Source organism: Salmo salar, chromosome 21 (genome assembly GCF_965601325.2).
Source record: "Salmo salar chromosome 21, fSalSal1, whole genome shotgun sequence".
Taxonomy (NCBI): Eukaryota; Metazoa; Chordata; class Actinopteri; order Salmoniformes; family Salmonidae; genus Salmo; species Salmo salar.
In genome coordinates, this window is record NC_138311.1 from 15823529 (window position 1) to 15967707 (window position 144179).

Sequence of the window (144179 nt, forward strand, 5' to 3'; positions counted from 1 at the left end):
ACGCACCACTGTGGAGCTCCAGTGTTGAGGATCAGCGTGGCAGATGTGTTGCTACCTACCCTCACCACCTGGGGGCGGCCCGTCAGGAAGTCCAGGATCCAGTTGCAGAGGGAGGTGTTTAGTCCCAGGATCCTTAGCTTAGTGATGAGCTTTGAGGGTACTATGGTGTTGAACGTTGAGCTGTAGTCAATGAATAGCATTCTCACATAAGTGTTCCTTTTGTCCAGGTGAGAAAGGGCAGTGTGGAGTGCAATAGAGATTGCATCATCTGTGGATCTGTTTGGGCGGTATGCAAATTTGAGTGGGTCTAGGTTTCTGGGATAATCGTGTTGATGTGAGCCATTACTAACCTTTCAAAGCACTTCATGGCTACGGACGTGAGTGCTACGGGTCTGTAGTCATTTAGGCAGGTTGCCTTTGTGTTCTTGGGCACAGGGACTATGGTGGTCTACTTGAAACATGTTGGTATTACAGACTCAATCAGGGACATGTTGAAAATGTCAGTGAAGACACCTGCCAGTTGGTCAGCACATGCCCGGAGCACACGTCCTGGTAATCCGTCTGGCCCCGCAGCCTTGTGTATGTTGACCTGTTTAAAGGTCTTACACACGTCGGCTATGGAGAGCGTGATCCCACAGTCGTCCGGAACAGCTGATGCTCTCATGCATGCCTCAGTGTTGCTTGCCTTGAAGCTAGCATAGAAGTGATTTAGCTCGTCTGGTAGGCTCGTGTCACTGGGCAGCTCGCAGCTGTGCTTCCCTTTGTAGTCTGTAATGGTTTGCAAGCCCTGCCACATAAGATGAGCGTCGGAGCCGGTGTAGTATGATTCAATCTTAGCCCTGTATTGACACTTTGCCTGTTTGATGGTTCGTTGCAGGGCATAGCAGGATTTCTTGTAAGCTTCCGGGTTAGAGTCCCGCACCTTGAAAGCGGCAGCTCTACCCTTTAGCTCAGTGCGAATGTTGCCTGTAATCCATGGCTTCTGGTTGGGGTATGTACGTACACTCACTGTGGGGACGACGTCCTCGATTCACTTATTGATAAAGCCAGTGACTGATGTTGTGTACTCCTCAATGCCATCGGAAGAATCCTAGAACATGTTCCAGTCTGTGATAGCAAAACAGTCCTGTAGTTTAGCATCTGCTTCATCTGACCACTTTTTTATAGACCGAGTCACTGGTGCTTCCTGCTTTAATTTTTTCTTGTAAGCAGGAATCAGGAGGATAGAGTTGTGGTTGGATTTACCAAATGGAGGGCGAGGGAGAGCTTTGTACACGTCTCTGTGTGTGGAGTACAGGTGATCTAGAATTGTTTGCCCTCTGGTTGCACATTTAACATGTTGATAGAAATTTGGTAGAACTGATTTAAGTTTCCCTGCATCTCCGGCCACTAGGAGCGCCGCCTCTGGGTGAGTGGTTTCCTGTTTGCTTATTTCCTTATACAGCTGACTGAATGCGGTCTTAGTGCCAGCATCTGTCTGTGGTGGTAAATAAACAGCCACGAAAAGTATAGCTGAAAACTCTCTAGGCAAGTAGTGTGGCCTGCAATTTATGACAATATACTCTACTTCAGGCGAGCAAAATCTAGAGACTTCCTTAGATTTTGTGCACCAGCTGTTGTTTTCAAATATACACAGACCACCCCCCCCCCTCGTCTTACCGGAGTGTGCTGTTCTATCTTGCCGGTGCAGAGTATATCCCGCGAGCTGAATATCCATGTCGTCATTCAGCCACGATTCCGTGAAACATAGGATATTACAATTTGATGTCCCGTTGTTAGGATATTCGTGATCGTACATCGTCTAATTTATTGTCCAACGATTGCACGTTGGCGAGTAGTATTGACGGTAACGGCAGCTTTCCCAGTCGCCTTCGCTGGGTCCTGACCAGGCATCCGGCTCTTTGTCCTCTGTACCTGTGTCGCTTCCTCTTACAAATAACGGGGATGTCGGTCCTGTGGGGTGTTTGGAGAATGTCTTGTGCGTCGTCTTTGTTGTGTAAAAAATCTTTGTCTAATCCGAGGTGAGTGATCGCTGTCCTGATATCCAGAAGCTCTTTTTTTGCCGTAAAATACGGTTGCAGAAACATTATGTACAAAATAAGTTACAAATAACGCATGTCATTTGCTGCCGTAATGGACCACATACATAAATTTCCCCTCTGTCTCAAGAGGACTTGTGTCACGTCTTCATAGTATGCGACAGCGGTGTCAATCTCAACTCTGTGTGAGGTAAGGTCAGTGTGTTGAGGCAAATGACTGGAATTCTCATGTACTATGAGGAAATTGGTACTGTAGGAATAATCTCACTTCCGGGCCTTGGTGAGCCAGTCTCTGGTAAGGAGATAGGCCTTTACAGGCCATGCTGTGCTGTCGCTCCAATCATTCCTGAAAGCTTTTGTTTTTGTGAGGAAGATCCATAAGAAAATCACTGCAAAGGCTATGTCAACGGTAACTGCTGAAATTGTTTTCATTCAGCACCTTATCTGTGGAAACAGAGGTTACCGGTATCATTTACGTACAAAAGGAGACTCAAAGAAAGGTTAAAATATAATACACTTTCAAAGATAGGCTGAATTTCTGATATGCTTCCAATTTTTCTGTTCTTGACACATTTCACAGTATGGAAATATAAAATAATAAGCTACTAATATATTTTTTAATCTTCAAAGTAATTTGTCTTCCACTTGTTACTTCTGATTGTTACTGAACATTTTTACTCAGAAATGTATGTTTATGTAGAGCAGGAGCAGCTGCCATTGGTAAAATTAAGTACAACCAATACAGACAGTGGATTGATGGGGTAATGATCAGCAATAAGGAGGGAGGAGGCAAAGACTGTGAAACAAAACTTTATAGCTAAAGACAATGAGGGGATTTGATTAATGCCCCGGGCGAACCGGATTAGTGTTGATTGCAATCGTTTTAAAACCGGGCTGCCTTCCGGGGGTGAGCCAGGTGCCCTGGTCAAATTCGACGGCAAAGACGGCTGAAAACAAAAGTGATGTATGTCAAGCACGTGGAGTAATGAGTTAGGATTCAGTGTTTCCACATGCAAATTTGTTTACTCTTTATAGAAAACTCATATTGCTTTACCTGCATTCCCAAGGAAAACTACTATATATTTTATAGAAAATACATGTTTTATGTTTCTGAATGATTCATCATGCTGTTTTGTGGACATTATGGCCAGGGCATGCTCGACTTGAGGTGGGCACTCCTCCTTCATCACTTTTTCCCTGTGACCTAACGGGCCGTAGCCCGGTTTACCCAGATTCAGTCTAATCAAACTCCCCCATTGGCCGTGTTTGAGATCATCAAAGCCGGTTTGTATTGTGGGTAAATTATGACTGGCTGACCTACAAATCATATTGAGTAGTTATTTATGATGCAAGGTGATTTGTAGATCAGTCAGTCTCAACTCGCCTTTCAAGTCGGCTGCAATGTCAAACGCGCCCATTTACTTTGGGGGATTCGGCCTGTATAGTTTTAGACATAGAGATCCTATAACTTAGATAATGCTAACTTGTAACTACGATTCTTTTTTGTTATGTTGCTAGGATGGAAATGAACAAGCTCTTCATATGCAACTGGCTCAGCTCTAAGGGTATGTTTACAGCCAGATATCAATATAATGAGATCTCTTCCCTCCCACACCAACAGAACACAGAACAAGTCCAATTTAAGTTTTTATTTTTAAAAAAATCAAAGAAATTAATAGAAATAAAGCTTAAGTAACAATCTACTGAAAATATTTTTGGCTTTAACAAACACTATAAAACAAAAACACAGAGGATGGTTTCCTTAAACTGGACATATGTTACCACTGGGAAATGTGTGGCACATGTAAAACTAAATAAAAAATTAACTCTCATATAGATATCTCTATGAAAATCTTTTATTTCTTCAAACGATCTGTACAAAACTTCTTTCTTCATAAATTATTACTTTTCAATATAACTTAATGACTTTTTAACATGATGGTTGATTAAATGAGCATTTTTCTTTCTTTATGAACCTTTCCAAACCCTCGACCCAGACGCAGTATGGCACTTGGTTCAGACATTACTAGCAGCATAACCCTCACAAGCACTCGACAGTATTAGTTATCACTCTCAGGCATTACACAGAAATCTCAAGTATAGTCACAATGGCTCTTTACTTTGGTAACTCAACTCAAGCTGACTGCAGAGGAAATGCTGCTGCAAGTCTGTCTGGACTGACAAAGGGACTGACAAAGCAACAATGATGTTCTCAGGAGATGTCACAGATCCAGGAAATACCACTTTCAGCTTTAGCTTTTGTTTGTCTTCAACCACTTTTATTAGCCTCTGGTATGTCTTGTGATGAAAGCAGCAGTTCTACTTTTGAAACTATGAAACTTACTGTCTGAACACAACTAAAATACGCTCAACGCACAATTGTCCTCAAAATGATTAGAATAATATATCATCATTATTTATTTTTTTTGTGAAGAAAATCAAAAAGTATTAAAAACAACCTGAAAGAAAACAAGTGTATATGGCCAGCTCCTGAGCATGGCATTTGGTCTGGAAGGGCAGGCTGGACCTGCTAACCCGGCCCAATACAGAGGAGAAACGAAACTCTGAGGTAGATAACTGGTCAGTCTGTCCGACCATCAGGCCAGAACACGGGCTTCTGGAAGACAACTCAATCATAAAGCCTGTTCAAATCTACTATGATAAAAAATAATCAAACTTTTAGCAATATCATTATCTGTTGCACAATGTCAAAACAGATTATTATAAGATTTTTTTTGTTGTTGTAATTTCATAGTTTCAAACTGCCTTCTTTGTATTTCTAACACTGCATTTTCCATTTTTCTGTAGTGATGAAATCAGCGTGTGGCATTTGTTGGATCCAAATCGTCCTTTAAGCTTGTTTGTGTCCATACTTTCATAAAACGTATGAAAACTGAAAGTAAATGTACAAAAAAAGGCACATTTTCCAAACTGCAATCTAGTCTGGCAAAAAGTCAATTAAATCCTTGTGAGAGGGAAATGACACTTTCCTCAATTTACTAGCTCAGTTCTTTGGTGAAGTAAACTATAATTGGAAGTGCTGAGCTTGTTTGTTTCCTATCAAAGAGCTAGGTGCAATAAAATCGACATATCAATCTCAATTTTTTTCCCCAACTCAAACTCCATGTTGTACGTGAAGGCTTTGATCGTTTCTTTGCACAATAATATATCCACGTTTGCCTGTTTGCATTTCAACTGAAAGTGAAAAAGAAACACCCTGCCAAGCTGACAGAGAACGACAACATCTCTCAAAAAAGACACAACCACGCCCTCCCTTATTCCATCCCCACCCTAAGAAGTTCATTTTAGGCTAATCTACAACACCAAGTAATTGAAAGGCAAGATTGAAAATGTGATCATTCAGCAGGATATCTACCACATTCAACAACCAAAGACCTTTAAGGCCCTCAGATAATACAAACATGACATCCTATTCAAAATCATCATCAGATTCAGAGGGTCGTTTCACTCTAAACATTTTTTTTCAAATACTTCTACGTTAGATTCATTTTTAGAGGGGAAAAGCAAAACACATACGGATGTAGGATCTTTATTTGAGCCAGTTTGCTACAGCAGGAAAATAATCCAGCAGTAACAGGAAATGTGAATTATTATGTGGATTATAATGAATGGACATTTTTGTAGTGGTTAATATAATTTTCGTAAGGGAAATTACAAAATGGAAATTACACACTTCAGAAGCCTTTTGAAACCTCAAATACACCACAAGTTTAAAATGTCCTGCATTGCAGGAAAGTTCTCTGGCAACAGGGTGATCAAATTAAGATCCTACATCTCTAAACACAGCAGATTTTATAAGCTATAGTCAAAGGAAAAGCCCTATTTAGCTGATTTACAAGGCAATAGCTCTTAACATTTCTTGCTCATTTCTAGCCTCGGAGGTTGCCTATACAGCTACTGTACGGAAATCTTTAAGGCAAATTGTATGAGACAGAAAGATCAATCTAGACCACTAAGATAAATCACTTTACAAGAAAAAACATTGAACACTTCACCATAGCAACACTCACACAGCAAGCACAAAACATCATTTTCAAGATGTCTGGCTAATAAATCTTCAGAAAAATCAATTTCAGTACAAAACAAGAGAAAACAAAATTTAAATCATAAACAATATTAACAAAAGACATCTTTACTATCATGCACCTTAAACAACAAGTCACATGATCCGCTATAGGTTCTTGCATCCATGTGACAATCCTTGGTAAAAAATAAACATTCTTTCTTTATTAAAATACAACAATTTTTTTTATTCTTTTTTTGAGAATTATAGTATCCTTTGATGAAATTAATCACTTATTTGCACCTCATGGAACTTATAACAAAACAGTCTCACTTGTTTTTCTTATCACAAACAAAAGGAAATCATTGCGGAACCTGTGCAAAATTGGGATAAATCCTTAACGCACAATCCATCATCAGAGGAAGCCATGATTGTTTCAGCTGTCATACAACTCTTTCTTCTGGGCTCCTACCACACCTGAGAGGACACAACCAAGACAATCAGATGAGTTAAACTCCGGTACTAAGTGTCTTTCTATCATATGAAACATCTACCCACAACCATACAGGCTGGGGGTATTGGCTCCTTCCATGGTTCTGTCCCAAATGGAACCATATACATGGGTCATTCTATAGAAGTGGTGCAAATTGGGGTTTGGAAGAAAAAAAAATCACGTTTGTATCCTATTTTTCCCAAACTTTCAGCACAGATGTCTTACAACATATGCCAGGTAGACATATATACTACTCACACAATGAAATAATAATATATAATATTTTACCTGAATTCCTTACCACCCCACTACATTTGTCACTACCGAACCATAGTGAAAAAGTTGCAATAAAGGGAAAACCATGCACAGCGGTGATCATTTTGATTAACCTTCAATTACAGATACATTTTAGAGACTGAACTTGCATACAAAATTAACAAAATAGTAAAAACCCAATTTTTTTACCTGATTTTCTAAACCTTTAGATTGAATTTAGAGAAAAAGAATCTAAATTATTCTCTGTAAAATGTTCAATGTTGATTGTATGAATCTGAAACTTACTTTATTACTTGTATATCTAATCAATGATATTGTTAGATGTTTAAATGATCACTTTACCTATCTTTATTTTGGCAAGATGACAGGCATTTCAGTGTCAAGTGTCAATCATAAAGATAAATGGAAGACTCGTTTTAGTATAGACATTGCCATTGACTGTTTCCACCATTTAAAAGTAGTCAACTGGGTGGGGATTCCTATGTGTTGGAAGCGATCAACCAATGATCAGAGAGCATTGTCTTCTTCAAATTGGGTTGCCTATGGTTTGTAAACCAAAGACTAAGGTAATATCCAGGAGCCACGACCAAGATCTATAACAGGACATTGGTCCCAAGGTCCAGACCCAGACCTAGTGAGTTGAGTCCATGACAAGTTAAAGACCGAATTTATGTGGTCTCAAGACCACTAGATCTGAGAGTCCATGGGCCCTTTCTTCAATTGTAAGAAACTCAAGTAGAGTAAACTCGAGTACAGTACGGTACAGTAGAGTAGGGTACAGTACAGTAGAGTAGGGTACAGTACGGTACAGTAGAGTAGGGTACAGTACGGTACAGTAGAGTAGGGTACAGTACGGTACAGTAGAGTAGGGTACAGTACGGTACAGTAGAAAAGGGGACAGTACGGTACAGTAAGGTACAGCACGGTACAGTAGAGTAGGGTACAGTACAGTAGGGTACAGTACGGTACAGTAGAGTAGGGTACAGTACGGTACAGTAGAGTAGGGTACAGTACGGTACAGTAGAGTAGGGTACAGTACGGTACAGTAGAGTAGGGTACGGTACGGTACAGTAGGGTACGGTACAGTAGAGTAGGGTACGGTACGGTACAGTAGGGTACGGTACAGTACAGTAGAGTAGGGTACGGTACAGTACAGTAGAGTAGGGTACAGTACGGTACAGTAGAGTAGGGTACAGTACGGTACAGTAGAGTAGGGTACAGTACGGTACAGTAGAGTAGGGTACGGTACAGTAGAGTAGGGTACGGTACAGTAGAGTAGGGTACAGTACGGTACAGTAGAGTAGGGTACAGTACGGTACAGTAGAGTAGGGTACAGTACGGTACAGTAGAGTAGGGTACAGTACGGTACAGTAGAGTAGGGTACAGTACGGTACAGTAGCGTAGGGTACAGTACGGTACAGTAGCGTAGGGTACGGTACAGTAGAGTAGGGTACAGTACGGTACAGTAGAGTAGAGTACAGTACAGTAGAGTAGAGTAGGGTACAGTACGGTACAGTACGGTACAGTAGAGTAGGGTACAGTACGGTACAGTAGAGTAGGGTACAGTACGGTACAGTAGAGTAGGGTACAGTACGGTACAGTAGAGTAGGGTACGGTAGAGTAGGGTACAGTATAGTAGAGTAGTGACGTGCGGTCAGGGTTGGGAGGGTAGACAGTGCCTACCCTGTGAAACGAATTAAAAAACAACTGTCATGAAAAATGAATACATATAAATGTTATCAATAATAATTTTGTCCTCTTCATGTTTTTTCTTCACGATAAAATGGATTTCTGAACTAGTACTTCCCAAATTTGCGGTGATCTACTACAAAAGATGGCCAGAGGAAAGGCAGCCTTGCCTTGTGCCTTTCTCCCGCCCTTCAAACTCCAAACTCAATGCAAGGCATTGACATGACTTGTGCATGCGTGTTTCTACCTTATACTCCCAGCTAATGGACACCGAAAAGCAGGCACAGCACTTCGCTGCCTTCCATGTGTCAATATCTCCCATTCATTTTCATTGCACTCAAATAATAAATGCGCATGCGTACTGGAGTGAAAAATGTAATGGGATAGGCTGGAGGATAGGCAGGAGGACAGGAAGAGCTCGCTCCTGCCTATGGACGTCACATGTCATCTGCCGCCTTTTGACGGTTACGTTCGTTTTACTGCTAGCTAAAGTAAGCTGATCAGGATGGCTAACATATAGCATCTGAAACAGTTTTCTAGCAAAACAGGGTGTGATAAGGGAGGGAAGAACAACACCTGGGTTTAGGGGCCTACATCAAAGGAAGGGACAGAAACTAACACAATTATTTCAATCTGAGTGGTATCAACGCCCGGAAAGACTGGCTCTGTGGCTGCGCTGCTAGCAGTGGACTCCGCTTCCCCCGCTTGCTGTGTCCCACCAGTGTGGACAAGAGCCGGATACTGCGACTAGAACAACTTGTCTACAGCACTCAACAAGCACAAGAAATCTGTGTCATATCCAAAGCCAGATAGCTTTTAAGACATTTGGCAGCTCACAGATAGATCTGGCAATAAACAACAGAGATTGAACATCAGCATGCACAATGCAAAGCTAAAGGAGAACTCTGAGATTTTGAAAGATCTAGCTAATTAATGCGACATGCTGCCGAGTTGGCATTTTGTGGTAATGATGAGAATGCCAGCTCATCAACCAGGACCAGGGGCAACTATGTGGAAATATTACATGCCTTAACCCTTTGCAGAAAAAAATGAACAGTTAGCAACCCATTTTTTTATTTAACTAGGCAAGCCAGTTAAGAATAAATGTGTATTTACAATGACGGCCTACTACGGCCAAATTCTAAACCGGACAACGCTGGGCCAATTGTGCGCCGCCCTATGGGACTCCCAATCACGGTCGGTTGTGATACAGCCTGGAATCAAACCAAGGTCTGTAGTGACGCCTCTAGCACTGAGATGCAGTGCCTTAGACCGCTGCACCACTCAGGAGCCACAGTTTTTCTTTTTGCTCATGGCCTATGATGGAATTTTCAATGAAACTGACGCGCTTTTCTATGTTCTGCAGAACACAGTGATGGATATGTATTTCTGCCGTACCCTCAGCAACACACTGGAACGCCAGCGACAAGACTTTGATCGTTTCTATGAGCGATTCAAACAGAAATGCAATGAACTGGGCCCGGCAAAAAGCGAAACTCATAGTAAACAGCCATTCAGAGGAGAGAGGGGGCGAATCTACTACAACATACTGGACAATATCAATGTTCAGATGTGAGCCAGGTTTGACCACTTTGGTGAACTTAATTTTGTTCGATTTAAGGCTGATTTTGTTGGATTGTACAGTTCACAAAAGGTATTATGAGACAAATCACCTGGACAGCTCCTCAGATTTTTGTTCCAGCATGACCTGACACAGACTGAGGCGACAAATTTACTGCAGCTGGTCCTCACTATACCAGCCACAAAAGTCATTTTCTGCGCAGAAGCAAATAAAGACATACAGTGGAAACCAGACCGATCCAAGACGACTCTCAACCCTTGCCATCATCTCCATTTAGATTTTTAAAACCGATGGCCAACAGGGACGAGTGTTACAGCTCAGTCACTGATGTCTTTACCCGGAAGGATAGACGGAATGACTTTGTTTACAAAAAAATGTAAGTGCACGTGTTTATTTACAGTAACACCCTCTAATTTTTTACTATTATGTCTATTGTGCCAGTAAAGTGCATTCATAAAGTATTCACACCCCTTGACTTTTTCCACATTTTGTTGTGTTACAGCCTGAATTTAAAATGGATTCAATTGAGATGTTGTGTCACTGGCCTACACACAATACCCCATGATGTCAAATTAAAATTATTTTTTTAGAAATTGTTACAAATTAATTAAGAATGAAAAGCTGAAATGTCTTGAGTCAATAATTATTCAACCCATTTGTTATGGCAAGCCTAAATAAGTTCAGGAGTAAACATGTAATTGCTTAACAAGTCACATAATAAGTTGCATGGACTCTGTTTGCAATAATAGTGTTTAACATGCTTTTTGAATGACTACCTCGTCTCTGTACCCCACACAGTGAATTTGAAACACAAATTCAACCACGAAGACCAGGGAGGTTTTCCAATGCCTCACAAAGAAGGGCACCTATTGGTAAATGGGTACAAATAAAAAAGCAGACACTGAATATCCCTTTGAGCATGGAGAAGTTATTAATTCAACTTTGGACGGTGTAACAATACCCCCAGTCACTACAAAGATACAGGCGTACTTCCAACTCAGTTGCCGCAGTAGAAGGAAACCGCTCAGGGATTTCACCATGAGGCCAATGGTGACTTTAAAACAGTTAGAGAGTTTAATGGCTGTGACAGGAGAAAACTGAGGATGCATCAACAACATTTTAGTTACTCCACAATACTAACCTAGATGACGGAGTGAATAGAAGGAAGCCTGTACAGAAAAAAAATATTCCAAAACATGCATCCTGTTTGCAATAAGGCAATAAAGTAAAACTACAAAAAATGTGTCAAAGCAATTGACATTGTGTCCTAAATACAAAGCGTAATGTTTGGGGCAAATCCAACACAACATATCACTGAGTACCACTCTTCATATTTTCAAGCATGGTGGTTGCATCATGTTATTGGTATGCTTGTCAACGGCAACGACTAGGGATTTTTTTAGGATAAAAGGAAACGGAATAGAGCTAAGCACAGGCAAAATTGTAGAGGAAAACCTGGTTTAGTCTACTTTCCACCAGACACTGGGAGACAAATTCACCTTTCAGCAGGACAAGAACCTAAAATACAAGGGCAAATATACACTGGATTTACTTACCAAGACGACATTGAATGTTCCCAAGTGGACTACAGTAGTTACGGTTTACTTAAATCTGCTTGAAAATCTATGGCAAGACTTGAAAATGGCTGTCTGGCAAAGATCAACAACCAACTTGACACAGCTTAAATAATTATAAAAATAATAATGTGCAAATATTGTACAATCCAGGTGTGCAAAGTTCTTAGAGACTTACCCAGAAAGACTCACAGCTGTAATCACTGCCAAAGGTGATTCTAACATGTATTGACTCAGAGGTGTGAATTCTTATGTACAGTTGAAGTCAAAAGTATACATACACTTAGGTCGGAGTCATTATAACTCGTTTTTCAACCACTCCACAAATTTCTTGTTAACAAACTACAGCTTTGGCAAGTCTGTTAGGACATCTACTTTGTGCATGACACAAGTCATTTTTCCAACAATTGTTTACAGACAGATTATTTCACTTATAATTCACTGTATCACAATTCCAGTGGGTCAGAACTTTACATACACTAAGTTGACTGTGCCTTTAAACAGCTTGGAAAATTCCAGAAAATGATGTCATGGCTTTAGAAGCATCTGATTGACATAATTTGAGTCAATTGGAGGTGTACCTGTAGATGTATTTCAAGGCCTACCTTCAAACCCAGTGCCTCTTTGCTTGACATCATGGGAAAATCCAAACAAATTAGCCAAGACCTCAGAAAAATAATTGTGGTTCATCCTTGGGAGCAATTTCCAAAGCCTGAAAGTACCACATTCACCTGTACAAACAATAGTATGCAAGTATAAACACCATGGGACCACGCAGCCGTCATACCGCTCAGGAAGGAGATGTGTTCTGTCTCCTAGAGATGGACATACTTTGGTGGGAAAATTACAAATCAATCCCAAAACAACAGCAAAGGACCTTGTGAAGATGCTGGAAGAAACAGGTACAAAAGTATCTATATCCACAGTAAAACAAGTCCTATATCGACATAACCTGAAAGGCCGCTCAGCAAGGAAGAAGCCACTGCTCCAAAACCGCCATAAAAAAGCCAGACTACGGTTTGCAACTGCACATGGAGGCAAAGATTGTACTTTTGGAGTAATGTCATGGTCTGATGAAACAAAAATAGAACTGTTTGGCCATAATGACCATCGTTATGTTTGGAGGAAAAAGGGGGAGGCTTGCAAGCCGAAGAACACCATCCCAACCGTGAAGCACGGGGGTGGCAGCATCATGTTGTGGGGGTGCTTTGCTGCAGGAGGGACTGGTGCACTTCACAAAATAGATGGCATCATGACAAAGGAAAATAATGTGGATATATTGAAGCAACATCTCAAGACATGACCGAGGAAGTTAAAGCTTGGTCGCAAATGGGTCTTCCAAATGGACAATGACCCCAAGCATACTTCCAAAGTTGTGGCAAAATGGCTTAAGGACAACAAAGTCAAGGTATTGGAGTGGCCATCACAAAGCCCTGACCTCAATCCCATTGAAAATTTGTGGGCAGAACTGAAAAAGTGTGTGCGAGCAAGGAGGCCTACAAACCTGACTCAGTTACACCAGCTCTGTCAGGAGGAATGGAACAAAATTCACCCAACTTATTGTGGGAAGCTTGTGGAAGGCTACCCGAAACATTTGACCAAAGTTAAACAATTTAAAGGCAATGCTACCAAATACTAATTGAGTGTATGTAAACTTCTGACCCACTGAGAATGTGATGAAAGAAATAAAAGCTGAAATAAATAATTCTCTCTACTATTATTCTGACATTTCATATTCTTAAAATAAAGTGGTGATCCTAACTGACCTAAGAAAGGGAACTTTAACTAGCATTAAATGTCAGGAATTGTGAAAAACTGAGTTTAAATGTATTTGGCTAAGGTGTATATAAACTTCTGACTTCAACTGTAAATGATATATTTCTGTATTTAATTTTCAATAAATTTGCAAAAAATGTCTAAAAACACGCTTTCACTTTGTCATTATGGGGCGGCAGCGTAGACTAGTGGTTAGAGTGTTGTGTGTAGATGGGTGAGAGAAAAAAATATATTTAATTCCATTAATGTCATGGCATGGGGCCCACACTAATTTTGTTCTAATGTTTGATAGCATAAGAACACGACATAAGCCATGGCAAAATGTGTAGAATTGCAGGAAATGCGCTTTAAAACTGCAAATTACAATGTTTTATTAGCACCCTGCACTTTCACTTTTTGTATTGTTTTGAGCATGGATTAAATTAATTGTACTATTTTTGCATCTTGTCCTCCTTGGGTTATTCCTTTTCATGGTTTTGAGTATGAGTACTTTAACTCTATAAATGTGTAAAATTGCAGGAAATTAGCTTTAATGTGAAAATCTCACTTTTAAACGTTTATATTGTGTTAACTCATACCCAAACAATGTTGTTGACTTGTCCTATACTTGTATTTGAGGCCAAAGCATAAATTGTAGAAAGAAAAAACACTTCAAAAACCGCACCTCAAACTTAAAAAAGTGCTTGCTATTTCCTCATAGAGTATGATGTGATACTCCTCAGAAGGATGAGCTGGCCAATCAGCGGTCTGGAGGAGGATGAGCTGGCCAATCAGCAATGTATTTGCGTTAATATTTTTAATGACTGGTATATGTGGCTAGCTAGTTAACGGTGCACGCTAATAGCGTTTCAATCGGTGATATCACTCGCTCTGAGACCTTGAAGTAGTTGTTCCCCTTGCTCTGCAAGGGCCGCGGCTTTTGTGGAGCAACGGGTAACGATGCTTCGAGGGTGACTGTTGTCGATGAGTGCAGAGGGACAGAAGCAATTCTGTTACCAAGTCTGATCCCGTATCCTATGCCTCTCCCGGGGAAACGGTTAGAGGCCTCAGGAATACTTATGTCTCCTTAATGCTCATCGTCTATGCAACATGAGACAGCGGATGGATTATAATAATTTACAATGTATGACATATCCTTCACATTTAGAGGTGCTATCACACTGGCCAGCTAATTCAACTATTTGGGTGATGAACGGGTTGAGTAATGTAGGGCTAGGGTTTAAATTTTTTACGTTGGTCATACTATGGTTACGCATATGGTTAACATGTTATGGTTACCATACTATAATTTCTGCAGCCTTGAAAGGCAGGCATCAACATGGCAGAACTAAAGGCTGCCAGCGATTTATAGAAATCGCTTTCTATGGGTACAAACCTTTTTCCAATGAATATAAATCGCTTTCTACGAGTGAGAAATTTCTTTCTAGCGTGAGAACTTTTTTTTATACACGTCATAACTTTTTTCTACGACTACTAATCGGTTTCTACGTGTGATAACCTTTTTTTCTCCTATGCGTGCTAACTTTTTTTCAACACATGAGAACTTTTTGTCTTTTTCTTGTAAAAACCCTGCCAAAAATCAGTTTGCCTAAGCGCTTCCAAATATAGAGTTGCAGGTTTTCCATATCTGTCATGTTTGTTCATATCTCTCCTATGCGCAAATCTTTATGGCAGTCATTTTACTTAAAGCCCTTAGAGATTATCTGCAGTTATAAAACAATTCTAATGCAATATATCGATTTACAAATACAAATCAAAAGGTGTTTGTTTGTGGATAGTGAATTGCATTTCTGGATAGCGATTTACATTTGTGTAAAGTGATTTACATTTGTTGATTGGTGATTTACATTTGTAAATACATTTGGCATGATAGTGATCCCATATATATGCCAACACCACTCTGTTGTTGGGGTATGCCTATTAGTGTTGCATGGTATACCGAAACAATTTTCAATACTAGAACATGAAAAACGGCCCGTTACTAGAATTGTTGTTACGTGCGGTACTTCTGTCAGTGTCTCACGGATCAAGTCTATCTATCAGCGCAGCCGATGTTCCCCTTATACCGCACCTTGCCTGGTCCACTTACAGCGCAGTCCACATAACACGTTGGAGGCGATGAAACAACGGAGCTCCATTTATTTTCAATGGAGGGGAGTGAAGCGGGCGGGGGATCGTTGGGCGTGGGCTCTCCAGGCTAACTTTCATTGCTAGCTTACAGCTGAAGCTAACATCAATTCACTACCCTGGTACTTTGTTTGTGATAATATGCAAAACATAAGGCAAAATATGTTGATTTTAAAGCTGATTGCCACCAAAACTTTATTAATTCACTTCATCAGTCTCTCTCTCACGTCTCTCCCAAAAATGATCTATTGCCTCATCGAACCGACGGACCTCCAGTCCTCTAGTCCTCTTGCCTTGTGTATGATGTCATTAGTGGTTAAAGAGACAGTGCACACTTTCATAAAATAAATAATAATAATAATACAAAAAACGACTACTTCTATGCCAATGTTGTTGATCAGTACAATACAATAAATCCCACATGGAAGGGAAACAGATTGTTTTTCATCTGTAGCCCCATGCAAACAGGCTCAATAACTCAACGCATGCACACACTCCTATTGAATAAGCATTCATCTGTATTGTGAACAGGCCTAAGCTCCATCTTGATTTACCCAGTTTATCAATAGAGATTTACCATTCAAATAAATTATTACTATTATGTAGTTAGATGGGTAAAAAACAAATTCAATTTGACTGTATGATTGTATAATTGATTCATTAATACATACATGGATGTCTCTGAAAAATGTTGATGTAAGAAATTCCAAATGTCATGACGTTGAACTCAAAAGATGTATTGTATTGTGATGGTATCGAGTATCGTGATACTGAACCTGGTATCGGTATCAAAGTCAAAATTCTGGTATCGTGACAACACTAGGCTTTTTAACAAACGTAATTACACTTTTCTGTAAGGAAAACTATTTATAGGTCGTATTTGATAGAAATCTGGAAACACTGGGTAGTTACTTTAAAACTCCTATATGAGGGTCCCCCCTATCCCTACGCTAACTTTGCCACCGCTACTGAAAAAAATCCTAGGGGAACACTGTACAGTACAGTATAGCAAATTAGAGAAGTCTATGTCTTGGCCAAATAGATGTCAATGTTTGGGCTCTTGGAGAGTTGGAGCCCCCTGCTGACTATGCCTCTCAACACTCTATACTTTTTCCTGAAGTGTGCACTTGTCCACTACCCACATTGGAGTCCTCAGCTCAGTTGGTAGAGCATGGCACATGCAACTATACATGGATATAACCTCAATGGCGCTGCCTGTGCTGTCACATAAATGGCACAGATACAAAGATGAGACCTCTATATATATCTCTATAGTGTCAACTGTTTCGGTTGTGACCATTTTGGTTTGGCTGATTTTGGACTTTAAAGAATCCCCATAGCCAGCCATATGTTAGCCATCTTTCATTTGGACAGATGTACATCCCAGCAAACCAAATCCACACTTGATATATTAGATATGCGGTACTGACACTTAAAAATACATGCAGAGTTACCAACTTGCTCACACATTTTCTCCATAATCTTTGCAGACAGACTACTCATCATGTGGCCATGATGTGCAATCCTATCACTTGTTGATATTTGTAGGGCTGTGGCTTAAGGCACATTCATTCCACAGTATTGGAATGCGTGTGTTTTGGTAGTGGCATTAAAAGGTGGGACATATATGTTTAAAAATAAACGAAATGACAGATTAGATCGGCATCTTTCAATGTAACAATAGAACAACTCAATATGTTCTATTAAAATATTAGTGTGAAAAAATATAAGAAAATCATAAATTGCTTTATAGTCAGGGTTTGGGACAGCCACCTCTTAATATAATAGTGGTATAAACAATGACTTTGTACTACATTCATTTAACAAATATGTTTGTTATTGCCTTGGATTGAATTAGAACATATCATGATGTAAATAAATGTCCTAAGTTTGAAGACTTAACTGTTTTTTTAAAATTATATTTTTGGGGTGGAACTGCAATTTGCACCACTTCTATAGAATTCTGACCAGAGGACTATGTGCACTAGGGCACTATATATAGCGAATAAGGTGCCATTTGAATCGCACCCCATTCACAATATAAGACACTGACTGTACCTCCGTGTTACTTGGTTTGTTGGTAGGTGTAAGGAGAATGATCACCGGATGACTCCATCTGTTGTTGCTGACTGTTGTCCTGGAAGGAAAATGAAGACTGGATAAAGCTCAGCAGCAGTTTATCATCTAGAAATACATCAATAGTTATCCATGTGAATGACCTCTCTAACCTAGTGTCTATAAACACCCAAGTAGTACGTAGAGCTAAAATCATATAGCTATAATCTTATACCTCGGGTACTTTATGAATAGTAAGTTAATCACAAACCTCCACTGGAACATTTGCCGTCTGCATGTGTGCATACTGGGGAATATAGGCTCCTTGCATAGAGTTTGCAGCCATATACTGCACAAAGAAGGACAGAACTGTGTAAGTATAAATCCATCTAAAATTCTACTTCAAGACGACAAACAATACAGATCCCCATATCAAATGTACTTCTGGGGCCGTATCTATCAAGTGTCTGAGAATAGGAGCACTGGTCTAGGATCAGGTCCATGTATTCTTATTCCTGATCTATTAGTCCAAACTGATCCTAAATCAGCACTCCTACTCTGAGATACATACGGTGTGGCCCTTGCTCTAATTATGTAATACATGAACCCAGTGTTAACCTATTTGACCCCTTGACCATTCCCCTCTTACCGTTCCTGTGCTGCCCATGGAGAGGTGACTCATCTGCTGAGTGAGAGGGCTCATCATGGATGTAGGCTGTAGTGACATTGTATGGTCCATAGAGGGCGATATCACCGCTCCCTGGGACGGAGAGTGTGAGGATGAGAGCAGAGGGTAGCAGAGGCATACAGACATCCATAGATCCTATATTTATTTCTACTTATAACAAGTAAATGCAATACAAACCCACGGTTACTACCCAAAATATCTAAATGACAGAAACAGGAGTAAGAGAAAGGGGAAGAGAGAAAGAAGGACAGACTGACTTTGCCCTAAATGGCACCCCATTTCCTATGTAGTGCACTACTTTTGACGAGAGCCTGAAGGGAACCTGGTCAAAAGTAGTACACTATAAAGGGAATAGGGTGCCATTTGGGATACATCTGCCCTGTTCAGTCTCTTGGCACTAGTCAGGGCAGACAGGTGGAGGCTGGAGAGGGTTGCAATAATACCTAGATGAAATCCTTTTCCTTCATGAATCATTTATCATTCCACCAGGGCTTGCCCTGTGTCGGGTTTCAGACCAAGAGGGAGCTCAACTGAGCTCAGTGTGTCGGACTTCATATCCTGTATCCACATTACAAGGTAGCTGGCCACACTGGCTTTAGAAGTCACTGGATGCATCTGAAATTTCACCCTACTATTCCATGTACAGTGGACTACATTTGACCAGGGCCCATACTCCTCTGGTCAAAAGTAGGGCACTTTATAAGGAATTGGGTGCCAACTGGAACACAGACACTGACAATCCTGGCTGATTAACACTGAAAAGGCTAGAGGCACATGGGGAGGAGTATTTGTAAAAACATCCATTGGGAACTGCTATTTCCTTGTAAAAATGAGAAATACTTTATTACAGAGCAATACTTACTCAGCTCCCAACCATCTGTTAGGAAATACAAATGGAATCAGTCATCAAACACAAGATGTTTGAAGTGTTTCCAACTTGTCGTGTGGTGAGCAACACCAAGGGAGCCAGGCATCCTGGTGCTAGTATTTTTGTCAACACCGTAGTGCCAGTAAATCCCAGAGAGCCCAGTCACACACTGTACTGTATGTGTGGCATCATCACCCTCCATGTCCCTTTCCACATCCCTGTTTCTCCTCTTTTTCGAAACAACACAAAGCAAAGGGAACAGCTGATTTATGCATCTGACCAGAGGTAAGAAAGAACAGAAGAGATAAGATGGAAAGGAAAAAAGGAGAGGAGAAACATGACATTCCAAAGTGAGGGAGGAAAGAAAAGGACAGGAGATGACGTGAGAAAGAGGCAGTAGAGTAAAGGATGGTGAGAGAAAGGTAGTATATTTGGTCTTACTGGGTGCTGCATGATGTAGGGCTGGTGAGTAACCCAGGAGGGATTCTGTACCTGGAACATCACACATACACTCTGTAAATATACTAGCACAGGGCAGGCACTGGGGAGGAGCTATTTCAGGAGCTCACACGCCTCTGTGTTTGGCTCAGCACTACATGACTGCAAATGGCACCCTATTCCCTATGTGGCGCACTAAGTTTGACTAGAGCCCCGGTGAAAAATAGTGCACTATATAGAGCACAGGGTGCCATTTGGGACGTAGTACCTCTATACTAGGCAGTGTCAGAGAAAGGCCCGGGAAAATTGTCTAAAGACCCCAGCCACCCAAGCCATAGACCTTTCTCTCTGCTACTGCACGGCAAGCAGTGCCGGAGCGCCAAGTCTGGGACCAAAAGGCTCCTGAACAGCTTCTACCCCCAAGCCATAAGACTGCTGAACAGTTAATCAAATGGCTACCCGGACTATTTGCACTGACTCTCTTGCACTGGCTTTATATACACACACACACACACACACACACACACACACACACACACACACACACACACACACACACACACACACACACACACACACACACACACACACACACACACACACACACACACACACACACACACACACAAAAACATAGCTCTGAGAAAGGCCATAGTGACCTCTCACATCCTGAACCACAATCCTCCAAGGAGAACACTCCAATATAAGTGTCATAAAAGGTTCATAAATACCTGGTCAGTTACAGAAAATGGGTATTATGGGTGTAGATAATAGTAACGCTATTCAAAGTCATGCAAACCCATCTATCCATTGAAATTGAATGAGGTAGATGCCAACCTGGTACGTGGAGAGAGGTGAGATATATGGAGACATGGACGTTTGAGCGATCATCCTGTTTCCGATGCTGTACGGCGACACATAAAATCTGTAGAAGGAAATTCAACTGTTTATAAAGTCCTACAAGATAATAGGAACACTATGGATTTGTTGCAGTGGCTCCTCTTACCCATTTTGCATAGCAGCTGTGGTGGGGTCGTATGTGAGGGTCATTCCAGCCTGGGGACATACAAAATAACAGGAGCTAAAATGAGACGAGCTAACCTAATGAGAATAAACCATACCCTGAGGCAACCTACACACACAAACACATCTCCCCTTGACACCTGTGGACTAACTACAACGTATTTACACTTCATAAATCTGTCCGTTTTTTGGTATAAGATTTAACCTTGACGCATGTTCATTAAAACTGGAGCCAGAATGCCCGCGATAGATGTGCTCCTCCACGTACAGTAATCACACTCCATCCAAAATGCACGCTGAAACGAAAGGGCAGCAGCACTCACCAGTCTAGCGTCGCCGTCTCTAGCCCACGCGCGGCTGTTTTGCACAAATTTATTCTGGCTTTGCCTCTTTTTCTGCCCGCCGTCAGCAAACTTGCACAGCAAGGGCTCCGGTGGCGCTGGAGAGCGAGTGAGAAAGAGAGAGAGAGAAAGGGAACAAAGGGAGAGATAGAGAGGGGGGCTTCACAAACGCTACCATAGTTTGCACGGTGCTGTCTGCATTGCTTACTGTACTGTCAATCAGGCGGCCAGCTCTTGCTGAGCTTGGGAGTGGGCTTTAAGACGCCCGGCTGGGAAACACAGACATCACATTTGGCAGCTGTGGCCCTGTAATCCCTGTCCTCTCCTAAAGGCAGCAGGGCCAGAGGACACTATTTGAGTCAAATAATCCAATTAAATAGCTTAGAGTGGGAAAGAAGGCAGGCAGCTCTCTGGCCACACAAGGCAGCTCTGCACTCTGCCTCTTAGTGCTGGGTCTATGGGGGCCTTATAATGTTGGGTCTATGGGGCCATCGCCACACACATACCCAGTATTATCAGTTGCTTGACCCCTCGCTGCCTGACCACTCAATGTATTGGTTCTCATCCCAATGAACCAACAGGCAATCCATCATTTACTGTAATTTGAAGCTATTTAATAAAAGTGCTAACCCTTGAGAGCAGTGCTGCTGCTCAAAGAGCGAAAATAACTGATTTGTAGAAATCGGTCTCTTACCAGGAACTCCAGGTGGTGTCTTAATAAACTTCCCGTTGAAGTGAGAGATAACCGCATCACATTTATCCGTCGACTCCATCCTGAAATATGCAGGTTAAATGAAGTTAAATCAATTCCATGATATATACTGCAGAATCACACGGTGGCATCCTAGAGTGCTTTATGTTTAAGAGTGAATACAAATGCAGCCTTTCCATAAAATGTAGTTTATTTTAAAGATCAATATAGTGGACTTTTATCTGGGTTGGCAGGTCTTAGAGTACACTTGAGGTTCATATATATTCATATATTTGATATAGTAAAGGGACTTGACAACACACCCTCTCATAGACAGACATGTCTATGGTTCATAAATAGTGTTGCTAATTTGTGAATCAAACCCTTTTTAGATTGGTCTAGTGTCCTGTTATGCGAGCTTGAAAGGAGGCGGCCCCCATTAACACTATAATTACGCCCTTCTCAACAGAATGCATGCTCTCTCCCTTTGTTCCCTTTCTCTCGCGTTCTCTCTCTCTCTCTCCCTCTCTCGCGCGCCACCGGACCCCTAGGATCAACAGCTAACCGCACTGTGTTCACTCAACCTCTCTTGTGAAAAACTGAATTAAAATAAGTGGAAATACAATAAACACTTTTATTGCAAACGAATGGGCTGTCGCTATAATCAACCTAATGGGCACACACTGGTTGAATCAACGTGTCTCCACGTCACTTCAATGGAATTACATCCAACCAACGTAGAATATAAATTGAATTGACGTCTATGCCCAGTGGGAAGCCATGTATTGTTGGGAATTTTTGATTATGTGATATAAACGTTAAGCCTGATCTCAGATCTGTTTGTGCACTTGTAAACTCCATTGCTGGCCTTGCGAATACATTTGCATAACAAGGAGTGACAAGGAGTTGGCATAATAGCACAAACTCACACTATCAATTTCTGTCATGTGGATAAAAAAAGTAATTCGGGAATGTTGGGGTTGTGACTCCTGTTCATTCTACAACTACGGTACGTGGTCATTTAGAATAGAATACGTTCATTCTACAACTACGGTACGTGGTCATTTAGAATAGAATACGTTCATTCTACAACTACAGTACGTGGTCATTTAGAATAGAATACGTTCATTCTACAACTACAGTACGTGGTCATTTAGAATAGAATACGTTCATTCTACAACTACAGTACGTGGTCATTTAGAATAGAATACGTTCATTCTACAACTACGGTACGTGGTCATTTAGAATAGAATACGTTCATTCTACAACTACAGTACGTGGTCATTTAGAATAGAATACGTTCATTCTACAACTACGGTACGTGGTCATTTAGAATAGAATACGTTCATTCTACAACTACAGTACGTGGTCATTTAGAATAGAATACGTTCATTCTACAACTACAGTACGTGGTCATTTAGAATAGAATACGTTCATTCTACAACTACGGTACGTGGTCATTTAGAATAGAATACGTTCATTCTACAACTACAGTACGTGGTCATTTAGAATAGAATACGTTCATTCTACAACTACAGTACGTGGTCATTTAGAATAGAATACGTTCATTCTACAACTACAGTACGTGGTCATTTAGAATAGAATACGTTCATTCTACAACTACAGTACGTGGTCATTTAGAATAGAATACGTTCATTCTACAACTACAGTACGTGGTCATTTAGAATAGAATACGTTCATTCTACAACTACAGTACGTGGTCATTTAGAATAGAATACGTTCATTCTACAACTACGGTACGTGGTCATTTAGAATAGAATACGTTCATTCTACAACTACAGTACGTGGTCATTTAGAATAGAATACGTTCATTCTACAACTACAGTACGTGGTCATTTAGAATAGAATACGTTCATTCTACAACTACAGTACGTGGTCATTTAGAATAGAATACGTTCATTCTACAACTACAGTACGTGGTCATTTAGAATAGAATACGTTCATTCTACAACTACAGTACGTGGTCATTTAGAATAGAATACGTTCATTCTACAACTACGGTACGTGGTCATTTAGAATAGAATACGTTCATTCTACAACTACAGTACGTGGTCATTTAGAATAGAATACGTTCATTCTACAACTACGGTACGTGGTCATTTAGAATAGAATACGTTCATTCTACAACTACAGTACGTGGTCATTTAGAATAGAATACGTTCATTCTACAACTACAGTACGTGGTCATTTAGAATAGAATACGTTCATTCTACAACTACGGTACGTGGTCATTTAGAATAGAATACGTTCATTCTACAACTACAGTACGTGGTCATTTAGAATAGAATACGTTCATTCTACAACTACAGTACGTGGTCATTTAGAATAGAATACGTTCATTTTTGAGCACAGTATGCCAGAGGCTGACCTCGCAAAGCCCACTCCTCTACTGGCTCCATTGGAGTCCCTCAGTATCCGGGTAGAGATGACCTGGCCAAACGGTTTCAGCATGTTTTCCAGCTCCTGCTCGTCCATTGACAGCGGCAGGTTGGAGATATACAGGTTGGTGGGATCTTGTTCTTGTTGCTGCGCGGTGATATAAAGACAGGAAACATTAAAGGTGTTAATGACATGACACACCTGGAAAAACACCAACATCTCAAACATTCCAACTCAATCTCTTTATTGACATTCATTTCAGTTTCAGGCACGGCAGGTATGAGGGAGGATTTGGATTCTGTTTCAACGTAGTTTATCCAGAGATCACCAGAACTGCTTACACAGTCATATCCCATGAATAATTCCTTCTCCCTGTCCGAGTCCCAAATTGCACCCTATTGCTTTTAGTGCACTACTTTTGACCAGGGCCCATAGGGCTCAAAAAGTAGTGCACTGTAGAGGAAATGGGCAGCTGCTTTTAGCAACGCTGGTTTATTTACACTAGCCTTGCACGCAATTGTGGGAAGCCAGAAGTTATTATTAATATTATTCATAAACAGACGTTCCATTTCTCTCTGCTTACCTCAATCCTGTACGTGTGCCATACTGTATGTGCACAAACAAGGAATAACTTGTGGGTGACTTATTTTTGACATGGTAAGCAGAGAGGAAGTGGGTCTACAACAGACCCACGTTTGGAAAGTCTGTTTAATAATACTTTCCTTTAGAGCAGTGGTCACCAACCTTTTCTGAGTCAAGATCACTTTCTGAGTCAAAATGCATGCCGAGATCTACCGCTCTGATTTTTTATTAACGTGACTTAAAAAATGTAAGCCTATGCAACATTAACCAATTAAAAACAGTTCTGTAGCAATGAGGTTTGTGCAGTAATTTATAGGCCCAATACAGTATCACTGCATATTGGCTATGCTTGAATTGCCCTGCCAATGTTGATGTTCTCAGACCATTTTGAAATTATATTTAAAAAAATGTGGTATATAATCACACTGGTAATTGATCTTTTGTTGTATTACTTGTGAGGCATAGCTGACTGAGCATAGTAATTAGATGTATTTTACTGGAATGATGGCCTGCATCTGATGGTCAGTCTGAGGGGAGGGAGGAAACAGCGGCGAGGCTGTCTCTCATCCGACTCACCGTCCCTCCGCTCTCCCTCCCTCCGCTGAGAAACGGGGACACAGTCTTCCAGGTGATGGCGAAACTCAAGTCGAACAGCATTATCTTTGCATCATGCACCAATTCATGTTGTTACTCCTATGACCAGAGAAAGTAAAATATTCCTCAATATTAAAAAAGACACAAGCCGCTAATAATAACAAAGCAAGCTTATGGGAACACTTTGCTGTACTTATGAATTGCAGCTGCAGTGCCGGTTGTAGTGTGAGTGGAAGTAGGGAGAAGGCGCATTTTATGGCTTATAAAAATGTTGAACAAAGTTTGGGCAGTGCTGAATAACAATTTAAACGTGCGCTTACTCATAAAAACAGCAGCTCTTTTCTGTATTAGTTGTCTCTCTGTAGTCGTGGTTTTACAAGTTTGGAAGTCTTACAGCATCAACTTTGTTGTGCGTTCAAGGTTTCTTTTTACAGTCTATGGCTCGAGGAAACTGTGCAGACACGGTGATCTGAGCTATCTGATTGGCCAGCGGCAGGCCTTATAGTTGCACACGATTTGCTCTCTTGGCCTTCGTTGTAGGTGGAGTTCTACCGTCAGACATATGAAATGGTTCCAAATGGGCTCACTTTTGCCTTCCCCGCGCTATGGCTGCTGAATCAAGTGCACATACCTCCAACAGCGCGAAAAGGCTTTATCGTTCTTTACAGAAATGTTTGGTGTTCGATGAGGAATGTCTTGGAGATTGCATTGGTGACCACTCCTTTAGATACTTTGTCTTAAATTCCCCCCGTTTTAAGGACCAGCAGTCCAGCCCACCGGCACAGTAAGTTGAAATTGAATTTGATTTAACTTCTGGCTTCCCGTGGACTGTTCCGTTTTTTTTTTTGCAACGCAATTGCGAGCAACACTAGTGTAAATACACCAGCGTCGCTAAAAGAAGCTAGGGAATAGGGTGCCATTTTGAATACACATTCTGAGATCCATCTGACTACCGTGATTGGGTTAACCCTGGCCATGATGTCTCTCTCCCGCTTTGCCGTCTTTGTCTGCCTGTGTTTTTAGCTAATAAAGGGTCACCATGAATAGTGATGAGTAGTGATTTGCATGCAGCCCAGGGCTGGTTGAGACCCACATTAGCTGATTTCTTCCTGTATTTCAATAGCATCAGCAGAAACATAAGACACAGTTACGGGTCCCCGGGGAGCAGCCGCTCACCATTAATATTCATCAGTGTCCTGCTGTATTCAGAGCTAGCCTAACACTAAAGTAATACGCTGACAGAAAAAACAACATCCAACTATTAGGAACAATGAATTGGCCCCACACAGAAAAGAACAGCAGAGCATAGCCACACCCAGAACATGTGTTGAATCAGAGGGGTTGGTGAGGAGGTAAGGGTGAGATCGATGGCTAGGCGAAGGGAGGAGTGTGTTTCAGGACTCAGCAGCACCAGGGCTCAGAGTGTGTGTGTGTGTGTGTGTGTGTGTGTGTGTGTGTGTGTGTGTGTGTGGGTGCTGCTGTAATAACTCTAAAGAGCTCTCTGGAATGGAAAGAGGGGTCAGCAACACTCCTCCCTGTTCACCACACAAACACACCTTTGTTTTACTATCCTTGTGGGGACCCCAAAAAATGTCCCATTCAAAATCCTAATTTCCCTTAACCTAACCTTAAACCCAAAACTCTAACCCTAATCCTAAAACTAAACCTAACCTGAAACATTTTACATTTTAGTCATTTAGCAGACGCTCTTATCCAGAGCGACTTACAGTAGTGAATGCATACATTTCATAGATTTCATACATTTTTTCCATAACCCCTAAGCCTAAAAAAAAACGTTTTCCTTGTGGGGACCCGGCGTAATGTCCCCACTTGTCCGAATTTTCCTTGTTTTGCTATCCTTGTGAGGACTTCTGGTCCCCACAAGGATAATCAAAACCAAACAACACACACACACACACACACACACACACACACACGCACACACGCACACACACACTAATTATATTCAAGCGCCAAAAGACTGCCTTATCTAAAGGGTAATGGTGAAGCGTTCATCCAGTTAAATGGGCTTTAGAGATGTAATATCGAATAGGCCACATAGATCCACTCAGATAGCAGGCTGCCTACATTATGTGTTAAAACATGGGAAGTAGGGAATAGTCAACACACAACCTGTATTCCACAGGGAATTTGACTAGTAATATAGTCAATGGATCAAAGGAAGGGGTTGAGTGTCGGATAATTTCCACATGGTTTACCCGTGATGAGTCATCCCGAATAGGAGTTCTCTTAGTATAAGCCCCGGCTAACTACTAATTCCGTCATCATCTGAGAGAAATTAGAGAGAAGAAAGCCTTCCTGTGCGTGTGGAGCGGCTCTTAAAACGCAGGGACCAAAATTTGGCAGCGAGATAAGACATCTGTTTGTGCAGCAGTGAATGGGGTCAACAGCAAAACAGTCAGTCATTAGAAGTCATGTGACCGAGGCGTGCTCACCGAGGGCCAGTGGCGGGCTGATGGGAGGGGATGGGGGTGGGGTAGAGGGGAGTGTTTGCTTGTCTAGCCTGAGAGGGAGTCCCTCCAAATGGTGTGCTTAGGGCACAGGGTTATTACTATGGTCATCTGTTTATGTCCAAAATAAGTAGTGAAGTAGAGCTTCCTCATCCGTCAACACTAGAGGATGTTTACTAGTCAATCCAAAACAAGTTTATGCACACATTATTAAGGATGTTATTTGTATCATCCAATGCTATTGATATATGATATACTCTTCTGCAACATGTTAGTATGTCAAATCAAATTGTATTAGTCACATGCGCCGAATACAACAGGTGTAGACCTTACAGTGAAATGCTTACTTATGAGCCCTTAACCAACAATGCAGTTTAAAAAAAAGTATGGATAAGAAATAAAAGTAACAAGTAAATCAAGAGCAGCAGTAAAAGAACAATAGCGAGACTATATACAGGGGTGTACCGGTATAGAGTCAATGTGCGGGGGCACTGGTTAGTTGAGGTAATATGTACATGTAGGTAGAGTTATTAAAGGGACTATGCATAGATGATAACAACAGAGAGTAGCAGCGGTGTAAAAGAGGGGGGGGGGGCAGTGATGCAACCAGTCAGGATGCTCTCGATGGTGCAGCTGTAGAACCTTTGAGGATCTGAGGACCCATGTCAAATCTTTTCAGTCTCCTGAGGGGGAATAGGTTTAGTTATGCCCTTTGTTTACAATTGTCTTGGTGTGCTTGGACTATGTTAGCTTGTTGGTGATGTAGACAAGTAACTTGAAGCTCTCAACCTGCTCCACTGTAGGCCCCGTAGATGAGAATGGGGGCGTGCTTGGTCCTCTTTTTCCTGTAGTCCACAATCATCTCCTTTGTCTTGATCACGTTGAGGGAGTGGTTGTTGTCCTGGCACCACACGGCCAGGTCTCTGACCTCCCTATAGGCTGTCTCGTCATTGTCAGTGATCAGGCCCACCACTGTTGTGTCATCGGCAAACTTAATGATGGTGTTGGAGTCGTGCCTGACCGTGCAGTCATGAGTGAACAGGGAGTACAGGAGGGGACTGAGCACACACCCCTGAGGGGCCCCTGTGTTGAGGATCAGCGTGGGGGATGTGTTGTTACCTACCCTTACCACCTGGGGGTGGCCCATCAGGAAGTCCAGGATCCAGTTGCAGAGGGAGGTGTTTAGTCCCAGTGTCCTTAGTTTATTGATGATCTTTGAGGGCACTATGGTGTTGAACGCTGAGCTGTAGTCAATTAATAGCATTCTCACATAGCTGTTCCTTTTGTCCAGGTGGGAAAGGGCAGTGTGGAGTGCAATAGAGATTGCATCATCTGTAGATCTGTTGGGGCGGTATGCAAATGGAGTGGTTTCTGGGATAATGGTGTTGATGTGAGCCATGACCAGCCTTTCAAAGCACTTCATGGCTACAGACGTGAGTGCTACGGGTCGGTAGTCATTTAGGCAGGTTACCTTAATGTTCTTGGGCACAGGCACTATGGTGGTCTGCTTAAAACAGGTTGGTATTACAAACTCAGACAGGGAGAGGTTGAAAATGTCAGTGAAGACACCTGTTTAAAGGTCTTATTCGCATCGGCTGCGGAGAGCGTGATCACAGTCTTCCGGAACAGCTGGTGCTCTCATGCATGTTTCAGTGTTATTTTCCTCGAAGCAAGCATAGAATTAGTTTAGCTCATCTGGTAGGCTTGTGTCACTGGGCAGCTCTCGGCTGTGCTTCCCTTTGTAGTCTGCAATGGTTTGCAAGCCCTGCCACATCCGACGAGTGTCAGAGCCGGTGTAGTACGATTCGATCTTAGTCCTGTATTGACACTTTGCCTGTTTGATGGTTCGTCAGAGGGCATAGCGGATTTCTTATAAGCTTCCGGGTTAGAGTCCCGCTCTTTGAAAGCAGCAGCTATAGCCTTTAGCTCAGTGCGGATGTTGCCTGTAATCCATGGCTTCTGGTTGGGGTATGTACGTAAGGTCACTGTGGAGATGACGTCATCGATGCACTTATTGATGAAGCCAATGACTGATGTGGTGTACTCCTCAATGCCATCGGAGGAATCCCGGAACATATTCTAGTCTGTGCTAGCAAAACAGTCCTGTAGATTAGCATCTGCGTCATCTGACCACTTTTTTATTGATCTAGTCACTGGTGCTTCCTGCTTTAATTTTAGCTTGTAAGCAGGAATCAGGTGGATAGAATTATGGTCAGATTTGCCAAATGGAGGGCGAGGGAGGCTTTGTATGCGTCTCTGTGTGTGGAGTAAAGGTGGTCCAGAGTTTTTTTTCCCTCTGATTGCACATTTTAACATACTGATAGAAATTTGGTAATAATGGATTTAAGTTTCCCTGCATTAAAGTCCCCGGCTACTATGAGCGCCACCTCTGGGTGTGCGTTTTCTTGTTTGCTTATGGCGGAAAACAGCTCATTCAATGCTGGTGGAATGTAAACAGCTACGAAAAATACAGACGAAAACTCTCTAGGTAGATAATTGGTCTACAGCTGATCATGAAATACTCTACCTCAGGCGAGCAATAGCTCGAGACTTCCTCAGATATCGTGCAACAGCTGTTATTTACAAAAATAGATAGTCCGTCGCCCCTTGTCTTACCAGACGCCGCTGTCCTATCCTGCCGGTACGGCCTATAACCAGCCAGCTGTATGTTGATAGTGTCGTCGTTCAGCCACGACTCCGTGAAGCATAAGATATTACCGTTTTGAATGTCCCGTTGGTAGTTTAATCTCCCGCGTAGGTCATCTATTTTATTCTCCAAAGATTGCACGTTTGCTAGCAGAATGGAAGGAAGTGGGGATTTATTTGATCGCCTATGAATTCTCAGAAGGCAGCCTGCCCTCTGGCCCCTTTTCCTCCAACTTCCTCTTCATGTAAATCACAGGGATCTGGGCCTGTTCCCGAGAAAGCAGCATATCGTTCGCCTCGTCAGACTCGTTAAAGGAAAAAAAGGATACTGCCAGTCCGTGGTGAGTAATCACAGTCCTGATGTCCAGAAGTTATTTTCGGTCATAAGAGACGGCAATGGCAACATTATGTACAAAATAAGTAAAAAAATAAGTTATAAACAACACAAATAAACAGACAAAAAAACACAATCGGTTGGGGGCACGTAAAACGTCTGCTTTCTTCCCCGACGCCATGTGATAATATAAGTATGCATGCATCTACGAAAAGGAACCAACCTAACCGTGATTCATCCATGGGAATACCATTAGGAGAACATTTTCAACAGGAAACCCTTATGCTGACTTTCCACCCACCTGCCTTTGAAATAATAATCAGTGAATGCCTTTTGAATGGTGCCCAGGCAGAGAAAAAAAACACTTTCAGGAAAAAGGACGTTTGCTTGGAGTGTCCATTAAGCCCAAGCAAGTCCTTGTAATAATGAGAAAACATAAACTGAAAAGGCTGACTTTTTAATGGCCTTTACCTTGAACAATGCCTATATTAAACTTAGGCATGCCCTACAAAACAGCTTTATTTTAATTAAAAGTTAAACAGGTGCACGGAGGGATGTCAAGAAGCTGCAGAGATTCACGGGGGAATATAATTTCTAGGATTCTTGTTCAGACTTTTCAGGCCTGATTTCCACAAATTTAACTGGCTGAGTTGCCATGACAACCTCCAATTATTTACTTCCCTTTCTTCTGTCCAAGAATGTAAACTACATTGTTCAAAGTTATTACAGGGCCTGCTACCCCTTTGAAGACCAACAATGTGAAATCTCTGCCCAATTGACTCCCACCAGAAACTGGCCTCAAAACTGTGGCAGCCTTACTGAGCTCAGTCGACCTGACGCATAAGACTTTCAAAGGACATTCTATAACAGGGCAAACTAGCTACACGTACCCTGATCATAGCCCTTTCATTACAGGCAGTCTAGTTAGCCAGGCCTTTTTAAAGTGACACAAACTGGTGTGACTTCAGGGAGTACTGCTGCACCAAGCTCGATCGGTTACACACAAGATGCAAGGCTCATGACTCATGCTTCTCAAACTAAGATCTATCTCACCACCTTGTCTTATTCATAGTGTCAGGTTACTTTTACCCTTTTTTCCTTCCAAATTTCCACAGCAATACTTCCAGAAGCTTGAAAGAGAAACTAATGGCTCATTTAATGTATACACTTTACTTCTTCACACTATAAACTGGAAAATATGTTTATGCAAGCACATGATTTTCCAGTAATTACGGAAAAGTCTGTGAGACATGAATATTCGGCACTGTGTCAAAAAGCAGCCCAGCCTTCACCTGTCTTGCCTAAAGCCAAGGCGATCAAACTTGTCTCAGTGCCAGGCTGTACTTGAACCTATTTAAGACTTTCTAAACCTGGAACCCCGTTGATTTACATTTACATCTATCATCTTTGGATGTAGAGAGAGGACACGGGAAAGTATATTTCCCAACAATTAGTGCCTTGGTTGGTTGTGCCTGAAAGTCCGATTGGCCGGAGCTGGCTTTGGAAAGGCTAGCGTAAATAAGCCCTTTGAGCAGACGAGATGAGCCTCCTTTAGATAATACACACTGGCTGCGTCTCAAATGGCACCCTATTCCCTATGTTGTGCACTACACTAAATAGGGAATAGGAATCCATTTTGGGACGCAGCCACTGACTGCCCTATGAGCCTCCTTTAGAAAGGAGACACTGAGCCCTCTCTGCTCCTGCTGAAGCTTAGACACACGTCCCCAGAGAGGATTCCTTCTTCAGCACGTCACCCTGTTGTCATCGCAGCGTATCATCAGCCTGTCCTCTCCACCTCACAGTCGGCGCCACTCACTCCTGGAGCCCCTCCAAAGCGGGTGAGCACTCAGCTGACAGGATGACATTAGGCACACACACACACACACATTACATGACCAAAAGTATGTGGACACCTGCTCGTCAAACATCTCATTCCAAAATCATGGGCATTAATATGGAGTTTTTTATGCACTACATGCTACAGCACTCAACAGTCCCGTTCTGTGAGCTTTTATGGCCTATCACTTAGCGGCTGAGCCATTGTTGCTTCTAGACGTTTCCATTTCACAATAACAGCACTTACAGTTGACTGGGGCAGCTGTAGCAGGGCAGAAATTTGACGAACTGACTTGTTGGAAAGGTCGCATCCTATGACGGTGCCACGTTGAATGTCACTGAGCAGTAAGGCAATTCTACTGCCAATGTTTGTCTATGGAGGTTGCATGGCGGTGTGCTTGATGTTTACCCCCTTGACAGCAACGGTGTGGAATTGTCAGTAGAGCTCCGAGACAGAACTGTGTCGAGGCACAGATCTGGGGAAGGGTATCAAAACATTTCTGCAGCATTGAAGGTCCCCAAGAATACAGTGGCCTCCATCATTCTTAAATGGAAGAAGTTTGGAACCACCAAGACTCCCCATCCAACCTGACAGAGCTTGAGAGGATCTGCAGAGAAGAATGGGAGAAACTCCCCAAATACAGGTGTGCCAAGCTTGTAGCGTCATGCCCAAGAAGACTCAAGGTTGTAATCGCCACCAAAGGTGCTTCAACAAAGTACTGAGTAAATGGTCTGAATACTTATGTAAATGTCATATTTCTGTAGTTTTTTTTGTGTGTGCAGAAATATATAACAACAGTTTTTGCTTCATCATTATAGGGTATTGTGTGTAGATTGATGAGAAAAAAATGACATGTAATTCATTTTAGAATAAGGTTGTAACAAAACAAAATGTGTAAAAGGTGAAGGGGTCTGAATACTTTTTGAGTACACTGTATGCAAGTACACACGAACGTAAGAGCGCATGCACAAACAAACAAACACACGCACTTGCACACACACACACACATACTGCCTATGGGCTAATGTTACTGCACAGTGACCACAGAGTCACGGGGGGGGGGGGCTGCAAACCAACTCGAGAGGTACACATGCACCCCTGGCATGGAGATTCCTATCCCTCTACGTAATGCTGGGTGGGTCAGGTTGTTGCTGCCTATAAATGGACTACCTAACTCCATTGAAGGCTGTGTATTGTCAGGTGTTTGTGTGTGAGAATACAAATAGACTGGAAGCATACCCTCACCTTAGCCATCTGGGCTTGGACCCCACTGGTCTTCAGGGCAGTGACGGCTTTCTGAGCTGCAGCAGGGCTGTCAAAGTCCACAAAGCCGTAACCTGAGGGATAAAACACCACACCAGTCAAGACACTTCCTACTGTATGTATTACACAGTCTACCTGGAAAGACCACCATGCACAACTATCCTGATTCATCATTTAGCTATATCATAGGTATTCTGTTGTTAACACCGTTAAAAACGTGCTCCGGTACTTTGTCGACTAAGTAAGTATTTATTAAACCTCTTTGGGCTGGATGTATCTATGTATAGTTCATACATGCATAATCTATGAGCAGAATTACTGTCTTACCTCAATTAGCCACGAAATCCCTAGTTTGAAAGTGACCGTTTTCTGGAAGCTATGTGAACCATTTAGAGTACTGCAAGCTTGACCACGTGGGTCAGCCCCCTAGCAATTCGAGTTCTAGCCAGTGAGGTTCAGGCCCTTGCCATTTGAGTGACAGCTAGCAAGAGGCCTGCTCAGCGTTATCCAATGAGGTTGCAGGGCGGGCCCAACAACTCACTGGACGCAGCAGAAAGAGAGCGAGCAATGACGTGGTGTACATATCTGCACATACGTGACTTACTACGACATTTTTGGGGACCACTTTTGGTTTGTGAGCCCTACTTTCAGAACTACTGGCTAAAAAGTATACAAAAGTACCAGAGAATAATCCCTAAAGTAGCACTCCAGTCTCCTTTTCACACCATTTAACACCTGATTTACTTAACAAAAGGAACATCTCAATAGGTGGTCCAGGTAAGTCATGACATGGCACATGTATGGGGTTGGCCTTTCCTCTTCTGTTTTCTACTGCTCCTCTATTGTTCCTCAAGCAAGGGGGAGGCCGATGACATCACAGATTCCCATAAGAACTCCTACTCCTTGAAGTTTGCAGTCGTGAAAAAATAAAATAAATGTTTTGCTCAGAAGTAAAAATATAAAAAACTTTAGTGTGTGTACTTTACTGTATTTATATTTGGGATATCGCTTTTCAACAGTAAAAGTTCTGAAATCGCTGGAGGAAGTCTAACAGTATAACAATAACAGGCATACAAATGTGTATCCGTGGTGAAATCTTGACTTAGTCTGCCTCCCAAATGGCACCCTATTCCCTACATAGTGCACTACTTTGTAACAGAGCACGATGGGAATATAGGGAATAGGGTGCCATTTGGGAGGGAGACTAAATCTCACGTCTAACTTGACATCTACAGCAGTAAGTGGCAGGCTGTGTTTGACACCCACCACAGTGAGGCCAGGCCAGAGGCCACCATGTTCTGTGGTGTGGTTGACCCCCACCTACTGTATTTGTGGCCCATAACGGTGGTCAGTCAGTGACTGGTGGTGAGACAGTGTAGTAGGCCGGGGTGGAGCAGAGCACAGTGCTCAGGCTGCAGATTGCAATGATGACGCCCAGGGCTCAGGTCAGCTCATTGTCCCCTGGGGCTGCATGCAGGCCAGGCCAGTCTAGAGTCAGACCTGCAGCCCAGTTCCTCTCTACTCTGTGTTGCTATATTTAACCATCAAACAACCTCACTGCTGCTCACTGTGGAATCTAATTACAGATTCTAGTTTGATCTTCGTGATAAACAGCCCAAAGTATATAATGAATCCGAACATTCAGATATTTGTTTTTATTAAGGACATTCAGATAAATGGCAAATGTTCATTTTCCTTTCAAGTTGGGATTTTGGGAGTTTTTTTTAAGTATCTTCAAGCAAGCTGCGAGTTAAAGTCAAAATTGGAATGCAAGATGACAGGATGTTTCTTAGTCTCCACCTGTGATTAGTTAGCGTATCGTAATCCCCAGCAGGACAGTGACCAAGCTCTTTTCTTCTCAGCCCATCTGTGGTGCGTGCTGGCTGGGCTGGCTGGGCTGGGCTGGCTGGGCTGGGCTGCGTGTCAGCGTGCTCCTCAGTAGTCAGGACAGGGTGTTGGGCCAAGGGCTGCAGCCGGAGCCAAGACTTTGCGTCACGCTCCAGAGGGAGGGGCACGAGCTGTCACTTGGTGTGGGGATCCGCTGCTAGCGCAACGCATGGTAACAGACAGACCATCAGTAAAGGGCCAGGACTAAAATAACACAAAGTGGTGGCAGCCTTTTGCCTGTCTGCCTGCCAGCCTGTCTGTTTCCTGACTAGCCCGGCCCCTATGAGCCACATAGCTGTTGAATGACTGAATGACTTCAACAAGGCCGGGCCAGTGCACTGTGACAGTACTGGGCTGCCAAACCCACTGCACGAGTCAAGGGGGCCTTAAGCAAGGCTCTACATCCATTCCTTAGCATGGCCATTGTCTTTAATATAATAGCATTAGGAGGATTATGGTAAAAGTCCTCTGTGTCATCATATCACAGACTGGAAGCTCCAAAGCCTTTGCACCGCTATCCTGGATTACAATGAGTCATTGTGATACACACATCCAGCATCCTCTCAATGATGCATGTGATGAGTTTTTATTGCTTTAAGCCTGACGGTTGTTATATGAGCATGACTTCTTGATTTGTGTGCATATTTTTGTGGGGGGGGGGGGGGGGGGGTGTCTAGATCTTTTTACGGAATGTCTCCACTACGTCACGACTTGCTGAAGCCATACACACCTTTACATTTGTTTGTCGTCTTATCCAGGATGGCCTTTGTTGACACAATTTTGCCATACCTACGAGAGGAAGAGAAAGAGCGCTATTGTTAGTTGTGCTACGTTACGTACCAGACAGACAGCCTCTCCTAAAAAAAAAAAAAAAAAAACACACAAAGAGTGAGGCCTGGCTTGCACAAGAATTTATGACATCACCAAAAAAGCACGAGAAACAGGACGTCGTTTCCATGTGGATTTAGGAATCTCAGCGGCGCAAGAGCAAAGGTTGGCTCGATTTTTTTCCTACCCTACAGCAATATTAAGCAGGATTAACTATCCTCTATACAAAAGGATTTAAAACAAGTGAAAATGACTGAGAAGCTTCTTCAGTAAAACATACAAAACATCTAAAAACATTGTGTGTAAGTCTTAAGTGAAAAACGTGTATAAAATGTGCATAACACACTGTGGATTTATGACTTCTTGACAACGTAGGGACGGAGCGGACCGAGTGGCATTCCACAGCTACATCCTGTGCTTTAACAGTTATTTGGTGCACTGTGTTACTGCTGCCGCTGCCAGCTCTGACAAATGAACTTTGCGGTGACCCCTAAACCCCGGCTTCACTGCATTTCTTTTCAGCTCTAAGCTAGTGCACTCTATTCAGAATGAATAGAAAATCAATGCAAAGAACACAACAATTACATATGACGACTTTCTCTCTGTACAATGATGAATGCAACATATAAGAACACACAGACGTCAGGCCGTAGTAGTAAATTAACCTCCCTGGTAGTAATCAGCGCGGCAGACAAATGATTGATGAGGGGATTGGCTCTCTCGATGGAGGAGGAAGTGTGAGCTTTGACCTGAGCTGGGAGGTGGGCAGGTGGTGGTTTTCTGAAAATGAGTCCTCCACCTCGACCCCAAGACGTAGATAGAACAGATTATGACAGATCTGGTTGTGTGGCATGGTTTTTATGTTTGCCACAAAGGGAAAGGTCACCTATAGCAGTGTTTTCCACAAGTACATAGAGTAGCCAGCCAAATAGAAAAGGTAGGCAGCCAGGTGTCCCCTGCTGAGAAATTAGCTCTATTTTGGTGGCCTCTGGTACATTCTAATGCCTTTATTCCATATGAAATACACAGCGAAATGATTTAATACTTGTTGTGGTATTGTGTAGCGAGACATGACTTTACTATTTCAATTACTGAAAATGTATTAATTAAATGTATTGTCGGTTGTTTTGGATATTGTCTAGGTCTAAGCCTACTGCATATGCTCAGGACTATAAAATAACATTCAACTTTTTAACATTTAACCTGTCTTTTCTTGAGATTACTTAAAGTTTTACTGCAATATACAGTACCAGTCAAAAGTTTGGTCACACCTACTCATTCAAGGGTTTTTCTTTATTTTTTACTATTTTCTACATTGTAGAATAATAGTGGACACATCAAAACTATGAAATAACACATATGGAATCAGGTAGTAACCAAAAAAGTGTTAGACAACAAAAAATACAAGTGTGTACTGTACGACAACGTGATAGACCGTTTTATCAACATGAAAGAGAGGAGGATGGCATTGGCATTTCTCTACAAGAAGGGTGAATCAACATGTTTTTCTACTTGCCCACACACACACACACACACACACACACACACACACACACACACACACACACACACACACACACAGAAATCAGAAACATGGACAGCCAAATCATATTTAGTTTACGTTGATTGGACTAAATTGTTTTTGGTATCTTTTAGTTGTCACTGTATTAGACTAAGCATAGGTAATTAGATGCTGTTCAAATGTTAAAGTTAAAATGGTGCTGGAATAGTGGAGGCAGCTCCTGTGTTCTTTGCAACTTGCGGTAACTCTCTGTGGTTCTAAATCAATCGTTGTTCAGTGGTCCGAAAATGTCGGAAACATTAACTTGCTTGACCACGCTGTAGGTCATGTAACTGTCTGTTACATGCAATATGCTTTGTGGACTTCACCAGACAGATGTAGCTCTCCGGTTTTGTGATGAAACAAACGTGTGGTGGAATTTATTCTGCCACCGTCTTCTTATTGTCTTGGCCTTAGGCCTATATATCCCGGTCACAAGGCATATGAACAAATATAGAGCAAACAAGACAATTATCACAACACATAGGCTGTAATGCAGCTTTTTTTCTGGCTTCCACGGTGATTTTACCAAGGCACCTCAACTGCAAGGTGCCGAAAGCGTTCCACAGGGATGCTGGCCCTGTTGACACCAATGGCTCCCACAGTTGTATCAAATTGGCTGGATGTCCTGTGGGTGGTGGACCATTCTTGATACACACAGGAAACTGTTGAGCGTGAAAAGTGAAAAACCCAGCAGCGTTGCAGTTCCTGACACACGCAAACCAGTGCGCATGGCACCTACTACCATTCCCTGTTCAAAGGCACATAAATCTTTTGTCTTGCCCATTTACCCTCTGAATGGCACACATACACAATCCATGTGTCAATTGTCTCAAGGCTTAAAAATATTTATTTAACCTGTCTCCTCCCCTTCATCTACACTGATTGAAGTGGATTTAGCCTTCCCTGTGGCTCAGTTGGTAGAGCATGGTGTTTGCAACGCCAGGGTTGTGGGTTCGATTCCCACGGGGGGCCAGCACAGAAAAAAAAAATGTATGAAATGTATGAAATTGTATGAAATGTATGCATTCACTACTGTAAGTCGCTCTGGATAAGAGCGTCTGCTAAATGACTAAAATGTAAATGTAAAAATTTAACAAGTGACATCAATACGGGATCATAGCTTTCACCTGGATTCACCTAGTCAGTCTGTCATAGAAAGAGCAGGTGTTCCTAATGTTTTGTGCACTCAGTGTATAGCCTAACCACGTTGCATGATTTATGAATGGCAAAGAGATATAGGAGATCAACTTTTTCGACACCCTTTATAAACTAGTCAAAACTTGATGTTCAGTTGTCAATCAATGCGCAGTAAATAGTCTACTATGCGCCCCAACTCCGCGTGGCTGGCTATGTGAAACACACAAAATAAAATAAATAAACGTAACAGAAAACAATAATTAGGCTTAGTTGTGGATTTCGACTCATCGTTACCACTTACAGTACATTACATGGGATGTGCAAATTCACAAGCATTATGCTCTATTCCTCCTCCGTGTAAATACGTTTGACTGCAACCATAAGATCTGTATATAATGACGAGATGCTCTGGAGTCGTTGTCCCAAAGGCATTGGGCTTATTTTGGACAGATTTCGGTGAGAGTGAAACCTCTCGCTTCGCCTCTTCTTTTCTGCTGCGTTATCGTCATTGCTCGCTTTGTGACTGACAGGCGCCTGTCCTATCAATAGCTCGCTAGAAGATGCATATCGTTCATTCTAGCGGGATAGGGCTCGAGGGTCTAACGAATTGAAAATTTTAAATGAAATTTAACCTGCTGAAAATCAGTAACAGCCGGTGCTAATGGAAAACAGTGCTGTAGTGCCTTCGCCATAATAATCGCTGATCAGCAGTGGCTTAATAATACGCAAGTAAGTGCTTTTTTTAAATCCAATTTCAGAGCCTGACTGAGCGATTAACCGAAATGTCGGTTATTTTTACGTTTTTAAACAACTAATTGACATAATCATTTGAATTCCATTTTGGTCGTTTTTTTTCTTCTTCTGTGAGCTCAACGCGCACATTGCACAGTTTTTCTATAGATTAATCAGATCAAGCCTGAACAGTGCAATATAGTAGGGAGTTGTAGTTCCCAACAGGCCAATATTCTACATAGTTTAACACAGAAAACTTGGTAATTAACTACAATGACCATAATCCATTGCGTGCCTACTTATCCGGTCTGTTTCTTTTCTACTCATGCTACAAGAGGTTAGTGTGGGACAGACAGAGAAAAAAGAGAGAAGAATGCGAGATCGAGAGGGATAAGAGAGAAGTTGCTTCGCAAGGTATCTCTACCTGAAAATACACAGTGATGGAAAAAGTACTCAATTGTCATACTTGAGTAAAATACTACTTGAGTAAAAGTCTAAAAGTATTTGGTTTAAAATATACTTAAATATCAAAAGTAAATGGAATAGCTCAAATGTACTTAAGTATCAAAAGTTAAAGTAAAAGTATAAACCATTTAAAAATTCCTTATATTAAGCAAACCAGATGGCACACATTTACTTTTTAAATGTATTTTGGAGGATAGCCAGGGGCACACTAACACTCAGACATAATTTACAAATAAAGCATTTGTGTTTAGTGAGTCTGCCAGATCAGAGGTAGTAGGGATGACCATGGATGTTCTCTTGATAAGTGTGTGAAATGTACAATTTTCCTGTCAAAATGTAACAAGTACTTTTGGGTGTCAGGAAAAATGTATGGAGTAAAAAGTACATTATTTTCTTTAGCAATGTAGTAAAGTAAAAGTAGTCAAAAATATAAATAGTAAAGTACAGATAGCCCCAAAAAATACTTAAGTAGTAATTTAAAGTATTTTTACTTAATAAGTACTTTACACCACTGAAAATACTGGATCTAAGTAATTGATAGTTAGTATTCAGCAGTCATAAAAGTATGTCTTATTTACTTTGAAGAACTACTAAAATAGTGATTTTGTCAGTCAGCTCTATAGAGATGAGATGATGACTTGGAATGAAATAATAAAGTCATCAAATAAAACCACAACAACTGAAATATTTTATTAAAGTGATAAGCAGTAATGGGCAGTCACTACCATCATGGGACTTGTATTAATTGTTTTATTCCGTGTTAGAGTATTCAACCCACATTATGCATAGTGCATTTTATGTAAAAAAATTATAATATTGAAATCAAAAAACGATTATCTTGGTCCAATTATTACGACGAACGTGACAGAATATCCCATCAAACCAGGACAAAGCAGCGTGTTCACCAGGTGAAGGATTTCTGGACATCGGAAGGAGATAATGGAGGACAGCGACGACGACAGGGTTCGCGGCTACAAAAAGCCCAAGGACAACCCCAAGTTTTTTTTTGGGGGGGGGGGGGGGGCACATGGAGCGGTCCCCCACTCCGGAGCTTCAGGCGACGGTCCCCCAGACCGGAGCTTCAGGCGACGGCCCACGGTCTGGAACCTCCAGCTCCATGGCTGGAGCCTTCCCCTGCGCCGATGCCCAGTCTAAGCACGGCGTCCAGCTCCAAGGCCAGAGTCTTCTTCTGCGTTGGTGCCCAGTCCAGGCACAGCGTCCAGTCCCACTCCATGGCGGGAGCCTTCCCCTGCGCCAATGCCCAGTCCAGGCACAGCATCCAGTCCAGCTCCAAGGCCAGAGCATTCTCCTGCGCCGGTGCTTAGTCCCGATACGGTGTCCAGTCCTGCTCCATGGCAAGAGCCTTCCTCTGCACTGATGTCCAGTCCAGATCTGGTGTCCAGTCCTGCTTCATGGCAGGAGCCTTCCTTGACACCGAGGTCCAGTCCAGGCACAGTGTTCAGCCCGGGTCCATGGCTGGATACACGAGATGAGCGGGTTCTTTGGCTCGCACCAGAGCCGCCACCAAAGCTGGCGGATCGACGAGCTGAGCGGGTTCTACTTCCCGCACCAGAGCCGCCCCCGATGCTGGCGGATCCGCGGGATTAGCAGTTTCTTCGTCCCGCACCAGAGCCGCCACCGATACTAATCACCCCCCCTACCCTCCCCATTTGGTTTCAGGTTTTGCGGCCGGAGTCCGCACCTTTGGCGGGGTATTGTCACGCCCTGACCATAGAGAAGCATTGTTTCTCTATGGTATAGTAGGTCAGGGTGTGACTAGGGGGTGATTTAGTATATGGATGTCTATGTTGTATTCTAGTTTATTATTTCTACGTGGTTATTCTAGTTTTCATATTTCTAGGTTGGTGTGCTTGATATGGTTCCCAATTAGAGGCAGCTGGTTATCGTTGTCTCTAATTGGGGATCATATTTAAGATGCATTTTTCCCACCTGTGTTTTATGGGAGTTAGTGCACGTAGCACCTCTTAGTTATGGTTCGTTGTTTGTTTCGTTCTTTCTTTGTTGTTTTGTGCGTTTCTAATATTAAATATGTGGAAACCATATCGCGCTGCACCTTGGTTCAATTATTACGACGAACGTGACACGTTAATCGCTCAGCACTAGTGCTTTGTTAGTCTCTGCGGGCCGGCGTGACCTTACCCTGCGAGGCCCGAGGATGAAGGGTTTCCACTAATTGGCTCCAAATTAATCAATTACAGGAATCACCACAGCGTCAACGGCAAGCCCCCTCCCCCCAGAGCAGCTCACGATGAAGGGACACAAAAATCGAAAGCTTGAATGAAAGAGGTTAAAAAAAAGCTTCCTGATCTGGTTCACTGTGGGGTGACTGAGAGGACACAGTTTAACTCTCCACAAAAAACCAATGGATTAGCATCGAAAGTATATGAAACCAGCACAGTCGTTAAGGGTAAGACAACTGCTGAAGCTGCGTGTGTGTATGCGTGTATGTGTGCGTGCGTTACAGTGAGCTCAAAGTTTTCACATCGCTTGATTTATAATTTTTTTCCCCCACATTTTGTTGTGTTACAGCCTCAATTTAGGATGGATTCAATTTAGATTTTTTGTCACTGGCCTACACACAATAAGCCATAATGTCAAAGTGGAATGATGTTTTTTCAAAATGTTTACAAATGGAAAGCTGAAATGTCTTGAGTCAATAAGTATTCAACCCCTTTGTTATGGCAAGCCTAAATAAGTTCAGGGGTAAAAATGTCCTTAATAAGTCACATAATAAGTTGCATGGACTCACTCTGTGCGCAATACTAGTGTTTAACATGATTTGGAATGACTATCTCCTCTCTGTACCCCACACATACAAATTATCTGTAAGGTCCCTCAGTCGAGCAGTACATTTCAACCACAACGACAAGGGAGGTTTTCCAATTCCTGAGTGGACTAGTTACAATTCTGACTTAAATCTTCTTGAAAATACTGTGTATAGCAAGACCTGAAAATGGTTGTCTAGCAATGATCAATAACCAATTTGACAGAGCTTGAAGAATTTTGAAAAGAATAATGGGCAAATGTTCCACAATCCAGATGTGGAAAGCTCTTAGAAATGTACCCTGAAAGACTCACCGCTGTAATCGCTTCCAAAGGCGGGGTGTGAATACTTATGGAAATGAGATATTTCTGTATTTCATTTTCAATAAAATTGCAAAAATGTCTAAACATGTTTTCACTGTCATTATGGTGTATTGTAGAGGTCGACCGATTTATGATTTTTCAACACCGATACCGATTATTGGCGGACCCCAAAAAAGCCGATACCGATTAATCGGACGATTTTTATATATACATTTGTAATAATGACAATTACAACAATACTGAATGAACGCTTATTTTAACTTAATATAATACATCAATAAAATCTATTTAGTCTCAAATAAATAATGAAACATGTTTGGTTTAAATAATGCAAAAACAAAGTGTTGGAGAAGAAAGTAAAAGTGCAATATGTGCCATGTAAAAAAGCTAACGTTTAAGTTCCTTGCTAAGAACATATGAAAGCTGGTGGTTCCTTTTAACATGAGTCTTCAATATTCCCAGGTAAGAAGTTTTAGGTTGTAGTTATTATAGGACTATTTCTCTCTATACCATTTGTATTTCATATACCTTTGACTATTGGATGTTCTAATAGGTACTTTAGTATTGCCAGCCTAATCTCGGGAGTTGATAGGCTTGAAGTCATAAACAGCGCAATGCTTGAAGCACAGCGAAGAGCTGCTGGCAAATGCAGGAAAGTGCTGTTTGAATGAATGCTTACGAGCCTGCTGCTGCCTACCACCGCTCAGTCAGACTGCTCTATCAAATCATAGACTTAATTATAATATAATAACATACAGAAATACCAGCCTTAGGTAATTAATATGGTCAAATCCAGAAACTATCCTTTCAAAAACAAAACGTTTATTCTTTCAGTGAACTACGGAACCGTTCCGTATTTTATCTAACGGTGGCATCCCTAAGTCTAAATATTGCTGTTACATTGCACAACCTTCAATGTTATGTCATAATTATGTACAATTCAGGCAAATTAATTACGGTCTTTGTTAGGAAGAAATGGTCTTCACACAGTTCGCAATAAGCCAGGCGGCCCAAACTGCTGCATATACCCTGACTCTGCTTGCACAGAACGCAAGAGAAGTGACACAATTTCCCTAGTTAAAATGAAATTAATGTTAGCAGGCAATATTAACTAAATATGCAGGTTTAAAAAGATATACTTGTGTATTGATTTTAAGAAAGGCATTGATGTTTATGGTTAGGTACACATTGGTGCAACGACAGTGCTTTTTTTGCGAATGCGCTTGTTAAATCACCCGTTTGGCGAAGTAGGCTGTGATTCAATGATAAATGAACAGGCACCGCATCGATTATATGCAACGCAGGACAAGCTAGATAAACTAGTAATATCATCAACCATGTGTAGTTAACTAGTGATTATGTTAAGATTGATAGTTTTTTATAAGATAAGTTTAATACTAGCTAGCACCTTGGCTCCTTGCTGCACTTGCATAACAGGTAGTCAGCCTGCCACACAGTCTCCTCGTGGAGTGCAATGTAATTGGCCATAATCGGTGTCCAAAAATGCGGATTACCATGTTTTTATGAAAACGTGAAATCGGCCCTAATTAATCGGCCATTCCGATTAATCGGTCGACCTCTAGTGTATTGTGTGTAGATGGGTGAGAAAAATAATATATTTAATCCATTTTGAATTCAGGCTGTAACACAACAAAATGTGGAATAAGTCAAGAGGTATGAATACTTTCTGAAGGCACTGTAAAACACAGCTTCCAGGAAAATATGTTTTTTAACCTTAGCCATTAGACTCCCCCCTGTTCCATTAGCTTTCACTAACCATCTATCACAGTGCTGCTTGGTGCTGTCAGACAGAGAGAGCTGCTTGAATCAGGTAGAACGTCGTCTCTGAGAGAGAGAGAGGCAGCAGCAGCTAGGAGAACAATGGACTCCCATTCCACCTGCCTTTCATCTCCTGCCTTTATCCCATTACATTGGTTAAAAGGTCTCCGGTTCCTATTCGCTGCATGCTTATTGATTCCTGGGGACACCGCTAAGGGATACTCTTCTGTCTGCTCTGAAAATAGCAGGATTGAGTTATGGCCTGAAAGAACAGCCTGAAGAAACAGCCTCGTCTTGCTACCAACAAGAACTGATTATACCCTGTCCTTCTTGAGTCCTCAACCGTTGACTCAGCATTTTAAACAGAGGTTTAATTGGGATTTTATTTTCGCGATATTTTGGGATTGTGTGGTGGATCAGCTCAGGTCAGACACAAAATGATGAGAGAAAGATGGGAATTGTCAGAAAAGCACAGGGACCTATTTCAACCTCTTTAGATTGTCCAACAACTATCTAGCTTGCATTACCCCTGACCTACTAACTGAGTAGACTGGTGGTCCAGTCTGTGCGTTAGCCAACTTCTGTTTGTGTCCATTCATGGTAATGCCAAACCGACTGGCCTCTGCAATCTCAACGTTAACATGCGTTCCCATTTCAAGCGGGGTTGCTGATTGGTTGTTGAACACAACGTTCTTCATGTAACTTTCTTAAGAATTTATTTTGGGAGAGCGTGGCTGAACTGTTGACAGTATTTAGGCTGCGATTCAATGAAAAGCAGCGTTGATATAATGTTGATTAGAGTGAGTTGATATGCTAAGAACATTTCAGTCAGGGGAAGGATTAAGCTAAACACAACACAAGGTAAACGAGCACGAACCCTTGACTCTGAATCTCTAAGCTGAGCTCTAATCCCAAATCTTAAATGGCAACAGCCAGCCACTGCTCTCTGGCAAACCATCAACAGTGCAAGAGATGGTCAGGATATGACTACCTTATGTACATGATGTTATCAGCATGAATCTAACTGCCTTTCACTGTGCACACAATAAAGACCTGCATCGGGTCGAATACCCACGATTCCCTGCGGGTGACACGAAAAAAAAAAAAACAGCTGGCGGGTGGAATGAAAACATTATTTCAACCAGAGGGTTGGCTCACGGTTCAGAACAATTATATTTCTGGTCGGAAACATTTTAAATGAAGATAAAACAGACTATAGGCCTAGGCTACCAGCCAGCCATGCACGCTTTGGGACAGTGAACGGTCGATTATTTGCGTGGTGCTGAAACATTCCTAATTTGTTTATGTGCAGAGCTAATATTCCCTCCCCCCACGCGTGACTACATTGCCAAGTTAACTTTCCCTGGTTTGCCTAGTTCATGCAAAAAGGGCTAACATAGCTTAACTGTGGAAATAAAAAGTAAGGTTATAGTGGTGGAATACACCATCGTGGAAACAGGTGCTGCGCGAGTGAAATCCCAGATTTGGAAGTATTTTGGAGTCCTTGTGGACAAGGAGGTCAACAACCTGGTTGATGGATACAGAGCCTGCAGAAAGTGCAAGCGTGTATTTGTTTAAGGTAATTCAGTTAATTATCAGTTAATTATTATGTTAATTCAGGCTTTAGTTCATTTAGACCATACGCAGGCCATATAAAGTTGGTAAAAGTTTGAGCAGGCTATAGCCTACTAAATAAATGTATGCTATTTCTGAAGCCTATAGCCTATTTCATTCTGGGAATTGTTTGTTTGAGTTTCAATTAAACTATTTGATTATCTAAACAATATTGAACGTAAAGGTCTTGTTTTGTTAAGTCGGTTAAAGGGTTTCATTAGGTAAGAAGGCTAATTAGAAGACTCTTCTTCAAAGCGATGTGAATTGTCAATGTGCCACTTTACATTGTGGAAAAAAAGAGGATATTAATTAATGCCAGAGTTTCCTTTCATCCAAATGTTGAATAGATATGCAGACAAATGAATTAATGCAGAGAAGGGGTATAGCCTAATAGCCTATTAGGGCCTACTCTGGAGTCATAAAAACAGTTCAATAAATTGATGTTATTTGTCGGGTCACAGATTGGATCCCAGAACTATGTGGCTGGGTCGGGTTGCAGAGAAAAATCTGTCTTGACGTTGGTTATCGGGTGGGGCTTGGAATTGATGTGGCCAGCGCAGGGTGGGTGCGGCTCCAAAAAACTGACCTGTGCAGGACTCTAACATACAACACCTGTTTGCTTTCTTCATTCGACGAATTCCCTCTTCTTCCCCATTTAGTATGTTTTTTTAATGAAAAGTTAACAAAGAGATGGTGTTGTAGGTAGCTAAATCGCAGCTACCACTCTGTATCTCTTTCTAAACACGGGATAGAGGATCTATGCCAGCCGTTCAGGAGATCGAGGGGTTGAATGTGCCGCAAAGTCAACATCGTATTGTGGAGCTGGGGGGAGGGGAAAGCGGGGGGTCTGGGAAAAGAAAATTAGATTTCAAAGTCACCTCGGTGGTCTTTTTCCACAGACGTGAGGAACACAATAACAATTTGGCTGTGGACAAGAGCGGGCCGAGATTGCCCCTTTATCCCCTGCATTAACTACATGAACTACCCACTGTATCGCTTCAGATACTATCAGCTCCTAAAGCTCTCTGGGTTTGCCCTTGTAGTCTTCCAATATCATTTTCATTTTAAATTCAGATGTAATGCCCCTGTCAGCTCTCCCCCTGCAGTGTTGGCCATCATCTTCTCAAATATCTCTGTCCCTTCCCCCTAACTCACAGCTCTCCCTCTCTCCATCTCTCACTGTGGTCATGTGATCTGACCTGTCCCAGTTAGCCATGGTTCTACTTAAAACATGGCAGTGAAAATAAGCTTTATTACCAGTGCGTCATCTAACCTTTTTGGTATCTACTGAATGCACAGCGAGCTGGTCCACTGGTAACTGAGGTCATATTCGTCACCTAGTAATGTGACGTCACCAAACATATCCCGATATGGATGCATTTCCAGGAGATTCTCAATATACGTTTCTGAGTATAAATTAGATTAAATTAAATGACGCTTGCAGAGATCCGACAAACAATATGAAGACTTCGGAATTACATTGAACAGGCTGTTGTTATTGCCATCTCAAGTCAAATAAGTAACTGTTGCTTTGAACTCTACCACAGTCATGGTGGTGGTGACCATAGCCGACAAGTCATTAACCAATCAATTGTTAGAATCATAAGAGGAAGGAAGTGTACTCACGGCTGGCAGAGCTTAACCAGATCATGGTCGGTCGTGGCTGGGGGAAGGCCTCGGATGTACAGGTTGGTTTTACTGAGCTGCTCCCAGCCTGCAGTGCTGGAGCTACTGCTGTTGTTGGTGCTGCTGTTGGTGCTGGGGATGGGCGGAGCCATGGGGTGTGAGGAAAGGGCTGCAGGTGGCTGCCGAAGGAAAACACACAGAATGGTGTCAGTCCAAGACAAAACGACATGTCGGTGCGAAGTGCCAACATACTGGTGTTCCCTGTTGCTAAACAAAAGAGAGAGAGAGACAGACACAGAGAAATAGACTACTCGGAATGAAACAGACTACATTGCCTTGCCACGTGGATGCGCGGTCACGTGGACATTTAATTGTGCAAATAAATACATGTGTTCATTATTGATTGACGTCTAGCAGAGCTAGTGATTGCCAGTGAGTAATCATGAAACAATACACGTTTGCATTTCATTAGTGGGTTAAGAAAACGTGCTTGGATTTTATTCCAACCCTTAACGCAGCTTTGTCTACGAATCTTGTCTCCTCCATGAGTTACTCAGAGAGATTCTTTATTTGACTCCCGCTGTAACCATAACAGTATTTTAGTGCGCTGGACCAGAAAACCATCGGTCTTCACTATAAGCATATCGCTGTGGCCCAGCTAAATCTTCCATATTGGTGCATGCTATAAATGAACTGTCCTGCTACTTCATAATTTAGTACTATCGAATGGGTGCCCCGTGTGAAGATTAATATTGAACAGAGCAGTGATACATATCTGCTGAGCAATCTCCATCAGAAGTCGGGAAGTCAGCACAAACTACGTACCGAGGGGCGTGCAGATCTGCTCTGATACTGATGTGACACTGGAAGGTTGTGCGTGATTTAGAGAGCCCTTCCCACCAATCCCCTGGTGATTGACTGACTTCCCAACTAGACATGTCAATGACTACATTTCCAGCATAGCCTACTTTACCATCCCACTGCCACCCCTACACTTACACACAGGCTTATTTGCATTAGGTTCCAGTTAGAGAGGCATGGTGGAGAATGTAACTCAACTTCAACACCAGTTCTTTTGAACACTGAGGATCAGCGTGTTTGGAACAATGATATGCCACCCGATTTCTGTAACTTGCAGAATACAAAATAAATATACCCTTTTCAATCGATTGGAAAGAGAAGGGAAGTTCTGTAATGTGCACGGAAAATGTGTCGACCAGTTCTTCCAGCATTGAATTTCAGAGATATTTGGTCTCATTCAGGGGCTTCATTCCAGCTAAACCTAGGGTATGGGTAAGGTCATTTACTGCATTTCTACACAATTAAAAAAACTCTAAAATGCAATTTGGAGAACAGCATTGACTCCAGCCATTATCACCATGTTGCTGTAGCATCATTCACATCAGTCAATAGGGGACTTAACATTCTACAAACACATGCCATACAATAATTAGCTGCCATGTCAAGTCAAACAGCAGTTACCTAGCCAAAGCCATCCATTACAGCCATCTTTACCTCTGCAATCTGTTGAGAAAAAGTCTTGCTGTTCCCTGCAGCTGCGTCAATGCACTCTCCACAGAAAGGAAGAGGCAAAGCGAGAGGTTTAACTAGACAAAATCTGTCAAAAATAAGCCCAATGTGTTTCTATGGGCTTATTTTGGACCTAAACTTGTCGCCTGTCTTCCCGCCTTTGGGACAACGACTCCCATTGTTAAGGCGGAGACATGAGCATCTCGTTATTATTATACAGGCTCCCGAGTGGTGCAGTGGTCTAAGGCACTGCATCTCTGTGCAAGAGGCGTCACTGCAGTCCCTGGTTCGAATCCAGACTGAATCACATCTGGCCGTGATTGGGAGTCCCATAGGGCGGCGCACAATTAGCCCAGCGTCGTCTGGGTTTGGTGGTCATTGTAAATAAGAATTTGTTCTTAACTGACTTGCCTAGTTAAACAGAAATACAGATCTCTACTCTCCATAAAGCTAGGCAGCCATACAAACAGCCTTCCTAGGTGTCCGCATGGTCCTAAAGTCAGCTGACTACTACCGCTAAACTTCATTTGCCTTTTAATCAGGATTGGAATGATTTTAGTAGTCTATTTTAAATTGGTGGTGTTGAGCTAGGGTATGGTGACTGCCCTACCCAACTGACGCCCCTGATCTCATTCAATCAACATCTGTAAATCATATGGGCCGTGTCAAGAGTACCTCCACATCTCAGAGGCAATAAGCCAGTATAGCATGCTTCCTGTTTGTAGGGCCACAGATGTTTGGATCTGAAAAGCTCGGCCTCTTTCTAAGACTGTTCTGTGAGTCTGACACTGTTTATCACCCCTCCCCCTTCGAGGAATCACAAGAGAGGAAGCTGATGGAATCCCAAGCAATACGTGGTGACAGAATTGAGCAATCGTCAACTTGGACTCGGCCCAAGCAAGAGATCTTCTTCTTCTCCGGTCTACATGCCTTTTACTACGGAAACCAACTTGACCTGCTGTTGGATTCATTCATTATTTTCCTTCCTGTCACAAACAGCTCTTTGCCAGGGAATTTTTATGTATGCTGTGAACGTAACTCCTCAAATGAAATGACCTTTTCACAAAGGCTTCTGCAATGACTCTACAGTTATCTCTGAGGACTGTCCTCAAGAAATTAACTCTAACGGGACTGTTGGCGTTTGAAGGATCCCTTGAGATTTCCCCTGTATTTTCCCTCTATATGGTGGGAGGACAGATTAAGACATTAATCACCATGCAGTGCATGCTTGAGGTCATACTATGTTGGCTAGGGGTTTTGAGGAAAGATAGATTGTATCTTAATGAACCATTCTCATGTTATCTAACATCATATCTGACAGACGGGCTAGACATCGTTTCCAACATCTAGACAAAGAATGCAACTAACATAAATGCAACTTTCTTATCCCAATCTGCCCAAATAACCCTGGCCTTTGTCACTGTAAAAGAAAACAACCAAAAAACATAATATAAACGCAATATGTAAAGTGTTGGTCCCATGTTTCATGATCCCAGAAATATTCCATACACACAAAAAGCTTATTTCTCTAAAATGTTGTGCACAAATTTGTTTACATCCCTGTTTGTGAGCGTTTCTCCTTTGCCAAGAGAATCCATCCACCTGACAGGTGTGGCATATTAAGAAGCTGATTAAACAGCATGATCATTACACAGGTGCACCTTGTGCTGGGGACAATAACAGGCCACTCTAAAATGTGCATTTTTGTCACACAACACAATGCCACAGATGTCTCAAGTTTTGAGTGAGCATGCAATTGGCATGCTGAATGCAGGAATGATTGTCCACCAGATATGTTGCTAGATAATTTAATGTTAATTTAATGTTAATTTCTCTACCATAAGCTGCCTCCAACATCGTTTTAGAGAATTGGCAGTACGTCCAACCGGCCTCACAACCACAGATCACGTGTATGGCGTTGTGTGGGTGAGCGTTTTGCTGATGTCAATGTGAACATAGTGCCAGTGTAACCACGCCAACCCAGGACCTCCACATCCGGCTTCTTCACCTGCGGGATTGTCTGAGACCAGCCATCCGGACAGCTGATGAAACCGAGGAGTATTTCTGTCTGTAATAAAGCCTTTTTGTGGGGAAAAATGAATTCTTATAAGCTGGTCCTGGCTCCTAAGTGGGTGGGACTATGCACCCCCAGGCCAACCGCTGGCTGCGTCCCTGCCCAGTCAGGTGAAATCCATAGATTACGGTCTAATTAATATATTTAAAATGACAGATTTTCTTTTATGAACTATAACTCAGTAAAATCCTTGAAATGGTTGAAATTGTTGCATGTTGCGTTTATATTTTTGTTCAGTATATATGCATAAACTCAGCAAAAAAAGAAACAACCCTTTTTCAGGACCCTGTCTTTCAAAGATAATTTGTAAAAATCCAATAACTTCACAGATCTTCATTGTAAAGGGTGTAAACACTGTATTCCATGCTTGTTCAATGAACATGCACCTGTGGAACGGTTGCTAAGGCACTAACAGCTTACAGAAGGTAGGCAAATAAGGTCACAGTTATGAAAACTTAGGACACTAAAGAGGCCTTTCTACTGACTCTAAAAAAAGGAAAGATGCCCAGGGTCCCTGCTCATCTGTGTGAACATGACTTAGGCATGCTGCAAGGAGGAATGAGGACTGCAGATGTGGCCAGGGCAATAAATTGCTATGTCCGTACTGTGAGACGCCTAAGACAGGGCTACAAGGAGACAGGTCGGACAGCTGATCGTCCTCGCAGTGGCAGACCACGTGTAACAACACCTGCACAGGATCGGTACATCCGAACATCACACCTGTGGGACAGGTACAGGATGGCAACAACAACTGCCCGAGTTACACCAGGAATGCACAATCCCTCCATCAGTGCTCAGACTGTCCGCAATAGGCTGAGAGAGGCTGGACTGAGGGCTTGTAGGCCTGTTGTAAGGCAGGTCTTCACCAGACATCACTGGCAACAACGTCGCCTATTGGCACAAACCCACCGTCACTGGACCAGACAGGACTGGCAAAAAGTGCTCTTCACTGACGAGTCACGGTTTTGTCTCACATGGGGTGATGGTCGGATTCGCGTTTATTGTTGAAGGAATGAGCGTTACACCAAGGCCTGTACTCTGGAGCGGGATCGATTTGGAGGTGGAGGGTCCATCATGATCTGGGGCGGTGTGTCACAGCATCATCGGACTGAGCCTGTTGTCATTGCAGGCAATCTCAAAGCTGTGCGTTACAGGGAAGACATCCTCCTCCCTCATGTGGTACCCTTCCTGCAGGCTCATCCTGACATGACCCTCCAGCATGACAATGCCACCAGCCATACTGCTCGTTCTGTGCGTGATTTCCTGCAAGACAGGAATGTCAGTGTTTTGCCATGGCCAGTGAAGAGCCCGGATCTCAATCCCATTGAGCACGTCTGGGACCTGTTGGGTCGGAGGGTGAGAGCTAGGGCCATTCCCCTCCCAGAAATGTCTGGGAACTTGCAGGTGCCTTGGTGGAAGAGTGGGGTAACATCTCACAGCAAGAACGTGCAAATCTGGTGCAGTCCATGAAGAGGAGATGCACTGCAGTACTTAATGCAGCTGGTGGCCACACCAGATACTGACTGTTACTTTTGATTTTGACCCCCCTTTGTTCAGGGACACATTATTCAATTTCTGTTAGTCACATGTCTGTGAAACTTGTTCAGTTTATGCCTCAGTTGTTGAATCTTGTTAGTTTTATACAAATGTTTACACATGTTAAGTTTGCTGGAAATAAACACAGTTGACAGCGAGAGGACGTTTTTTTGTTGTTGCTGAGTTTATATGCATATTTGCAATTACTAGGGAAATATATAAGACATACAATACCAGTCAAAAGTTTGGACACACCTACTCATTCAAGGGTTTTTCTTGATTTTGACTATTTTCTACATTGTAGAATAATAGTGAAGACATTAAACTATGAAATAACACATGGAATCATGTAGTAACCAAAACAGTGTTAAACAAATCAAAATATACTGCTCAAAAAAATAAAGGGAACACTTAAACAACACATCCTAGATATGAATGAAAGAAATAATCTTATTAAATACTTTTTTCTTTACATAGTTGAATGTGCTGACAACAAAATCACACAAAAATAATCAATGGAAATCCAATTTATCAACCCATGGAGGTCTGGATTTGTTGTCACACTCAAAATTAAAGTGGAAAACCACACTACAGGCTGATCCAACTTTGATGTAATGTCCTTAAAACATGTCAAAATGAGGCCCAGTGGTGTGTGTGGCCTCCACATGCCTGTATGACCTCCCTACAACGCCCGGGCATGCTCCTGATGAGGTGGCGGATGGTCTCCTGTGGGATCTCTTCCCAGACCTGGACTAAAGCATCCGCCAACTCCTGGACAGTCTGTGGTGCAACGTGGCGTTGGTGGATGGAGCGAGACATGATGTCCCAGATGTGCTCAATTGGATTCAGGTCTGGGGAATGGGCGGGCCAGTCCATAGCATCAATGCCTTCCTCTTGCAGTAACTGCTGACACACTCCAGCCACATGAGGTCTAGCATTGTCTTGCATTAGGAGGAATCCAGGGCCAACCGCATCAGCATATGGTCTCACAAGGGGTCTGAGGATCTCATCTCGGTACCTAATGGCAGTCAGGCTACCTCTGGCGAGCACATGGAGGGCTGTGCGGCCCCCCAAAGAAATGCCACCCCACACCATGACTGACCCACCGCCAAACCGGTCATGCTGGAGGATGTTGCAGGCAGCAGAACGTTCTCCACAGCGTCTCCAGACTCTGTCACGTCTGTCACGTGTGCTCAGTGTGAACCTGCTTTCATCTGTGAAGAGCACAGGGTGCCAGTGGCGAATTTGCCAATCTTGGTGTTCTCTGGCAAATGCCAAACGTCCTGCACGGTGTTGGGCTGTAAGCACAACCCCCACCTGTGGACGTCGGGCCCTCATACCACCCTCATGGAGTCTGTTTCTGACCGTTTGAGCAGACACATGCACATTTGTGGCCTGCTGGAGGTCATTTTGCAGGGCTCTGGCAGTACTTCTCCTGCTCCTCCTTGCACAAAGGCGGAGGTAGCGGTCCTGCTGCTGGGTTGTTGCCCTCCTACGGCCTCCTCCACGTCTCCTGATGTACTGGCCTGTCTCCTGGTAGCGCCTCCATGCTCTGGACACTACGCTGACAGACACAGCAAACCTTCTTGCCACAGCTCGCATTGATGTGCCATCCTGGATGAGCTGCACTACCTGAGCCACTTGTGTGGGTTGTAGACTCCGTCTCATGCTACCACTAGAGTGAAAGCACCGCCAGCATTCAAAAGTGACCAAAACATCAGCCAGGAAGCATAGGAACTGAGAAGTGGTCTGTGGTCCCCACCTGCAGAACCACTCCTTTATTGGGGGTGTCTTGCTAATTGCCTATAATTTCCACCTGTTGTCTATTCCATTTGCACAACAGCATGTGAAATGTATTGTCAATCAGTGTTGCTTCCTAAGTGGACAGTTTGATTTCACAGAAGTGTGATTGACTTGGAGTTACATTGTGTTGTTTAAGTGTTCCCTTTATTTTTTTGAGCAGTGTATATTTGAGATTTGAGATTCTTAAAAGTAGCCACCCTTTGCCTTGATGACAGCTTTGCACACTCTTGGCATTCTCTCAACAAGCTTCACCTGGAATGCTTTTCCAACAGTCTTGAAGGAGTTCCCACATATTCACTTGTTGGCTGCTTTTCCTTTACTCTGCAGTCCAACTCATCCCAAACCATCTCAATTAGATTGAGCTTGGGTGATTGCGGAGTCCAGGTAATCTGATGCAGCACTCCATCACTCTCCTTCTTGGTCAAATAGCCCTTACACAGCCTGGAGGTGTGTTGGGTCATTGTCCTTTTGAAAAACAAATGATAGTCCCACTAAGCACAAACCAGATGGGATGGCGTATTGCTGCAGAATGCTGTGGTAGCCATGCTGGTTAAGTGTGCCTTGAATTCTAAATAAATCACTGACAGTGTCACCAGCAATGGATCCCCAACCCATCACACCTCCTCCTCCCTGCTTCACGGTGGGAACCACACATGCGGAGATCATCGGTTCATCTACTCTGCGTTTCACAAAGACACGGTGGTTGGAACAAAAAATCTCAAATTTGGACTCATCAGACCAAAGGACAGATTTCCACCAGTCTAATGTCCATTGCTCGTGTTTCTTGGCCCAAGCAAGTCACTTATTCTTATTGGTTTCCTTTAGTAGTGGTTTCTTTGCAGCAATTGACCATGAAGGCCTGATTCACGCAGTCTCCTCTGAACAGTTGATGTTGAGATGTGTCTGTTACTTGAACTCTGTGAAGCATTTACTTGAGCTGCAATTTCTGAGGCTGGTAACTCTAATGAACTTATCCTCTGCAGTAATGGTAACTCTGGGTCTTCCATTCCTGTGGCGGTCCTCATGAGAGCCAGTTTCATCATAGCGCTTGATGGTTGCTGCGACTGCACAATTTTCCGGATTGACTGACCTTCATGTCTTAAAGTAATGATGGACTGTTGTTTCTCTGTGCTTAATTGAGCTGTTCTTGCCATAATATTCACTTGGGCTTTTACCAAATAGGGCTATCTTCTGCATACCACCCCTACATTGTCACAACACAACTGATTGCCTCAAACACATTAAGGAAAGAAATACCACAAATTAATTTTAACCTGTTATGGCTAGGGGGCAGTATTTTCACAGCCGGATAAAAAACCTACCCGATTTAATCTGATTATTACTCCTGCCCAGAAACTAGAATATGCATTTAATTATTAGCTTTGGATAGAAAACACTCCAACGTTTCTAAAACTGTTTGAATGGTGTCTGTGATTATAACAGAACTCATTTGGCAGGCCAAAACCTGAGAAGATTCCATGCAGGAAGTGCCCTGTCTGACAATTTCTTGCCCTTCTTGATTATCTCTATCCATTACAGAGGATCTCTGCTGTTACGTGACACTTCCTACGGCTCCCATGGGCTCTCAGAAGGCGGCAAAAAGCTGAATCGTGGCTTTGCAGGCTCTGGTTGAAAAAAAGTAGCGCGTTTGGGTAGTGGCTGGTTACAGTACTGTGAGACTCATGCTCGTGCCCGCGTCGACAGAATGCTTTGTTTTCTTTCGTCTGTTTACCTAAACGCAGATTCCCGGTCGGAATATTATCGCTTTTTTACAAGAAAAATGGCATAAAAATTGATTTTAAACAGCGGTTGACATGCTTCGAAGTACGGTAATGGAATATTTAGAAATATTTTGTCACGAATTGCGCCATGCTCGTGACCCTTATTTACACTTCGGATAGTGTCTTGAACGCACGAACAAAACGCCTCTATTTGGATATAACGATGGATTATTTTGGACCAAACCAACATTTGTTATTGAAGTAGCAGTCCTGGGAGTGCATTCTGACGAAGACAACAAAGGTAATCAAACTTTTGTAATAGTAAATCGGAATTTGGTCAGGGCTAAACTTGGTCGGTGTCTAAATGGCTAGCCGTGATGGCTGGGCTATCTACTGAAAATATTGCAAAATGTGCTTTCACCGAAAAGCTATTTTAAAATCGGACATATCGAGTGCATAGAGGAGTTCTGTATCTATAATTCTTAAAATAATTGTTATGTTTTTTGTGAACGTTTATCGTGAGTAATTTAGTAAATTCACCGGATGTTTGCAGGGGGTATGCTAGTTCTGAACGTCACATGCTAATGTAAAAAAGCTGGTTTTTGATATAAATATGAACTTGATTGAACAAAACATGCATGCATTGTATAACATAATGTCCTAGGGTTGTCATCTGATGAAGATCATCAAAGGTTAGTGCTGCATTTAGCTGTGGTTTTGTTTTTTGTGACATTATATGCTAGCTTGAAAAATGGGTGTCTGATTATTTCTGGCTGGGTACTCTGCTGACATAATCTAATGTTTTGCTTTCGCTGTAAAGCCTTTTTGAAATCGGACAGTGTGGTTAGATTAACGAGAGTCTTGTCTTTAAAATGCTGTAAAATAGTCATATGTTTGAAAAATGGAAGTTTTCGGATTTTAGAGGAGTTTGTATTTCGCGCCACGCCCATCATTGGATATTGGAGCAGGTGTTCCGCTAGCGGAACGTCTAGATGTAAGAGATTAACCTGTTGGGGCTAGGGGGCAGTATTTTCACGGCTGGATAAAAAAACGTACCCGATTTCATCTGGTTACTAATCCTACCCAGTAACTAGAATATGCATATACTTATTATATATGGATAGAAAACACCCTAAAGTTTCTAAAACTGTTTGAATGGTGTCTGTGAGTATAACAGAACTTATTTGGCAGGCAAAACCCTGAGACATTTTCTGACAGGAAGTGGATACCTGATGTGTTGAATTACCTTTAAGCCTATGCCATTGAAACACACAGGGGTTGATTAATGTTTTGGCACTTCCTATTGCTTCCACTAGATGTCACCAGCCTTTACAAAGTGTTTTGAGTCTTTTACTGTGAGATCTGACCGAACAAGAGCCATGGAACGGTGATGGCCGATTAGACTCTGGCGCGCGAGGTCATGTTGGGTACCCTCGTTCCAATACGTTTTAAAAGAGAATGCATTCGTCCACCTTGAATATTATTCATGTTCTGGTTAAAAAAGGCACTAATGATTTATGCTATACAACGTTTGACATGTTTGAACGAACGTAAATATATTTTTTCCCCTCGTTCATGACGAGAAGTCCGGCTGGCTTAGATCATGTGCTAACAACACGGAGCTTTTTGGATATAAATGATGAGCTTTTTTGAACAAAACTACATTCGTTATGGACCTGGGATTCCTGGAAGTGACATCTGATGAAGAGAATCAAAGGTAATGGATTATTTACATAGTATTTTCGATTTTAGATCTCTCCAACATGGCCGTTTGTCTGTATAGCAAAGCATATTTTTCTGGGCGCAGTGCTCAGATTATTGCAAAGTGTGATTTCCCAGTAAGGTTATTTTTAAATCTGGCAAGTTGAATGCGTTCAAGAGATGTAAATCTATAATTCTTTAAATGACAATATAATATTTTACCAATGTTTTCTAATTTTAATTATTTAATTTGTGGTGCTGACTTGACTGCCGGTTATTGGAGGGAAACGATTTCCTCAACATCAATGCCATAGTAAAACGCTGTTTTTGGATATATATATGAACTTGATAGAACTAAAAATGCATGCATTGTCTAACATAATGTCCTAGGAGTGTCATCTGATGGAGATTGTAAAAGGTTAGTGCATCATTTTAGCTGGTTTTATGGTTTTGGTGACACCCGTCTTTGAATTGACAAAACATTACACACAGCTATTGTCAATGTACTCTCCTAACATAATCTAACTTTATGCTTTCGCCGTAAAACCTTTTTGAAATCGGACAACGTGGTTAGATTAAGGAGATGTTTATCTTTCAAAGGGTGTAAGATAGTTGTATGTTTGAAAAATTTGAATTTTGACATTTATTTGGTTTCAAATTTGCCGCTCTTGAAATGCACCTGCTGTTGATAGGGTGCACCACGGGTGGCACGCTAGCGTCCCACATAGCCCCAAGAAGTTAACAAGGCACACCTGTTAATTGAAATGCATTCCAGGTGACTACCTCGTGAAGCTGGTTGAGAGAATTCCAAGAGTGTGCAAAGCTGTCAAGGCAAAGGGTGGCTACTTTGAAGAATCTCAAATATAAAATATATTTTGATTTGTTTAACACTTTTTTGGTTACTACATGATTCCATAGGTGTTATTTTATAGTTGTGATGTCTTCACTATTATTCGACAATGTAGAAAATAGTAAAAAATAAAGAAAAACCTTGGTATGACTAGGTGTGTCCCAACTTTTGACTGGTACTGTATAAGTTGGAAATATGGCTCTCTCATGGTGAAACCCAACACTCCAGTATTCCATGTTTATCCTGCACTCTCTGGATGTTTGGGTTTCAGGCATAAATCTCATGTTGGGATCTATAGGGAACAGCAATTTCCATTTCACATCACATTCTTCCATTCACAGCATTTCACTACCCATGAACATCACAAATTCTAACACTTCGAATATTGTTGCATCCATGTGATTAATCATTCAGCAACACGTCTCATTTTGTGGACAACAATGTTACAATACTAATGCATTAAAAAAAGATTACATTGAAAGTCTGGACACGAAGGTGACATTGACCAATCTCCTATTGAGTTGGCATCATAACTCAATAGACAGTCATAGCCTAAAAGACATGAGAAAAAGGAGATAAAAGGTCAATGCTGACATCTGTTCTCATAGTTGACACTAACAGTAGAACCTGATTGAGAATCCTTCTATGCATTTTTGAAACATGTCCCAAAAATGCCATGTATTCAGGTAGCATGCAAGAGGAAGGATCACATGTAATCTCCAGGCTATCTGTCAAAGAGTGTCATGTCCAGACAGGTCACTTCGCTTTACAAAAACAGTCAACTCTTTCATGTGTTTTCTGTAAACTCTGAAGGTCCTTCAGTCACCTTTTGAACCCATAACAGATGTATCTGCTAGAGAGGGCATGTGGTACTGAAAATGCCTTAGCATTGAGAGCATTGGGTATAGGTTGAGAGCCATGTTGATATTTCTCATAATAGTCAATGATGATGTCGTTGGATATTTGTGCTTTATGAACATTCCTAACACATAATTATAATTTAGTAATTTATAGCAATATAATGTATTCAAGGGTTTGTTTTAACTTTCTATACATGACTTTCATTCTGTTGTAATAGTGAAGAGAGAGAGAACATTTAGTGTCTGTTATACTGTAGCTCATGAAATAATCATCTGATATCATCATCAGGCTCCCAACTAGGAAGTGTGCCACTAGCTCAAGCTATTTGTGAACAAAGACAATCTTTGAGGAGAATGCCAGCGGTGCCCTTGGTTTTCAGTCCCGGCTAAATCCGCACACCCAAGGAGAGAAACTCCCTTTTCCGCAGGACTGAAAGCCAGTTTGTTTTCATACATCTGCCTGCCTATTGAGCACCAGGAGTCTGAGGGAGTGTGATGGGGAGAGCCCAGTGTCTTATCAGCATGCTCCAGACCAGCAGAGCCCGTCATATCCGAGCTGGAAATTCACTAGGCTTCCAGTAACACAGGCCTCGCCCTCACAGAACTATCCAAGCCCTCAGCTAAAACTAACCTCTTACTATGACAGCAGACTTGAATAATCCTGAATATGAATAAATCTTCAACACCATCAACAGTTTCCTGTCAAAAATGTTAATCCATATAGAAATTGGGAAAATTGGACGCATGATTGAATTACATTCCACCGCTTTGCCTACATTTTACATGGGAAACAGCAATCTACAGAGGCACATCATAATTTCAAAGCTATCATTCAATTATCACAAGGTCATTCCAATACATTTCTCCATGACCTCAATGTTATCTGGGTGGTTTATTACATTGTTATCGTTTGAAAAATATGGGATATAGGGTGGTTTATATAGAATCCTTACAGCCTAGCGGTTCAGAGTGTTGGGCCAGTAACCAAAAGGTTGCTGGTTCAAATCCCGAGCCGACTAGGTGAAACAATCTGCCGATGTGCCCTCGAGCAAGGCACTTAACCCTAATTGCTCCTGTAAGTCGCTCTCAATAAGAGCATTTGCTAAATGGCTAAAATATAAATATAAAGTGGCCGAATATCAACATTGGTAAGGCACTTCTACTGAACTAGTTCTACATTGGAACACACAGTAGTGAGGACAAGCTCCTGAATCTCCAAAGTTTAAAGGTAAAGGGGATTTCAGAAAGTCTCTTGAGAATGCCTTCACTTCTCTACCACAACATATCAAATTAAATGAATTTGATAACATAAACTATACATATAAACCATCAACTAAATTAATTGTTGATTAAAATCCAGGTCAAAGAAAAGGTTGATGAGTAGCTAGATTGAATGCACTGTTAAAGGGCTAAATACACTGACATCAGGCCCAGCTATGGATATTCTAACAAAATCATTGAATTAAAAACAGTAGCAATAGCCTACTAGTTTACTGAAAGAATACAACGAGAATACAGTAGTTTCAGAGATAACCCACTAATACTATACGAGTAGAAATATGTTTTAAAATGCCTAGTGAAATTCTGTTGACGAATTAAAACTAAACTTTCTGTTCCTCAATTCTCTCTGGGAATAGGCTATTTGTCCCCATAGTCTGATCAAAAAAATACATGTTTTGCGATTTCAATGAGTCAGCTTGATGATGAGGATGAATGCCTATTACATACATTTTGTATAATCAAATAGGCTATTTACCTGCTTACGATACGGAGTCCTCAATGGGTTGCAAGAATTCGCAAAAATCATCATCGGTTTCCAAAGACCCAAGATCGATTGTTTTACTAATGTATTTCGAACTATTTGTATCCAATGGCTGTTTAGGTGAAGTTGTAAATTTGACTAGCTACATAGATGTGTTTGTAAAAAATCGTCTCTTTGCTATACTAAAGCAAAGACTACTAGTCTTACTATGGGCTACTGTAGGCCTATATAGTATACTGTATTTGACATATAGTATCATATACTACCATAAAATATAGCGATGTCAACGTATGCGCGAATTAGTCCGAACTTCGATTTCCCAACCCCGTTTCTTGAGTTCATTGATTTGCATTGAGTCCCCCGCATAACGCTCTCCATTAGTTACCACAGCCACAAAGTCATAAACCCCGCCTATTTCTACAATGTCTCTTTTTAAAATGTGATTTAAAACCTAACCTCAACCCGAACCTTAACCACACTGCCAACCTTATGCCTAAAATGAAATTAAAACCAAATAGCGCATTTTTTATTTCATGTTTTCTTGTCTTTACGATAGAGTCATACTTTGTGGCTGTGGTAACTAGTGGAAACCCCGCAGAACAGAACCTGCCTGGTGGAAGAAACCATTCCTCTATCCGGTGTAGGGATGATGACTTCACTGGATAACATGAAAACAACACTACATCATATTTTTTTCTGCAATTTTCAAGAATATAATCTACTACAATACAGCCTATGGAAGGTGTAAGTACAATTAGCTGGTATAATTGAATAACAGGTCTATACAAGAGACATTGTTACAATGTTTCTTTCCCCTTTCGCTACTATTCTAGTCTGGAATGCATACCAAACATTCCACAGGGTTAGCTATCGGAGTTCATTGGGACGTCCCTACCCTAAACTCTAACCTTAAATTAACCCTATCCTTATCCTAACCATTACCTAACCCTAACCTTAACATTTTTAAACTTCAACTTCAATGGGGTTGGGACGTCCCAAGGATCCCTGATAGCAAGGACCACACAGTGCGGCCATTAGATAGTTAAAGGAGCAGGACGATATTTTGACCGATGCAGGACCCATATGTTATTACAATTTGAATTAAATTGAATGTCCGCAGCGCAGGCCACACCATAGTACATTAAACTAAAATGACTGAATTGATATGTAGATAAACAACACTGAAACAAAAAGGCAACTGAGGGTTAAATCCATAGGACATTTATAACACAATAATAATACATATTAACTCCTCGAAATAAATATTAATCAGATTGATGAAAGCAGACAAAAAGAGCAAACACAGATAAAAATACACCTGGGAAAATGAAATTGAAAATATATATAACCAATTGAAAATGTTTTAAATTTTCACAGTTCTAATGAAGTAATCGTTACACAGTCTAGGGATGCTATGGATGTGGAGTAAATGTGCAAAGAGACTGCACGCAACAGTAAGGATCGAGCCACTCTTCAGCAGAGATCCGAAATTGTAAGTGAAAGGGTGACCCAGGTTTTTATTATAGCAAAACATACACTCAGAGGCTGTACTTGGCTATAAATCAAAACCCATTCACCCACCAGTCTCCATCTCTGATTGGAAAACCAACAGTGGTGGTGAAGTCAGAATGTGAATTCATGCTGACCTTGTGTGGTCGTTGCCTTTGTGGTTACATTTTTTACCTATTTCTTGTTCCGCCATGCTCTTTCTTTTCACCTAGCGTGTTGTCATCCTTTACAGATTACATCCTCCTTCTCCAAGCTGCATTTCCTGTCTTTAATTAAATATATTGGTCATCATAGCATCAGCAACTCTCAATGTAATTCCATGAGGGGTAGAGTGGTCGTTTTTTTTACCCACTGGGCACAGTGTCAGAGCTCACCCTCATCATGCATTTTCTGTCCGGGGCTTTGAACCAACTGCTAATAAGATGATGCAACATCTGGTCCTTTGACCACTGCAAACAGAGCAATGTCAAAATTGGTCTAAAACCAAATCAGCAAAAAAAAAGCCAATCCCAGTAAAATGTTTCCTTTTGGTTTCAGCATGGGCTCACTTTAAACCTGAACAATAGAGGTGATTTACTAAAAGCTCCAATGAATCTTTCCTTCCTATCTTTTCCTAGTTGCATTTTTTGAGGTTGTCAAATGGTTTCCTAAAATGTTTTCCTAAAAGACACGACAGATAGAGTCATATATAGAGAGCATATTGGGAGGCCATTTCAGCCACCATTAGATGCAAATAGGTCACAGTTAAAGGGAACAGAAAGACCTGAATCAGCACTCTGTGGAGGTCACTGAGTGAAAGGGGACCAGGGTGGGGAGCGTGATAGTCAGTGGAACTATCTCTTTATATAGGAGTCAAAGGTACATATGTAAACCTGTCAAACGTTTGGACACACCTACTCATTCAAGGGTTTTTCTTGATTTTTACTATTTTCTACATTGTAGAATAATAGTGAAGACATCAAAACTATGAAATAACACCACATGGAATCATGTAGCAACCAAAAAAGTGTTAAACAAATCAAAATATATTTAATATTTTAGATTCTTCAAAGTAGCCACCCTTTGCCTTGATGACAGCTTTGCACACTCTTGGCATTCTCTCAACAAGCTTCATGAGGAATGCTTTTCCAACAGTCTTGAAGGAGTTCCCACATATGCTGAGCACTTGTTGGCTGCTTTTCCTTCACTCTGCGGTCCAACTCATCCCAAACCATCTCAATTTGGTTGAGGTCCGGTGATTGCGGAGGACAGGTCATCTGATGTAGCACTCCATCACTCTCCATCTTAGTAAAATTGCTCTTACACAGCCTTGAGGTGTGTTGGGTCATTGTCCTGTTGAAAAACAAATGATGGTCCCACTAAGCGCAAACCAGATGGGATGGTGTATCGCTGCAGAATGCTGTGGTAGCCATGCTGGTTAAGTGTGCCTTGAATTCTAAATAAATCACAGACAATGTCACAAGCAAAGCATCCCCACACCATCACACCTCCTCCTCCATGCTTCACAGTGGGAACCACACATGCCGAGATAATCTGTTCACCTATTCTGCGTCTCAAGGCAGTTGGAACCAAAAATCTGAAATTTGGACTCATCAGACCAAAGGACAGATTTCCACCGGTAAGCCTCTTCTTCTTATTGGTGTACTTTAGTAGTGGTTTCTTTGCAGCAATTCGACCATGAAGGCCCGATTCACAGTCTCCTCTGAACAATTGATGTTGATATGTGTCTGTTACTTGAACTCTGTGAAGTATTTATTTGGGCTGCAATCTGAGGTTAGCTCTAATTAACTTATCCTCTGCAGCAGAGGTAACTCTGGGTCTTCCATTCCTGTGGCGGTCCTCATGAGAGCCAGTTTCATCATAGCGCTTGATGGTTTTTGCAACTGCGCTTGAATAAACTTTAAGTGCTTGAAATTTTCCGGATTGACTGACCTTCATGTCTTAAAGTAACGATGGACTGTCGTTTCTCTTTGCTTAATTGAGCTGTTCTTGCCATAATATGGACTTGGTCTTTTAACAAATAGGGCTATCATCTGTATACCACCCCTACCTTGTCACAACACAACTGATTGGCTCAAACGCATTAAGAAGGAAAGAAATTCCAAAAATTAACTTTTAACAAGGCACACCTGTTAATTGAAATGCATTCCAGGTAACTAATTCATGAACCCGGTTGAGAGAATGCCAAGAGTATGCAAAGCTGTCATCAAAGCAAAGGGTGGCTACTTTGAAGAATCTCAAATATAATATATATTTTGATTTGTTTAACACTTTTTTGGTTACTACATGATTCCATATGTGTTATTTCATAGTTGTGATGTCTTCACTATGATTCTACAATGTAGAAAAGAGTAAAAAATAAATAAAAACCCTGGCATAAGTAGGTGTGTCCAAACTTTTGACTGGTACTGTATGTCTACTGCAGTAGCGGTCGCTGCCGTTTTAAGATTAGTAAGGACACATTTTTTTTATGAGCATTGCCTTATTTCTATTACAGCATATTGGATGACTGTCATTCATAATCCATTCACCAAGTTTAACATTGACAGGTTTAGGCTACTACATGATACTAAAATGTTCTCTATATATGAGGTTGAAATTCATCCAAAAGGTGTTCGATGGGATTGAGGTCAGGGCTCTGTACAGGCCAGTCAAGTTCTTCCACACCGATCTCGACAAACCATTTCTGTATAGACCTCACTTTGTGCCCCGGGGCATTGTCATGCTGAAACAGGAAAGGGCCTTCCCCAAACTGTTGCCACAAAGTTGGAAGCACAGAATCACCTAGAATGTCATTGTATGCTTTAGAGATAAGATTTCCCTTCACTGGAACTAAGGGGCCTAGCTCGAACCATGAAAAACAGCCCCAGACCATTATTTCTCCTCCACCAAACTTTACAGTTGGCACTATGCATTGAGGCAGGTACAGTTGAAGTCAGAAGTTTACATACACTTAGGTTAGAGGCATTAAAACTTGTTTTTCAACCACTCCACAAATTTCTTGTTAACAAACTATAGTTTTGGCAAGTCGGTTAGGACATCTACTTTGTGCATGACACAAGTCATTTTTCCAACAATTGTTTTCAGACAGATTATTCGCTTATAATTCACTGTATCACAATTCCAGTGGGTCAGAAGTTTACATACACTAAGTTGACTGTGCCTTTAAACAGCTTGGAAAATTCCAGAAATGATGTCATGGCTTTAGAAGCTTCTGATAGGCTAATTGACATCGTTTGAGTCAATTGGTGTTGTACCTGTGGGTGTATTTCAAGGCCTACCTTCAAACTCAGTGCCTCTTTGCTTGACATCATGGGAAAATCAAAAGAAATCAGCCAAGACCTCAGAAAAAAATTTGTAGACCTCCACAAGTCTGGTTCATCCTTGGGAGCAATTTCCAAACGCCTGAAGGTACCACGTTCATCTGTACAAACAATAGTACGCAAGTATAAACACCATGTAACCACGCAACCGTCATAACGCTCAGGAAGGAGACGCGTTCTGTCTCCTAGAGATGAACGCACTTTTGTGCGAAAAGTGCAAATCAATCCTAGAACAACAGCAAAGGACCTTGTGAAGATGCTGGAGGAAACAGGTACAAAAGTATCTATATCCACAGTAAAACGAGTCCTATATCGACATAACCTGAAAGGCCGCTCAGCAAGGAAGAAGCCACTGCTCCAAAATCACCATAAAAAAGCAAGACTACGGTTTACAACCGCACATGGGGACAAAGATCGTACATTTTGGAGAAATGTCCTCTGGTCTGATGAAACAAAAATAGAACTGTTTGGCCATAATGACCATTATGTTTGGAGGAAAAAGGGGGAGGCTTGCAAGCCGAAGAACACCATCCCAACCGTGAAGCACGGGGGCAGCATCATGTTGTGGGGGTGCTTTGCTGCAGGAGGGACTGGTGCACTTCACAAAATAGATGGCATCATGACAAAGGAAAATTACGTGGATATATTGAAGCAACATCTCAAGACATCAGTCAGGAAGTTAAAGCTTGGTCGCAAATGGTTCTTCCAAATGGACAATGACACTAAGCATACTTCCAAAGTTCTGGCAGAATGGCTTAAGGACAACAAAGTCAAGGTATTGGAGTTGCCATCACAAAGCCCTGACCTCAGTCCTGTAGAAAATGTGTGGGCAGAACTGAAAAAGTGTGTGCGAGCAAGGAGGCCTACAAACCTGACTCAGTTACACCAGCTCTGTCAGGAGGAATGGGCCAAAATTCACCCAACTTATTGTGGGAAGCTTGTGGAAGGCTTCCCGAAATGTTTGACCCAAGTTAAACAATTTAAAGGCAATGCTACCAAATACTAAGTGAGTGTATGTAGTAAACTTCTGACCCACTGGGAATGTGATGAAATAAATAAAAGCTGAAATAAATCATTCTCTCTACTATCATTCTGACATTTCACATTCTTAAAATAAAGTAGTGATCCTAACTGGCCAAAGACAGGGAATTTTTACTAGGATTAAATGTCAGGAATTGTGAAAAACTGAGTTTAAATGTATTTGGCTAAGGTGTATGCAAACTTCTGACTTCAACTGTAGCGTTCCCCTGGCATCCACCAAACCCAGATTCGTCCATCGGACTGCCAGATGGTGAAGCGTGATTCATCACTCCAGAGAACGCGTTTCCAATGCTCCTGAGTCCACCCGACACCACTCCACCCGACGCTTGGCATTGCGCTTAGGCTTGTGTGCGGCTGCTCGGCCAAGGAAACCCATTTCATGAAGCTCCCGACGAACAGTTCTTGTGCTGACGTTGCTTCAACAGGCAGTTTGGAACTCGGTAGTGAGTGTTGCAACCGATGACAGACGATTTTTACACGCTACGCGCTTCAGCACTCGGCGGTCCTGTTCTGTGAGCTTGTGTGGCCTACTACTTCGCGGCTGAGCCGTTGTTCCTTCTAGACTTTTCCACTTTACAATAATAGCACTTACAGTTGACCAGGGCAGCTCTGGCAGGAAAGAAATTCAACGAACTGACTTGTTGGAAAGGTGGACTCCTATGAAGGTGCCATGTTGAAAGTCACTGAGCACTTCATTAAGGCCATTCTACTGCCAATGTTTGTCTATGGAGATTGTATGACTTTGTGCTTGATTTTATACACCTGTCAGCAACGGGTGTGGCTGAAATAGCCGAATTCTCAAATTTTAAGTGGTGTCCACACTGTTTTGTGTATATATAGTGTATCATAACCGCAGCTAGCTCACCATATTAGCTAAAGTAACGTTATAGTCAACATAGCTAATATAACTAACGCATTAGTAAACCCTCTACAATTATGCAGTACAGTGTAGTACACAGTTTAGCAGTTACACCGGTGGGCCCCGGTGGCAATAAATTAGTATAGCCAAAAGCTTACTTTGACTTGGAAGAGTTCCAGTGTTGGATATCCAGCTAGCTAACATCCCTCTGTTTGAGAAGGCTAAACTAGCTAGCTGCATTTGCTAGCTAAGTAAGTGAAAGTGAAAAAAAATGAAGAAAGATCTTTCTCTCTATCTCTTGCTTCTCCTTTATCTTTGAAGAAATTAATTTGTTCAAAACTATTGTCTTTCTCTCTCTTTGAGTCTACTATTCTCCACATTTCATGCACTGCAGTGCTAGCTAGCTGTAGCTTATGCTTTCAGTACTACATTCATTATCTGATCCTTTGATTGGGTGGACAACATGTTAGTTCATGCTGCAAGAGCTCTGATAGGTTGGATGATGTCTTCCAGAAGTTGTCATAATTACTGTGTAAGTCTACGGAAGGGGGTGACAACCATTTACTTTCCTAGGTTTTGTATTGAAGTCAATGTACCCAGAAGAGGACTCAAGCTAGCTGTCCTCTGGCTACACCATGGTGCTACCCTACAGAGGGCTGTTGAGGCTACTGTAAACCTTCATTGCAAAACAGTGTGTTTCAATACATTATTTGGTGACCTGAATATATTTTGTATAGTTTTATCTAAAAAGGATAACTCTTGAAATGTTTAACTTTTTATTTTTATGAAATTCACTGAGGAGGATGGTCCTCCCCTTCCTCCTCTGAGGAGCCTCCACTGGTCTAGTGCTTTCAAAGTTATTACATAAAACATATAGCCAACTGTAATTATTATTTATTGTGAATGCATTTATTTACCTGAAACTTCATTTATTATTTTCTTTAGGAATTGAGACTGACAATGAAATAAAACTAAAGATTTGAGCTGCTGCTCTACGGACTTAAAGCAACACTTTCTGTTTTCATGAGGTATGACAAACATCTCACCTATGAGTGAACCTACAATCACAGAAAAGCCTGCGGTGAGATCCGATCTCACACGGCCACAAATCAGTTCTTTTAAGAATGCTGTTTTGACATGATACAGCTGTCTCTGCTGAATCGGCAGAACAAACAAATGATCAGGAAGCAGGCCCCTCCCACGCAGTGTATACCTTTCAATTTCGTTTTGGCTCTATGCCAGATCAAACCCTACAGACATCAGGGCTCTTACACAGAATCTAGCAGCTTGACTAATAGATGACAACTATACACACCATTACAGTGTACATGCGCATTTATGGGAACGGTATACATAAGCCTGCAACACCCTTTGATGGTAAGGAAATCAGCTACTTCGTCAGTTAAAAGGAATCAGGCACTCACAGCACATAGAATCATAAGACTGCCCTCCGTTTTTCTCGAGACTAAGAGCAGCTATAAGGTTTAACACAAGGCTGACATCTCTCTCCCATCCATTTCCTTCCTCTCCGTTAGCTCGCTCAGAATGAGATCCAGCAATACCACGGAACCCTACAATTCAAGTGGAGGAAAGACAGTCCCAGCAGTACCAGGAAGTCTTTACAAACAGCTCTGTATATTTACCTTCCTGCCTGGATGGAAGGGGTGTGTTAGGGGGCCAAAGCCCCACTGAGGCAGCGACAGAATCATTTTCGACGACTCCCAGCGCGTTAGGGTGGAAACAAGTAAACCACAAAGACAAACGTGTGGGTGTGTGTGTGTGTGTGTGTCACACACAGGAAGACAAATGATAAAGGCATGGGGGTGGGGTAGGAAAGCTCAACCTAAGGTTCTCATTATCCAAGATTGAGAGTAGATGAATGGAAAGTCTTTCCATACTTCCAAATTCATCAAATTAAAAAAAAAAAAAATCTCACACAAACATTATCAACGTATTACATTCGATTAGTCTTAAAGGAGACTCTGCAGGCCATCAGGTGTATCAAATTGCAGAGACAATTCAATAAAAGCTTTTAGAGTGGATGCTACACTCGTGATAATGTTCGTCTTGTAACAGAAACGTTTACTTCAGAAAAACAGCACTAAAACTACACAAATTCCTCATAATAAAAATTTAAATCAGTCTTAGTTTTGCCAGAAGTCTGCTCTGCAGACAGTTTTTCAACAATAAACAGAGAGGAGCTTGGACAGGACAGGACAGAGTTAACATGCTGCACTGTAGATCCCCATGACAGACAGCACTCTGCCCATCTGTCTCCAGCACTCACTGGTCATGTGATGTCAGCACCAAAGGGATGTGATCATGTGGCAAGTGATCTATGTTTGACTTACAGCACAGAGGGATAGAATATCAAACACTGATGTTTTGCTGTCAACAGCACATTGCTCAATCAGAGAGATTTGGCTTAATTGTTGGTCAGTTGAGAGGGGTTGTAATAGAACATTGCAAACTCACTTGTCACGTTTTCTTCATGTGTTGATGGTGAAAGACACATTCATATTTGAAGAATGTTTGTAAGAATTCTAAGGACGTTTCATCTAGTGCCCAAAATTTAGCAATGACTAAATGTAGAGCATGCAATTTATTCCAAATGGGAAAAAATATATATTTTAATTTCATACTATTGTGGCCACAAATTAGACCTTTCTTATTTATTGTTTTACTTTGAAAGCAAATAGTGAACATTGACTCACCCACATCCATTATCTGATATTCAGTTGATTATAAGCAGAAATAATTAATATCCGTATTGCTAGAAAATACATGATTGACATGCACTCATTTTCAATAATCTTTCCTATTCCCCGTTTTTCATAATCAATTTCCCCTTTCATGAATTATTTATCAATGAAATAGCCTGATACAAGATGTTTATTGGTTTTCCTCATAAATAACATATGTTCTCATGAAAAAAGATAATAAAGGCCTTGATGAGAAGTGAAAATGTAAGTTTGTTCAACCCTGACTACGCTCTGCCTCCATAATAATTGTCTTTGCAAAGTAAAAATCAACAACATAGATTGCAATATTCCTGCTACATTACGATTGATATTATAACGTGTTGCTTTATTTAATTGCATACTCATGTACATTATTTACACGAGAAGCAATGAATAAGACATGATTACCTTTATGGCTCACGTGTCACCATTGAAACCTTTCTAACCCTGATGAGGCTTTTCAATGTATTCTCTCTTTTTATGAGAGCCTCTTGGCAGAGAGAGACTCAACAGCAGGGTGGGTTTTACTGTGCACTGGGTAGGCCATCATTTTGCTCATGTCAAAAGTCGCCAAGAATGAGAATCATAGGAGCACAATGGGCGCTCTTTCAGCCCTGCGCCAACATAAAGAGCAGCACCTCTGTGCTGTTCAATTGTATACATTCCGCTGCCAAGCAACTCTCCAAACTTTATTGTAAACATTGTATAGGGCTTTTTCAGGCTCAGCATAATGCCATTGTTCACAGTCTCTGTATGTAATGTCCGATGGCAGTTAATGTGTTCACTTTTCATTGATTAAAGGCTTGTGTTGACAACAAATAACATTGATTTTTATTTATTTCAGGACTGGGAGCTGTGAGTATTTTAACAGTGATCGAACTTGTAAAAGCTTATTTACGTCAATGTAAACACTTTTTCAGCAGTAAGGACCATCTGTTGTTCAACTGCAAATCTGTGACCCCCTAGTCTAGCTGTTCAATCCACTACTGGATCACTCATATAGATAGATATCCCTTGCACTGACACCAGTGTTCAAGTACTCGGTTTTTAACCTAAAAGCAGCCTGTTCTGCGCCACTTGAATTCCTCAATCCCAGTACAGTAGCTGGTCTCCTGCCGAGACAGAAAGTTGCTTCAAAAACATGCTCCAATTTTCTGTGCTTTGTCAATGCTTTTCATTCCTGTGACAATATCTCATAACAAATTGACAAAAACAAGAACCCGAACAATGAATAATGCAATATTTATGCACTGGGGGAGGGAAACATCAGATACACACCTAAATAGACGGCATGTTTACAGCCATGGAGAGAAATCTGTGCCAGGCCCCCGCAATAAGACAATAACAGAGTCATTTCATTTGGATCCCAGCAAAGAGGCCAGCAGGACACAGCAGGACAGTGATAATGTAAACCACCATGTCAGTTATTCACAAAGCAGGGCCCTGTTTGAAGTGGACAAGCCATTTCTGTATTAAGGTCACCCCACACATATCTGGTGTGTCATAAAACAAAGTGAACGGGGCCACATCCCTTTCCATGCGGAAATCAAATGAATGGCCCTATTCTTGAATCAAATTCAAAGAATGAGTCTTTAGTCAATGGAAGAATGGGATTAGAAGGAAAAAACACTGAGGAATATTGCTCATCATTAGGAAGATGAGTTAAGGCAGCGTTTTATGACTAAATGACCAGCAGCTATGAATGCAGGTGATGTTGACTAACTTTGGCAAATAAGCTAATACTTTCTCTTCAAATGATATCTTCAAAGAAAAGAGAAACATGTAACCTGCTCTTGCTAGTATCACTTATTTTTATTGAAGCTCTTCAAATGATATCCAAATGGTAAATAAACAGCCCATGCATTCATAACACAGCTATAATAGGCTGTGTTGCTAACACAATGTCATTCTAAAATCCTGTTTAATGTCCTTTTCATTGGATCGACACACTCAGATGTCTATCACTGTTTGAAAACGTATCCTCATTTTACAGTCGCATACTAAGCAGCCTACAGGGCTGGAGCTCTGGGACCTTGTCATTTAATAGGCAGCCAAGCTGATTAAACATGTATGGAGCCTAACTGATGCAAAGTATTCTGTAGGAGCCTCTTGATGATCATAGGAGATGCCTGTAATTCAACTAAGGACTGCCAGTTGACCCCATATGCCCTCTGATTTTCAACACAAAATGTATTAATGATGCTCTAAAGACTTCTATGAAACCTGACTTGCGCTCTTATGACCATGAATCAATACAAAATAGAATATCAAATACTACATAAACAATTCATAATAGTTGAATAAATTGGGTGTATCTTGATCTAATACTTAAAGGTCCAATGCAGCCGTTTTTATCTCAATATCCAATCATTTCAGGGTAACAATTAAGTACCTTACTGTGATTGTTTTCAATTAAAATGGTCAAAAAGAAACCAAAAATAGCTTCTTAGCAAAGACCAATTTGTTAAGCAAGGATTTTGCTAGGACTGTCTTGGAGTGGGGAGGGGAAAACTGAAAACTAGATGTTATTGGCGGTGAGGTTTGGAACATGCTTTCTTATTGGTCACCAGGCAGGCCAAAACCATCTCACAAAAACTGTCTCTTACACTAAAAGGGCATTATCACAATTTTCAGTTTCACAGTATTATTCCAATAGTATTATTCCTCATAGTGTGGAAATATATATAAAACACAAGAAAATCACGTTGTTGACTGCACTGGACCTTTAATTATACGGCAGTGTTTAAGGGATTTGGTAATAACAGTAATCCTATAAATTGAATGTCCTTTCTATTAGCTAACCCTGGAGAACCACAATCTGGCCAATGTGAATCTAAATGATCCAAGTCAATAGTAACAAATAGTAACAACAAATATGTATGTCAGAAGAGTTTGACAGGTGTGGAGATGCACTAAATAAAGTCATCTCAACATATTTTCCTGAATAGGCGATAATATGCGTTTCAAATAAACATAACCCTAACGAACAAGAAATCTTACAGACAAAGTAGAGTACAATAATCGGGGCAGATGATGAAGAACATTTTCTTATCAATTGTGGAATCTAACCGCGCATTGTTCATTTTACAATGTAGCTACTTTTCAAGTACATAGAACACTGTTTTACTTTACCTTCGCTTGCAGGTATTGGGGGTAGTAATATGAGTACTGGGGGTACATCTGTTGTTGCCACGCTTTTCCCATGAATATAGAAATATGAACTAGTCGGTTACTTCAGTATTTCCGTCTATTCCGTTTTCCCGAAGTCAATTCTCTCGTTGGGGCGGGAGACCTCACCCTGGAACCAAACAGCGAAACAGTGGAATGTCCCAATGTCAGCCAGCCTCCGCGCAAATGAACTGCGTTTCTGCGTGGGAGTTGGACCTGATTCGGGTAATGGGCTTTCTCTGGTGTGCGTACATTCTGACTAGAGCTAAAGTGGTCACCGCAAATGCTGACCAGTTGGCTATGCATGAAACGTTCAGAATAGTTTAAAGACAACAGTTGTATATTTTTAGATAATACAATTTGTAGTTGAAGATACAATAACGAAGTTTCAGTCAATGATGAATTGGAAATTCCATAGGCCTACTCTCCAGACATCGGTCTCCGATGTTGGACAGGTACTCCCCTTTTCACCAGCAATCCAAACATTGCCATGTGACATCAATAAGTGAAGGATCGAAATTTACAGAATGGTTACTTTGAGGAAATGTAAATGCTTTTTCAATGTCAGTCAAGGGGAGGGTTTAGTTAAGTGATAATGCCAGAGAAGCCGGTGTTTTGAGGATATATTGGCACGGGTGTTCATCTCGGGAAGGCAAACCGTGCCAATATATCCTCCAAACACCGGCTTCGAGGGCATTATCACTTTTACACAATGGGTTACCAACATATTCAAATAATGATTGACATATTTTAATAAAATAAATATATTTTGATTAATTTATTCATGCTATTTCATTCTTCCACAAGATATAGTCCCGACCGAAATCTAAGGTTGCTACCCAAGCCGACTGGTCGTTTGTTCTGTCGTTTAGGTTGCCAGAGACACTACCCAGTCATGAAGTATTTTTGTTCTGTATCTATGTATGCGACCCAGTTGTTCCTACTAAATGTTCCATGGCCATACTGGCTGGCAACGTTCTTATCCCCTGCTTGCTAGCTAGCCAGCCAACTGCTGCAAATGTACAGTCACGTCAAACAGTGCAGCCAGAATATCAGCAAAGTAGCCGCATTTGCGTATGTTTGAGCTGTTTTCTAGTGACATTTATTTGGATACACCCATAAGCATTTTGCTACACTCGCAATAATATCTGTTAACCATGTGTATGTGACCAATAACATTTGATTTTAACAATGAGCTAATGATGCGCGATTTCACCTGGCATAGAAAATGTGCTCTCTCATCAGGACACTGTTGTCCAGAGGTGCTAGCCAACAACACAGCTAACACAATCACTTCAAACTCAAGCTGGAAAGACTGCAAACTGTCTGCATTTAATTTGGGTTTTACCAGTTTTCTGTTGACATTTCTTTGTATATATACATAAAAATGATGCCAGATTGATATAGAACAGAGTAAATAGGCATTTCAACATAATAGATTTAGCCGGTGCTAATTTTAGGATTTTAAACTGCATGGTTCAAGCCCTGAATGCTGATTGGCTGACAGCTGTGGAATTTCAGACCTTATACCACGGGTATGACAAAACAGTTATTTTTACTGCTCTAATTAAGTTGGTAAACAGTTTATAATAGCCGGTTGGAATGCGGTTTTAACCAATCAGCATCCAGGATTAGATCCACCCATTATATTATATTTTAAAGTCGAGTCCAGGGGAGGGTGATGTAATTTGTTATTGATGCAATTTCAATATTTCTCAGTGTTTTAGAATTAGTTGCTTATTAGGCTATATATCGATGTGTGCCCGATGCCGCCCCTCATCTCTGATTCTCCGCTGGGTCACGCAATCCATAGCCTTATAGGCTATAAATTGCACCCAAAAAAATCATTAAAAAAGACTCGAAATGAGGGGCTATGCCATAGGCCTACCTTTTTTCCAAATCAAATCAAATTGTGTTTGTCACATGCGCCGAATACAACAGGGGCTCCTGAGTGGCGCAGCGGTCTAAAGCACTGCATCTCAGTGCAAGAGGTGTCACTACAGTCCCTGGTTTGATTCCAGGCTGTATCACATCGCGCCGTGATTGGATGAAGAACAGTTTCTAAAACTGGTCTGTCCAAGAAGTGAGGCTAAACGGTAGACATATTCTCTGCTATTCATTTTGTTAGAATTATTATTTTGGGTGTAGGGGAGGGTCAATTGTTAGTTTTTTTAAGCATTCAGGGAGGGTTTAGTTAAAATATATTTTGCTGAAAGGAGAGGTCCGATATTTTCATTTCAGAGTGGTCCGATTTTCTCCATGTAATCCGTATATAGCGTTCACTCCCTAAGTGCTTGACCGTAATGAAGCACTCATATTGGTTCATGGCACCTTTCATGGCATCAAAACAAGGCAATTTAAAGTCATTAACTAAAAACTAAGTCTGATATCATCACAATGCACAGATCACATTATGCACATTTAATCAAACCAATCTATCACAGTTGTATACCAACAAATATCTGCCTAGCCAAGAACAAGTACCATGATTCTACTTCGATAGCTTTTCTTTAAATCACCATCATATCCTCACATATTAGTCATGGAAACTGCAAGGGAAGGGAGCATATTATGTCGGGTTTTTGTCAATGAAACACATTTATGTGAAAGGTCACAACAGGAAATAGGCTTACAATGGCCGCCAGATTTGGCTCCAGGGATGTTCTTTGAATTAGGAAAGTCGTATTGAAGTACTATTGCATGAATTTGTTATCAACAAATTGTTCAGATAGTAAGGACACATACACAACAGTTTTTGTAGAACAGAGTTCAGGACACAAAGCCACAGTATCACTAAGGATGCTCAGAGAGGTTACTGGCAGGAAACAGGATATACTGTACAGTATCATGCGCATTCCTCTGCAATACCACAACTCATATAAAGGGAGATACATTATAATCACCACTTTTCCTTCTCAGGAATATGAAGCCCTGACATTTGGTTCTCGATTGTTTAGAACTGTGGGGAGCTTTTCCGAAGTTCAACCCCAGTCCTATGTGGTAACGGTCAGGGACCAGTGAGAGCAGAAACAGGAAACTCCCATCGCCCAGCCAGGAAAGGCTTGGTCTATTTCTGCATGACGCCGCTGATTTAAAGACAGAGGACTCATCAACCTGATTTGAATAAAACATTATTAAAAATTCCTCCCAAAAATATCCAAACACAGGAGTAGTAATATTAATCTTCATTAAAGTGCAGGCAACCATGTCCGGGCATGGTCTTATTGCTGTCTGTTGCAAATGTTGTTTGAATCCATTAATGAGGATGAAGAGCTTCTTCTCTCCTTTGATCCTGTAGTAATTAGAGCAAGCTAGAGCCACATGGAGCCAAACTAACCTTCCACAGGTTTGCGGCAGTGACTGTTTTGGGCCACTATTACATAACACTACTACAGTATATTGTAGTAGTGGTTATGACTCTTTTGTGTCAAGTACAAAAAGTGGTCCTGAAAATCAACCATCAGAAGATTTGCACTGTGCTTCAAACCAAGTTGGGGAAATAACAAGCACACGGCACGTTTGTTCCAAAGAATTATCCATGTTCATTGTCCTTCACCATTGCCATCTAACCGGAGCTCTGTAGGTAATGGCATGACTATGGACTTGGTTTATCCGTTACATTTTAAAGGCTCAGGAGGGTCTGTTACGGGTCACTGGTTGTCTTGGTGCTCCCTTCATTGTCAATTTATTATCTGCTGTCTATGTGTCCTGCTACTCACTTCCAGATGTACATAGATGACATGCTCATTTATCAAACTGAATAATTCACTACAGGGGCCAGGGCAAAATGTGTACAGGTGAAAAATAGCCCCATACCCCACTCACATTATCTCCCACACGATGGATACCGACTTATAACGTAATCACTCTACTGTTGGACCAACCAAAACATATTTGAGTTGGGGGTCTGTTTTCCATAATTTTACATTTTTACACAAATAATTGACTAAAAAGCCAAAATGTAGTGTAATATTTTCTGCGACCTCCAAACCCTTGTGGATTTCATTTGACTTTAGAGTTTCATTTCAGGATTGCTTCTTAGATTCTTGTTCTCAAGGTTCCTGAAATATGATCTGTGAGATTTTTCTCAGCATTCCTCTTCCCTCCCCCCGGCATGCTTGAGCTTTTCTCTCTCTGCTCTGCCCTCAGCCTGATCTCCCGTTTCTGCAGACCTACAGCAGTTTGTTTATTTTGCTAGCTTCGAAGACATGGGGTAAACCATCAGATGGGCCAAGATTTACGGGCGTGCTTAGGTCCGGCTCCAGAGGGCTGTGCATCCAACAGGACGGACCCCATCTCGACTAGAAGTGGAGTGTCCCTTTCAGGGATGTCATTCAAGACTCACTCATGTAAAGAACATCGTGCAATAAAAATATCTGGATTTCCTTGTCTGGAATCGGCAAACCAGAAGAAGACATCCACGCCTTGCTTGCATTCATTTAAGGACTGGCAATGGAGATATAATGAATCATGCTGAATGAATAGCCTCTATACTACAACCTGTTACAAACAATCAATAAAATGTTTATAAGTGCCATTACATCTGTAGCAGAAATTCAATTGATGGATTGTGCCATCAGTGTTTGAATTCAAATGGGGCCCAGCCATTTAAATGTTTCAGAGGAGTCATTTTGCTAAGAAGGCAGTTGGGGAATCTACTGTGGCATACACTCAGTGCCCTTTAATTAAAGTCTAAGGATATTGCCAACGGTGAACATTCTACAAACATACTATAATCCTGTCACAGGATACCGCATGACCTAATATCCAGGAGAACGAGTGCAACAACGAACCTTATTTGACCTCACCAGATGACGTCTTATGATCGAGTTAAGAGACCCCTTTAGAGACCCTATTTAGAGACCTCCTTTAGAGACCCTCTTTAGAGACCCCCTTTAGTGACTCTTTTCGAGAACCCCTTTAGTGACTCTTTTCGAGAACCCCTTTAGAGCCCTCCTTTAGAGGCCCGTTTAGAGACCTCCTTTAGAGAACCCCTTTAGAGCCCTCCTTTAGAGGACCCCTTTAGAGCCCTCCTTTAGAGGCCCGTTTAGAGGCCTCCTTTAGAGAACCCCTTTAGAGCCCTCCTTTAGAGGCCCCTTTAGAGCCCTCCTTTAGAGGCCCGTTTAGAGACCTCCTTTAGAGAACCCCTTTAGAGACCTCCTTTAGAGAACCCCTTTAGAGACCTCCTTTAGAGAACCCCTTTAGAGACCTCCTTTAGAGAACCCCTTTAGAGACCTCCTTTAGAGAACCCCTTTAGAGACCTCCTTTAGAGAACCCCTTTAGAGACCTCCTTTAGAGGCCCCTTTAGAGACCTCCTTTAGAGGCCCGTTTAGAGACCTCCTTTAGAGAACCCCTTTAGAGACCTCCTTTAGAGGCCCGTTTAGAGCCCTATTTTCCCCGTTGATTTTTACACAAAAATGTATGGGGTCCTTCTTTCTATATCACTGAAGGCTTCATGGCAGGGCGTTACAAGACAAGCAGTTTTAGAAATGTTTCTTTTGACTGCATTGCATTTCTTCTCTGCACACTTTATGATGCATATTGCTGGGTCAAAGAGTTTTTTACTGTACATTTAGTGAACACTTCCAATATATCTTGAACATAGTATGTATGACACCTTTAATTATTTTGAGTTTGAGTAGTCATTGAGATTATGTGGAAATGTGGACGGAGCCGACTTGAAGCCAATGACTGTCAGTTTTCCTTTGATCTCATAAAAATGTGTGCAAATGCATGAAGGAAAGCAGCAAATCAGATTCCTGCTTCCGCTGACTGTGTTCAGACCTAACCAAGTGGGTCGGATCTATCTAGAAAAAGGTGACAAGGTTTGTGTTACAGAACACGCTTGGTTTATGATAGCATAGACATTTAAATGGAAAATTGGCTTTTTGGAGGTGTCAAGTTGACACAAATATGCTGGGGGGAGGGGCAGCACATGGCATCTGTCAGAATTGGTTTACATCTAGTTAATTTGGGAGTATAAAGTAATTCTGTACGCATACAGAAACCAGACTGAATATTGATGACAGGCCTACCTATACTTCTTTCAAGAAGTCTAGCATTCAAAATCAAATAAAATGTTATTTGTCACATGCACCGAATACAACAGGTGTAGACCTTACAGTGAAATGTTTACTTACAAGCCCTTAAGCCCTTAACAACAGATCAGTTTTAAGAAAAATAAGTGTTAAGTAAAACATTTTTAATTAAAGAGCAGCAGTAAAATAACAGTAACGAGGCTATATACAGGGGGTACCGTTACAGAGTCAATGTGTGGGGGCACCGGTTAGTCGAGGTAATTGAGGTAATCTGTACATGTAGGTAGAGTTAAAGTGACTATGCATAGATAATAAACAGAGAGTAGCAGCAGCGTAAAATCGGGGGTGGCCAATGCAAATAGTCTGAGTAGCTATTTGATTAGCTGTTCAGGAGTTTTATGGCTTGGGGGTAGAAGCTGTTAAGAAGCCTTTTGGACCCAGACTTAGCGCTCCGGTACTGCTTGCAGTGTGGTAGCAGAGAGAACAGTCTATGACTAGGGTGGCTGGAGTCTTTGACAATTTTTAGGGTCTTCCTCTGACACCGAAGGGTATAGAGGTCCTGGATGGTATAGAGGTCCTGGACCGTATGCAAAACCCTACTGTCGTATAGTCCCCTCAAGACAGGAAACATCAGAGGTGTAATCTGAATTCTGGTTGTTGTGGCCAATCTGGATGTGTAAATCGTCCACACCAGGTGAAGAGGTCGGGGTTGGAATGTCTCAGAGGGTCATGGATGACAACTACAAAGCAGAGCTCCCAAGAGGGTGATCCCTGGATACAGTCTGCGGCTAAAGAGTCACTGTGCTAGGCTGGGGGCCACAAAGACCAGCAGCAGATACATGCTGAGCTTCACCACAGACTGAGAATATAGACATTCATGCTCCAGAGTGGTGAAGTGGTCAAGGGTACTGCATCTCAGTGCAAGAGGCGTCACTACAGTCCCTGGTTTGAATCCAGGCTGTATCACATACGGCCGTGATTGGGAGTCCCATAGGGCGGCGTACAATTTGTTAATTTTTTGTATTTATTTATTTATTTTATTTCACCTTTATTTAACCAGGTAGGCCAGTTGAGAACAAGTTCTCATTTACAACTGCGACCTGGCCAAGATAAAGCAAAGCTGTGCGACAAAAACAACATAACAGAGTTACACATGGGATAAACAAACGTACAGTCAATAACACAATAGAAAAATCTATGTACAGTGTGTGCAAATGTAGTAAGATGTAGTAAGATTATGGAGGTACGGCAATAAATAGGCCATAGTGGCGAAATAATTACAATTTAGCATTAACACTGGAGTGATAGATGTGCAGATGATGATGTGCAAGTAGAGATACTGGGGTGCAAAAGAGCAACAACAAAAAAATAACAATATGGGGATGAGGTAGTTGGTTGTGTTATTTACAGATGGGTTGTGTACAGGTACAGTGATCGGTAAGCTGCTCTGACAGCTGATGCTTAAAGTTAGAGAGGGAGATATAAGACTCCAGCTTCAGTGATTTTTTTTTTCAATTCGTTCCAGTCATTTGCAGCAGAGAACTGGAAGGAAAGGCGGCCAAAGGAAGTGTTGGCTTTGGGGATGACCAGTGAAATATACCTGCTGGAGCGCGTGCTACGGGTGGGTGTTGCTATGGTGACCAGTGAGCTGAGATTAGGCGAGGCTTTACCTAGCAAAGACTAATAGATGACAATTGGCCCAGCGTCGTCCGGGTTTAGCCGGGGTAGGCCGTCATTATAAATAATAATTTGTTCTTAACTGACTTGCCTAGTTAAATCAAGGTTAAATGTAATTTATATATAATTGTTTAAATACAGGAACTTCTAATTCACGTATTCCATTCTCCTCTGTAGGTCTTACAAATGCAATATAAATAAACTATACACTCTAAAAAGAAAAGGTTCCTGGAGTATCCTTTAGGGGTTCTTTAAAATGAAACTTAGAAGGGTTCTTCAAAGATCCCCTTTTAAGAACCCCTTTTACTGGTTACTTGAAGAACCGTTTGAAGAACTTTTTGGGGTACATTTTTGAACTACCCCCCTTCCCTATTATTATTATTATTATTATTATTAATAATAATATGGGGATGACCAGTGAAATATACCTGCTGATTATTAACCTATTATTAATAATAATAATAGGTTAATAATCAGACTATCCGAGTGGCTACTCCTGGCTAACGTCTCTGTCTTGAAGCAAGCACCAGTTAGCCTGGAGCTAGCCTCGAACTAGGCACATCTCCCGGCTAGCCGAAGATGTACTTCAGCCAATTCTTGGGCTACAATACCTATTTTGCCAATTGGCCTGGAACCTTTTACTGCCGACACAGAGCCCCGCCGATCCATCCCGACTGGTCTACCGACGTAACCGTACGAGGGGGTCTCAACAGGCTATTCTGTCACGATGTCTCCGAAGAACAATTTACTAGCCCCGGCCCGCTAACTTTTCTGATAGCTGTGTCCCCTGCTCGCCTAGCGTAGTAGTGACTACAGAATGGCACCCTGACTCACCTATTGCTGCTCTTTTGACCCTATGATCACTCGGCTACACAGCTGATGCCCCCTGGACTGTTTTAATAACACGGTACCTCATTTTGTTTACCTGTCGGCCCCAGCCTCGAACTCAGGTCCTGTATGTACCTAACTAACCCGCTCTGCCCATTCATCGCCATTTACCCTTTGTTGTCTTAGCTCTCCTGATCAACACCTGTGTTTGCATTATGCCTCTCTCTAATGTCAATATACCTTGTCTACTGCTGTCTTGGCTAGTTCTTACTGTTTTATTTCACTGTAGAGCCCTCAGTCCCACTCAAAATGCCTTAGATAGCTCTTTTGTCCTACCCCACACTCATGTGGAGACCTCACCTGGCTTAACTGGTGCGTCCAGAGATGAAACCTCTCTCATCGTTACTCAACACCTAGGTTTACCTCCACTGTAGTCACATCCTATCATACCTTTGTCTGTACATTATGCCCTGAATCTATTCTACCATGGCCAGAAATGTGCTCCTTTTATTCTCTGTCCCCAACACACTAGACGACTTGTTCTTATAGCCTTTAGCCGTACCCTTATCCTACTCCTCCTCTGTTCCTCTGGTGATGTAGAGGTTAGCCCTGTAGCCCCCAGTTCCACTCCTATTCCCCAGGAGCTATCTTTTGTTGACTTCTGTAAGCGTAAAAGTCTTGGTTTCATGCATGTTCACACCAGAAGCCTCCTCCCTAAGTTTGTTTTATTCACTGCTGCATCACACGCCAACAACCCTGATGTCTTAGCCGTGTCTGAATCCTGTCTTAGGAAGGCCACCAAAAATTCTGAAATTTCCATCCCCAACTACAACATTTTCCGCCAAGATATAACTGCCAAAGGGGGTGGAGTTGCAATCTACTGCAGAGATAGCCTGCAGAGTTCTGTCATACTATACAGGTCTGTGCCCAAACAGTTCGAGCTTCTACTTTTAAAAATCCACCTTTCCAGAAACAAGTCTCTCACTGTTGCCGCTTGTTATAGACCCAACTCAGCCCCCAGCTGTGCCCTGGACACCATAAGTGAATTAATTGCACCCCATTTATCTTCAGAGTTTGTACTGTTAGGTGACCTAAACTGGGATATGCTTAACACCCCGGCCGTCCTACAATCTAAGCTAGATGCCCTCAATCTCACACAAATTATCAAGGAACCTACCAGGTACAACCCTAAATCCGTAAATGCGGGCACCCTCATAAATATCATCCTGACCAACCTGCCCTCTAAATATACCTCTGCTGTCTTCAACCAGGATCTCAGCAATCACTGCCTCATTGCCTGGTCCGTAATGGGTCCGCGGTCAAACGACAACCCCTCATCACTGTCAAACGCTCTCTAAAACACTTCAGTGAGCAGGCCTTTCTAATCGACCTGGCCCAAGTATCCTGGAAGGATATTGACCTCATTCCGTCAGTAGAGGATGCCTGGTTATTCTTTAAAAGTGCTTTCCTCACCATCTTAAATAAGCATGCCCCATTTAAAAAAAAATTGAACTAAGAACAGATATAGATAGCCCTTGGTTCACTCCAGACTTTACTCCCCTTGACCAGCACAAAAACATCCTGTGGCGTACTGCATTATTATCGAATAGCCTCTGCGATATGCAACTTTTCAGGGAAGTTAGGAACCAATATACACAGGCAGTTAGGAAAGTAAAGACTAACTTTTTCAAACAGAAATTTGCCTCCTGTAGCACAAACTCCAAAAAGTTCTGGGACACTGTAAAGTCCATGGAGAATAAGAGCACCTCTTTCCAGCTGCCCACTGCACTGAGGCTAGGAAACACTGTCACCACCGATAAATCTACGATAATCGAGATTTTCAAGAAGCATTTTTCTACGGCTGGCCATGCTTTCCACCTGGCTACCCCTACTCCGGTCAACAGCTCTGCACCCCCTTCAGCAACTTGCCCAACCCTCCCCCATCTCTCCTTCACCCAAATCCAGATAGCTGATTTTCTGAAAGAGCTGCAAAATCTGGACCCCTACAAATCAGCTGGTCTAGACAATCTGGACCCTCTCTTTCTAAAAGTATCTGCCAAAATTGTTGCAACCCCTATTGCTAGCCTGGTCAACCTCTCTTTTGTATCGTCTGAGATCACTAAAGATTGGAAAGCTGCCACGGTCATCCCCCTCTTCAAAGGGGGAGACACTCTAGACCCAAACTGTTACAGACCTATTTATATCCTACCCTGCCTTTCTAAAGTCTTCGAAAGCCAAGTTAACAAACAGATCACCGACCATTTCGAATCCCACTGTACCTTCTCCACTATGCAATCTTTCTTTAACGAGTCCAACGCAAAGGATATACTGCTTTCTCGCGAACGGGCCCAAATCTCCGTCATTTACGCGAAGAAAAGACAGAGAAAAAGTGGGAGGAGGTTGGGGTGCCTTCTGAGAATTTGAATGGCGAGTGAGTAAACCCCCTCTACAATCAGTCCTATTAGCCAATGTGCAATCATTGGATAACAAAATGGATGAGCTCCGATCTAGGATATCCTACCAACGGGACATTAAAAACTGTAATATCTTATGCTTCACCGAGTCGTGGCTGAATGACGATTTGGATAACATACAGCTGGCAGGGTTTTCGGTCTGTCGGCAAGATAGAAAAGCTTCCTCCAGTAAGACAAGGGGTGGCGGTCTGTGTCTATTTGTAAATAATAGCGGGTGCATGAAATCTAATATTAAGGAAGTCTCAATGTTTTGGACACCTGAGGTAGAGTATCTCATGATAAGCTGTAGACCACACTATTTACCACGAGTTTTCTTCTATATTTTTCACAGTTGTCTATTTACCACCACAAACCGATGCTGGCACTAAGATGGCACTCAACGAGCTGTATAGGGTCATAAGCAAACAGGAAAATGCTCATCCAGAGGCGGTGCTCCTAGTGGCCGGGAACTTTAATGCAGGGAAACTTAAATCTGTTTTACCTCATTTCTACCAGCATGTTAAATGTGCAACCAGAGGAGAAAAAAACTCTAGACCACATTTATTCCACACACAGAGATGCGTACAAAGCTCTCCCTTGCCCTCCATTTGGCAAATCTGACCATAACTCTATCCTCCTGATTCCTGCTTACACAAGCAAAATCTAAAGCAGGAAGTACCAGTGACTCGCTCAATAAGGAAGTGGTCAGATGACGCAGATGCTAAGCTGCAGGACTGTTTTGCTAGCACAGACTGGAATTTGTTCTGGGATTCTTCTGATGGCATTGAGGAGTACACCACATCAGTCACTGGCTTCATCAATAAGTGCATCGATGACGTCGTCCCCATAGTGACCGTAAATACATACCCCAAACAGAAGCCATTTGTTAGTGAGTGAGTAAACCCCCTCTGCAATCAGCCATTGTGCAATCATTGGATAACAAAATGGATTAGGATATCCTACCAACGGGACATTAAAAACTGTAATATCTTATGCTTCACCGAGTCGTGGCTGAACGACGACATGAATAACATACAGTCACTGGCTTCATCAAGTGCATAGAGGCAAAATCCGCACTGAGCTAAAAGGTAAAGCTGCCGCTTTCAAGGAGCGGGGCTCTAACCCGGATGCTGATAAGAAATTATTTTATGCCCTCCGACAACCCATCAAAAAGGCAAAGCTTCAATACAGGACTAAGATTGAACCGTACTACACTGGCTCCGACGCTTGTCGGATGTGGCAGGGTTTGCAAACTGTTACGGACTACAAAGGGAAGCACAGCCGCGAGCTGCCCAGTGACACGTCTATACTCGCTTCAAGGCAAGCAACACTGAAGCATGCATGAGAGCATCAGCTGTTCCAGATGACTGTGTGATTACCTTTAAACCTTTAAACCTTTAAACAGGTCAACATTTGCAAGGCCTCAGCGCCTGATGGATTACCAGGACATGTACTGACCAACTGGCAAGTGTCTTCACTTACATTTTCAACTTGTCCCTGAGCGAGTCTGTAATACCAACATGTTTCAAGCAGACCACCATCGTCCTTTGTGCCCAAGAACACCAAGGTAACCTGCTTAAATGACTATCCACCCGTAGCACTCACGTCTGTAGCCATGAAGTGCTGTGAAAGGCTGGTCATGGCTCACATCAACACCATTATCCCAGAAACCCTAGACCCACTCCAATTTGCATACCGCCCCAACAGATCCACAGATGATGCAATCTCTGTTGCACTCCATGCTGCCCTTTCCCACCTGGACAAAAGGAACACCTACGTGAGAATGCTATTCATTGACTACAGCTCAGCGTTCAACACCATAGTGCCCTCAAAGATCATTAATAAGCTAAGGACCCTGGGACTAAACACCTCCCTCTGCAACTGGATCCTGGACTTCATGACGGGCCACCCCAGGTGGTAAGGGTAGGTAACAACACATCTGCCACGCTGATCCTCAACACAGGGGCCCCACAGGGGTGCGTGCTCAGTCACCTCCTGTACTCCCTGTTCACCCATGACTGCATGGCTAAGAATGAATCCAACACCACCATTAAGTTTGCCGACGACACAACAGTGGTGGGCCTGATCACTGACAACGATGAGACAGCCTATAGGGAGGAGGTCAGAGATCTGGCAGTGTGGTGGCAGGATATCAACCTCTCCCTCAACATGATCAAGAGAGGTATGGCAACTGCATGGCCTCCGACCGCAAGGAACTACAGAGGGTAGTGCGTATGGCTCAGTACATCACTGGGCCAAGCTTCCTGCCATCCAGGACCTCTAAATCAGGCGGTGTCAGAGGAAAGCCCAAGAAATGGCCAAGGACTCCAGCCACCCTAGTCAGCAAGAGGTACCGGCAAGCGGTAGTGGAGCGCCAAGTCTAGGTCCAAAAGGCTTCTTAAAAGGATCGGTGTCCCGTCAACGGGACAGTTGTAAATCATGCAGCACATTATGTCAAGATCGCAGATTTTAGAGAAACAACAAATGTTGGTACATATGTGTCTTATATCGGCTGAGAGCTTAAATTTTTGTTAATAAAACTGCACTGTCCAATTTACAGTAGAAAAAAATGCCATGCTATTGTTTGAGGAGAGCTCTTAACAACAAAATAGTTTTTTCATCGCGATAGGTTTGAAAAATTCACCTGAAGGTGAAATGTGTACTTACATTCTGAAATATTGCTCTGATTTATCATCCAAAGGGTCCCAGAGATAACATGAAGTGTCGTTTTGTTAGATAAAATCCTTTTTCATATCCTAAAAAGGTCCATATAGCATGCACGATCGATTTTGTATTTCCACTCGTTCAATTTGCAAAGAAAGGAATCTGTGAAAATCTCACCCTGAACGTTGTTTCAACGAGTCAAATCACATTCGTATCTATTCCTCAAGGATCCTAGAAGGTGACAAGACTTCACTATTTCATTAGGGGTGTAGTATATCCTATAGGACACCGTATTTGTTCAGAGAGCAACTCCTTCATGGCATGCTGATGACGCGGGCGGCCATCACTTGAACAACTGTATCTTTGTCAAATAAGCACCAATCAGGGTCAAACCAAGCAAGCTAGATAGCCAATGAGCTGGGCTTTACGGGAGTATCCGGTATGTATATGTCGTAAAATGTAGCGTCTAACCTTGTACGACAGCATGCCTTTTCATTTTGGGCAAAAATTATATAGATATTCAGAGTTATGAAGTTATGAAAACTGGTTGTTTTGCAAATATTGAACTTATAATATGGCTACTAAATCAAAGTCCAAGTATACAGATTTGACGATATTCTTGCAGAAAAATGGAATATGAATGCGAATGTCTCCTTCCCGATTTGGCCAAATGTGCCTGGGGACTTCACACTAAAAGTCATGAGGTTCAGTCATACTTCAAGTTGTCCATCTTAAACTTTGCACATACACTGCTGTCACCTTGTGGACATTATTCAAATTACAACCAGAGTGATCGCTATAACAGTGATCTTTATCTTGCATTTCAAAGATGGTGGTAAAAAAAACACTGGTTGTTTTTTTTTTCTTTGTATTTTCTTCTACCAGATCTATTGTGTTATATTCTCCTACATTCAATTCACATTTCCACAAACTTCAAAGTGTTTCCTTTCAAGTGGTACCAAGAATATGCAAATGTTTGCTTCAGGGCCTGAGCTACAGGCAGTTAGATTTGGGTATGTCATTTAGGCGAAAATTGGAAAAAAAGGGGGCTATCCCTATTAACAAATTCTACCCCCAAGCCATAAGACCCTTGAACAGTTAATCAAATGGCTACCCGGACTCTTTGCATTGTCCCCACCCCACCCCCCATTTTTACGCTGCTGCTACTCTCTGTGTATTATCCATGCATAGTCACTTTACCTCTACCTACATGTAGATATTACCACAATTGTTGGTTAAGGGCTTGTAAGTAAGCATTTCACTGTAAGGTCCTGTTTATTCTCTGTGTGACAAATAACATTTGATTTGATTTGAACATTTTGATTTGATTGGAGCCCCTAATTTTTAGAGTGTAGGTTGTGTTTCCACTCATTGTACAAGTCCCCTATTGTAAAGCCAAACACATGCTTTAATTGTTAGAGTGCAAACAAAATGAGTAGGCCCCACCCCTCTTTTCACAGGGGTGAAATGAATGTGTCAATCAGAGCCACAGCATCTTCCCCCTCTGGCCATTAATGCTATGGCAGCAAACAGAGGTGTGAGAGGCTCACTCAGACAAGGCTGACAAGAATGCCAAGTATTCAAAGAGATATCTCCAAACATCCATGTGGCTAAGGTTGAAGCATGTAGAGCAAGCACTGTTGTAACTGACCTCTATTGACAATGTGCATTATGCTCCTGCACTTAATTATTTTCAAGAAAAGTTATTATATATATTTTTTGCATAGCACATTCCTTCCTTTAGTATGAGTCTCTGAGACAAAATGTTCCCCACACACACTGTTTATACTCAGAGGGACACAAGCCATTCAACCCTGCGGAAGTTCACACTTTGGTATCTTTGTCAAAGTGCCTTAGCTGAATTTATTAGGTTTCTCTTCTTCCCCTGCCAACAGGCATATGTGTAGGCCTCCTCTTGATTTGAGAAGGAGTGACTCTGAAATGTTTTGAATAATGTGTTATCATATAGAGATGACCCCATCTTCTTAGAATTGTGACCATAAAGATGCAGTACGGGATCTTAAGCACAACAAATGTGTAACATATTGCATGAATTGGATTTATAACATATCACACGAATTGCTAAATTAGTTTGATATCCTTCAAATTGCAAAATTCGTAATATATCACATGAAATGCATGACGTAGTACACAATTGGATGACATAGTACACAAAGATCGGGGACCCGTTTTGGCTCGTGAGCACCACTTTCAAAACTACTGGCTGAAATTATACTGTACGAAAGTTTGTGAGTGCATCTTTAAGATCCTATGAGAATTGAGCTATAAGGACAAATGTCAAATGCGTAATTCAAATGCATGATCAAAATACCAGCCAGGTCACTCGAGATCCAATGCGATATTTGACATTCATCCAGGTCCCAGGATGTTGGGAGATGCCTTCAAAACAACCCACTATGGTCAACGCTAAGCGCTATTACCATCAAATAGGCTATTACCATCAAGTAAACCGCGAGCTCTGCCTCCAAGGGCCATGTGTTCAATCCCAGTGGTAGGCACCTGTTTTACTTCTTTTTTTTTTTAAACTCTATCCCAAAGCTTAACCTTAACCCTTACCTTAACCATTCAGATTTAATGCCTAAACTTAACTTGATGTTTATCCCCTTCCTGGGCAAACTTCAACACTGAAGTCAAACAGTGAGATCCTGAGGCAACATACGGTAATAACATAACAGTAAAAGATGAACGAGGGTGTCCATTTATACCCAGTTTGGAGACGCCAATTTTGGAGCCAGGGAAGGGAGTTGGAATGACCCAATCACGGAAGAAAGGTTGGTTGCCAACTGGTATTTATGCCAGTCTGTTTTAGAATTTCGGGCCTGGAGGAATGGGGTAGACTGCTGATCGTTAGGATACCTGCCTGTCCGTCACTAGCCTACGAGATGGTTGTAATGAGAGTCATTAGCCTATAGTAAATAGCTGTAGTTATAACTGTGAATAGTGTTTGTTAGACATTTTTATATTTGAGCTTTTATTATTTTTCTGGATCCATTAATATTGATTAAAGTCGACTGCCTACCACTACACATTGCTGTAAATAAAACACGACTTCACCTGAAAGACTGTTGTTCAGCACCTTCCTGCGATCTCTCTTGGCCATTTGACTGTCTCACAGAGGGATTTTTGTTTTACTGTTTTGACAGTGCCTTAAGGAAACCCCTTAATAATGATGACCATGGTAAGATATATTATTCTTCAATACAGAATGTATTTGAAGGCAACTAGCTGCCCTCTGTTGGTCACTATTGGACTTGGCACTGTCCCATTTTCCTTTTGCACTTCTGCACAATGAACTTTTTCAATGAATGTGTGAAACAGCAAAATACTCATGAGTTATGATTGCATTAATACATGTTAATAAATGTGTAATTGCATATTGTGGGAAAAAAAGAGTATATCTTCCAACTTGGCCTACAGCTGGATGTTGATATATTTGTGTACTATGTTTATGCAATGAAAGCAGATTACTTGCTGTAGGTTGCAGTACACAGTGACATGCCCCCACCTTTCTGTCTGAATCATAAAAAATAACACTATAAAGTTTACTAAATCAATAGTGCTTAGTGATATGGTCATATGAATATCTCAGCTAGTGATACTTCTTTTTTGCAAAGAGCAACATGTCTTTTTGAATATTTTACTATACACGTTATCTATCAGAGACCAAGTTGTCACAATTTAAGCAAAACACCTTTTACACTAATTAGGCTGAAATGTTGGTTTCTGCGGAATTTAGCTAAGTTCAACAGTGTGAGAAAACACTCATCAGAGACAATAAAATCAACACAAATATTTCTGACACTTAACTATGTTTTATCTGATTACTTTTTACATGCACAACGTTGCAGACGCGTAGGCACCAAGAAGAACCCTCAACTTGCTAAGCAAGAACTCACTACCTCAAAGATGATTGGTCAGTCCAGCAAGGCGGAAGTCTACTAGGCTCGGGGATTCCCCGAGGGAAGTTCCCCAAGCGTTATAATGCATGTACAATGAACATTTGTACGAAATACACCACTCTCGCACGTAGTAAATGTAGGCCACCTGAAGAATAAGAAGTTGTCGCAGTATCAAAACAATAATTTGGACATATTCGAATGAAGGTAAGATACTGCAATTATACAGTCAGATACGAAAGTCGAGGCGAGCTCAACTAGTGTCTGGTTAGGTATCAAACTTACTCAACTATTCAACTATTGACACTGCTCGATACAAAAAAACGGAACTGTGCCGGACCGATTTTGTACACTCGCCAATGAAGGTCGACGTTATATGATGTAGCCAGTTCGTGCTACAATGTTGCTACAATGTATAACTATTAGGTTGCTTCAGGCTCGTATGTGTCTTCATAGTATCATGCACTTTGGTATGCAATCAGTGACATACAGTGACTACTATTGTACTGTCATAAACGGGTGTTTAATCAAATACACGACTGGATGGAGAATTGGATTAGCTGTGTATTCAAACGAAGTAACCAATCATATCAGAGTAGTACCATGCTCAGTTCACTATCAGAAGTCTGAAAAAAATATATTCAGGACACCCAGAAAAACAAAACCCCAACTGCTTTTAAAAGTATTCGATCTGTCATAGCTTCCCATTTTAGGTAATTGGCTGTTGACTTTATCATATTAGTAATGTATTAATCATGGCATAATACATCTTTTTTGAAAGAAGAGATAGGCTATTTGTTATTGTTCATTAGCTACCATTAATAATGGGCAACCACATTGAGGTGTGTTTACCCAAAATATATGCCATTATAATTTATTAAATCTATTAACATCTTCTCAGTGCACAAAATGATTGTGAATATCTCATATTTTCCACACGTTTGTTTATTACAGTGATTGCAGGCATTTCTCATGTATGACCAAAGATTAATTGACTAGTAACAAATCATGGCATTCAATAATGTAAGTTAATGTATTGGTACACAGCACTGTACTTGTTTAAAAAAAATACTATTATTCAATATCGCATCAGTGTCAATAGATTTATTCAGTTTATATTTTTATTCCTGTTTTTTTTTCTGTACATATTTTGGATGTTTGTTTGTTTTCATTAACAAGCTGTTTTTACTTAGGACACTTGTATAATCAACCAGAAATGTTGATTTTTTGAATTTCTAAAATTAGCAAGGACAGGTGTAAAAGAGAAGTACGCACTGGCCCCATTGTCATGATGAGAGAGGATGACTTGGGTTTTTCAGTTTTATTCAAGTGTTTGTCCAAGTTAGGTGATTAATAGGGTTTACTTATAGCAAATGATGTGATGATGTGCTTTAATGCTGTATTGTGCCCCTAAACTTTGGTTGTGTGATATTTTGCGCCAGGCCCCATGACTGCTGTGTCAGTGATGATCGTGGAGCACACAGCATGGAGAGGAATATTGGAGATCAGCTCAACAAGGCCTATGAAGCTTACCGCCAGGCCTCTATCGAGAGAGACAACGCCAAAAAGGAACTACAGCAGATGGTATTATACCTTATGCACAGTGATAAAAAACAAACGGTCAGTTTCCCGGAAAGCCTAGCCCTGGACTATAAATGTATTTTAATGGATAGTCTCCACTGAATGTACATTTTATTCCAGGACTAGACTTAATCTGGGTCTGGGAATCCGGCCCCAACTCTTCTAATTCACTTATGAGACTTGAACTCCGTCCAGTGAGATGTGGTATAGCTTTCCATACAGTGCTTCGATATAATGAAATACATGATCATTACATAGTAACGAACTATAAAGGATACAAAAGTTTAGATACTAGTAAGTGATGCCGTTCACGATTCATATGTAACGGAAGTTTTACATTTGCAGAATGTAAATTATGAACAGCACACTCAGAAACTTCAGAAACAGATAGAAGACCAACAGCAGTTGATTTCAAAACTCAAAGCTCAGTTGATATCAGCAACTAAGCATCCCTCAGGTAAGTGACAAGCATAGTTGTTTTCTTAATAGAATTGTTTGCATGATGACATTTTCTGACATATTCCATACCTCACAGTTCATCTCCAGTGAAAGAAACGAGATGCCTACATTGGGAACATCCAGGCATACCGTTGCATTGTCTATTCCCCGGGAGATAAATTGTGCTGTAATACATCTTATTGTTGTTTCAGGACATTGCAAATCAGATTTTCTGTGTTGACTAAGTAGTTAGGTTACATTATATTTCCTCTCTTATTTGATTCTTAGGAGAGGTCAAAGGTGAGGCTGCTCCTAGAAAACAGGAAGAAGAAACCTTGTCTCCTTCCAACCATATCTTTGACAACCCAGGAAGCTCCTTGAGGAAGATTCATTACTTGGTAGATATGTTTAACACAATCAAACAATCCCCACAAGATTAGAGTTAGATCTTGTTTATTTATGTTTACAAATAGGATGTAGATGCAAGGACGTGTTGGGGTGCAAACATGACATCCCCATTGGCTGCCTCGTAACATTTGTTTTCTCTCAAAAAAGCTCAAAATCTTCTCTCACACATGCACACGCACACACACAGATGTTATTGTTCATAAATCATACATTTGCTTGTAGATACAGCTATCAGGGCTTAAAGATACAGAATGCTATCAGAGCTCAGTGCACAATACAATAGATCCACTTCCTGTGACATAGGCCATCATTCATCTTGTTGCTTTTCTGTAATACATTTATAGCTGGATAACAGCAATGTTTTCAAAAAAATATTAATTTGTAATATAATCAAAACTCCTTAGCGGGTATCATTTTAATAGAATGAACACACACATACTATGTTTCATCAACAGGTGGCGCTAGAGGATAGCATCACCAACCCTCAGGGTCTGAGGCCATTTCTTTTTATTTAAATAGGAAAGTCAGTTAACAACAAATTCTTATTTTCAATGACGGCCTAGGGACAGTGGTTTAACTGCCTTGTTCAGGGACAGAACGACAGATTTTGACCTCGTCAGCTCGGGGATTCGATCTTGCAACCTTTACGGATACTAGTCCAACACTCTAACCACTAGGCTGCCTGCCGCCCCATAGTCATCAGCTTTATAGAACCACCAGCTTTATTGTTGAGAAGTAATTCCCTAATAACTTAGATCACAAGGCATCACCCATGATTCTTTTGTTAGAATGTATAATTGTCATAATTATTGTTACAGTATATGACTTTTATGACATAAATATTTAGATTTATGAAATGATCACATTATGCAGAAAAAAATATCATTTTAATATTCAATTTGGATAGTGTAAGGTTGATATTTCCTGCAGTGTAAGTCCTCAATGCCATGTGTGTCTGTTTTTCAGAAGGAAAATATGGAAACTGCTGTGATTGCGTCATCTTCACCACACACAGCACCAGTAGCCAGCAGTTTTGAGAAGTATGTGCATTAGTATGTGCATCTTTTCTTCATTTTTTGATGAAAAGCAGTTATTTTACTTGCATTTCTTTGTCTCTCAGTAAAGATGTTCTTGAAGTGTTTCAAGCTCTTCGGGGGAAATTCCAGCAGATACATACATTAACCCAGAGACAAAAAGATCACCTGAAAAAAATCTACAGAGGAAATTACATGGCAAATGGTAATATTAAAGTCTGCACAATAGTCATTTGGAATTTGCTTATTATTCCAGCACTGTTGAAAGGAACCCAAGGCCTGAACTGATGTACTCTAATTTAATTACAATAGAGAAAATATGTTGAGCTACAATTGCTTTGGATATGTCATAACACGATATTAGTAATCATATATGGCAGCTTTAGCTTTTTTCCTATACACAATTAGATATCAACACCTTAAGCAGAACAGTACATGAATGCCTTGTTGGCCTATTTAACCATGGCCCTCCACCTGTGTGGAAATAGAATGAGCAGATAAATATGTTGAATTATTCCACAGACACATGCTGTGATGTAGCGCTGGTTAGTTATATAATGATGGGAATGAAAAAAACGACAATCATATTATACTTACCGTGTGTATTTATACTTATTGAAAATAAAAGTGAAAATATTCTTTACATTATTCATTATTACTTTATTATTCATCATTACTTGAACTAATCGCTACTCAATGGCAAAACGTAATATCTAAACGTTGTAAGTGAATGTCGATATGTTACAGAAACAGTGTGATGAAAGCATTGTGTTTGACATTCGACAGAGCAGCAGTTCTCCATGCCCATTCAGTGTACAGACGTGACCGTGGAGCAGGCGGAGAGGCCCTTCCCCTCAGCCTTGAGGCCAGGGGTCGACCTCCAGCACCCGCCCATGTCCCTGGCATCCCGCGGTGCCAGCCCAGAGGACACGAACCAAGTGGACTCCCTCACCATACTCAGCATCAAGTTCCCCCCCTCCATAGACAGTGAATACGAGTTCCTGAACAGCGCTCCGGAAAAACGCATTGACCTGTCCATGCCAAGGGAAGCAGTCAGCACTGTCCCTGCCGTCATAGAGGTAACCGTCTATGGAGCTGGCCATCCCATTCCTGTATCCTACCTCTGTCTCTCACCCTCCTTCCCCCTCCATGTCGCTCTCACACAAGAGTGTGCGTGGACACCAGCAGGTGAGGTTCACAGGAAATGCTCATTCCTTTATTTGCAGGTAAAATTAGGAAACTCTCAACTACTGATTTTTTTCCTGGCAAACGAATGGGAGAGAGAAAGCGTATAAATAGTACAAGGCAACCTCACACATCGACACAAGCGTGGCAAGTCTCTGAAAGTTGTTAATCACAATAAGCTACGATAGGCCTATGTGTACAACAATGCTTGTTACATAGTTATTACAAATGATCATAAAACACACCAATGCTTTTAGACCATAATGTTTTCTTGCCATTCAGTTTTGTTGTTGGTTATACAAGTCCATGTTGATCTCAGAACCAAAGGAATGTATATTTAATGATTTCCAGTATCAGTACAACTGTTCACACCTGTGAGGTTGTGAATGCAGAATGATAGAGGCAGTATTGCTTTTTTATTTATTTCAGTATACGTCAAATTGATCTTACCTGTCACGTAGTATTCTTTAGAATTTTCGGAAGGTCATCTGACATTTATGGAGTATTATTTAAGACCATGCTTTTGGTTAGAAAATACACCGAAGGACCTCCTGAGGGGCGCAGTGGTCTAAGACACTGCATCGCAGTGCTAGCTGTGCCACTAGAGATTCTGGGTTCGAGTCCAGGCTCTGTCGCAGCCGGCCACGACCGGTAGACCCACGGGGCGGCGCACAATTGGCCGTGCGGGTTAGGGGAGGGTTTGGCCGGCAGGGATGTCCTTGTACCATCGCGCACTAGCAACTTCTGTGGCGAGCCGCTGACACGGTCGCCAGGTGTACGGTGTTTCCTCCGGACACCTGGATAACATGATGAGACAAGACTGTAACTACCAATTGGATACCACGAAATTGTGGAGAAAAAAATAATTAAGAGAATAAAAAATATCGAATCAATGTAATTATTAAAAATAACAACAAAAAAAAGAAAATACACCGAAGAAATACACCTTTGTTGAGACGTGTGTCTGTGGTATGGTAAATAGTGGTACAACACCCACACTGATGGTAGATTTTATTTTGCTATTAGATCATGTCATTGGTTGGATTTCTCAGTTTCTAACTTACCATGAATGCCAGAAACGAATAACTATTCAATTCTACTGTAGCAAATATACAGCATTACAATAGTACAAGTCGTGGGCAGGAACTATGGATGTTGAGAAAGCGGGCTCAAGTTGGACAATGCTTTGCTTGTATTCCCCCGGAGCAACAGATCTTTCCTCAGTGAAAGACCCAAGCACATGACCTACCGTGCTGTAAGTGGGTGAATGTAAGCAATGCTAAGTGTATGAATTCTAGAGTATAAAGTGGTGTGTTTGTCCTTCCATGTAGCCCCTGAGGCGCCCTGAGCTTTGCGACGCTACTACAGCAACAGCAGCGCAGGCCGTGAGTGCGGAACAGCAACAACAGATGAACAACAACAGCCCTGATATATGTACCTACTGCAACGCGGTAGTTCCCGAAGAGCACATGAACAGCCACCTTTTTACTCATTGCCAGAGGGAGAGTGAAGCCAGCAATTGACACTAGCAGACAGTGGCTGCCCAATACAACACCTCTAGGGTTGATTCATGGTTAATTCATGTCTTTGTTGCCACGCCATGAATTACACGCGCTCTGCTGTATGTCACATGACACTGGCGTTTTGGGACTTGAATCCACTCTCAATCATTTATTTAATTTGTAAGAGGTTAATGGTACATTTTAGAGTTTTTCGTCTTAAGATATTACTTGGAAATTGTATGTCGCCCTATGAAATGATATTGTACAGTATCGGTCTGAGTGTAATAAAGCAAACATTTAATCATGATTTTTCACACATTATTTAATATGTTTTTTGATTATACACAAGGATTTTAATGGCATGCATGGTGCGAGTATGTTGACATACAGTGCGTACATGTAGGCCTACATTTGTCCCCCAAAACAGTAATAAATTGATACTGTATGTATTTTCAGGGGAACATTCACTGAGATCTTTGAAGAAGCATCCACTTTGATTCTCCAAGTGGATCTGGAAATGTGTGAGTCATGCAAATTACAAGTATAGAAAAATGTGCGGTTATTTTATGGCATATAGTAATATTTCAATCCAAAATACATATGCCAGCATAATGTTTTGCTAATCAATTTATAGTGATGATTTCTGTCTAAATGATTATGCTGTGCACATGTTGGTTTGTGAAATACTGGTCACAGGCATTTTATTAAAAGTAGGCTATACATAAATTCTAATTGGCTAAATTAGCTTTTGTAATTGGTAGCAGCTGCATGGTATACTTAGTGCAGAATATGAAATAATTCCATTTAATTAAAACAATGTTATAATTTATAACACCATATGGTCATTGAAAGCAGAGTTGTGCAGGTAAACAGGTTAATTAAACTATGTGTTACTCTACATAATATCAGGTACCGGTTCAGTTCTTCAATTACATGACAAATTATCTTGCAATTTGTAGATCAATGTTTTTATCCTTGACAATATTAGTCTTATACATCTTCAGATGATAGGTGGTACTTTATTAACAGATGAATAGACACTTGGACATGATTTTGCACTCCCCCGCTCCCCTTTTATGGGTTGGTTTACATTAATAATACATTTTACATTTGATAGTCTTTAATTTTATAGTCTTTAATTATATCTGACCAGCTAGTAACAGTATACCAATACACAAGCTGTTAGCAACACAGTCGATTTTCATGATGAGACTTAGCCTCTTGCCTACATGCTTAGAAAAAAAGGGTTCCCAAAGGGTTTCTTCAGCTGTCCCCATAGGAGAACCATTTTTGGTTCCAGGTAGAACCCATTTTTTGTTCCAGGTAGAACCCTTTTAGGTTCCATGTAGAACCCTCTGGAAAAGTCCCACATAGAACCCAAGGGGGTTCTTCAAAGGGTTCTCCTATGGGGACAGCTGAAGAACCCTTTTAGGTTCTAGCATGCACCTTTTTTTCTAAGAGTGTACCAATAGCTTTTGACTTCGGCAATATTTATTCACAGCTTTGCAAACAATTGTAGTCATTTTTACTATCTTGTGTGATGATGTCTTAGTGAAGTAGGGGAAATAAATGTATTAAAACATTTTGTGTGCAGTGAGGACCTTTGCAGCCCTTTGGATATGGGCTAGTAACACTTGTGCTGTCTAGATGAGCTGGTGTGAAGACTGCAAACAGGGTCTGTTATTAATCCCATTTTACATGCTTTACTTGACACCGGCGGATACTTCATAGCTATTTTAATATATTTTTACATTATTTTGAATCAAATTGAGTCGAGTCTTAAGGATTTGATAATCACAGAATATGGCCTTTGCTTTATCACTGACATTATTACCTGATTTTTATATAACTTCACCAATCTTCACGGTAATGTTCAAATCTTCTGTGATGGAGGAGCAACCAAAAGTGAGCAGGAGTTGATATCAAAAGAAAGAGCAGAGCCTATTCATCCTCTTTGACATATGCTAATAGATTATTATAATCATTTGTTGCTGTTCAAGTGGACATGGGAAGAGGAAGACATTAGTACCACACAACAATGCATTATCTTAGAGGGTGAAATAGCTGAAACAACATGTCCTTGTGCTGTATTTACAAAGCTGAATATTACATTTTGGTCATGTACAATGTGCCAAGCATAATGTGCTATGCCTAACTTGGATGAACATAAATTGCAGAATTTCCACATCAAATTATGGACAGTGAAGGATAGAGAGAATTTATTCAGGAAAAAATGTAGCAAATACAAATAACCCATCTCCCTAATGATGCTGCCTTGTAAATCTGTGAAGAGTTGAACACAGTGCAGACTGTATGGTTCTCTCTCTGGAATCATCGACAGATGCTTGCACATAATTATGTTGTCACTGCTTGTTATTTGGAAGAGGGAAGCTGCACTGACAGCTAGGTCTATGATTTTTTTTATTTGATATGTTTACTCACTTGTTAATAAAGCAATGTGGACAGCGAGCTAAGGACACTGACTTTAGCTCTTGGGAGCCCATTGTATGCCCACCTTGAGGGGAACAGCTTGTGTACCTAACCTGGGCCAGCTTGTTGTTCCATGTGAGCTGTGACGGCTGTGGCAGGTATGTTTGGAGGGAACATAGGAAGAAATATAAAAAAAAAATTGAGGAGGAGGAAGATGGATATGGATCGAGAGGGAGAAGCAGCAGGCTGATTACGAGGTGTCAAAATTGCCAGGAGCAAAAAGGTGAAAGCAATCAGGGGTGAGAAGAGTGCAGCATTCGTGAGGGGCAACTAATTATCCATCTCATTTGTGGAGAGCAGCATTTGAGGCAGCGCTAGCCCACTGAACGGTGACAGATTGGTGCGGAGGAGAGGGGAGGTGTTAGAACAATGGAGCCCAGCTCACAATCATTACTGCATGCTAATCAGGAGTGCTGCTGCACCGCCATTCTGAGCTGCACAGAGTTCAGGGATAAATAGGAAGTCACCAGCTTCAGGGGACTTCAGTCAATTCCAACTGGAGGAGAGAAGGGGACGATGACATATTTGTTCTGGCACCAGTTCTGCCAGCCAATGAATAAGCCAAAAGGTCCTCCTAGACAGCAAGTGGCCTGTATCACCACATCTCTGTATTCTAACCGACTTAGAAAAGGAATCTGCAGATTGTACATCTGAAGTTTTTTTTTTAATCATTCAACTATCAAACTAATATAACTTGAACGAGGGATTTCTATGATCACAGTGGTCATTGTAGCATCTGCGGTTCATTTTTGTTGTTGTAAATGATTGGCTTCCTTTGACAATAGCTGCTATTGAAATGGAACTAATAATGCGTGTGTTCTTTCCGATTGTATGATATATCTTGACTCCAAATACAATTCTATAATCATTGAGATTTTCATAATTACTAAAGGAATTGCTTGAGTGGCAGACTTACAGTACATAGTGTTTAGAGTAAGGTATACTATATGCAATACACTGTCATGACATTACTCACTGTCTATCACGCTTGCTTTATTGGGGTGGAATGTAAACCAAGCATGAAGCAAAGACAACATGGCCTTAGCGAGAACACTTGTCAATCTCTCAACAGATTTAACACATCACAATCACTGAAGAGTACTACTGTACCGTACTGCTTACCAGAACATCTGAAGGGAAAAAAAATAGACAATGTTTGTTAGATAGAAAAGAAAGACAGATTCTAGAATTTGTATGTAGTGTTAATTAACAGGAAGTTTGATCAACCCTTTTACTTACCACCAACATTTGGGAAGTTGAGCTAGTAGACTGCTGCATTGTTTACGATGAATTCTTTCTGTAGCTTTTCTTATTTACAGACATAGACAGACCCACCAGGTTGGAAATGCTATGACCCCAGACAGGTACAAATGTGTTCCTACTGCTTTTAGTGCAAGGTAAAAAGCAAACCTTCTTCGTACTGAACATTATTCTACGATATTCTACAGTTAACACATAATGTGATCTTCAAAGGCCTTGCCTGCTAGTTTTGGAATCATTCGTTTGATTCTTTGTATAATCTCTTATTAATTTTCTTCTAGATGTGTTTACCTTTCCCCATTTTTAAATCTTGTGTGATGTTTGCAACAACAACAAAAAAAGCCTACAGTCTAGATGCCCGTTTACACATGCCCAGCCAGTGTAATAAGACCACCTGGCCAGAACAGTGTCTCAACATCAATGTCATGCAAACAATTAACAACTCATGAAAGAACCATATTCAGTTATCTGCGGGCTGGTCACAATGTCATTTTGGACTGCCAAATCTCCAGGCATAGTGAACTCAAAGTACCACCTCACAGTTTTCATGCCATGGGCTGAGCTGCATCTTGCTCCTTGTTTCTAAGTTACCCGTCTCAGATGAAATGTGTTGAAGCCATTGTTGCCTTTGGAAAGTCTCAGAATGGCCCCTCTCTCCGTGATGTGTTTGTTTCGGGTGCTGATTTGAGAGCCCTGATTTCTGGAGAACAGATTTGGCAGTCACAGCAAGTGATGACAAGAGGCAGTGGTGAGATCACACCCAGAACCCCAAAGGAGCCTCCCATTTCAGGGGACCCGGAGGCTGGATATGTACACGGTTCGCAGAGCTAGTGGTCAATGTGAGTTTGATAACGTCATTGTCTGATACATTTTTTCAAACATATTAATAGTTCCAAGAAATATGACCCTTATTGACATGGTGTTGAGTGGGCCTCGTACAGTAACGTCTTGTGACTGTCTTTTAGAAGGATTATCAGGAGCCTAATTGCAGAATTGTTGGTAGATAGCCATTTCTTGTCTTGCATTATGGTTGTGAGATTGAAAGCCGTAGCCTACAAGATATTCCTCATCTTTCGATGTCCCTCGGTTGCATCGATGTAGATTGTATTTCACCATAAGACATGGGGGCGGGTTGGAGCTTGGGGGGGGGGGGGTAGTGGAATAAAATGAATAAACTTGGATTTCAAGGGTTAAGGCAGCATGAAAGAATCCATTCTCGGTTTAATGACCTAGCCTTGCTGGGCGAGGACGACAGGGAACATGCTCTTGACTTTTACTGAATTTGCCAATTAACACCTCCAATAACAGGCTTCCTCTGAACATCACCAATGCTGGGAGGAGGAGCAACTCACATGCACTTTGTTTTCATCCTTTGATCTCGTTATTTTTTTGGGACTAGAAATTCGGCATGTAATAACGAATAATCATTTGCCAACACCAATTATCCTTCTTTTGTAGAATCCTTTGTAGAATCTTTCCGCCAAGGTATCTTTGTATTAACTGTCATGATGAACCTGTCATTCGTTGATGAGATCTTCAGGAATTGACTATCAGACTGGTAATATTGGAAATGCTGTCTTTTTTCATGTGCCATATGAATCCTTATGCACTTCCTGGACATTCTATTTTTGCATTTGCCCATATGGCCATGTTCAGCTCCAGTTAGAACAACCACTTTGGTATCAGATACACTGCTGCTCTGTAATTATTTATTATTTTTTGTTTTACATAGAGATAAAGAAATAACCATCTGAGTCTCACTATTCTCTTGATTTCTATATCAGAAAATCCAGACTCTTGTTTCGGATGATGTATCCATTCTACTCCACCCCTTACGTTTCACACGTTTATCAGCCTTACAAACAACACTCGTATAGGTGTGAATTTCCAAGCCCCTGGTGAAAATCGCAGTGGGCACTCCTTTGTTTTCCTTTGAGTCCCTCTGCAGGTAGAGGGGCCCTCTGCTTTCAGCCTGTAATGATGGCGGCATATAAAAAAACCCAGAAACACCTTTGTCTATGTGTAAGGTGGACATCCTCACACCAGCTACTGGCCTAATGAATGAAAACCCCTAAAGATGGACTGTAATTGAAAAAGGTGCTTGCATACCGCTGTAAATGTGGTGAATCATTCGAGTTGAGCCGCCACAATCACACCACAACACTTGGTTTCACAATTCATTAGCAGGTATTTTAACAATATGTAATAATTAAAAGACGGCTAAATAATTGATACCAGTTCACACCATAAGGAAAGGTGGAGGGATCTATGTGATGATGTTGACAAAGTGAAGTGGAGAAGGACTTGGTGGAGAGCACTTTTAGGTGTGAGCTGTGTACCGTTACGCTGACAAAGGTCTGTCTTAACACTTTGTCAACATAACAGCTTTAAACGCCGTGAACACGTTCATCAACTTCCATAGCAGCAGAAACCTTTCCTCGGGAACACGTGCTAACCAGGTTATTAGAGCAGAACTTTCTTCTCCTTCTGATGACCATCCTGTTGTCCTGTATTTAAGTACACGAACCCTTGCAATAGAGGTCTACACACCAATCCATTTATTTATTCGGTGTTAAGAAACCATCTGGCTTGGGTAGAACTGAGTCATTCTGGCAGGCCACCTCCCTTACTGACACCTCATTGAATTAGCGGGAGGATGATGGCTTCATTAATGCCCAGTCTCTTTGCTCTGCCGCTCAGACTGGTCTGAGCATTGTTGCATCCCCGTGGAACATCCATCTCTCGCTTCACTATTTGTTTTTGGTGTAGTGTGCTTAGTTAATTCACCTGGAGTCTTTGTTACGATGGTAATCTTGTTTATTGTTTTAACAGTGTTGGATAGTGAGAGATAGCACTTTTTGCCTTCTCTTTGTCAAAGTTGTGAAAATGGCAACCCATATGTAATGCTCCTGCTTGCTGTTATCCCTGCCAATTCCCCATGGATCAGTGGTTCTTGTGCCAATGTTCACACTCTCTCTTTGTCTGTGTGATTAGATTGAACATCATGGATATTTATATATTTCTTGCTTTTTTATCTCGTTCATGGTTGATCTTATGTTTAGTAGTAGTTGGAATTTGAGTCACAGCCAATCTATGTCTTTACCGTTTTAGATGATCCAGAATATATGCAGGTTATATTTTCCTCTATTATAAATCAGCGCAAGACAAATTGGCTGCATATTTTTTTCACACCTTTCTCTATCTGGGGAGAGCAAGCGCAATTATCTCCCGTCATACCTGAGACAACAACCTGCAAAGTGCTCCCAGTGCCCCGATCTGTAAGTTAGGGACCCTGCTCTGTCATTGCATCGAGAAGAGATATGTTTTTGTTTTCTTCTTCTTCCCTCGTTGCTCGTCTCTGTGGTTTTTGCATTTACACAACCCATAGGATTACATAAGATCGAACAATATGTGGGTGTCCTATAGGCCAGCCTTCCTCAAACAAATGTGCTAGCTACTGTTTTACACAATACAAGCATGCTGAACATGTTCCATATAGAACTGGCAGTCGAACCATGATTTTAGATCAACAGATGGCCGATAGATTGATCTAAATATGTGTAGCATAGAAGTGCTTGGATTTGGAGCAGTTTCAAGTTTTGATACTACTCCCTGATCTATGGGATGATCTCAATGTCCCTGTGTGTGCGATGATCTTGTCCAGGAAGATTATAGCTCCACAACAGATCAGAGCTACTCTGCCATGTCTGTAGAGACCTGCACTGGGAGATCCCTGTGTGGCTGCAGTATTAACAGTATTAAACCACACTCCCTAGTTCTCAGAGGGAAAAAGCGTCTGTTGAATATTTGAAGGAAATATTGGATTTTTGATTTAAGGATATAGATTTAGATGTAGAAAGAAACGGGGTGTGACACTAGGCTACCAGAGACAATACAGTAAGATGTTATTATTCACCCTTTGGGACATCGAACGCCGTTCAGTGACATCGTTACATTTCTCAGGAATGTGCAGCTTTACAGATGTTTTTGGTTTTCTATAGTTCTGGCTATCTCTTCCTACATATGCCCCACTGAGGAACACTGCCACGCATGTCACATCACCTCACTTGCAGTAAATGAGAGGTCAACATTTGAAAAGACCATAAGCATTTCTGAGAGGAACCATCACTAGGCATTCTATAGTTTGAAGATTAAGGAACCTCATCATTATTACGCAAATAAATAAAAAACGCAGAGCTGCTGAATCAGGTAGGACTTGATATTGAAGCGGATAAACGTTGCCGTATAACTGCTCAGATGCTCACTGAGCTAAGCTAAGCATCGATCCATCTGGCTCAGAAGACACTGTCATGTCACCTCCATGTTTAAGTGTTATCTTGTCAGGTTCCAATGATCTCCCTGTCAGATTCAGGACGTCACGGGGACATCTGTTGTCATCTGTTACTGCAGTGCATCATTATAGAATACTATACATCGGCTTGGTTTTGTATAATTGTGAATAGGTATAATAAGTATGTTTTTGTCTGTATCTGTGTATTGTGTTGCGTTGTATTGTATTGTATTGTATTTTATTGCATTGTATTGTCGTGTTTTAGAGAAGGATAGAAAGCACATCTTATGAGGATTAGCTCAATCTATTACAGTTACAATAATTGTCCATTCTGTTCCCTTCAACAGTTGTTATCCACTTCTTCGAATACCTTTGATGTAGAAAGGAAGAAAAAAACATGAAAAATGAATGTGAACAAAGGCTCAGCAGCAGAGCAACACAGTGCAAATTGCTTGATGATGGATTCCTTAGCCCCACTGCTGATTTAATTGATCCTTAAAGGGTGGATATCCAGTCTCGGGCGCTGAAAGGCTACAAACTGTCTCAGCCATGGTGTGGTAACAGTGTGAAAAATTGAAAGCAAGTTATTCCACTGCTAATGTACATCCCGCTTAATGTAAGCACACCTTCTGTAATCCACTCGCAGCGCTCACTCTCATGTTTTCCGTCAGGCATGTTGTAAAAAACATCTCTAAATGTCCTTTGTTCGTTTTTTTTCCCCCACCCTACATTTTTCATCATACCCACCTGCTCAATTTATAAAATGTTGCTGCAGGTGCCCAGTCAATTACGGATTGGCACAGCTCCTCGTAAGTCCTTCTTGTGCTGCAGGCCTGAGATGGTGCTGGTGACTGGCTATCAAAGCCATTGTGGTTGTAACGGCAGGCTGTCTGGAGACCATACTAACAGCTAGCAGAGGTTCTTGTCGGAGCATGCAGGTGGTGCCTTGGTGATGGCAGAGCCCTTCCAGAGTGTATATCTACCAGGTATGCTTCTATTCCTCACCTTCGCCCTTGTGGCTCTCATGTCCACATGAGAGGCAATGTGACACTGTCTAATTCTGTATTATTTACTCTATGCAATGGTTCATTTGTAACATATAACTTAAACATAGTGATTTTCACTTGAGAGAAATCCAATACTATGTTGATTCAATGTCAAAGGACATCTAGTTGATTCAATGTCAAAACAATGACATTTCATCAGCCTACATTACTGTCATAGTTTGGTTTTTAAAGCGGCACCTGAAGAAGATGAAGATATTACTGTTTTTTTCACCTGTGGTTGTTTGTCATAGGGAAGAGACGTGCGTCAGTCTGCCAATCATGTCACATTTCTTTCCTCTCAATTTAAAGCGTAGTTTCTCCCTGTACAATTCAGAAATGATCATTAACCTTTCCTTTGGTTTCCTCCCTCGCCTGGTTGCCTCTCCTTTCTACTTGGTTCCTGGCCCCATATGCCACTTTCCTGTTTCCTGTCTGCAGACAGCAGGGAGTATAGGTCTATTGTCACCTTCACAGAGCTGTCTGTGAATGTGAGAGGCAATTCCATTTCACTTTGCCATGGGGAGGAGGAAAGAGTGAGGCGCACCATACAGCACACAGAAATTGGCTGAGGGTTACCTCTCACAGTTGAATGGCAAGGACACTGTCTGCTTCTATTGCTTTCCCTCTTTTTTTACTATTATCAGATGTATTGTGTGTAGGCCTAAAGTGCTGGCGCAGATATTCTTCCTGAAGTTTGGAATTACTCCAAGGGTTAAGCATATCATGTTTGGTTGTTGCGTGAACACCTCGTTGTTAACTTCACTTAGAGATGGGGTCCTGAAGTATTAATGGCCATAAAGCGATGATATTGCGCTGCTGTGAACCTGTGCTAAACATATTGAAGATGTCTCTAATGCTTTCACTCTCGAGCGTTCACTCAGCCATTTTGTGCAGTGACTGTGTGGCTGTGTTATTTCTGGCTTTGGTTTTTGGGGTTGGATTCCAGCTTTTATCAGTCACTATTCCTTTGACAGAGAGGGACCCGGACTGTATTGCTCCAGGATAAATTCAACATGAGTTAAAGCGATAATCTGTGGGCCTCTCTTTTCACACTGCATTCCCAATGAGCCGTGTGTTGGCCAGCTGTTGTTGCTTGCTACTTTAATTAAGATGACAATCGGCTGTTTGCTCCCATTTCCAAAAATATCATCTCTTCTGCACTTTGCCTGAGAATTGTGTATTTTCTGATTGTACACGTAATATATCTCGGTGTTATGCAATATCCACTCATTTGCTGTGAATATGATTGTTTTTGTCACAAAAGATATAAACATGATTGTCATTTTCAGGAGAAAAAAAAATTCCCAACATTCAGTTGAAAAATAGAAAGATAATTGTTTCACTAAGTACTACTACTGGTTTCACTATCACAAAGCAAATGTTATTACAATATGATTTTTAACTATGTGTTATCCACAGTCTCTTTGCAGATATTGGGATTGTAGCAGTGTCGCTTCTACTTCCATGCTTGTTTTGATCTATTAGAAGGACAATGCGGAGGATACTAGAGGTTGTTTTCCATCATTTGATTTAGGCCCAGTGCATAGAGACTCTCTGGAGAGGCTGAAGGGAAATGTTCACACTTCATGGCATGGGTACTCTTAAAATGAAATTGATGTTTTATAAATAATTTCAACATTACAAACATCAGCCCCGCAATCTCAGCGTTTCAGTGATATTCATTTGGCATAAGTCAGTTTCATTTCCTTATGCTTTTCATCAGAAATGGCTTAAAAAGTAGAGTTAGCCTGAATTTTTTATGCCACTAGGGACAGTAACCAATGTTCTTCACTTGTAGACGACTGACCGTGCATGGCAGCAGAAATAACAAAATGGTCACAAACCCCAGCTGCACTCACAGGGTCACACAGTCCAGTACATTTTTTTTAAGAGACTAGCAACAAACTGAACACTTGATAACAGGTCACTAGCAGGTGATAAAATACATTTTAGTTGGAACATTAGTCCCTTTTCTACACATTTGTGATTTCTGGCATTATCTCCTCCTAGCCCGATAATCCTTTATAATACACATTAGTGATTTAGCTTGGCAAAGCACTTGTATAGCGTTGAAATGAATATTGTACTAGCTTACTATAGTGCTCTTTGGTAAAGTCATCTCTTTTTTTTTTTTACAACATTGCTGATTTTCCTGAGTTCATATGTGTCAGTAATTCCACAGCTGTTAATTTGTGCTCCAGTCCTAGAGCTTGAGTTCGAACACAGGGACATCTGGAGATCTGGACGCTCAGCGCCTGTTTATTTTCCACAACCGAAAGGAAAAGTTCCACAGCTTTATTCATTAATACTCTATTCATTTTCCACGGTTAAAAATATTATTTGAACATTTTTGCACACATGCACAGCTTTACATGCTGATCACAACATGCTGATATGATGAAGAAGTGTTAAAACGTGGTAATTGTAATGCAGTCAAGGTCTCAAGATATTCGAGAGGGTTATAGAAACAAACAACTGGACCTAATTCCACTTGACCTCTGTCTTTTTCAGTGCCACATAAATAAGAAAGTGTAAAAGGATGATCTCATACTAACTTTGCCTTTGACAATGCACTGAAAACGTTACGTCTCTTATTCGTTTCAAGATTCCAGATGCAAGGGTTTGCAAGCTTGTAATTACAGCTTGGCAACCAGAGTTTCATTTTAGTTTGGAGTCCAAAGTATTCAAAGAGACACCTTATTTCATCTACCCTTTTATCAAACTCACTGACAGCCAGGTTAAGGTTTGTGGTCAAGAATCGGAGGGATCTCTGACTCGAGGACCTAAAAGGACATCAATAATGATGGCTATATGAGTGCACTTCTGGGGATGACATGGCCGAGTGTCTAACTGTGTCTCTGGGAGAGGGAGGAGAGGGAGGATGCCTAATAAGGGTTTAAAAGCCACAACTGTCCACCTGGCCCCTTAGCAGACCACCTGCTGTCTTTTTCCTAAAGTGCACCCTGATTCTTTCTGACAGTGGGAGATCTGTGGTTGCAGGAGACCACAGGGGCCAACAGTTATGTTAGCATCAAACAAACAAAGGCTTAAGACAAATTAGTCAGACTAATTAAAGTTCAGGGGGAATTTATTTGCTTTCTCTTTTTTATTAAATATGGACGAGAAAAATATAAATATTTTAACTTGATTTATTGATGGAAATTCCAATGTGAAGTGTGGCAAACAACATATAAATAACTTAAAGGGCATCTTAAATGCATTCCCATAAAATGTTTAGTGCCACTGTAATATAAGCCACTACCTGTCATGAATCACAAATAACCTTGGCTCTATCTTCTTAGTTCAGCTCAGTGAGCTTCATTCCTTATTACTGGCCTGACAGGGAAATGTTTACCCATCCGACAAGAGAGATGCCATTTCATAGTCAGAAAAAGCAATTGTATCTGACTGGGGCAGCACACTCTGTCCCCGTATCCTTGCTGGCTATAATTTTTTTTGTCATTTTGTGTGCTATGATCACATCATTGATGTGACAGTGCCGGGCATTAGGTAAAGTCCCTGAGCTGGTGCTCACTTTCAGGCTTTTTCTCTCCTTGTCATCCACATTGATTAGATTAGACCCAGGTGGCAAACTGAGTTCCTTGGGACAACATGGAAAAGGAGGATGATACCTTTCTTAAAGAAATCATACCTTTGACTAAACATTCAGAGTAAAATGTTAGAAAGATGTTAGGATTATGTATTTTAATCTTTATAATTGTTTGAATGAGACCATTTAAAAAGAAACCTGACTAGCAGCCATAAGCAGATTTGTTGGTGCGGTGGACTCCGACTGTAAATAACATTTTGTTTGTTTATATCCTTACATTGATGCCAACATGATTTTTTTCGGACATGAACCATAGTTGAATGAGCTGTCCATATGCCTACAGGTAAAGTTTCTTACAAAATATTTAAAAAATGTTTTTATCAAATAGGCACTATTGTTATTTTATATCTTCCATTATAATCCATTTCAAGAATGCTTATGGTTATAACGGATTACATTTTCATTATGTCATATTATTTCATATTGTTTTCATATAGTCTGGTCAGTGGATGGTGTATGCCAAGCATAAGGTATAGTCCCTCCCAAACCTGCACAATGACCTCCTGAGGGACTGTCTGGCCGTGGCATGGATAATCAGCCTGGTCTCTCTGTGGTTATGGCCACTAGCTGGGCTAATAAGAGCAAAGTACTGAGGCTAATAACAAACAAATGGGAATAGAGCATGGGGAGAAAACAAACTACGGTGCTGCTGCATCATGGATGACTCAACAATTGTCTGAATCTAAAAAAGCAAGCCCAGTTTGCTTATTAAAGGAAAACTCCATCCAAATACGATCTTTCAAAATACAGAAATCGAATCAAATCATGAGCCGAATACAACAGGAGTACACCTTACCATGAAATGCTTACTTAACCAATAATGCAATTTTAGTTAAGAAAAATATTTACTAAATAAACCAAAGCAAAAAATAAAATAGCAACAATAAAATATCAATAACGAGGCTATATAGAGGGGGTACCGGTACCAAGTCAATGTGCATTGGTACAGGTTAGTCGAGGTAATTGAGGTAATATGTACATGTAGGTAGGGGTAAAGTGACTATGCATAAATAATGGTTAATAAACAGCGAGTAGCAGCAGTGTAAAAAAAGGGGGTTTCCATTTGATTAGCTGTTCAGCAGTTTTATGGCTTGGGGTAGAAACTGTTAAGAAGTCTTTTGGACCTGGACTTGGCACTCCGGTACCGCTTGCCGTGCGGTAACAGAGAGAAAAAAGTCTATGACTAGGGTGGCTGGAGTCTTTGGCAATTTTTAGGGCCTTCCTCTGACACCGCCTGGTATAGAGGTCCTGGATGGCAGGAAGCTTGGCCCCAGTGATGTACTGGGCTGTACGCACTACCCTCTGTAGCGCCTTGCGGTTGGAGGCCTAGTAGTCGCCATACCAGGCGGTGATGCAACCAGTCAGGATGCTGTCGAAGGTGCAGCTGTATAACTTTTTGAGGATCTGGGGACCCATGTCAAATATTTTCAGTCTCCTGAGGGGGAATAGGCGTTGTCGTGCCCTCTTCACGACTGTCTTCCTGTGTTTGGACCATGATAGTTTGTTGGTGATGTGGACACCAAGGAACTTGAAGCTCTCAACCTGCTCCACTACAGCCCTGTCGAATAGAATGGGCGCGTGCTCGACCCTCCTTTTCCTGTAGTCCACGATCGTTGAGAGAGAGGTTGTTGTCCTGGCACCACACTTCCAGGTATCTGACCTCCTCCCTATGGGCTGTCACATCATTGTCGGTGATCAGGCCTACCATCATTGTGTCGTCAGCAAACTTAATGGTGATGTTGGAGTCGTGCTTGACTACACAGACATGGGTGAACAGGGAGTACAGGAGGGGACTAAGCACTCACCCCTGAGGGGCCCCTGTGTTGAGGATCAGCGTGGCAGATGTGTTGTTGCCTGCCCTTTCCACCTGGGGGCTTGGTGTTCTTCGGCACAGGGACTATGGTGTTCTGCTTAAAACATGTAGGTATTACAGACTCGGCCAGGGACAGGTTGAAAATGTCAGTTGAGACACTTGCCAGTTGGTTAGCGCATGCTCAGAGTACACGTCCTGGTAATCCGTCTGGCCCTGCGGCCTTGTGAATGTTGACCTGTGTCATGGAAATTCTAATCAATAATGAGGAAAGACAAGGTCAATCACCAATCAGGATATTACTTTATTCAAAATGTATTAATAACATTGATTAATTATTGAAATAATTAAGCTTGTCGACAACCCACCCGTAGGTGATTCGTTGAGAAGCCCAACGAGCGGATTTGAGACACAGCATTTTATAGCAAAGTTCATCTTCTTGGATGTTCATGACATACAGATGTATGGAATGGGTCACAAGGTTAAGATTTGTATGGAAGATACTAATAATTCACAGCAAAAAGCATCTGCCGTAAAGACTTCTCATTGTATAGAAACTAGGGTCTGGCCCTGAGCCATCTCTCCCTGGTACTTTCCAGTCAGGCACACAGACACATGCTATGGAATGTTGTCTTTATCACCAATCCATCATAAATCCACAGTCAGTGTTACATCTCCCAGAGGCCCACTTTCAGTTCACACAGACACAATAGAGTTATAAGAACCCTCTATTATGTTGCATAAAACAACCATTTGATGCAATAATAGTGTTAAAACATAATCTTGTCATTTCTGTTCTGACACCTGTTTAAAGGTCTTATTCACATTGGCTACGGCGAGCGTGATCACACAGTCGTCTAGAATAGCTGGTGATCTCATGCATTCCTCAGTGTTGCTTGCCTTAAAGCGTGCATAGAAGTCATTTAGCATGTCTGGTAGGCTTGTGTCACTGGGAAACACGCGGCTGGGCTTCCCTTTGTAGTTCGTAATAGTTTGCAAGCCCTGCCACATCCGATGAGCGTCAGAGCCGGTGTAGTAGGATTCAATCTTAGTCCTGTATTTACACTTTGCCTGTTTGATGGTTTGTCTGAGGGCACAGTGGGATTTCTTATAAGCATCCGGGTTACAGTCTCGCTCCTTGAAAGTGGCAGCTCTACCCTTTAGATCAGTGTGTATGTTGCCTTCTGGCTGGGGTATGTACGTACGGTCACTGTGGGGACAACGTCATTGATGCACTTATTGCTGAAGCCGGTGACTGATATGGCACACTCCTCAATGCCAGCTCAGCATCTGCGTCATCTGACAACTTCTGTATTGAGCGAGTCACTGGTACTTCCTGCTTTAGTTTTTGCTTGTAAACAGGAATCAGGAGGATAGAATTATGGTCAGATTTTCCAAATGGAGGGCGAGGGAGAGCTTTGTATGTGTCTCTGTGTGTGGAGTAAAGGTGGTCTAGAATTGTTTTCCCTCTTTTTGCACATGTAACATGCTGGTAAAATTAGGTAAAACAAATTTAAGTTTCACAGCATTAAAGTCCCCGGCCACTAGGAGCGCCACCTCTGGATGAGCATTTTCTTGTTTGCTTATAGCTTTATACAACTCGTTGAGTGCGGTCTTAGTGCCAGCATCGGTTTGTGGTGGGTAAATAGACAGCTACGAAAAATATAGATGAAAACTATCTTGGTAAATAGTGTGGTTTACAGCTTATCATGAGGTACTCTACCTCAGGCGAGCGCAACTTCAAGACTTCCTTAATATTTGATTTTTCACACCAGCTGTTATTGACAAATAGACATAGACCGCCACCCCTTGTCTTACCGGATGCAGCTGTTCTGTCTTGCCGATGCATGGAAAAAATGGCCAACTGTATATTATCCATGTCGTCGTTCAGCCACGACTCGGTGAAACATAAGGTATTACAGTTTCTAATGCCCCGTTGGTAGGATAGTCATTAATGGAGCTCATCCAGTTTATTCTCCAATGATTGCACGTTGGCCAATAGGATGTATGGTAGAGGCGGGTTACCCACTCGCCGACGAATTCTCGTATTGACGAATTCCTGTATCGGCGTTTTCTCTTCATGTGAATGGCGGAGATTTGGGCCTGGTCAGGTATCTGGAGTAAATCCTTCGTGTCCAACTTGTTAAAGAAAAAATCTTTGTCCAGTTCGAGGTGAGTAATCGCTGTTCTGATATCCAGAAGCTCTTTTCGGTCATAAGAGACGGTGGCAGAACCATTATGTACAAAATAAGTTACAAACAACGCAAAAAAAAAACAAATAGCACAATTGGTTAGGAGCCCGTAAAACGGCAGCCATTTCCTCCGGCACCATTTTTCTCTATGCATCACCTTATGATGCATTTTGGATCATATAATGATGCATTTTGGATCATATAATGCTGCGTTTTGCATCATATGATGCAAAATGTATCATACAGGGATGATTTCTGTATTTTGAAAGTTACATATCTTGAAAACTTGATTGCTGACAAGCAAAACATTTTGGGACTATGTCAACAATGGACGAATGAAACAAATACCAAAATATTTTGGAGGTGGAATTGTCCTTTAAAGATCAGTGATGGAAGTGAACCATAATCCTGTAATGAGGAAGAGAAGACCTGCGCCAGTTCCTGGTTAGAAGCACAGGCAAGCCCATGCTTGTTCGTTTCACAGGAATAGGATCCTGGACCCTATTGCCCTGCTGTAATGACCTCTCTTGTTAGCCTCATAGATGCACAGCTCTTCATTAGAATACAAAGACTTTAGCCTCTACTGGAAACCCCACTATCAGAGATTGGGGCTTGTTCTGCACCATTCAATTTGGCTTGTATAAGGTTCTAACACACACTTTATGTAACTTTATTGAAATAGAATGCAACATTTATGTGTGTTCAGTATACTTATGCTTTATGCTTTATTTCAAAATTGGCTGTTTTTCCCCTGAAATATAATGTTGATGACTCAAGAAAACAGGGAAGTTGTATACATCAAAAGTATTCTGTTTAATTTACTTCAGTCAAACTTTATTGATTGCCGCCAATACGCCATTTCAGTTATTAGTAGCTCATCCTCTCACTAGTCAACTGCCTTGGCCTGTAGCAATGGTATTGAACCATGCAGCTCCACAGCACTTCTTCTGATGGTTCACATTGTGTTTCCCCACCTATCATGTAAGAGAAGAGAAATGCATTTGCTGAACTTGCTAGAACTTGCAAGACTACCAAGGACCTACCAAAAGCTAAACTGTACCATTGTGATAGAGATGCTGGGATCACCCAGCACTAAAATAATGTTATCAGTTGGTTGTGCTGATCCCTTTGAGTTAAATGTAATGTCAAAATGTACATTTCCACCTAAATAGACATACCCAAAAGTAATTATTTATCATGGGCCATAAACAATACCTAGTTATGGGCGGCAGGTAGCCAAGAGGTTGAGAACGTTGGGCCCGTAGCTGAGCCGACTAGGTGATACAGTTGAAGTAGGAAGTTTACATACACTTAGGTTGGAGTCATAAAAACTCGTTTTTAAACCACTCCACAAAATTCTTGTTAACAAACTATAGTTTTGGCAAGTCGGTTAGGACATCTACTTTGTGCATGACACAAGTAATTTTTCCAACAATTGTTTACAGACAGATTATTTCACTTATAATTCACTATATCACAATTCCAGTGGGTCAGAAGTGTACATACACTAGGTTGACTGTGCCTTTAAACAGCATGGAAAATTACAGAAAATACTGTCATGGCTTTAGAAGCTTCTGATAGGCTAATTTACATTATTTGAGTCAATTGGAGGTGTACCTGTGGAGAAATTAGAAATGCAAATCAATCCCAGAACAACAGCAAAGGACCTTGTGAAGATGCTGGAGGAAACAGGTACAAAAGTATCTATATCCACAGTAAAACAAGTCCTATATCGACATAACCTGAAAGGCCGCTCAGCAAGGAAGAAGCCACTGCTCCAAAACCACCATAAAAAAGACAGACTACGGTTTGCAACTGCTCATGGGGACAAAGATGGTACTTTTTGGAGAAATGTGTTCTGGTCTGATGAAACAAAAATAGAACTGTTTGGTCATAATGACCATCGTTATGTTAGGAGGAAAAAGGGGGAGGCTTGCAAGCCAAAGAACACCATCCCAACCGTGAAGCACGGGGGTGGCAGCATCATGTTGTTTGGGTGCTTTGCTGCAGGAGGGACTGGTGCACTTCACAAAATAGATGGCATCATGAGGGTGGAAAATAATGTGGATATATTGAAGCAACATCTCAAGACATCAGTCAGGAAGTTAAAGCTTGGTCGCAAATGGGACTTCCAAATGGACAATGACCCCAAGCATACCTCCAAAGTTGTGGCAAAATGGCTTAAGGACAACAAAGTCAAGGTATTGGAGTGGCCATCACGAAGCCCTGACCTCAATCCCATAGAAAATTTCTGGGCAGAACTGAAAAAGTGTGTGCGAGCAAGGAGGCCTACAAACCTGACTCAGTTACACCAGCTCTGTCAGGAGGAATGGGCCAAAATTCACCCAACTTATTGTGGGACGCTTGTGGAAGGCTACCCGAAATGTTTGACCCAAGTTAAACAATTTAAAGGCAATGCTACCAAATACTAATTGAGTGTATGTAAACATCTGACCCACTGGGAATGTGATGAAAGAAATAAAAGCTGAAATAAATCACTCTCTACTCTTATTTTGACATTTCACATTCTTAAAATAAAGTGCTGATCCTAACTGACCTAAAACAGGGAATTTTTACTAGGATTAAATGTCAGGAATTGAAAACAACCGAGTTTAAATGTATTTGGCTAAGGTGTAAGTAAACTTCCGACTTCAACTGTAAATCTGTTGATGTGCCCTTGAGCAAAGCTCCTGTAAGTCACCCTGGATAAGAGTGTCTGCTAAATGACTTAAATGTAATGCTTATACTGCCAGAAATATTAAAATCGCACCTTTCTAGTAAAAATAGTTAAATTGCTCACTTTTGAGGACACAAGCTTAAACACACAGTATAAAAAATGATGAAAACATAAAAACATATCAAGTTTTCCCCTTTCAACAAAAGTGGGCTTGAAATGAATGAAGTTGTTTCAAAATATAGTAACAATCAAATTATAAACGACTTATTTCATCTTTCTTATAACACTAAAATAAATATGATCATACTTAGTGACTGTACAAAATTGTCCCCATTTCATTTAATTGATGACATAAAATGTTCTGTCAGACGCCATTTTTTTTAAATCAAAATTTAACTAGCTAGGCAAGCCAGTTAAGAACAAATTCTTATTTACAATGATGGCCTACCGGGAAACAGTCGGTTAACTGCCTTGTTCAGGGGAAGAACGACAGGTTTTGTTTACCTTGTTATCTCGGGAATTATGATCCAGCACCTTTCGGTTACTAGCTCAACGCTCTAACTTTAAGCACTATGTGATTGTATCCCTCTGTGACGAAGAGAAAGTGGAATTGTTTCAATTCTAAATCCAACTGAGTACATCCAAGCTAGATGATGCTGCTTTTTCTGCAATTGCTAGGCTCTCCATTTCAAATGCCTCATTGTAAACGGAGCTGCAAGGGTCACCGCCAGAGGATGTCGATCCTTTGTCTGGATAGGCCAGAAAATATGACATGTCGCTCTCTATGCAAATATTTATCATGGTGTGACATTTCACATACTGTATCTCAGACGAGAGCAGGACGCGTCATGCGAAGCGGGACAACCAGAGCTTTCACGGAATGCACGGCAATTGATGTTGCGTCACTCACAGAGTGCTCTGTACACACAAAAATGTCAGTCGGAACCGGTCCAGAACCGCTCAAAATCTCCTAAATAGATAACTTAATGTTTAAGATTAATACACAACTGTGAAGACTGCACATGATGGTTACTGAGTTGAGTTCTCTAAATCTAGCTGTTGAGGAGGAAATGATGTTAGCCAAACAGCAAACACATATCAGTGTTGATATGGAGCTTTAAGTTTTTTTTTTTACTTATTTATCTTCTTCAATAAATTATTAATCGCCTGAGTTTCCAAAGAGACATTTAAATACAAAATATTGGTCTACATCTCACATTTGGATAACCTATAATGTATTTCAGTCAATAAGTAAATAGTTGGAGTTTTGCCAGCCTTGTAAAGCAAGACACAGCATCGTCTTGGCTCTGTCTGGACCACAACGTTCAGGTTGGATTTTGTCCAACGACGCTGTCACACTGCCCATGCACATCAATGAAGCTCTCATACGGAAAAACAGTCAAAATGATGAGATGAAATCGACCTTTAATGCAGAAATATTTTTAGAGGAATATCAGTTTTTCACTTTTTCCCTGTGTATTATTAATTAGGCCTATAACTGCTAATCAAACAATGAAACTCAAGAGTCCACTCGTTTAATAATAACAGTGCTATGTTATAACATCAATGAACAAAAATATTTTATACATTTGTTAAAATTCTGAAATGTCTAAATTACTTTCATAACGTTATTTGATTGGTGTTTTTTCCCCATTCTTGCTGATTTTTATGGTGTTTTTTTTATTTGTCATTGCACTCACTGTTATGAGTGCTTTGATTCATAACTCTGGACCAGTATAATGAAATATTTACTTGCCTTGAGACTCATAAACACATTTCAGAGGAACGGCATGATTTCACGCTATCACAAACATTTTAAAGCATGAAGTGCACTGCCTGTCATTGCCTGTCACTTTTGGTATGTTCATAATATATTTTAGTTTCTCCAGTAGACATACTTTGCCACTCTTACCAGATGAATAGGTAAATAAGGCATATATCCCATAATAATGTCGAAATCTACAGGGGAAAAACGTAACTATGATTCCGGCCTATTTTTGTTGATATTTATATGAGCATGCGGCAATGCATCATTAAGATAATAAACAATTAACATTGGTGTGATAGCTACACAAATATATCACATAAAGTAAAATGTTATCAAATAAGGACTGGCTGATTGTCTCTGCAAGCAAATTGGGTTTATGGGCAAAGCCCTCATGATTATCCTAATTAAGAGCTGTCTAATTAAATTATTGTCTTGAGCTAACCAATAGCAATAGTTGTTTCATTAGCAATGCATGAAGAGTGATGAATAACAAATCCTTCCTGATTGCAGGATAGTGTCAATTGGCTCATTTGCTCTTACTCAAGGTGACTGAAAACATAGGAAGGCGATTTTTTTGCGTTTCTTATATAGAGTTAGGAGTGGGCAAAAGCTTGCGATTCCATATAGGTTGTGTTAATAGTGTTGAGAGCCATGCAGCTCGAGAATTGCACTAGTGAGCTCTCCAAGAAATGTCTGAATGTGGGCAGTGGCTACCCAAGCTCCGATGGATCTGAGCTCTCCTTGCAGGACCATCGTATTATATCTGCTAGTGACAACCTGGAGAGAAGTTCAACTCTGAAAAAAAAATCCAGGGGGATGACGAACCAGTCAGAGGCAGACAATTTCCCGGACTCCAAGGACGCATCAGGGGACGTCCAGAGAGGCAAACTCTCTCCTGATCTTCACGGAGTCTCTGAAATTCGTCATAATTTCGATGGATCTACAGGAGAAAGGTATATCCTTTCGCAATCTAGCCAACCACAGTCAGTCTCAGCAACTCCAAGTACTATGTTCCCCTATCCGAGTCAACATGGACCAGCGCACCCGGCTTTTTCTATCGGGAGTCCGAGTCGTTATTTGGCCCACCATCCAGTCATCACTAATGGAGCGTACAATAGTCTTCTGACCAACAGCTCTCCGCAAGGCTACCCAACCGCGGGTTATCCATACGCACAACAGTATGGACACACTTATCAAGGAGGGGCGTTCTACCAGTTTTCCTCGGCGCAGGCTGGGCTGCTGCCTGGGAAAGCGCAGGTATATCTGTGCAACAGGGCCCTGTGGCTGAAGTTTCACAGACATCAAACAGAGATGATAATCACCAAACAAGGACGGTAGGTATCCTCAGCTACATTCATTTTAATCACAAGTTTGGTATAGCTTGTGAAGTAATACGCATGAGTCCGATTTGTTTTAAATAAGGAAGGGGCATTGCAATTGTAATTCGTTCAATATATTTCCTTTATTATAAATTACAATTTAACATTTTGAACTGACTATGTTTTTCTTGAATTGTTTCAGTAATACTTTCAAATTGGGTAAATCACTAAATGTTGGACAGGGTCTATTATGCAGGACATTTACACCGATCTTGACCAAATGTTATTTACATATTTGTAATTATTACCCGCAGACGAATGTTCCCCTTTTTGAGTTTCAACATTTCTGGTCTGGATCCGACGGCGCACTACAACATATTTGTGGATGTTATTCTTGCTGATCCAAATCACTGGCGATTCCAAGGTGGCAAGTGGGTACCATGTGGCAAAGCGGACACCAATGTGACAGGTATGCATACGTTCCTTTACATCTCTGTGAACAATACAGTGATGATAATGGTTGATAATTAAGAGTCGTTTATATTATAAAAAGAATAATAATCTTAAACTGATTATGCCGTTCCAAGTTAACACGCAACATTAGGCTAATACAAAAAAATCGAATTAATGTAATTGAAAATCAATATTGTGTTGTGTATGATATTTTGTAAAAACAATGCATTTCAAATGTAGGCTATGTCATTTGTTTTCCACAGGAAACAGGGTGTACATGCACCCTGACTCTCCAAACACCGGTGCGCACTGGATGCGCCAAGAAATCTCATTTGGAAAGCTGAAGTTAACGAACAATAAAGGAGGCTCAAACAACACCGGACAGGTCAGCTACGACCTTGTTTAAAAAACGTTAAATATTATGATCAGAGACTTTCAAAGACCCTGAATTAACTATTGAGCGGTGTGCATGGAGAGAGTTTGTTGCGCACACCTTTTGCAGTTATTACACAATATGTATTAGGTATTTCTCCAATGATACATCACCATCAAAAGTCCAAATAATAATTTTCATAAAATGTCATAAAAAAACGAAAGCCTTATCCTGTCTTTAGTTTAGGTCATTTAGCCTACATCATGGCTAATTGGCTCCAAATGTAGGTCGAAATTGACAGTGGTCTTGGAATCTCTTCCTTACTTGTATACCTCCAGATGGTGGTTCTACAATCGCTTCACAAGTACCAGCCCAGACTCCATGTGGTGGAAGTCAACGAAGACGGAACTGAGGACTCCAGCCAACCTGGAAGAGTACAGACGTTTACCTTCCCAGAAACACAGTTCATCGCAGTCACAGCTTACCAGAATACCGATGTAAGAAAATCTGATCGATGATAATTCCATTCGTTAAGTATTCTAGTTTTGTTGCCTATCGAAAGACACATTTCGTTTGGCATAGTAGGATTTGCAACGTAATTAGGAATAAACAACTATATGCACCTATTCCTAAAATCTGCAAAATTGTTTTTGTGTGCAGATTACCCAGCTAAAAATCGACCACAATCCATTTGCTAAAGGATTTCGGGACAACTATGACACGTAAGACTATTTGCCATTTGTTATTTGTTCTTGATCCCTTCTCATTATGAAACAGTTTGTTTTGTTTGGATCCTCTTCTCTCCGAGGCAATACAAATGATAGATTTTATGCAAATGAAGTATAGCATAGGCTACCTCAGATTTTTTGCTCATGTTCAATTGAAATGTAAAGAAATTTAAATGGCAGGAAAACTTTATTTTGTGTCCTCGTTGATCAAAATTCAAATGTTATTGAATATCAATGGGGACACATTTGATCATACCCACTAGGCACACACTCGTTCAATCAACGTTGTTTCCATGTATTTCAACGAAATTACGTTGAACCAACGTGGACTAGAAGTTTAATTGACGTCTGTACCCAGTGGTTAAGCATTATATTTTGGAGTAGGCCTTTGTACAATCCAATATAATTACCACATTATAAAATGGTGACAATTTTATCACGACATTTATTTACATTTATTTGCTGATGTCCCCTCCCCAAAAACATCGTTTATTCAGCATTTTTATCAAATGAGTGATGAACAAAGTTTGTTCCATTCTTGCACATCACATTGGCAGTGACAACCTTAGGCCATGGTGATTCATAATTTGTTTCTCTGTTTCTTCCTCGTCTTTTCAGTGTCTACACAGGTTGCGACATTGACCGGTTAACACCATCCCCGGGTGACTCGCCTCGCTCTCAGATCATGCCTGGTGCGAGATATGCCATGGCTGGTTCTTTCCTACAGGACCAATTTGTCAACAGTTATGCCAAATCTCGCTTTCACCCTGGCGTAGGGACTGGACCTGGCACGGACCGCAGCGTCCCACTTAGTAACAGCTTGCTATCCCCGCAACAAACCGAAGAGACCACAGTTGCATCCCCGCAGCGATGGTTTGTCAACCCTGCCAATAACCGACTGGACTTTGCCGCCTCTCCATACGATGCTGCCGCGGCTGCTGATTTTGCCGGTAACGCGGCCACCCTGCTGTCCTACGCAGCAGCTGGAGTAAAGGCACTTCCACTGCCCACTACAGGGTGCTCAAACAGACCTCTAGGTTACTATGCCGACCCTTCCGGCTGGGGGACACACACACCACCCCAGTACTGCAGTAAGTCTAGCTCTGTGCTCTCTTGCTGGCCAACAAATTCTGTTGGCAGAACAGGCACGTCCAACTACCTGGTTGATAACGCGGACACCATCCCAACAGAAAGGTCACCCATCGGAGGGTCTAACGAGGCAAAACCAAAAGACTTATCCGAATCCAGCTGGATAGAGACGCCGTCTTCAATCAAGTCGATTGATTCAAGTGATTCTGGTATCTTTGAGCAAGCTAAACGGAGAAGAATTTCACCGTCTGCCACACCGGTTTCGGAAACAGTGTCCCCGTTGAAATCTGAGATCTTGCCTCCAAGAGAGTGTGAGAAAAATTGCGTCAAGGACATTGGTTACTATAGTTTCTATCCACACAGTTAGACAACCACAAAACGAGTGTTCTATTTAGATAAATCTATCTTTATATGCAACTGATAATATCCAACTGATAAGCCGATCAGTTGTAATGCACACCCTGTCTTGGACCAATATCGACGAACGATTAAAAAATGTCGGCTTGTAGCGCATAGGCCTACTGGGGAAATGTAGGCGACATTTACATTTAACATGATAAGTTTGCTATCTAATAGCTGAAGGCCTACATACAGTAATCTATTTATTTCATTTAAACTAGTTTTAATCAACAGCTTATTGTCTATTGTAATTATGAAAATGATGTACATAATAAGCTATTGAACCATTTTGTCATATTGTGAAATGATTGTAAACTATCGAATTGATTTGTAAGATTTTGAAGAGTAGAAATAGTTGTTAGTTGTGTTTTAAAAACGCACATCGTAGGCCTATGATATAGTCAAGTGATCTCATACAATGTGATAAATAAACGATTGAGAGAGAGTCTATGATGGCTATTTCGTTGTGTAACAGAGTGAGATCTGAGTCCATGTAGCCTAATAATTTATGTTCCCATTGTGGTACTCTTTACCCATAATGTTCAATCACAGTGTCAGTAGAAAACATTCAGATGTTAGACATTTGAGGGCACAGCCATTTGATCAAACTCAAAATAAGACAGACATTCATTATAGGTGTGGTAATAAACGGTATACATGTTAATAAAGTGTCATTTTTACTACATTCATAAGAGAAAAAGCATGTAATTTTCAAGTCTTTCTCTGACCATCCATACTTTTTTTATAGATTGTGTTTTATGTGGAAGCTTCTGTATCTGCTGTAATGTGCTTCATTGCAATAAACGATATAAAAGCTAATTACCTGGAGCAAGAAGCTATCATCCTTCTAAATCCAAACCAGCCTATGCATGTACCAATGATGAAATAATGAATTTTTGTGCCTCAAGTTCATATTGATTGGCCTGCAGGTCACCGGTATAAAACAGCAGGGACCATAGCCTAACCAGGCTTGTACAGAGTGGAGTGGAGGTGCTGGACCACTTTCCCAAAAGGTGCAAAATTATGCGGAAATGCAAGGTAAGCATGCATCTCAGAGAGAGGCTATATGTGATCTATGTTTTGTTCATTGTATTTTTAACTCAAATGTATAGCCTATTGATGGATATTATATATATATGGATTAAGGCAAAAGGTATCAAGGTATCAAGTTATGGCAGACAAGCCTGGGAGAGTGGATTTGTTCAATGGAACGAGGGTATCAAGTTATCTTGTTATCAAGATAACTTGATACCCTCGTTCCATTGAACAAATCCACTCTCCCAGGCTTGTCTGCCATTAGGCTAGTAAAAAGAACAGAGGTTTTAATCCATCCCCATATATATATTACATTACCAGTCCAAATTTTGGAAACACATACTCATTCAAGGGTTTTCTTTATTTTTACTATTTTCTAAATTGTAAAATAATAGTGAAAACATCAAAACTATGAAATAACACATGGAATCATGAAGTAACCAAAAAAGTGTTAAACAAATGAAAATATATTTAATATTTGAGATTCTTCAAAGTAGCCACCTTTTGCCTTGATGACAGCTTTGCACACTCTTGGCATTCTATCAACCAGCTTCATGAGGTAGTCACCTGGAATGCATTTCAATTAACAGGTGTGCCTTGTCAAAAGTTAATTTGCGTAATTTCTTTCCTTTTTAATGCATTTGAGCCAATCACTTGTGTTGTGACAAGGTAGGGGTGGTATACAGAAGATAGCCTTATTTGTTAAAATACTAAGTCCATATTATGGCAAGAACAGCTCAGATAAGCAAAGAGAAACGACAGTCTATAATTGCTTCAAGACATGAAGATCAGTCAATCCAGAAAATGTCATGAACTTTGAACGTTTCTTCAAGTGCAGTTGCAAAAACCATCAAGCACAATGATGAAACTGGCTCTCATGAGGACCGCCACAGGAAAGGAAGACCCAGAGCTGCCTTTGCTGCAGAGGAAACGTTAATTAGAGTTAACTATACCTCAGAAATTTCAGCCCAAATAAATGCTTCACAGAGTTCAAGTAACAGACACATCTCATCATCAACTGGTCAGAGGAGTTTGCACTTAGTGGGACTATAATTTGTTTTTCAACAGGACAATGACCCAACACGCCTTCAGGCTGTGTAAAGGCTATTTGACCAAGAAGGAGAGTGATGGAGTGCTGCATCAGATGACCTGGCCTCCACAATCACTCAACTTCAACCCAATTGAGATGGTTTGGAGTGAGTTGGACGCAGAGTGAAGGAAAAGTGCTCAGCATATGTGGGAACTCCTTCAAGACTGTTGAAAAAGCATTCCAGGTGAAGTTGGTTGAGAGAATACCAAGAGTGTGCAAAGCTGTCATCAAGGCAAAGGGTGGCTACTTTGAAGAATATAAAATCTATTTTGATTTGCTTAACACTTTTGGTTGCTCCATGTTTCTATATGTGTTATTTCATAGTTTTGATGTCTTCGCTATAATACTACAATGTAGAAAATACAAATAAAGAATGAGTAGGTATGTCCAAACTATATACAGTTTTGTCTAAGTCGTAAGTTAACATACACTTAGGTTGGAGTCATTAAAACTCGTTTTTCAACCATTCCACAAATTTCTTGTTAACAAACTATAGTTTTGGCAAGTCGGTTAGGACATCTACTTTGTGCATGACACAAGTCATTTTTCCAACAATTGTTTACAGACAGATTATTTCACTGATAATTCACTGTATCACAATTCCAGTGGGTCAGAAGTTTACGTACACTAAGTTGACTGTGCCTTTAAACAGCTTGGAAAAATCCAGAAAATTATGTCATGGCTTTAGAAGCTTCTGGTAGGCTAATTGACATTATTTGAGTCAATTGGAGGTGTACCTGTGGATGTATTTCAAGGCCTACCTTCAAGCTCACTGCCTCTTTGCTTGACATCATTGGAAAATCATAAGAAATCAGCCAAGACCTCAGAGAAAAAAATTGTAGACCTCCACAAGTCTGGTTCATCCTTGGGAGCAATTTCCAAACGCCTGAAGGTACTCGTTTATCTGTACAAACAATAGTACGCAAGTATAAACACCATGGGACCATGCAGCCATCATACCGCTCAGGAAGGAGACGCGTTCTGTCTCCTAGAGATTCACTTACTTTGGTGTGAGAATGTGCAAATCAATCCCAGAACAACAGCAAAGGACCTTGTGAAGATGCTGGAGGAAACAGGTACAAAAGTATCTGTATTCACAGGAAAACGAGTCCTGTATCGACATAACCTGAAAGGCCGCTCAGCAAGGAAGAAGCCACTGCTCCAAAACCATCATAAAAAAGCTAGACTACGGTTTGCAACTGCACATGGGGACAAAAGTTTTACTTTTTGGAGAAAATGTCCTGTGGTCTGTTGAAACAAAAATAGAACTGTTTGGCCATAATGACCATTGTTATATTTGGAGGAAAAAGGGGGAGACTTGCAAGCCAAAGAACACCATCCCAACCGTGAAGCACGGGGGTGGCAGCATCATGATGTGGGGGTGCTTTGCTGCAGGAGGGAAATTATGTGGATATATTGAAGCAACATCCCAAGACATCAGTCAGGAAGTTAAAGCTTGGTCACAAATGGGTCTTCCAAATAGATAATGAGTGCAAGCATTCTTCCAAAGTTATGGCAAAATGGCTTAAGGACAACAAAGTCAACGTATTGGAGTGGCCATCACAAAGCCCTGACCTCAAGCCTATAGAACATTTGTGGGCAGAACTGAAAAGTGTGTGCGAGCAAGAAGACCTACAAACCTGACTCAGTTACACCAGCTCTGTCAGGAGGAATGGGCCAAAATTCACCCAATTTATTGTGGGAAGCTTGTGGAAGGCTACCCGAAACATTTGACCCAAGTTAAACAATTTAAAGGCAATGCTACCAAATACTAATTGAGTGTATGTACATTTCTGACCCACTGGGAATGTGACGAAAGAAATAAAAGCTGAAATAAATAATTCTCTCTACCATTATTCTGACATTTCACATTCTTAAAATAAAGTGGTGATCCTATCTGACCTAAGACAGGGAATATTTACTAGGATTAAATGTCAGGAATTGTGAAAAACTGAGTTTAAATGTATTTGGCTAAGGTGCATGTAAACTTCCGACTTCAACTGTATATATACAGTGCATTCGGAAAGCATTCAAACCCCGGAAAGCACTCAGTACTTTGTTGAAGCACCTTTGGCAGTGATTATAGCCTTGAGTCTTCTTGGGTATGACGCTCCAAGTTTGAGACATCTGTATTTGAGGAGTTTCTCCCATTCTTCTCTGCAAGTTCTCTCAATCTTTGTCAGGTTGGATGAGGAGCATTGTTGCACAGCTATTTTCAGGTCTCTCCAGAAATGTTTGATCCGGGCTCTGGATGGGCTACTCAAGGACATTCAGAGACTTTTCCTGAAGCCAGTCCTGCGTTTTCTTGACTGTGTGCTTAGGGTCATTGTCCTGTTGGAAGGCGAACCTTCGCCTCAGTCTGAGGTCCTGAATGCTCTGGAGCAGGTTTTCATCAAGGATCTTCTTTACTTTGCTCTGTTCATATTTGCCTCGATCCTGACTAGTCTTTCAATCTCTGCATCTGAAAAACATTCCCACAGCATGATGCTGCCACCACCATGCTTCACCGTAGGGTTGGTGCCAGGTTTCCTCCAGATGTGGCACTTGGCATTCAGGCCAAAGAATGCAATCTTGGTTTCATCAGACCAGAGAATCTTGTTTCTAATGGTCTGAGAGTCCTTTAGGTGCCTTTTGGCAAACGCCAAGCGGGCTGTCGTGTGCCTTTTATTGAGGAGTGGCTTCCGTCTGGCCACTCTATCATAAAGGCCTGATTGGTGGAGTGCTGCAGAGATGGTTGTCCTTCTGGAAGGTTCTCCCATCTCCATTGCGGAACTCTGGAGCTCTGTCAGAGTGACCATCAGATTCTTGGTCACCTCCTTGAATCCTACTACATCGGCTCTGACGCTCGTCGGATGTTACAGGGCTTGAAAGATATTATGGACTACAAAGGGAAACTCAGCTGCGAGCTGCCCAGTGACACAAGCCTACCAGACGAGCTAAATGCCTTTTATGCTCGCTTTGAGGCAAGAAACACTGTAGCATGCATTAGAGCGCCAGCTGTTCCAGGCGACTGTGTGATCGCGTTCTCCATAGCCGATGTGAGCAAGACCTTTAAACAGGTCAACATTCACAAAGCCGCGGGGCCAGACGGATTACCAGGATGTGTACTCAAAGCATGCGCGGACCAACTGGCAAATGTCTTCACAGACATTTTCAACTTCTCCCTGGCCAAGTCTGTAATAACTACATGTTTCAAACAGACCACCATAGTCCCTGTGCCCAAGGAAGTGAAGGTAACCTGCCTAAATGATTACCGCCCGTAGCTCTCACGTCAGTATCCACATGAAGTGCTTTGAATGGCTTTGAAAGGTCATGGCTCACATCAACACCATCATGCTAGAAATACTACTCACTCCAATTCGCATACCACCCCAACAGATCCACAGATGACACAATCTCAATTGCACTCCACACTGCCCTTTCCCATCTGGACAAAAGCAACACCTTTGTGAGAATGCTGTTCATTGACTACAGCTCAGCATTCAACACCATAGTTGCCCACAAATCTCATCACTAAGCAAAGGACCCTGGGACTAAACACCTCCCTCTGCAACTGAATCCTGGACTTCCTGACGGGCCGCACCCAGGTGGTAAGGGTAGGCGACAACACATCTGCCACTCTGATCCTCAACACTGGGGCCCCTCAGGGGTGCATGCTTAGTCCCCTCCTGAACTCCCTGTTTCCCACGACTGTGGGGCCAAGCACGACTCCAACACCATAATTAAGTTTGCTGATGACACAACAGTGGTAGGCCTGATCACCGACAATGATGAGACAGCCTATAGGGAGGAGGTCAGTGAGCTGGCAGTGTGGTGCCAGGACAACAACCTCTCTCTCAATGTGAGCAAGACAAAGGAGCTGATCGTGGACTATAGGAAAAGGAGGGCCGAACATGCCCCCATTAACATCGACAGAACTGAAGTGGAGCCGGTCGAGAGTTTCAAGTTCCTTGGTGTCCACGTCACCAACAAACTATCAAGACAGTAGTGAAGAGGGCACGACAACACCTTTTCCCCCTTAGGAGACTGAAAAGCTCATGGCATGGGTCCCCAGATCCTCAAAAAGTTCTACAGCTGCACCATTGAGAGCATCCTGACCGGTTGCATTACCGCCTGGTATGGAAACTGCTCAGCATCTGACTGGAAGGCACTACAGAGGGTAGTGCATACGGCCCAGTACATCACTGGGGCCAAGCTTCCTGACATCCAGAACCCATATACTAGGCGGTGTCAGAGGAAGACCCTAAACATTTTCAAAGACTCCAGTCATAGACTGTTCTCTCTGCTACCGCACGGCAAGCGGTACTGGAGCGCCAAGTCTAGGACCAAAATGCTTCTTAACAGCTTCTACCCCCAAGCCATAAGACTGCTGAACAACTAAACTAATCAAATGGCTACCCAGACTATTTATATTTACTTTTGTTTTTACACTGCTGCTAGCTGTTTATTATCTATGCATAGTCACTTTACAAATGACCTTGATTAACCTGTGCCCCCTCACATGGACTCGGTACCGGTACCCCCTGTATATAGCCTTGTTACTGTTATTTACATTTCTTGTGTTAACTTGTGAGCGATTGGCTTTTTTTAACTTTAGTTTATTTAGTAAATATTTTGTTAACTCGATTTCTTGAACTGCATTGTTGATTAAGGGCTTGTAAGTAAGCATTTCACGGTAAGGTCTACACCTGTTGTATTCGTCTCATGTGACAAATAACATTTGATTTGACCAAGGCCCTTCTCAAATCAAATCAAATTCTATTGGTCACATACGCATGGTTAGCAGATGTTAATGCGAGTGTAGCGAAATGCTTGTGCTTCTAGTCCCGACCGTGCAGTAATATCTAACAAGTAATCTCACAACTACCTTATACACACAAGTGTATAGGGATTAATAAGAATATGTACATATAAAAATATGGATGAGCGATGGCCGAACTGCATAGGCAAGATGCAGTAGATGGTATAGAGTACAGTATATACATATGAGATGAGTAATGTAAGGTATGTAGACATTTAAAGTGACTAGTGATACATTTATTACATCCAATTTTTAATTATTAAAGTGGCAAGAGATTTGAGTCAGTATGTTGGCGGCAGCCACTCAATGTTAGCGATGACTGTTTAACAGTCTGATGGCCTTGAAATAGAAGCTGTTTTTCAGTCTCTCGTTCCCAGGTTTGATGCACCTGTGCTGACCTCGCCTTCTGGATGATAGCATGGTGAACAGGCAGAGGCTCGAGTCGTTGTTGTCCTTGATGATCTTTTTGGCCTTCCTGTGACATCGGGTGGTGTAGGTGTCCTGGAGGGCAGGTAGTTTGCCCCCGGTGATGTGTTGGGCAGACCTCACTACCCTTTGGAGAGCCTTATGGTTGTGGGCAGAGCAGTTGCCGTACCAGGCGGTGATACAGCCCGACAGGATGCTCTCAATTGTGCATCTGTAAAAGTTTGTGAGTGTTTTCGGTGACGAGACAAATTTCTTCAGCCTCCTTCACCACGCTGTCTGTGTGGGTGGACCATTTCAGTTTGTCCGTGATGTGTACGCCAATGAACTTAAAACTTTCCACCATCTCCACTACTGTCCCGTCGATGTGGATGGGGGGCTGCTCCCTCTGCTGTTTCCTGAAGTCCACGATCATCTCCTTTGTTTTGATAACGTTGAGTGTGAGGTTATTTTCCTGACACCACACTCCGAGGGCCCTCACCTCCTCCCTGTAGGCCATCTCGTCGTTGTTGGTAATCAAGCCTACCACTATAGTGTCGTCTGCAAACTTGATGATTGAGTTGGAGGCATGCATGGCTACGCAGTCATGGGTGAACAGGGAGTACAGGAGAGGGCTGAGAATGCACCCTTGTGGGGCCCCAGTGTTGAGGATCAGCGGGGTGGAGATGTTGTTTCCTACCCTCACCATCTGGGGGCGGCCCATCAGAAAGTCCAGGGCCCAGTTGCATAGGGCGGAGTCGAGACCCAGGGTCTCGAGCTTAATGACGAGTTGAGGTGTTAAATGCTGAGCTGTAATCGATGAACAGCATTCTTACATACGTATTCCTCTTGTCAAGATGGGTTAGGGCAGTGTGCAATGTGATTGTGATTGCGTCGTCTGTGGACCTATTGGGGCGGTAAGCAAATTGGAGTGGGTCTAGGGTGTCAGGTAAGGTAGAGGTGATATGATCCTTGACTAGTCTCTCAAAGCACTTCATGATGACGGAAGTGAGTGCTACGGGGCGATAGTCGTTTAGCTCAGTTACCTTAGCTTTCTTGGGAACAGGAACAATGCTGGCCCTCTTGAAGCATGTGGGAACAACATACTGGGATAGGGATTGATTGAAAACGTCTGTAAACACACCAGCCAGCTGGTCTGCGCATGCTCTGAGGACGCGGCTAGGGATGCCGTCTGGGCCGGCAGCCTTGCGAGGGTTAACACGTTTAAATGTTTTACTCACGTTGGCTGTGGTGAATGAGAGCCCACAGGTTTTGGTAGCGGGCTGTGTCAGTGGCACTGTATTGTCCTCAAAGCGAGCAAAGAAGTTTAGTTTGTCTGGGAGCAAGACTTCGGTGTCCACGACGGGGCTGGTGTTCTTTTTGTATTCCGTGACTGACTGTAGACCCTGCCACATACGTCTCGTGTCTGAGCCGTTGAATTGCGACTCTACTTTGTCTCTATACTGACGCTTAGCTTGTTTGATTGCCTTGCGGAGGGAATAGCTACACTGTTTGTATTCGGTTATGTTTCTGGTCGCCTTGCCATGATTAAAAGCAGTGGTTCGCGCTGTTTCTGGTTGGGGAAGGTTTTAATAGTCACCGTGGGTACAACATCACGGATGCACTTGCTAATAAACTCGCTCACCGAATCAGCGTATACATCAATGTTGTTGTCTGAGGCTATCCGGAACATATCCCAGTCCACGTGATCGAAGCAATCTTGAAGCGTGGAATCATATTGGTCGGACCAGCGTCGAACAGACCTGAGCACGGGCGTTTCCTGTTTAAGTTTCTGTCTATAGGCTGGGAGCAACAAAATGTAGTTGTGGTCAGATTTCCCCGAAAGGAGGGCAAGGGAGGGCTTTGTATGCGTCATGGAAGTTAGAGTAGCAATGATCCAGAATTTTGCCAGCCCGGGTCGCGCATTCGTTATGCTGATAAAATTTAGGGAGCCTTGTTTTCAGATTAGCCTTGTTAAAATCCCCAGCTACAATAAATGCAGCCTCAGGATATGTGGTTTCCAGGGGGGGGGGGGGAATATACACGGCTGTGATTATAATCAAAGTGAATTCTCTTGGTAGATAATGCGGTTGGCATTTGATTGTAAGGAATTCTAGGTCAGCTGAACAAAAGGACTTGAGTTCCTGTATGTTGTTATGATCACACCACGACCCGTTAATCATAAGGCATACACTCCCGCCCTTCTTCTTACCAGAGAGATGTTTGTTTCTGTCGGCGCGATGCGTGAAGAAACCGGGTGGCTGTACCGACTCTGATAACGTATTCCGAATGAGCCATGTTTCCGTGAAACAGAGAATGTTACAATCTCTGATGTCTCTCTGGAAGGCAACCCTTGCTCGAATTTCGTCTACCTTGTTGTCAAGAGACTGGACATTGGCAAGTAGTATACTTGGGAGCGGTGAGCGATATGCCCGTCTACGGAACCTGACCAGAAGACCGCTCCGTCTGCCCCTTCTGCGGCACCGTTGTTTTGGGTTGCCTACTGGGATCCGATCCATTGTCCTGGATGGTGGTCCAAATAGAAGATCCATTTCGGGAAAGTCGTATTCCTGGTCGTAATGTTGGTAAGTTGACGTTGCTCTTATATCAAATAGCTCTTCCTGGCTGTATGTAATAAGACTTAAGATTTCCTAGGGTAACAGTGTAAGAAATAATACATAAAAAAAACAAAATACTGCATAGTTTCCTAAGAACGCGAAGTGAGGCGACCATCTCTGTCGGCGCCATCCCCCCGATTGCTCAGTTAGGCCGGGTGGTTCCAAACTTCTTTCATTTAAGAATGATGGAGGCCACTGTGCGACACAATCCTGTCTCAATCCTGGACAATTCCTTCGACCTCATGGCTTGGTTTTGCTCTGACATGCTCTGTCAACTGTGGGACCTTTATATAGACAGGTATGTACCTTTTCAAATCATGTCCAATCAAACAAAATATTTACCACAGTGGACTCCAATCAAGTTGTGAAAACATGTCAAGGATGATCAATGGAAACAGGATGCACCTGAGCTCAATTTTGAGTCTCATAGCAAAGGGTCTGAATACTTATGTAAATAAGGCATTTCTGTTTTAAATTTTGAATACATTTGCATAAATTTCTAGAAACCAGTTTTTGCTTTGTCATTATGGGGTATTGTGTGTAGATCAATGAGGATTTTTTTTTATTGAATCAATTTTTCGAATAAGGCTGTAACGTAACAAAATATGGAAAAAGTGAAGGGGTCGGAATACTTTCCGAAAGCACTGTGTGTGTGTGTGTGTGTGTGTGTGTGTGTGTGTGTGTATATATATATATATATATATATATATATATATATATATATATATATATATATATATATATATATATATATATAGCGAGAGAGAGAGAGAGAGAGAGAGAGAGAGAGGCTGTGTCTGAAATGGCATCCTAGTGCACTACTTTTAAATAGAGGGTTCAACTTGAGGGCCTAGTTCCTGACGTTGTTTATTACCTCTAGGTGTCAAAGCAATCAGGCAGCCAGTAATACACTCCTGTACCCCAGCGACCGGTTTGCTTCGTATATAAAACATCCACCCTTCAGGCTGCAAAAGGCTTCGGTTCCCTCCTTAACTCAATGTAATGGTGGTCCGCACCAACAAAAAAAAGGAAAATATGCCTACTGTCTTAATAAAACAAAATGTCCACCACCATGCTACTATGGTGGCTAGCTTCTGGACATTGTGTACAGCAGTGGTAAACAACAGACTGGTGCAACCTGCACTAGCCACCCTATCGTGGTGGTGGAAAAAGTGTTTTATTAAAACAGTACCAATATCTATATATATATTTTACAGAGACACGCCATTGAAGCTGGTTAAGAGAAGAAACCAATATTTTGGGTTTGGGGTGCTGTGAATAATTTCCCATATTTCCCCCCTTTGAGGGGTATAACATTACAGTACAGCTAATAGGCTACGTGTTTGTAGATCGACTGAAGTGAATGAACCTACAGCAGCTAAGGTGATAATGGCTGGGGTCATTTTTGCTTGTTTTTGCTGTTCTCCAAATAGCGTTTTTAAAGTTTTTTAATTGTTCAATTCCGGACCTCACTAAAACTCAAACCCTGTTTACGCCCTGCGGCTACGCTATTTGCATTGGGACGCCAAAGACCAGATGACCATACTTTGGCAAATATATGTTATTTTACCCATATTTAACAAAACATTTTGTCACTAAACTATAGTGAACAAAAGTATGAACGCAACATGCAACAATTTCAAAGATTTTACTGAATTATAGTTCATAAGGAAATCAGTCAATTTAAATAAATTAATTAGGCCCTAATCGATAGATTTTAATTAATTCAAAACATTTAATCGTCTGGCAACAGCTCTGCTAATTGCATGCTACTTCAAAACTTTACATCTGTGGCATTGTGTTGTGTGACAAAACTCCACATTTTAGAGGCCTTTTGTTGCACCTTTGTAATGATCATGGTGTTTAATCAGCTTCTTGATATGCCACACCTGTCAGGTGGATGGATTATCTTGATCAAAGGAGAAATATTACTAACAGGGATGTAAAAAAATGTGTGAAACATTTGAGAGAAATAAGCTTTTTGTGCGTATGGAAGATTTATGGGATAATTTATTTCAGCTCATGAAACATGGGACCAACACTTTACATGTTGTGGTTATATTTTTGTTCTGTATACTTCTATATACAGGGCCTTCAGAAAGTATTCATACCCCTTGACTTATTCCACATTGTGGTGTTTCAGCCAAAAAGGATTAAATATTTCTTTTTCTTACACATCTAAACACAATACTCCATAATGACAAAGTGAAAACTTGTTTTTAGAAATGTTTGCACATTTATTGGAAAATAAATGCAGAAATATGTCATTTACATACTGTAAGTACTCACATCCCTGAGTAAATACTTTGTAGAAGCACCTTTGGCAGGGATTATAGCTGTGAATCTTCTCTGGGTAAGTCACAAGGCCACACATGGATTGTTCAACATTTGCACATATTTAAAAAATTCTTCAATGTCTGTCAAACTGGTTTATGATCATTGTGTGTTTGTGTGAGTGATCTGCCATTTTCAGGTCTTGCCATAGATTTTCAAGTAGATTTAAGTCAAAACTGTAATTCGGCCATTTAGGAACATTCAATGTCTTCTTGCTAGTTAGCTCCAGTGTAGATTTGGCCTTGTGTTTTAGGTTATTGCCCTGCTGAAAGGTGAATTCATCGCCCAGTGTCTGGTTGAAAGCAGACTGAACCATGTTTTCCTCCATGATTTTGCCTGTGCTTAGCTCAATTCTATTTTATTTTATATGCTGAAAACCTCGCCAGTCCTTAACGAATACAAGCATACCCATAACATGATGCAGCCACCACTGTACTTCAAAATCATGAGTGGTACTCTGTATTGTGTTGTATTGAATTTGCCCCAAACATAACACTTTGTATTCAGGACAAAAAGTTAATTGCTTTGCCGTATTACTTTGGTGTTAATGTGTTAATGCTAAATTTAAATAATTTTCCCTCTATGGCCTATTTATTGCCTTACCTCCATACTCTTCTACATTTGCACACACTGTACATAGATTTTTCTATTGTGTTATTGACTGTACATTTGTGTATGTGTAACTCTGTGTTGTTGTTTTTGTCACACTGCTTTGCTTTATCTTGGCCAGGTCGCAGTTGTAAATGAGAACTTGTTCTCAATTGGCCTATTTGGTTAAATAAAGGCGAAATAAAAATAAAATAAGTAGTGCCTTGTTGCAAACAGGATGCATGTTTTGGTATATTTTTATTCTGTACAGGCTTCTTTTCACTCTGTAAATTAGGTTAGTATTGTGGAGTAACTTCAATGTTGTTGATCCATCCGGTTTTCCCCTATCATAGCCATCTGTAACTGTTTTAAAGTCACCGTTGGCATCGTGGTGAAATCCCTGATGGGTTTCCTTCCTCTCCGGCAACTGAGTTAGGAAGGACGCCTTTATCTTTGTAGTGACAGGATGGTGTATCAATACACCCAAAGTGTAATTAATAACTTCACCATGCTCAAAGGGATATTCAATGTTTCCTTTTTTTACCCATTTACCAATAAGTGCCCTTCTTTGTGAGGCATTGGAAAACCTTGCTGGTCTTTGTGGTTGACTCTGTGTTTGAAATTCACTGCTCGATTGAAGGACCTTACAGATAATTGTAAACTCAGCAAAAAAAAGAAACATCTCTTTTTCAGGACCCTGTCTTTCAAAGATAATTCGTAAAAATCCAAATAACTTCACAGATCTTCATTGTAAAGGGTTTAAACAATGTTTCTCATGCTTGTTCAATGAACCATAAGCAATTAATGAACATGCACCTGTGGAACGGTCATTAAGACACTAACAGCTTACAGACGGTAGGCAATTAAGGTCACAGTTATGAAAACTTACGACACTAAAGAGGCCTTTCTACTGACTCTGAAAAACACCAAAAGAAAGATGCCCAGGGTCCCTGCTCATCTGCGTGAACGTGCCTTAGGCATGCTGCAAGGAGGCATGAGGACTGCAGATGTGGCCAGGGCAATAAATTGCAATGTCCATACTGTGAGACGCCTTAGACAGCGCTACAGGGAGACAGGACGGACAGCTGATTGTCCTCGCAGTGGCAGACCACGTGTAACAACACCTGCACAGGATCGGTACATCCGAACATCACACCTGCGGGACAGGTACAGGAAAGCAACAACTGCCCGAGTTACACCAGGAACGCACAATCCCTCCATCAGTGCTCAGACTGTCCGCAATAGGCTGAGAGAGGCTGGACTGAGGGCTTGTAGGCCTATTGTAAGGCAGGTCCTCACCAGACATCACCGGCAACAACGTCGCCTATGGGCACAAACCCACCGTCGCTGGACCAGACAGGACTGCCAAAAAGTGCTCTTCACTGATGAGTCGCAGTTTTGTCTCATCAGGGGTGATGGTCGGATTCGCGTTTATCGTCGAAGGAATGAGCGTTACACCGAGGCCTGTACTCTGGAACAGGATCGATTTGGAGGTGGAGGGTCCGTCATGGTCTGGGGTGGTGTGTCACCGCATCATCAGACTGAGCTTGTTGTCATTGCAGGCAATCTCAAGGCTGTGCGTTACAGGGAAGACATCCTCCTCCCTCATGTGGTACCCTTCCTGCAGGCTCATCCTGACATGACCCTCCAGCATGACAATGTCACCAGCCATACTGCTCGTTCTGTGCATGATTTCCTGCAAGACAGGAATGTCAGTGTTCTGCCTTGGCCTGCGAAGAGCCCGGATCTCAATCCCATTGAGCACGTCTGGGACCTGTTGGATCGGAAGGTGAGGGCTAGGGCCATTCCCCCCAGAAATGTTCGGGAACTTGCAGGTGCCTTGGTGGAAGAGTGGGGTAACATCTCACAGCAAGAACTGGCAAATCTGGTGCAGTCCATGAGGAGATGCACTGCAGTAGTTAATGCAGCTGGTGGCCACACCAGATACTGACTGTTACTTTTGATTTTGACCCCCACTTTGTTCAGGGACACCTTATTTCATTTCTGTTAGTCACATGTCTGGGGAACTTGTTCAGTTTATGTCTCAGTTATTGAATCTTGCTATGCTCATACAAATATTTACACATGTTAAGTTTGCAGAAAAGAAATACAGTTGACAGTGAGAGGACGTTTCTTTTTTTGCTGAGTTTATATGTGGAGGACAGAAATTAGGTAGTCATTCAAAAATCATGTTAAACACTATTATTGCACACAGAGTGATTCCATGCAACTTATGTGACTTGTTAAGCATATTTTTACTCCTGAACTTATTTAGGCTAGCCATAACAAAGGGGCTGACTACTTATTGACTCAAGACATTTCATTTCTTTATTAATTTCAAAAAAATATAATTCCACTTTGATGTTATGGGGTATTTATTGTGTGTAGGCCAGTGACAAAACATCTACATTTTATCAATTTTAAATTCAGGTTGTAACACATCAAAATGTGGAAAAAGTCAAGGGGTGTGAATACTTTCTGAATGCACTGTATACTTCCATACATTCTTTCAACTGGTACCAGGCAATATTCAGACGAGACTTAAATTCTATCCCTGCTCAAACATCATAACAAAATCAATACTGCTAAATTCATTGTTTTTGGAATTTTCCCTGATGGTCTAGCTTTTCGTTTGGTTACTGTTAGTTCTCAAAAATGATATTATTACAAAATGTATAGCTCTATTACTTTTCTACATACTTTATATCTGGTTTTAGTCATTCAAGTTTACACTGAAAACATTTTTCTATCCTGAGAACTTTTCCCCAAAAAACATTTTTGTTTTGTTTGGACTTAGGTTGCCTGAAAAACACTTAGGTAGCCCGCCGGCTGTCCAAGGATTACAATGGCAGAACCCCCCCCCCCTGGTTAAAAGTAAGAACACAGTTTATAGAAACATTTTGGAATTTCAGTTGTGATTGGGGTATATTGACCAAATGATCAGGTCATTTTTGGATGTATTTTCCCTTCATGACCACGGACCCCCCGATGAGGAGTGTTGACACCGGAACCCATTGACCTTGAACCCCCACCCCCAATATGCAACACAAAGTTAGGCCCAGTGCAATATAAAGGGAATAGTGTGCCATTTCAGAAAAAGAGAGAGAGAGCATAAGTTACACTCACAGATCATGAAGATTATTATGGGGCTAGGCAAGCATTACTTTAAGTCACTGATGGTGAGTTGGGCCAAGGGCCCCATTCAAGGGCCCCATTCAAGTGTTCACAGAAAAGGCTAATAACCCCTTTTCATCACTTGGAGAAAGCATGCTTTATCTCCACAGTAAACAGTGCGCATCCAAAGCACATCCACAATTGTATTACCCTGGAAAACCTTTGGATACAGGTTTTGATGTAAAATAGTCCGTTATATTAATACGCTTACATCAAAAATGATGCAGGGACAATACAAACCGTCTCTGTTACTCAGGACATGTAGGCCTGCACACTGCATCTACACCACTGTCATCTTGTGGCTATCACAATGCATTGCATGTTGAACCGTGTACTTATTCAGTATCTTTTCAGTATCTTTTAGGTAGACAATACAAACACAAGTCATAATTGAGTTATACGAGGACTGTTTAGCTATGCGAGGCATTCTCAAATACAGTGTCACTTTTCACAATGACCGTTGACCAATATCCTGGTCTAAATTCTGCAACAATATATCAGTGTATGTTATTGATGCTGTTCCATTCATATTCACCAGAGGGCATCAAGTACTTTCCCAAATATGAGAATGAGCAATAGTTGAGGTGTATCAGTCAAAACAGCATCAACTTCGCAAGTTGACTGAATGATTGTATTGATATATGTTATATGATGCCAAGCAAGGAGTGATGGTATTTGTGGTGGATGGTGAGCTCTTTCTGGGGTGGACATGGGATTGGTACAGAGCATAAGGGACGTGTTGCATAGAGTGGGAGCACAGTGAAACCTAAGGGAGGGCAATGTGGGCTTCCCCTTTGATGCTGAGAGCCAAGGGAGAGCTAGCTGTTGCCATGGCTTTTGAACCATGGCCAAGTTGGACACTGAATAAGGATGGAGGGAGCATGGCCCAGTAGTGAGTGGGTGTGACCAGTCTGAGTCGTGTGATGTCCAGGCTTGGTAACCTTCAGGGCCTGTCTACATAAAGGGGGTCTCAGAGTAGGAGTGCTGATCTAGGATCAGATTCCCTCTGTCCATGTAATCTTAATCAATGATGATAATAAATGACTAAACATTCCCCCTGTTTCTCATAGTATTTTTTTGGTCAAGTTGAAGCTCATTTACTGCATTTCTATACAATTAAAAAAAACTTTAAAATACTATTTGGTGAAACAGTGAAAACAACCAAAAATGAACCCAGCCATTATCATCTTGGCTGCTGTAGGTTCATTCACCTCAGTCGATGTACAAACACAATAGCCTATTAGCCATACAAATGTAATGTTATACCCCTGAAAGCTGAATGAGTCACACTGACATGTAGCTTCAGCGACTGTTGTAACGATGAACGATCAGCGTTGTAACGATGGATTACATAAAATCATCAACTCTTTACCTCGATATCTCTTTTCTAAAATGACACAGTGTTCACATTTGTATTCCTAGGCATTACTAATCAAGCTCTGCACAAAAAGACATCAACAGAGCACACAGCGGATCGTGTTATCACATTCACATGAATTATTAGAATATTACTTATGATTCTGTATTAATGTCAGTGATGTGGTGGTGAGAAAAAGGTGGGTAATGGGAAAACTATAAACTCCAGTGGGTGATCGAGATAAGACAAACAACCACCGATATAAACGAGAATGTGTGACATTTGTACAACTGTATTGTTTGCAATTTAATGTAGCCCTATAGGGAAGATGAGCTATGTGGAGATGTTCATGTTGAAACATATCTTTATCTAATAAAAACAAATCTAACTTGTTTGATAAGATTACTACAGATTTTCCTCAGGGGACCCCACATGGGGCTCCGACAGCAAGTTTGGGAACCACTGTACCACAGGAAGTTGGTGGCACCTTAATTGGGGGAGGACAGGCTCTTGGTAATGGCTGGAGCGGAATCAGTGGAATGGTATCAAATACATCAAGCACATGGTTTCCATGTGTTTGATGCCATTGCATTGACTCCGTTCCAGCCGTTCTAATAAGCCGTCCTCCCCTCAGCAGCCTCCACTGCTGACTGTACTAACCTCTCTGTCTCCTCTGCTCAATTGCATGCATTGCAGCCTGCCTCAGCCTCTCCACTCACTGAGCGCCACATCACTGTCTGTCTCAGTAGCCTACTCCCTGTGAAGCAAAGTTATTATGAGAACTTTGTAGCCTATTTTTTGTTCATGTTGAGGTAGACTCCGTTTAACGTTAACTTCTTACTTCATTCTTCTAGCTGGCTAAGTAGGTTAGCCAGAGACCTTCAACGTTATTGCAATATAAGTCTCTGCCAGCAGCCACCTTTCCATGACATAAATATTTTATCTATAATAAAGCGACTATTTACCATTTGTGCACTCATTCTCCGAGAGGAGGTTTTTGGTTGTTTGAGGGATGTCTGTAGACGCGGCAGGAATCGCAGGGTGGTTTTAACAATTCCTTTTGTCCGGCATCTCGCAAACACTGCCAGCAGCGTCTCTATTTGCCTACTTGAGCCGACTTCGAGCTGGGGTAGGCTGGTTCGTTTCACGTATCAGGCCCTCGGTCTGTGCCGCGAGAAGGCGGCGTTGGCCGTTTAAGAGAGAGTGGTGAATGTGCTGGTAAAAGGGCACACCCGGAAGTAAAATCCTGGGGATGCAGGAGAACATAACGAACTGTTGATGATTCCCCTCGTTCGCAAAAAGGCATGTGCGATTAGAATGGTCAGACCAAGAATATAATAAGCGTTCTGAGCTTTGATCAACTCAAGGGGCAATATTTAGATATTGACCCGTAATTTATTTTATTTAATGTGTACAAAATATATATTTTTATTATAATATATATATATATATATATATATATATATATATATATATATATATATATATATATATATGTGTGTATATGTAGTTACGACCATGTATATGCTCTCAGTTCTACTAATGCAGTTTGAGTCAGTGAGTTGTGTAAAGTTTGTCTCGGGTGTCTTTTAGAATTGTAATTTTGTCATAACAAACATCAGCGAGATACGGTAGCCTACCAAACTTATAAATTTATGAGAAACACCCTCGATAATAAATGTGCTCCCAACAATCTATTCTGCGGCGTCACAAAGCAAGAAGGATGCTTATGGTTTGTGTGCAATTGATAAAATATAAACTGCGCCCATGTGAGGAATAATTATATCTGCCAAGGCTTCACGACTACTGCTAAACATGTGACCATAGCGTGTCATTTCGTGGTTTTCCGTACTGCACTTTTCAGACCTAACACTGGGAATAGTAAAAATAACACCACCATTCCATATTCCGGGAGTTAGACTATAGGAACATGGACTTTAAGGACCAAGGCGCTCAAATGGAGGCGCTACTGCCAACGGTAAGAAGCTACTCTTTCCCATTGCAGTACACTGATTAGGCGGACGTTATCTTCTTTGTGGGGCCCTCATCTTTAAGATCCAAGTATTTGAGGGTGAAAATAATTTTGATTTTTGACAAGTATCATGTTAAATGTACTACAGTATCATATTCTAGACGATATCAAAATCAGCGATATCGAACTAATTCGATCAACAGGGAAGCCGGTATAATTGTTATATATGCTATGATCAACCACCTGCAGTTTTTTAATTTTTTACTTTTTATTTAACCTTTATTTAACTAGGCAAGTCGGTTAAGAACAAATTCTTATTTACAATGACGGCAGTACCTAGCATAACATATGCCATATTCTTTTCACACATCAGACAGTTTCAACCTATTCATGAATTACTTTTGTATTTTCATGTGAAATGCAATTTCATTTATTTTTGACAGCTTTGAATGATGTTCCATTATGCAGCCATAGGCTTCTCATAAATTTGAAATTATAATATCAGTGAAATTCGATATATTTCTCTTCTCCTCAATAGGCTGTATC

The 144179-nt window shown here is 41.5% G+C and overlaps 3 protein-coding genes across 8 annotated transcripts; 2 read left to right on the forward strand and 1 right to left on the reverse strand.

Moving 5' to 3' along the window:
* Nucleotides 1-3673: 3673 nt before the first annotated feature.
* On the reverse strand, nucleotides 3674-75230 carry LOC106581710 (RNA-binding motif, single-stranded-interacting protein 1). Of its 6 annotated transcripts, none has more exons than XM_045704463.2 (14): nucleotides 74997-75230; nucleotides 48555-48733; nucleotides 36432-36490; nucleotides 33791-33888; nucleotides 24074-24231; nucleotides 21688-21767; nucleotides 20976-21091; nucleotides 20636-20685; nucleotides 20467-20554; nucleotides 19633-19683; nucleotides 18285-18350; nucleotides 17907-17984; nucleotides 17639-17717; nucleotides 3674-6540 (listed from the first exon to the last, which is right to left on the reverse strand). In XM_045704463.2, the coding sequence occupies exons 1-13, from the start codon at nucleotides 75066-75068 to the stop codon at nucleotides 17646-17648; spliced, it is 1167 nt and encodes a 388-aa protein (XP_045560419.1). In that variant the 5' UTR covers nucleotides 75069-75230; the 3' UTR covers nucleotides 3674-6540; nucleotides 17639-17645. The 6 variants fall into 6 exon arrangements, with proteins under 6 accessions (XP_045560419.1, XP_045560420.1, XP_045560415.1 ...); XM_045704464.2 differs by having other exon boundaries at nucleotides 33797-33888; nucleotides 74997-75229; XM_045704459.2 differs by having other exon boundaries at nucleotides 18285-18395; nucleotides 74997-75228.
* A 17411-nt stretch (nucleotides 75231-92641) lies between these two features.
* On the forward strand, nucleotides 92642-99064 carry LOC106581807 (TRAF family member-associated NF-kappa-B activator). Its single transcript, XM_014164141.3, is given in 9 exon segments — nucleotides 92642-92816; nucleotides 94052-94193; nucleotides 94536-94647; nucleotides 94917-95026; nucleotides 96003-96076; nucleotides 96157-96275; nucleotides 96857-97155; nucleotides 97157-97258; nucleotides 98587-99064. Coding segments are annotated over 8 exon segments (1107 nt in total). The 5' UTR covers nucleotides 92642-92816; nucleotides 94052-94094; the 3' UTR covers nucleotides 98779-99064.
* Nucleotides 99065-109994: 10930 nt separating this feature from the next.
* LOC106581806 (T-box brain transcription factor 1) lies at nucleotides 109995-125081 on the forward strand. The gene is made up of 6 exons (XM_014164139.3): nucleotides 109995-121235; nucleotides 121535-121689; nucleotides 121937-122058; nucleotides 122385-122543; nucleotides 122707-122768; nucleotides 123393-125081. Exons 1-6 carry the CDS (start codon nucleotides 120553-120555, stop codon nucleotides 124228-124230), a joined length of 2019 nt encoding a protein of 672 aa, XP_014019614.1. The 5' UTR covers nucleotides 109995-120552; the 3' UTR covers nucleotides 124231-125081.
* Nucleotides 125082-144179: the final 19098 nt, after the last annotated feature.

Coding starts and splice junctions, on each gene's coding strand:
- LOC106581710 (XM_045704459.2), bottom strand. CDS start 75,068: ATGGGAAAAGCGTGGCAACAACAGATGTACCCCCAGTACTCATATTAC. Junction 33,889..36,431: donor GACGACAAACAAATGTAAAG/GTGTGTATGGCT, acceptor TTTATCCCTCAG/GTTACGGCTTTGTGGACTTT. Junction 24,232..33,790: donor CCCAGATGGCTAAGGTGAGG/GTATGCTTCCAG, acceptor ATCACCGCGCAG/CAACAAGAACAAGATCCCAC.
- LOC106581806 (XM_014164139.3), top strand. CDS start 120,553: ATGCAGCTCGAGAATTGCACTAGTGAGCTCTCCAAGAAATGTCTGAAT. Junction 121,236..121,534: donor ATAATCACCAAACAAGGACG/GTAGGTATCCTC, acceptor TATTACCCGCAG/ACGAATGTTCCCCTTTTTGA. Junction 121,690..121,936: donor AGCGGACACCAATGTGACAG/GTATGCATACGT, acceptor TGTTTTCCACAG/GAAACAGGGTGTACATGCAC.